General features: G+C 41.1%; 1 protein-coding gene across 1 annotated transcript; it reads right to left on the bottom strand.

The window, feature by feature from the left end:
• Positions 1-13,814: 13,814 nt before the first annotated feature.
• On the bottom strand, positions 13,815-122,949 carry LOC126101079 (CUE domain-containing protein 2). The gene is made up of 8 exons (XM_049911758.1): positions 122,796-122,949; positions 122,587-122,715; positions 120,241-120,446; positions 113,666-113,862; positions 100,729-100,908; positions 60,847-60,972; positions 42,859-43,039; positions 13,815-14,921 (listed from the first exon to the last, which is right to left on the bottom strand). The coding sequence occupies exons 2-7, from the start codon at positions 122,676-122,678 to the stop codon at positions 42,893-42,895; spliced, it is 948 nt and encodes a 315-aa protein (XP_049767715.1). The 5' UTR covers positions 122,679-122,715; positions 122,796-122,949; the 3' UTR covers positions 13,815-14,921; positions 42,859-42,892.
• Positions 122,950-135,015: the final 12,066 nt, after the last annotated feature.

Here is a 135,015-nt window from a genome sequence, read left to right as displayed (position 1 = left end):
AATAACGAGCATCAAAACTGATTCAGGGATTTGTGAACACAGGGTTGTTGTAGAGAGACTGAATATTGTAATCACCAAATATCCCTATTTAAAAAAGCAGATAAAAATTCGCTTGACACCTTCCTAAGAGACAATCTCCACTCATTCCAAATTAATAATGTAAGTGTAGACCAGATGTGGCATAATTCAAAGAAATAATATTGGCAGCAATTGAGAGATTTATACCAAACAAATTAACAAATGACTCAGCTAATCCTCCTTGGAGCACAAAACGGCTTAGAACACTGTTGCAGAAACAACGAAGCAAAAATGCCAAATTTAAACAGACGCAAAATCCCCAAGATTGGCGATCCTTTACAGAAGCTCGAAATGTAGCGCAGAGTTCAATGCCTATAACAGTTTCCACAACGAAACATTGTCTCGAAACCTGGCAGGAAATCCAAAGAGATTCTGGTCATTTGTGAAGTATGTTAGCGGCAAGAAACAATCAATGCCTTCTCTGCGTGATAACAATGGAGATACTATCGAAGACAGTGCTCCCAAAGCAGAGATACTAAACACAGCCTTCCGAAATGCCTTCACATAAGAAGACGAAGTAAATATTCCAGAATTCGAATCGAGAACAGTAGCCAACGTGTGTAATGTAGAAGTAAATATCCTCGGAGTAATGAAGCAACTCATATCACTTAATAAAAGGAAGTCTTTTCGTCCAGACTGTATACCAATTAGGTTCCTTTCCGAGTATGCTGATGATGCATTAGCTCCATACTTAACAATCATATACAACCACTCTCTCGACGAAAGATCCGTACCCAAAGACTGGAAAGTTGCACAGGTTACACCAATAGTCAAGAAAGGTAGTAGGAGTAATCCACTAAATTACAGGCTCATATCGTTAACGTCGATATGCAGCAGGATTTTAGAACATATATTGTGTTCGAACATTATGAATTACCTCGAAGGAAACGGTCTATTGTCACACAGTCAACATGGGTTTAGAAAACATCGCTCCTGTGAAACACAACTAGCTCTTTATTCACATTAAGTGCTGAGTGCTATTGACAAGGGATTTCAGATCTATTCCATATTTCTGGGAGGCTTTTAACACTGTACCACACAAGCGGCTCATAGTGAAATTGCGTGCTTATGGAATATCGGCTCAGTTATGTGGCTCGATTTGCGATTTCCTGTTGGAGAGGTCACAGTTTATAATAATTGACAGAAAGTCATTGAGTAAAACAAGAGGTGATTTCAGGCCCCCTACATGAACAGTTTGAGAGACAATCTGAGCAGCCGTCTTCGGTTGTTTCCAGATGATGCTGTCGTTTATCGACTAATAAAGCCATCAGAAGATCAAACCTAACTGCAAAACGATTTAGAAAAAATATCTGAATGGTGCGAAAAGTGGCAGTTGACCCTACATAACAAAAAGTGTGAGGTCATCCACATGAGTGCTAAAAGGAACTCATTAAACTTCAGTTACACGATAAATCAGTCTACTGTAAACGCCGTAAATTCAACTAAATACCTAGGTATTACAATTACGAACAACTTAAATTGGAAAGAACTTATGGAAAACGTTGTGGGGAATGCTAACCAAAGGCTGCGTTTTATTCGCAGGACACTTAGAAAATGTAACAGACCTACTAAGGAAATTGCCGACACTACACTTGTTCATCCTCTTTTAGAATACTGCTGCGCGGTGTGCGATTGTTACCAGACAGGACTGACGGAGTACATCTAAAAGTTCAAAGAAAGGCAGCAAGTTTTGTACTATCGCGAAATATGGAAGAGTGTCACAGAACTGATACATGATTTGGGCTGGAAATCATTAAAAGAAAGGCATTTGTCGTTGCGACGAAACCTTCTCACGAAATTCCAATCACCAACTTTCTCCTCCGAATGCAAAAATATTTTGTTGACACCGACCTACATAGAGAGGAATGATCACCATGATAAAATAAGGGAAATCAGAGCTCGTACGGAAAGATCTAGGTGTTCATTCTTTCCGTGTGCTACACGAGATTGGAATAATAGAGAAGTGTGAAGGTGGTTCGATGAACCCTCTGCCAGGCACTTAAATGTGATTTGCAGAGTATCCATGTAGATGTAGATACAGGGCTATTACAAATGATTGAAACGATTTCATAAATTCACTGTAGCTCCATTTATTGACATATGGTCACGACACACTACAGATACGTAGAAAAACTCAAAGTTTTGTTCGGCTGAAGCCGCACTTCAGGTTTCTGTCGCCAGAGCGCTCGAGAGCGCAGTGAGACAAAATGGCGACAGGAGCCAAGAAAGCATATGTCGTGCTTGAAATGCACTCACATCAATCAGTCATAACAGTGCAATGACACTTCAGGACGAAGTTCAACAAAGTTCCACCAACTGCTAACTCCATTCGGCGATGGTATGCGCAATTTAAAGCTTCTGGATGCCTCTGTAAGGGGAAATCAACGGGTCGGCCTGCAGTGAGCGAAGAAACGGTTGAACGCGTGCGGGCAAGTTTCACGCATAGTGATGTGAAAGATTCAGTGTTTAAACCTCCTCTACCAAGAAACGTCACAGAACTGCGAGCTCGCATCAACAATGCTTTCGAACTCATTGATGGGGACATGCTGTGCCGAGTGTGGAAGGAACTTGATTATCGGCTTGATGTCTGCCGAATCACTAAAGGGGCACATATCAAACATTTGTGAATGCCTAAAAAAACTTTTTGAGTTTTTGTATGTGTGTGCAAAGCATTGTGAAAATATCTCAAATAATAAAGTTATTGTAGAGCTGTGAAATCGCTTCAATCATTTGTAATAACCCTGTACATCAACCTCTTTGATATTAGATTCATAAAACAGGTCCATTCTGTCCAACATTTTGCCCAGCACACCTAGAATAGCTTTTTATCACACTCCCTATCTCTGCAATGTCCTTGTCAGGCCCTACACTCCTTCTGCACCCATTTCTCTATCCTATGGCCCCTACTCCTGTGACCGTCCCCACCATAAGACTTGCCCTATCCACCTTCCTACCATCACTAATACAAGCCCTGTAACTGGTAAAATGTACACTATCAAAGGGAGAGCCACCTGTGAAACGAAACATGTTGCATACTAGCTGTTTGTTCTTGTACATTGGCATGACTACCACGAAATTATCCATTAGAATTAATGGGCATGGCCAGAAGGTGTACACTGGCAACACACACTGTCCTATTGATGAGTGTGCTCTACAATGTGACAGTCATGACCTCAGTGCCTGTTTCACCACATGTGCCATCATTTCTCAGACCTCTGCTGGTAGGAACTTGTGTTACATGATGTCTTTGGTTCTCGCCATCCATCTGGTCTTAATTTACGGTTAATTTCTTCAGTCTCTGCATTTCTTCACATTAACCATTCCTGTCTTCACTCCCTTTTAGTTTTTTATCTCTCATTTTCCGATCTGTCTATTCCCCTCCTGCCCCGACTCTATCACATACAATGCACTTAGCTTTCCACTCTCATCATCTCGTGCACTATGTTTCGGCAGTAATCTCTGTCTTATGTGTTACCCTATCTGTCTTACGTATTACCCTATCTTCTACTTCTAAGCTATCATGTTTTCAAATCTTGTCTGGTGCAGTCCCCTACGATCAGTCTTTCCTTCTCATCCTGTCCTGTAAGTCTCCCCTGACCTGGGGTTCTGAGCAACTTTTCCAAATTCTCCCTGTTTCATAAACTTTGTCAGTCCTTTTCCTTTGCCCCTCTTCTTTCCCCCTTCAACCCTTCTGCCAGGGGGAGAAGCCACTGTCTCCGAAAGCTTGCGAATTTTAATACCTTTATATGTGTGTTCTAATGCCGCTGGTTGGTGTGTACATTTTTTTTATCTATCTTGTTACATTATATTTTCAAAAACTGATTATTTTCATTGATGTAATTTAACAACTTAGGAGCAAAGAAAATTTAAACATGTTATTTTCTCTGCACTGTTTGGGACTCCAGTGAAATAAAGCTAGTACACCTGCAAGGAAGAGAGTGACAATACAGAGTGGTTACTGTATTTTTTGTTTTTGTTAGCATGACAAGTGTTAGAGAACTGAAAATGAGTGCAAGGCTCCTATGGTGTGTGCCTGCAACTGGTAAGATGCCTTGGATTAATTCTGAAACAACTGCCTCCCAACTTATGGCAGTTATTGGTAATAGTAGTGATGAAGCATGTGCAAACTAAGTATGTGACTGTGCCAGTAAGTGAACATGCCTCCTATGTCATGTTACTAAGTAATGGCAGGAATTAGAAACAGTGTTCTCCAAAAAACAAATATGATTTTTAACTGATTTGTTTTTTCTCTGTGTAACTAGTAAAAGGTTCTGCAAAGTGAACTGGTTGTGTTGTAAAACAGAAATGCACATTTTGAAATGAGTCAGCATTTTGCTTCAATTCCTGGAACTAGCAAGCAATCACGCTTCACAAAAATGTTTACTAAAAATAAATACGTTTTTTTCTGTTTTATTAGTTTGACATCTTGATGATACAAATGTACAACATATTACGTAGATATTCTACTGTCATTCTGTATTTTATTTCTGGGTAACTTCACACTGACACTTAAAAACAACAGTTAAACAGTCAAAACACACATATAAAATTACTACTTCTCAGACAGAGATTATCATATGAATTGCTTCCATAGTGACAAATTTCCACATTAATAGCAAATTACTGGCAACAGCTTTTAATGACACTATGACTTCCCAACACTTGTTGATTGTTAGTATGTCAAATAACATATATCTGAGCAATTCTTATAATAATTATCAATGATTTACTATTTCATGAAAGTCATTACGTTCTTACAGTTTAAGAACACTCTGGCAACTTCTATACAATCATAAAACACATCTCACTCAAAGTAGCACTCGTCTCATAGCAGCTATGAAAAAAATCTGAATCTTCCTATGCATTTGGGCACAAAACCTTATTTTCAATTGGCTTCACAGTTATGACTTAATCATCTGGTGTGCATGTTACATTACCAAATGTTCTGCAAAATACACATATTTGTCTGCAATGCCATCAGAAAGATATTTAAGAAAAATAGCTTTCAAAGGCAAACACCATCTCCAGCATCTGTTCGCATAAATATTACGATTCCAGACATTGAATATACTGTAGAGTATGTGTATAAAGAAAAGTATCCAAAAACTAAACAACAATAAAATAACATTTTAAACAACTTCTACAGATCAGGCTGAAGCTGGTAGACACATGCAGTAATGAAACATGGCAAAATAACCTATATAGTACCATCACGCAATTATAATAATAGTAATAATAAAGCCATCCACATACTGAACTTGCATTCTGTCCTGCCAGGCTATTAATTTTGGAAAATCAGAAGAAAGATAGAGTATATATTAATATTCACTAGCAATATATATTGAGCTATTTGTTGTGGAAGCTCAATACTGTTTCATTATTCACTGAGAAGCCAATATGAATTAGTATTACCTGACCGGCACTTAGTACACCCAGTTGAGCAGCAGAAGACTGGTTTTGTTTTAAGTGATAGAGGGGAGGAGATAAGTTTGGGTTAAGGTGGAATAGGAAGTGACATGAGACAAAGATGAGCACCAAAATAAGGAAAGGGAGATAAGAAGTAATTTGTGAAGAGGAAATTAGAAGAAAGAAATCAAAACAACAGATGTCACAAAGCATCAGGGAAAAGCGAAAAGGGAGAAAACAGATAGATGAATGTAGGTCTTTTATGGTGGGCAACTGCAACTGACAAAAATGACTTGAATTAATTCTGGAACAGCCTGTAGACGAAGTTTCTTTCCGTGTATATTTTGGTTCTGACATGTAAAGAATAATATCACATTTCACCCATAGTAAGATTGTGGCTAGTGAGCATATTTCAGTTTTTGAACATGCATCCTCACCAAGAGCCTTAACTGTTGCTGTGCCAACATAAAAAGCTGAACAAAGGTCGCAAACAGGCTAGTACAATTGCTTCACCTCAAGGATAGTATTGAATCTTGCAGCAGAGTTAGTTAAAAGAATATGAACGATATGCACAGAAATGGGTACAGGGAGGATTTAGTGTCTGACTAGGAGGATGACATAGGCAACTCTGTTTAATGCAGGGTGGGCTCTCATCTTGCACTGTTACAACTCCACTAACTGGGGGTTCTAGGTCATTTTCCTACTTTATCCTTGAAGAGTTCAATTTCCTGCAACCTTTTCCTCCATTTAGTAAATAATTTTCTGTGCATAAAAACCAAATGTTTTGCAAAATGTGCATATTTGTGCAAAATGCAATCAGTAATATTAACAATAACACAAAAGTTGTAACAGGACAACCATAAACAATTACTTCTTTCATGAAATACCTCGACTGCACAAGTTGCTACTTCATCAATAGTTTCATTATAACTTTTACACCACTTCTATACCAGAAGAAGCAAACATATAAGAATTAGAAAGTGTAAGACATACAGATACCGGAGGAAATGAAAAGTTTTTCAACAACCAGGATTATGTAATGAAAGAAGTTGTGTAGAGAAGTCACAACAGAGACAAAAAAAAAGCAAGAAGACACTAATAATGATAGAATCTATGATTTGGAGATGGATAAAGCAGAACTTGTTTCATAATTAACAAGCCACTATGGAATTCAACACAGGCATGATACCTACATGATCTATACTTTCTAACCACCAAGCAGTCAACTATTTTATCTGCAGTACTTTGTTATTGGTTTTACATTTCACTGATCTTACATTTCTCTTCTGCAGCTTTTATATCTTTCTAGATCAGTATATTTATGTACAGTTGCTGTTAACAATTCTCATAACAACAAATCTCAAGCAGTACTGAACTGTATAGTTTTAAAATCAAATTTTTCATGTTCTAATAATAAATGGTATACCATCTCAATTTTGTAAATCATTATTTGTGTTTTACACAGAGTTGCAGCGTTCATATTTTGTCTTTTTTTCTGCTTCAGGATCCCAGTGTAAAAATTTGAGAAGAAAAGCACTCACTTTATTTTACATATTTAACTTTTCTCTTCCGCTTGTCTACAAGTTCCACATTTTTAACACACAGTCCATTTTTTTCATTGTACTGTACATTATTTGCCCTTCTTTCAAAGGGTGATCTACATTACAACCTGGCTCTTCAGAGGTCACAAAATGACACACCAGTTGTTGTTAATAATTAAATACTCAAGCACTTATCAGAAGTACCATAATTAATGTTTATCTTTAACACCAGGCAATAAAGTCAAAAAATATGCTACGGGCTGTAAAAGCTGTTGCAAAATAACCACTTATACAAAAACTGTAGAAGTCAGTAACAGCAAAAATATTTTGAAATTTCATTACTTTTGGACTTATCTCTTATCAGCAGATTTGCTAATGGCCGAATGAGAGGCAATGAGGCAAGATAACATCTCTATTAACTCTGAATTCTGTAATTTTACGCTTTCCGTTAAATATTTTATATTCTCTACTTCCCATAGTGCCAAGATTTTCAGACAAAAGATAAGTCAAAATGCTCCAAATTTCTTACATATTCCCGGTGCTACTGATTACTTTAATTCTGCATTTCTCTAGCAAGTTCAAATTTCTCAACTATCTTTATAGGTTTAATCTGTGTTAGCTAACAATGGGCATTTTTTCAACCTTTCTGCCTCTCATGGCTATATCAATAATGTAATTCTTATAACACAGCAAATCATTCCAATCAACTTCTACTGACAATTAGTTACATCTTTCACTACTGCTGTCATAAGCCATATAAAAATTTCTGAAAGAAAATAAAATATGCTGCTTTTCCTTAAATGCATATTTGAACCAAAGTCACTGACATACAGCATGTAACTAAAATCCCTTCACAGATTTTGAGGACAAGTTCCTTACAGCAAGCCAAGAAAAAAAGGTCTGGTAAACATGGGCTCTTAAAAGCATACCTTAAGAGCTATAAGCACTTGATCATCTTCAGTACTGTGACACACATCTCGTCTTTGTTTTCCAAATTTTGAGATGAGGCAGTAAGGATCAAAACAAAGGAAAAAGGTGCCCATTAAACATAGGCTCTAAAATGCATACCTTAAGAGCTATGAGCATGTGGTCAATAGAAGAGATGTGTTTGACAGTAGAGGAAATGAACAAGTGCTCATAATTCTTAAGGTATACATGTTAGAGTTCATGTTTACAGAAGTTTATTTCTTGTTCTGGTGTAAGGAACTTGTCCCTAAAGTTTGTATACAGAAATTAGTTAGACCCCGTATTTATAGCCAACTGGATATGAAATTTTCACTGTATTTAATGAAAGAACCTCCATGTTTCGGTTAAGGCCAAAATGAAAAAAAAAGAACAAATTCCTTTTAATGAATGTACCAAAATCTGACAGAATGATTTGCAGCAGCAATTGTTACAAAATATTTTGTAGAATTACCCAACAGTGGTTCAGTTTTTTTAATTATTCAGTTTTCGTACTAAAAAGTGTCAATACCACATAATATAAAGTACTCAAACAAGCTGGCTTGATACTTTCAGGAATCTGAAGATGACAATATGCATGCAACATGTTACAACTATATTCATATGCACATTTACCTTGTTCATAAGTTCTGCATATCAGCTTATTCACTACAAAATCTGATTTATCAAGTGGTTAAGTATGATAAAAATGTATAATGCGTCACCACAATTCAGTCTGCTGTGTGCAACAACATCAATTGAACATATTGTTAACTTCAATAGGCCTATAATGAACTTGAGCACACTACCTTACACAATAAATAAAAATGAAAAGAGTTTGTTTTCAATTTCTGTGTAATTGGTTTACTTCTGGTCATTTTCAGTAGAATTTATGAACAGTTAGATAAGAAACACTTGTACAAAGTCTTCATTATCCTCCTTGAAAATATGCCGTAAAATACAAGTGTTGGGATATACAAATTTGCACGAGGTATGAATTACTGATCATTGAAAATCTGCTATTCTACTGCATGTAACAGAGTACAATACAGTTTTCACCAAAGCTGAATTTTTCTTGTAACAGATGAGTGACAGAAAAGAAACTATTTTTGAACCTATAGGTCAGAGTCATTTTACTTAATATAAAATATTTACATGCATAATAAACTTTAGAAATAATATTTACAACAACATGCCTGAAGTACTCTACAAATTAAATATCAGACACATATATACACTTTCTGGTATCTTATCATCTACATTTCTACCAAATATTAGATTCTTTAAATTGTTGCTGGGGGGGGAAAAGTGCACATTTGTGGAACGAATTTCACTGTGAAATTCTAACTCTACATTTTCTACACAAAATTGAATGGTGATTTGCATAACACTAATTGTAAAGCCTCTAGACAGAAAAATGTAAATGTTTCACACAAAGATATTAAGTCCACATAAAAGATCAATGATTCACACAAGTTTGACTTTGCCAAGACATCAATAACATAGTATCAAACAGTCAGAGTAAATCTGAACACATTTCCTCTAGCAGCATAACAAGTGCCATTATGGCAAATGAACAGACAATTATATTAAATATATTTCAACACCATATACATTACTGTAACTCTTTAGTAAAAAGTCATTCAGCAATGAATTTTTATTCTGTGAAAATTAGTCCAGATATATTTTACATTCTAAGATGTTTAAACTTTTCACTTGAGAGAAGCACTACATAAAATATAATTATGTAGCCATATAATAATCAGTGATTCTCTCCATTATCATCTACCATAACAGGTGAAGGATTTTTTTGCTATTTAACATGTAGCATTGGAACAATTTAATGCCACATACAAAAGCATTTTTAGAGTAATAAACAGCAGAATAACTGCAAATCAGTGTTATGAAAGTATGACTGGAAAACTTCTATGTAACATAAATGTCTTTTCTTTCTTAAAATTGCTCTACTCAGTTTTCCCCCATCACCACTGGGGAAATAATCTCTGTGATTCAAACAATCATACTTTCTACCAGCACCACTGTCACAGTGAATTCAGCCAACGACTTGCCACATTAAACATCTTCACACATTCCTATCAAGCAATGTCAAAAGTGCTCAGTGTAAATTTAAAATGAATGACAGTCTCATTTCCAATTAATGTGATGTCAATAAGCATTTTTGTACATTTCAGCCTTAACGTCTGTGATCAATATAGTTCATAATATTTAAATTAAAGGAAGGAGTTTCTGACAAGTGGAGTTTATACTGTCATTCACTTCATCAGCAGTGACAGTGTCTGGCATAAATATATCAATCATATTTTCATTTATGTGAGTGAAAAATATTTTCAACAATACTGTCGTTAATATGAAATAAAACTTCTTGATGCATACATTGACAACTATAAACCAGCAGTGGATCAGGGAAACAGATCTTCAATAACAAATCAATAAAAAAATTATGAAGTTAATTTGTATGCAGTTAAGACAAACTATTTCAAGTTATGAAAGAAATATGTCAAGACTGTTTCTGGGAGAAAATGTGATGTGAGGGGTAGAAAGAGGCTAAACTCTATTTTGCTGCAGTTTTGTTGCACATGACCATGTGGAATTTATCTCAGCTCTTCATGTTCTTCACTTCAATTGGTAAATGACAGTGGGGGTAACTTTCAGTCAGCTACCTGAGTGTACACTGGACTGCCAAGATCAAACAACAACAGAAGTTATCAAAGTTCACTTTAATGACAATTTCATTGCTAGGACATAAAAGCAAGAAATTATATTATACTGTATGATACTCTTTGTCAAGAAGTCCAAATTATTGCACCTGGACAGATCGTACCAAAATGCAGATACATTTAGCTAACCAACAGTGATACTGCATGAATGTTGTTAGATGCAAATTATACACACCTGTCCTAGACTCAAACTGTTTTACAATTTTTGGGAAAAAAATTAATCCTCTAACAAGAGATTTCCAAATTTCCCTCCGGCCTCACATTAGCTATTTCGCTGTAATTCCCTGCCCACTCATTCCATGTGTCTATCCCCTATTCCAGACCTCACAACCTTTCAGTCGTCTACCTACATCACTTTTTCATCACTCCTATTGCCTTAAGAGGTGCTCCCCCCTCCCCAAACTCACACCAGAAACTACTTCTGATAATTACAATTGATTTCTTCTTTTTATTACCTGTTTTCAGTTTGTTATGCACCTTATTGCCTAATAATACAAAAGGGAAGAGACATTTTCTTTATCTTAACATTGTGAACAGTAAGTTGGTAAATGCTTTGCCAATTAGGTTACGGCTGTTTATCTTTGTAACCAATAGCATTAAATTGTTTTTTTAAATTCCAAGCAACACCGGTTTCATTATTTTGAAAAGCATGTTTGATCCTATTGAACCAGACACTAGGCACAATACAAACATGGCAATGTACAACTTTAAATTAAAGAGTACGGAAAAGGCAGTGAATTTACTTGAGGCCAAAAAGTCACAGGACATATTATATTGAAGCAATGTGCAAAAAGACTGTTCTGATTTTTTCAAAGAAAAACTATAAGTTTTTCTGCACATTGTTTTCAAATTATTGTACTACTAGCATACAAAATGAAGGAAGATTAGGGTGTAACTTCTCACCAACCATGAGGTCATTAGAAACAGGCAGAAACATACAGTATTGCATGTGTTAAATAAAATAGAACTGAAATGAAAAATGACAAACATAATGCAATAAAACAGAAGAGCACAAAATTAATGTTAATGGAATTATGTGGAATCAATAATGACTATTCTACAATTAAATTTTAGCAAAAAACAGAATCTGTCACACAGGTACAAGAAAGAATATGTATACTGAACAAACACGACCTCAAAATAGTATTTGTATTGAAGAGTGTCCCTCTGTACAATGGTAGTGCTACAGAATTTCACCAGAAAAGACACAACAGCCGTAGAATGAGTGATGTCAACATTATAATTTTTCCTCCAAGTCATTTTACATTTTATACTGAACACAATTATACCAAGAGTTCTGTTGAGAAAAAGACAAATAGTGTGGAAACAAACTTACTGGCCTTTGTACTGCTGTCATGTATACAGAACAAAACTGATAACACAGAATTACTCCAACATTTTACTGCTGGTGTGAAATAAAGGATACAGCACTAAACTTGAGATGGTAGTAAATTGGGATCACCAATGAGACTGTAATTTCCTCCTTTGGTGCCACCTTTAATTAATAACTGTCATCAAGAAAGATTGTACAACAGAAATCAGATACAGCAATGAAACCAAGGAATCTTTAAGAAGTAATGAACCATGCTGATTTGAAATAAACCATTATAAAAAGCTTTGTGCAATGCTGGTTCTATAAGATTCTTGCACAGTACTAGCAGTTCAATGGAACTTTTGAGTGTAGTGGTACAGCCATCCATATATTTATAGCTGCAGTTCCTTATGTTAGTGATTTATAAGCAAATACTACAAAACAATTAAAATATCAGATTAACATGCCAAACAGATTATTTATGTTGAAGATCACAAAGGGAAACAATACTACATTGCTGATCATAGATATTGCATTGCTTTATGGGCATCCAACACACACAAACCACTGAAACCACCTGATCCACTCCAATAGAGCTATAAATGAAATGAGGTTGATAATTAAATGATTTGAATGGCTTCAGTCATACACCCATCTGTAGATATAACATAATCCTTACAAAATTTCTGAAATGACATTTCACTGTTCTTATTTTTTCATGTAAAAACACTGAAGCATCTCTGGCCACTGAGGAAGACACTGCGAAAATATATCACACTTGCAGCAGTACATACAAAACTAGCACTAAAATTAAATCACTTGGCACACATAGCACAGATTTACTGGCCTTCTAACACTACTTGAAGTAACATCTGTAGAAGAATTTACCTGAAGGCAGATTTGTAAGTCACAAATCATAAGCAGTAGAACTGTAAAAGGAAATATTATCTCGATGCTGTGAAAGAGAGACCTGTAGAAACACTTCTTTGTGTTTACCACTTACATGCACAAGCAAATAAACTTGTTGCATTGATTATAAGTTTGGTCAAATTTAATATTGCACAGTTACCAAATGTGAAAGACAGCTGGCATCATAAAGATTCAGATTATTCTGCATATTTTTTTCTAAGATAATTTTCAAGACGCAGTTATTCTTTAACCACAACTAAGGAAATAAGAAAGTTTCACAGCACTATTTTAACATCAGTGATTATCCAGTTAGTGCAAGAACTGAAAGTATCATAGCGTCTTTACAGAATATGAAAAACACACAGTGAAGTGTGGTTATCAAATGAGAAAATGAAAACATTGTTCTTTACATGAGTTTTTACTGTTGACTTCCTGTGTGTTTCGGAGTAACATTAAAATAAATTTTATCATTCTTGATTTGTGATAACACCAATGAAGCAGAACAATGCACTGAATAAAGTACTTCAACTTCTTAAAACATTTTTAAATGTCAAAACCATTTAAGCATATTCATATATTCTACAATTCTGTAGCTTTCCTTTTTTAAATTAGTAGCTGCTTTATATTCTCAGTTGTGAATACTGAATTTTACAATTGCATAATATCTATGACACTCACATATGTATAAACTGTAACAAAAAACATAAAATAAAAAAAAATACAAAAAATAATTAGATAAATAAAGTATGTCTACGATCAATAATGGCAAGCAATGACATAAGAAACTTGTAACTGTGATACTATCAAACAAATGATTCTTTCACTCATTCAAATAAAAATACTAGCACTCAGTCTCTCTCTCTCTCTCTCTCTCTCTCTCTCTCTCTCTCTCTCTCACACACACACACACACACACACACACACACACACACACACACACACGTAACAAGGGAAAAATGCTCCAGTACAAAGAGTACTCCCATCAATGAAAAAATACAGTCTACCAGAGCATAGGTTAATGTGCCTTAAAAATGAGAAAAATATCTGAGTAATTCACACGACAAATACAAAGAATACTCTGATAATATCATGTTCCATTTATATGGAACTGTCTCTTACTAAACAATTTATGACGTCTTTTTTGTGACATACAATAAAACAAGTATAAGAAACACACAACACTTTTTACACGTAACAAAATTCGTATAAATAATTATGCACACAATTATACAAAATGTCTGCACTGCAATATCAGCAATTACTGCTGTGCCATATGAAAGTTCATGTAACAGAGCAATTCAATACTGGATGACTGGCTGAAAAAAGGTAAATTTCTTGATGCCAGAATACCCTGCAGTGTCCATTATTATTCCTCCAACTTTGCGCATGTAGTCTAAGTAAGTGTATACACAAATAAAATAAGCATAGTCTATCTTCTAAGGAACATTAAATAGGTCTCTAATGCTTGGCATTAGTGGTACAGACTGCAGCAAGAATACTGTTAGACTCTATTACTATTCAGAAATATTAATGAACACTTCAGTGATGGCATCCGACAAAAGCAATGTTCAGTTGCATTCTCACTAAGAAGTAATAATTATAAATACATTCTTGGCAGAGACAGTGCTGTGTCAAAACTTGTACAGTTATAAAGTGTGGGGAAAATTGTCCAGTCTTTCCAAAATGTCACATTTCAGATCTGTATATTAAAAAGAATATTACAAAATTTCAGAAGAGAAAACAGTTAAAGCTCAAGAATAGTAATGGCACATGAAGTCCATGCGCAAAGTATAATTGCCTTCAAACAGAAAGGAATGCATAAATATTTTCTGTAATATTTTCACTATGTCCAATCTGTAAAACTTCATTCTTCAGATTAGCTGCAAAGATAAATTCTCTTCTTTGAAACAATACCTTTCTTTCAAAATCACATCTCTTTGTGCGGCCTCTCTTTTATTTCCCATTCCTCTAACCAGAAAGATGATGCTAAAATACCTGTAACATTTTTATATTATAAACACATAATAAAAGTGAGCTATCATTATATAGTAAATTGATTACAAGAGTGAAACATCATTATATAATGGACAGATCAGAAAAGTGAATCACCATCATGGAACAAAAATGTAACTAGCAGATAATGACTTTAAAAACACATACAAATCAATAAATATGAATGTGACATCCAGAGATACTGAAGTTCAAAATGCAAGATAGAACATGAACTCTAACAAACAAATAGTGCAGAACACCATATGCAGTCTTATAATTTTTGAAGCCAAATATTAATGACAATCGAAGCATATGTATGACTGCGAAATGCCACTGAAATGGCAGGCAGTACAGAAAGAAAGAAAGAAAGATAATAACACTGCTGCCATGGAGAGTGAGTGCTAAATGTCTTCATTCTTTTAAATGTTGCCTGCAATGTATACAACAGTACACACTTAGTCATAAACTTAGGAACAAGAAGAAATGTAATTGTGGAAAGATGAAAATACCTGGCAAAAAATCAAGTCAATATCTAGTCTCATTATAAAATGACAAATACAGCCTGAAGTCTATTAATTCATCAGCTGCAATACCTGTTCTCATTATGTGCCTTTATGAATTAAATCTTGCAGGCCACCTGTGTGAAGTTAATGTGCAGTTGTATCAGGTATCTGTGGAGAGGCCAGACTAACCCATGGTTCCCGAGACGGACAGTAGTTTTTCAGTAATTGCTTCAACAACAATCTGGATGATTGACTGATCTGGTCTTGTAACATTAACCAACATGTCGGTAGCCTTCCTGTACTGCTACTGTGAATGGCTGAAAGCAAGGCAAAACTACAGCCCCCCCCCCCCCCTCCCTTTCCTCTTCCCAAGGCATGCAGCTCTGTACGGGGGTTAATGATGATGGCGTCCTCTTGGGTAAAGTATTCAGGACATGAAATACATCCCCATTCAGATCCCTGGGTGGAGACTACTCAGGAGGATATCCTCAAGAAAAACAAAACTGACATTCTATGGGTTGGAGAATGGAATGTTAGATTCATTAATCAGGTAAATAGGTTGTTGTTGTTGTTGTTGTTGTGGTCTTCAGTCCTGAGACTGGTTTGATGCAGCTCTCCATGCTAATCTATCCTGTGCAAGCTCCTTCATCTCCCAGTACCTACTGCAACCTACATCCTTCTGAATATGCTTGGTGTATTCATCTCTTGGTCTCCCTCTACGATTTTTACCCTCCACGCTGCCCTCCAATGCTAAATTTGTGATCCCTTGATGATGATGATGATGATGATGATTGGTGTTTTAGGGCGCACAACAGCGAGGTTATCAGCGCCCATTCCCAAAAGTTCAATTCAGAGCCAAACAGTGAGGGAATTGGTATCGTTCAAATGGCAAGATTGGACACAGCACATCAAAACAGGGAGATAAAACGAAAAATAAAATAGCAGTACAAACAGGTATAAATAATTAACGGTGGCTGAGTGACCACTTACAAATAATGGGTGACCAAACCACTGGACAGCACGTTAAGGCTTCAATCCCAATATTTTGGGAAGAAGGCCAGACATCACACAAAAATGTAAAACTCTAGCGACACTCGCCTCATTATTAGTTAAAATAGAGGGCAGGTCTGGTGGTAAATTTAAATCTTCCCTCAAACCTACATATAAAACACACTCAGTTAAAATATGTCGTATCGACAGCTGTGTCCCACATGTCTGACACGTTGGTGGCTCCTCACGACGTAACAGAAAACCATGTGTCAAAGGACAATGTCCAATTCTAAGCCGTGTAAGGGCTACTTCCTCAGCTCGTCGTTGTCGGAAGGAGGTGAGCCACGGTCGGACAGAATCCTTCACCGCTCGCAACTTATTATCCCTCACGTCCAGCCACTGAGCCTCCCACCAACGCATGACCTTCTGAGTCACGAAAGACGTAATGGCCTGCAGGGGGACGGAACAGCGAGCAGGAGGTGGGATGGAGCAAGCCTCCTTGGCAGCTGCATCTGCAAGTTCATTTCCAGGAATCCCTATGTGCCCTGGAACCCAGCAGAAAATTACATCCTTACCCTGCTGTTGCAAGAGCAGGAGTGCATCCTGCACCTCTTGCACCATCCGATCCGCTGGGTACATCTGTTCAAGAGCGTGTAGAGCGCTTTGGGAATCGGAGCAGATGATGAATTTCATGCCACGATGTCGGCGCATATGCTCTAATGCTTGCAGAAGTGATCCCTTGATGCCTCAGGACATGTCCTACCAACCGATCCCTTCTTCTAGTCAAGTTGTGCCACAAAATTATCTTCTCCTCAATCCTATTCAATACCTCTTCATTAGTTACATGATCCACCCATAGGTTAGAGAATCTAAAAGGAAAATGGACAGACCGAAGTTCGATACGGTGGGATGAATTGATTGTGAATGGATTATTGTAATCAAGGTAGTCAAGAAACCATCAACCACCACTGTAATACAAGTTTATATGCTAATGAAGATCTGGGAAGAATGTACGATGAGATAAAGGAACTTATTCAGATAATTAAAGGATATGATAATTTAACTGTGACGGGTGACTGAAATTCAGCAGTAGAGAAGAAAGAGAACGAAAACCAGTAGGGGAACATGGACTGGAGGAAAGGAATGGAAGAGGAAGGTGTCTGGTAGAATTTTGCAAGCACAGAGCATAATTTAATAATCACTAACACTTGGTGTAATCATCATGAAAGTAGGTTGTATATGAGGGAAAGCTCTGTGAACCTTTCAAGCTTTCAGATTGATTATATAATAGTAAGACAGAATCTTCAAAACCAAATTTTAAACTGTAAGCAATTTCCAGGGACAGATGTGGACTCTGAACATAATTTATTGGTTATGAACAGCAGACTAAAACTGAAGAGGTAAGGGTAGGGATCTCAGAACCAGAGGTTGTTGAGAGTTTTGGAGGGAGCATTAAGCAAGACTGAAAGAGGGGGAAGGAATGCAAAAGGAAACAAATGGGCAACTATGAGGGATGAAAATGGGGGCAGCAGAGAATTAGACATGTAAAAAGAGAAGGCCCAGTACATATCACTGAATAACTCATAAGAAACTGAATCTAGAAAATATAAAAATGCAGGAAATAAAGCAGGTGAAATGGAATAAGATTGTCATAATGTGCCAAATGGCTAATGACTAGAAGACAAATGCAAGGATGCAGAAATAAGCAAACTATTGGAAAGATAGATTGCTGCCTATAGGACATTACACAGACCTTTGGAGGAAAGAGAAGCAACTGTATGGATTCCAAAAGCTCAGATGGCAAGCCAATGCTAAGCAAAGAAGGTAAAGCTGAAAGGTGGAAAGAGTATGTCGAGGGTCTACACGAGGGGAACGTTCGTAAAAACCACATTATAGGAACAGAAGGTGAAGGTAACAAAGGTGATATGACAATGTGAGAAGAATTTGGCACAGCACTGGAAGACCTAAGCGAAAGCAAGGCCCCTGGAGTAGACAACATTCTCTCAGAATTACTGAAATCCCTGGGAGAGCCAGTCACAGCAAAAATTATTCCACCTGAGGTGCAATATATACAAGACAGACAAAACACCTTTCAACTTCAGGAATAATGTAATAATTCCAATTCCAAAGAAGGCAGGTGTTGGTAGGTGTGAATACTACCAAACCAGTCATGGTTGCAAAACACTGACATGAATAATTTAGAGGAGAATGGATAAAATGGTAGAGGCTGACCTTGGTGAAGATCAGTTTTACTGTTTCCTACATGCAATCTGCCACCAATATAGACTGCCACCAATGTAGATTGTTGTCGCAGGTTGCTGAATTACAGGCCTGTCGATGTCACATAATCGAGGAACAAACAGAACAGTCCAGACCAACACCAACAGCAAGCTGTTGTCACAAGAAACTATGGCAGCCTACACTGCAACCTGCAGCGCCCCTGTCAATGACAAGCATCTTGTTTATTGCCAATAGGGGGTATGAGAATCACAGCACTACTCACACTTGTTAGGTCACATGCCCGTAAGAAGGCTGCACCGTATCCCTCTGCCGCCACAGTATTTATGCTGCCGCACTCCCACAGTGAGCCAGTTCAGTTCGAGCCACCGAACCAGAACTAATACAGATGCTGACTCAGGATCGAGCTGTAACTGCCAATCCAGGACGACTTCACCTGTTTCGTCCTCCTGAGCAATCATCTGGCCGACAACAAGCCTTCACCTTGTCAACTATCGTCTCTGAGGACTTGGTGCAGAACTACCACATAGATTTTATCAGATGTGTATACCGGACAGTAGTCCAGCCTGCGGCCTGTCTGCAGACAGACATTAGACTATCATTCACAGTGATTGTGTTTCCATCAAGTCCCCTATTGTCATCAAATAACTACCTGAGAGTAGCTGTGTTACTAAATACCAAAATTCCAGTTGTGCTTTTCAGTATCTAATGCGACAGTAGCCCAGTTAACTATTGCAGTGTGTGTATTTATGCTGTGCCTAATAAAGCCCATAGTGTTACTTGCCTATTTGGATACTCATTCTTTCTCCATGCACCGTGGTCTGGTCACTTCAAATTTGGGTTTAAAAGATGATGATGATGATGATTGGTTTGTCGGACGCTCAGCTGCATAGTCATCAGTGCCCCTACACATTCCCAATCTGAACACAACCCAATATCGCCAATTTTCATGAAAGATGATGGAATGATGAGGACAAAACAAACAACCAGTGCCCGGCGAGTGGAGGGGAGGGGTGGTTTCAAACAACTGTAGGAATAGGCGAGATAATACTTCCCCTATAGCTGACCTTACAAGACAGGTAGAAGAAAGGCAAAGCTTACATTCACTTGTAGATTTAGAAAACGCTTTTGACAATGTGGAATGGATTACAGTCTTTGAAATTTTGAATGTAGGAAAGATAAAATACAGGGAGCATATGGTTATTTACATCTTGTACAGAAACAGACTGCAATTACGTGAGTTGAAGGTCATGAAAGGAAAGCACTGGTTGATGAGGGCTGCAGCCTACACTCGATGTTTTTCAATCTGTACACTGAGCAAGTAGTAAAGAGAACTGGACGAATTTGGAAATTAAAGTTCAGAAAGAAGAAATAAAAACTTAGCAAGTTGCCGATGACAGTTTAATTTCATATCAAGTGCACCAACCACCAACAGTACCTCCACTTCACACACTCCATGTTAAAAAGTCTCCTCGTTATAGCCTTGCCACCTCTAGATGTCACACCTGCAGTGGAAAGCAGTTATTATCGAAATATGCTGAAAACTTTACCAGAGGCTTTATTGACACACAATATCCTATTCAACTCATCCATTAACATCTATCTCATGCCATTTCCTCTTCTGACACCAGTAAACCTGTTAACTAGTTGCCAAACAGTACGCCTCTGATCATCCAGTATCAACTTGATCATGAAAAGCTCAACCACATCCTTCAACATGGCTTCAACTACGTCTCATTGTGGACTGTGATGAGGGATAGCCTACCCAAAATACTATCCATATCACCAAAGTTCTGCTGCCCACCCAACCTAAACAATATTCTTATCCATCCCAATACTGTACCCCACAGGTCATTCCTTTGACAAGCCAGGTGTAAGACCTGTCTCGTACACCCATCCACCACTTACCACCACAGTGCAATCCTGCACCCAATACCTTAACTCAGGTGTCATTCCTTCATGAACAGCTCAGGTGCAACACCTGTCCCCCACCCACTGCCACCTACCACAGTCTAGTCAAAGGTATTTGCTACATATTAAAAGGCAGGACACTTGTGAAACTACCATGTTATGTAACAGCTGTGCTGCAATTATTGTGGAGTATTCTATGTGGGCATGACATGTAGCTGACTGTCTACTTGCATGAATGCCAACTGCCAAACTGTGGCAAACAGCAAACTTGGCCCTTTAGTTGCCAAACATGCTGCACATTACAACACACATGCAAACATTCTAAATGCCAAATCTGACATTTGTCAGGAGAATGAAAAAAAAAAAAAAAAAACAACTATGTATCTGTTTGTACATAAATGATTTGTATTTAAAAAATTGAGAAGGTTTTTTTTAATATATACAATTAAATTATGCTGTTCACAGCATTACCACAAAAAATGAGACAAATTATATATTAAATACTTCATTAGGAACATTCTAAGTACCATAACTGACTAGGTCTCAATGACAATAAGAAAGTTTCTACAAGTTGATTCATGCAAAGAAGAAAACAGTACTATTTATTTACACAAATAGTGCCGTTACAAACTGGCAGGTTCATATTCAGATGGCTGTTTACAGTTATATTACATTTGTTGTTGTTTACATTGGTGTTGGCTGTGTTTTTTGGAACACCTAAGGTAAACAACAACAAATGTAATATAAACATGAACAGCCATCTGAAGATGAACCTGCCAGGATGGAAAAGGTATTGGTGCTACTTGTGTAAATAAAAAGCATTATTAACAGTGGCTGATTGCTGTTTTCTTCTTTGTGTTTTGTACACAATCAAGGTCTCAAAAATGACAGTTTTTGACAGAAAAGCAGAAAGAAAGTTTTTGTTCCAAGTGCCATTAGTACTTAGGAACTACGGTTTATTTGTGGTGCTACACAAACAGAAATATAGCATCAGATTTTTAACTAGTAGAACTATAGTCAACAAAAACCATTTCTCATATTTCTTAAATTTCTGAACTCCACAGAGAAGCATATTTGGCACAAAGACCAATCACCAGCTACTAAAACATGTTTAAAAGACATTCTCTATGATTAGGCACCTGGAGATTTTCTCTGTGATTTGACACCTGGATTATATCTAGGTACATGCAACAGAATATGGAGAACACAATGGCATGGAAAATATGTTTTATGGAAAAATGCCAATGTTTTACATTTTCACTTTTCAAATGACATTAACAGCTGCATCACTATATGGTTGGGAATTGTCTTTCCAGCATATCCTGCACCCTCACAGTATCTCTGACATAAATTCTGCAAATCTATTCTTCACTGCCTCACCTCACTTTTTCCCTTTAATCTTCCCTCACGGTCCATACCATTCCTTCTCTGCCCAGACTGTATACTGCCTTCTCCCACCACTCTTCCTCCTTCCCCATGTAGGTATATGCTCCCTCCTTCTCCCTCTCCCTCTGTCTTTTCCGCTCCTGCCTTGCACTACCCTGTTACACCCTACTTGGCTCATGCATTCTTCCCTACCACCTCCCCACATCCATCAGCCCAAGTAATTGCTCTTTAATAATTAGTGTTGTCACAGCCACAATAGTGTCTGTTTGGGTATCTGTGCAAGAAAAGCGAGGGTTGAAAGCTAGTTAATATTGCATATTTATAGTAGGAAAGTTCTGGTAGAATGTAAATAATTTAGAAATACAGGAGGCCACTTCTCAAATAACAGAAACATTGAGTCACTGACAGGCAGACAAAAAAAGAGAAAGAAAACTTTTGACTTTTGGCATAAATACTTTTTTGAGGTAGAGTACTAACAAACAAAGGCAAGCAAGTGGACGCGTGCGCCCCCCCCCCCCTCCCCCACACACACACACACACACAGAGAGTGACACCACTTCTGTACAAAAAGTTCAGTGATTGAAAGAGATTCAGTGTTAATTCTACAGTGGCCCATATATCACACAAGAAATCCAGTTAATGCAAAATACATGCAAAATTTACAGTGTAATGCTAGTCACCTTCATGACCTGTATTGAAGAAAACAACTGCACATCGACATCAACATCAACATTGACAGCCATACTCCGCAAGCCACCTGACGGTGTGTGGTGGAGGGTACCTTGAGTACCTCTATCGGTTCTCCCTTCTATTCCAGTCTCCTATTGTTTGTGGAAAGAAGGATTGTCGGTATGCTTCTGTGTGGGCTCTAATCTCTCTGATTTTATCCTCATGGTCTCTTCGCGAGATATACGTAGGAGGGAGCAATATACTACTTGACTCTTTGGTGAAGGTATGTTCTCGAAACTTCAACAAAAGCCCGTAACGAGCTACTGAGCGTCTCTCCTGCAGAGTCTTCCACTGGAGTTTATCTATCATATCCATAACGCTTTCGCGATTACTAAATGATCCTGTAACGAAGTGCGCTGCTCTCCGTTGGATCTTCTCTATCTCTTCTATTAACCCTATCTGGTACGGATCCCACACTGCTGAGCAGTATTCAAGCAGTGGGTGAACAAGCGTACTGTAACCTACTTCCTTTGTTTTCGGATTGCATTTCCTCAGGATTCTTCCAATGAATCTCAGTCTGGCATCTGCTTTATCAACGATCAACTTTATATGATCATTCCATTTTAAATCACTCCTAATGCGTACTCCCAGATAATTTATCGAATTAATTGCTTCCAGTTGCTGACCTGCTATTTTGTAGCTAAATGATAAGGAATCTATCTTTCTATGTATTTGCAGCACATTACAATTGTCTACAGTGAGATTCAATTGCCATTCCCTGCACCATGCATCAATTCGCTGCAGATCCTCCTGCATTTCAGTACAATTTTCCATTGTTACAACCTCTCGATATACCACAGCATCATCCGCAAAAAGCCTCAGAGAACTTCCGATGTCATCCACAAGGTCATTTATGTATATTGTGAATAGCAACGGTCCTACGACACTCCCCTGCGGCACACCTGAAATCACTCTTACTTCGGAAGACTTCTCTCCATTGAGAATGACATGCTGCATTCTGTTATCTAGGAACTCTTCAATCCAATCACACAATTGGTCTGATAGTCCATATGCTCTTACTTTGTTCATTAAATGACTGTGAGGAACTGTATCGAATGCCTTGCGGAAGTCAAGAAACACGGCATCTACCTGTGAACCCGTGTCTATGGCCCTCTGAGTCTCGTGGACGAATAGCGCATGCTGGGTTTCACACGACCGCCTTTTTTGAAACCCATGCTGATTCCTACAGAGTAGATTTCTAGTCTCCAGAAAAGTCATTATACTCGAACACAATACGTGTTCCAAAATTCTACAACCGATCGATGTTAGAGATATAGGTCTATAGCTCTGCACATCTGTTCGTCGTCCCTTCTTGAAAACGGGGATGACCTGTGACATCAACACTCAGTACTGTGGAAGAAAGCACTGACTGACCAAACGTGTGAATTAGTTCAAAACGCAGTCACAGGGTGTCCACTTTGACAAGTCATGATTCTTTTGTTACATTCTCATTTGAAGAGAATTATGCATAGGATACCAATTTCTCTGAAAAGTCTACTGTGGAAGTTTGTGTGTGCCTGTTTCAGATGTCATGTCAGTATCCTCACAGAATCTACAAAGGCTGGTGTATTATTGCGTTAGAGCACAAGGCACTCAAGGATGTGACCATAACACATTTATTATTTAATTACTTAAATCACACAAGAATGAAGAAGTTAAGTACATCAAGCTGGTAAAGTCTGTTCACACAGAGGACACAGATCAGACAGTATTCAAAGAAAAGAATATACACTGTCTGACAAAGCACCCAGATGACATCGTCAGATGTCAGTGTAACTCTGTACACGTACACACGATCAGTGGGGATGCAAACAATCAGAACTGTAATTCCTTGTGACACGTAGAGTGGCCACCAGCGTGTGTTAGTGTTATTGTTTAGTGATATAATCAGGGCCGGTACGGTATACGAGGGGCACGAACTGCATCAGATGTCGAGTCACCACTGTGAAGGTCACGAAGATACCGTGTACTCGTGTGAGACGGCACTGTCGGCCAGAGCGGCAAAAGGGCCTCACTGTGGGCCTCCATTTGGCCAGCTATTGTGCAATATCCAGATTTGCAGGGCATTCAGATGTGACAGTGGACTGTACACAAGGTAGGCACACTTGTCGTCACGTTTCTAGTCGATCATGTCTGACCGCCACAAGTGCTAATCGCTGCATAATTTATTGAGTACACTGTAACCTCCCATATTTGCACTTGCTGTCTAAGAATAAGTAATGCTGTGTAGTGCCACACACTGGTCAGTGACTAGTAGTAGCCGAACTAGGGTATTATCGTTATATGTGTAGGCTGTCACTAATACAACATAAACAGATGCATTTGTATTGGTGCCACGATCAGGAAATCCGGACTGCAGATGAAGTGAGTTGCAATGTATTCGGCAATTTTCAATGAACAGCAGTTTCACACTACTCGGACGATTATCATCAGCAAGTATAGCGACGACCTGGGTAGAGGTCCCATTCTTCCACAGTTTTGCAGAAATACAGTGGTATTACACCTGGTGTCACGGTGTGGGGAGTCATCGGGTACGACTTCAGGTGACGGCTGGTAGTGATCGAGGAAACTCTGATGACAGAATAGTACACTGGGACATCCTCTGCCCTCACATTTTGCCTCTGATGTGACAGTATAGTGGTGCTACTTTTTGACAGGACAATGCTTGTCCAAATGAGGCACGTCTCTATGAAGTTGAGGTACTCCTATGGCCGGCAAGCTAGCTACATATGTACCTGATAGAAAATGTGTGGGGCCAGGCCCAGTGCCAGTATCATGGTCGCTGTGTGCCAAAGTGCCTCAAGAGGCTACTACAGCTTTATGACACCTGTCCCAACTGTATCATTCTGTGCATCCAGGCCAGAGAAAGCACAACATCCCACTGGTAAGTGAGCTTGTAATGCAAAGTTCTTTGTACATCTGACTCAATTTTGTAATTGCTGAATTAATATCACAAACCACTTCTACCCAAAAGTTTCATTTCATTTACTACTCCTTTTCTGAGCACTTCACGTTTTTTGTCAGGCAACGAACATGAAACAGGGATGTCTGTAACATCTGAATACATTAAATAAACTGTGTACATATAGTAGGCTCCTGTTTACCACCTGAATGGCCTTCCTGCATGCCATTAATCCTGAAAGATTTACCGTGTGGCATTACAGGACATTGTTGTTGTTGTGGTCTTCAGTCCTGAGACTGGTTTGATGCAGCTCTCCATGCTACTCTATCCTGTGCAAGCTTCTTCATCTCCCAGTACCTACTGCAACCTACATCCTTCTGAATCTGCTTAGTGTATTGATCTCTTGGTCTCCCTCTACGATTTTTACCCTCCACGCTGCCCTCCAATGCTAAATTTGTGATCCCTCGATGCCTCAGAACATGTCCTACCAACCGATCCCTTCCAGAGGTGTACAAATTCCCCTTGCAGCCTGCTTGCCCCTAGCTCCTCTGCAACCATTCATGCAGGTCAGCCTGCCGCGACCTAAACACAAGAGTGCGCGTGTACTGAGGCATAGTGGGTAATGCGGTCGACTTGGGCTTCCGCAAGCCCGGGCTACCTGGGTTCCCGCAGGCCAGGCAAGCTTCACGGGACCCGCTCAGCTTGCTGCGCCTGACAACAGGTTGCGCTGTCAAGCTACCGCGACTAGAGTAGCCGGGTAGTTAGCCCGCAGTTCATTTATCGCAAAGGTGGGGGCGGCACAATGAATAGGTCGAACTTTAGTGAGATTGAGAAAAAATTGACAACTGGCGAATACATGCTGGTAACGAAACAGAGCACAAGTGCCGCATGGGAAACGTTTTCGTGTGTTTATGATGCCGCTTCAAATAAATCTGTAGGTGTGTCTCAGTGCAAACTATGTAAAAAGCTCTTAAGTACTTATTCGGGAACTTCGAGTATGTTACGACATGTGTGCAAATTTGACAAGCAGTTCCCTCACTCCGTAAATATCTTGAAAGAGGACAAAGATTTAGTGGACGAAAAGTGCGTCGAAATGTGTGCGAACGACCTGAGACCATTTAGCAGTATAGAGCGAGAAGGATTTCTTAATTTAGGGCAGACACTGATCAACATAGGTAAAAAATATGGCTCAGTTGATATTAAAAATATTATGCCTTCCCGAGTGACAGTAGCTAGGAAAGTTCAAACCTTAGCTGATAAAGTGCGCAGCAAAATGCTCCCAGATATAGTGCATGCGATTCGTTCTGGTGTATGTGCCAGTAAAATTGATCTGTGGACAGACAATTACAAAGGAGTGCATTACATGTCCGTGACAATGCATTACATAAATTCAGACTGGCGTTTGAACAACTATGTACTGATGTGCTCTGCGTTTCCTGACTGCGGCCGGCCGGTGTGGCCAAGCGGTTAAAGGCGCTACAGTCTGGAACCGCATGACCGCTACGGTCGCAGGTTCGAATCCTGCCTCGGGCATGGATGTGTGTGATGTCCTTAGGTTAGTTAGGTTTAAGTAGTTCTAAGTTCTAGGGGACTGATGACCTTAGAAGTTAAGTCCCATAGTGCTCAGAGCCATTATTTCCTGACTGCCCAAAAACTGGCTCGAATATTCGAAACGAGTTGGAAGATCGCTTAGAAACTATGGGTGTTTCTCGTGAAGACATTGTCAAAATTACATTTGCCACAGACCAGTGCAGTGACATTGTCAAAGCTCTCGAAATATATCAGCGTCTTCCATGCATGGCTCATAGCATAAACACAGTCTTGAAACATGTTCTGAGCGAACAGTTTTTGAAAGAAAATGTTCCAAATATATTAGCCATTCTTAATACAGTGCGGGCTACGGTTTCCTACTTCAAGAGAAGAGGTCTGTGTGTGAGACTGAACTCATCTTTAAAGCAGTGGGTTTCAACTCGGAATACTTATTTTGACATGCTTGTATCAGTCCATTCTCAGATTGATTCAGTGAAGGCTGTCTTACATAACGAAGGTGGCTCTGATAAGATGCTGGGTTATGACCGCCATATAACTGGCCAGCTTATAGCATTTCTTAAGCCGTTCAAAGAAGCCACAGTTGATCTAGAGGGTGACAAGGAGCTAACGCTACATTTAGTTTACCGTGGTTTTATGCCTTAAAAGCTCACTGTAGTGTACGGGATAACGATGAAGAGGTTTGTAATTTTATTCCATCTGAATATTATAGAACCACTTGTGAAATATATATGTTGATAAAATGTATTTTCAGGACATGAAACCTTTGAAACAAGCCGCCGGTGCCTTCCTAGAACAGAAAATGTGCGTTAGTATGGTGCATAAAATTGCAACTTTTATGGTGCCTAACTACCGCACATTAAGAAAGTTAACCGAGGATGAAAAAATTGATGTTTACCAAGCAGCGCGACATGTGTGCTGAAGGTAAGCTCCTAAGATAATGCATATATTCTTCATCTACATGTACATGGGTACTCTGCAAGTCACACGCAAGTGCTTAGTTGAGGGTTCATCGAACCACTTTCAACTTATTTGTCTCCTATTCCCGAATTTCGCGCGGGATAAAACACCTACATCTCTCCGTCTGAGCGCTGTTTTTTTGTATTTTATTCTCATGATCATTTCTTCCAATGTACATGGGACTCAACAATATATCTTCGAATTCGGAGGTGTAAGTTGGTTATCGAAATTTCATGTATAGATCGCGCCACGTCAAAAAACGCCATTGTTGTAATGATTCCCACCCCAACTCCTGTATAATTTCCGCGGCACTCTTTCCCCTGTTTCACGATAATACCAAACGAGCTGCCCTTTAGACTCTTTCGACCTCCTCCATCAATCGTACCAGAAAAGGCTCTCCAACTGCGTAGCTATGCTCCAAAAGAGTGTTTTATCATTAAAACGCCTACAACACTTTCTGTGTGTCCATTCCTATTTAAGTAGGTCGTAATTGTAATCAGAGGTATTAAGTAGAATCTACACCCTTTAGATTTGACTGGTTGATCTTGTAAACGAAGTTTAACGGACTTAGTTTAGTAACACACGGATAACCTCGCTCTTTTCATTATTTATTGCCAACTGCCAATTTTCACACCAAAAATATATATATTATTTAAATCGTCCTGCAGTTAGTTTTGATCTTCTGGTGACTTTACTGGACGATAAATGATAGCATCATCTAAAAACTATTATAATTTCAACTATGTGTAGTACGATCTTCACATTATTCTGCAAATATTAATTGGAACCTGTACAGTTTCAGTACAAGTGCCCAATCACAGCACCCAAGAAACAAATCCATGGCCGTACAAAATGGCGAAATTTGAGGACTGGGCAGAAGAGTCTCCTCTCCTACATGATGTAGTCAGCAGATACTTGCAAGAACACCGTGTGAACGAGGGAGATATTCTACAGTGGTGGAAGAATAACTCCCAACGACTTCCTCGACTTGCGTGTGTGGCAAGAAAAAAATTAAATATACCAGCCACTAGTGCCTCTAGTGAGAGAATTTTTAGTTGCGCTGGAAACCTAATTAGCGAAAAACGATCACGTCTTAATACAGACAGACTTAACGATCTCGTCATAATTAATTCAAACACTAATCAGCATACACATTAAGAATACAGTAGAACATTAAACAGGAAACTATGAGTTTGAGAGCAAATTTACTAATTAAGAGTGCACTTTTCTAATTGTGCTTTCTGGGCGTCAATTTCTGAGACAGAAATTTTGTAATGTATAGAGTTCATTTTTATTTTAGACTAAACTTTTTGATTTCAATCTTCCCAAGTGACATTTATTATTGTTTGTAAACCATTTTCTGTTACTTGTGTTTGCAAGAGTAGCCAAATATTTTTAGGAGTATCTGGTTTGGCCTAAATAATACTTTCAGGGGAACTGAAGGAAAATTTGTAAATATTTTATGTTGAAAAGTGTTCTGCAATATAAAATATTCATTTGTGGAAGAAGGCAATACACATTATGAGTTTAAATTACAATTTATTTTGTTGAGTTCCACACACATTGCGAAATGTAATTTTATTCCTGTATTTCTACACTCCTGGAAATGGAAAAAAGAACACATTGACACCGGTGTGTCAGACCCACCATACTTGCTCCGGACACTGCGAGAGGGCTGTACAAGCAATGATCACACGCACGGCACAGCGGACACACCAGGAACCGCGGTGTTGGCCGTCGAATGGCGCTAGCTGCGCAGCATTTGTGCACCGCCGCCGTCAGTGTCAGCCAGTTTGCCGTGGCATACGGAGCTCCATCGCAGTCTTTAACACTGGTAGCATGCCGCGACAGCGTGGACGTGAACCGTATGTGCAGTTGACGGACTTTGAGCGAGGGCGTATAGTGGGCATGCGGGAGGCCGGGTGGACGTACCGCCGAATTGCTCAACACGTGGGGCGTGAGGTCTCCACAGTACATCGATGTTGTCGCCAGTGGTCGGCGGAAGGTGCACGTGCCCGTCGACCTGGGACCGGACCGCAGCGACGCACGGATGCACGCCAAGACCGTAGGATCCTACGCAGTGCCGTAGGGGACCGCACCGCCACTTCCCAGCAAATTAGGGACACTGTTGCTCCTGGGGTATCGGCGAGGACCATTCGCAACCGTCTCCATGAAGCTGGGCTACGGTCCCGCACACCGTTAGGCCGTCTTCCGCTCACGCCCCAACATCGTGCAGCCCGCCTCCAGTGGTGTCGCGACAGGCGTGAATGGAGGGACGAATGGAGACGTGTCGTCTTCAGCGATGAGAGTCGCTTCTGCCTTGGTGCCAATGATGGTCGTATGCGTGTTTGGCGCCGTGCAGGTGAGCGCCACAATCAGGACTGCATACGACCGAGGCACACAGGGCCAACACCCGGCATCATGGTGTGGGGAGCGATCTCCTACACTGGCCGTACACCACTGGTGATCGTCGAGGGGACACTGAATAGTGCACGGTACATCCAAATCGTCATCGAACCCATCGTTCTACCATTCCTAGACCGGCAAGGGAACTTGCTGTTCCAACAGGACAATGCACGTCCGCATGTATCCCGTGCCACCCAACGTGCTCTAGAAGGTGTAAGTCAACTACCCTGGCAAGCAAGATCTCCGGATCTGTCCCCCATTGAGCATGTTTGGGACTGGATGAAGCGTCGTCTCACGCGGTCTGCACGTCCAGCACGAACGCTGGTCCAACTGAGGCGCCAGGTGGAAATGGCATGGCAAGCCGTTCCACAGGACTACATCCAGCATCTCTACGATCCTCTCCATGGGAGAATAGCAGCCTGCATTGCTGCGAAAGGTGGATATACACTGTACTAGTGCCGACATTGTGCATGCTCTGTTGCCTGTGTCTATGTGCCTGTGGCTCTGTCAGTGTGATCATGTGATGTATCTGACCCCAGGAATGTGTCAGTAAAGTTTCCCCTTCCTGGGACAATGAATTCACGGTGTTTTTATTTCAATTTCCAGGAGTGTACGTCACAAATTTCCATACTGCACGACAACTTTCTCGCGCATGCATTTTCATAGCTCTAACACAATGTCACATTCTCACTTTACACATGTGCTCCTTGCACTCTCTCAGTCTCTCCAAAACACTAACACAACCAAAACACGAAAAAATAACACTCAACCAAAATATTTTAATTACGTCGTAACTCTGTGGTAATGAAACTAAAAAAAATCCCTGCAAATTAGGTTATTTGAACCTATCCTCTTGGTCGTAGTTTCAATTGATACTATAACTGAATGCAATCCCATCCCTAAGGCCGGTATTACATTATCATATTTCTTTGTCAAAGTTGATATGTCGCATATTTATGTCAAAGAAATTTGATGGTGTAATAGGGAACTTTGTCAAATCTCGCCTGTCGTCAAATAAATACGATCAAATTTAGGGTCTCGCCGTAGATTTGATCATAAAACTCAATCGTCTTCTGTTCACTGCTATGTGAAATGTAACCGCTTCGAGCGTTGGCGTCGCTACAGCTATCTGACGTCTCTGTAGCGTGTTTGTAAACGTGGCCTCAAAGTAGGTTTGTTCCTTCGACTTTTCCTTTTAATAAACTTGCTTCGACTAGGGTGGGGGGTGAGCAAGTGGCACAGTGCATGCTACTAATTGTGTGTTGATGGGCAGCTGAAATATGCTGCAGACGACTTGAAGTCCACAGCCAGAGTTACAGCTACAGCCATCCACCTCTACATCTGGAAACATCCAGGCAACTTCCCAGCAAGCCGGAATAGAGGATGTGGCCACACTCTAAAACCAAAAATTCTTTCTTAGCTTTCGATGCTACTTTGTCTACTTTTGAACTCTGGATGCCACAAGTTAATAAGTGCTTCAACTGTTTCGTGCTTTCTTTTAATTTTGTAGTTGTGGGAAGACTAATTCCATTAATTAAGTTATTCAAAATTAAAAGTAGTTTTTATTGCCCATATAGCGTACTAAACATTCATTTAGCTTTAAATATTCCTCCTTCAGTGGTATATAAATTGCTTCACACGTTTCTGGAATTATTTTGGATAATGTGCAATGCGATATTCGAGTGCTGTGCTGTAAAGTAGAGTAGCTCTCTTATGTGTCGAGAAATCGCAGTGTCGCAGTAGGCCTGTCTTCTGCCCATATGTCATTTCTCAAGAGAGTATTCTGTTTTGTAAAATGAGAAGCTGGCCGCTGTGGCCGAGCGGCCACTGTACTAGTGCCGACATTGTGCATGCTCTGTTGCCTGTGTCTATGTGCCTGTGGTTCTGTCAGTGTGATCATGTGATGTATCTGACCCCAGGAATGTGTCAATAAAGTTTCCCCTTCCTGGGACAATGAATTCACGGTGTTCTTATTTCAATTTCCAGGAGTGTATATCTGTCAACTTTTGTGGTGGTCTGTGAAGCAGTGTCAATGTTTATTGCTAGGCAGAATTTATTGTAATACTTTTGATACGCAGCATTGATAGTTTTGTTTTCTGGTGCGTAAACAAATGATGTTGAAGGTGTCCTGACAGGGGAATATGTGACATACAATTGGCCATGTGAAAAACATGATTCTCAAGATTGATGCCTCAAACATATAACGACTGCCCTTGCGATTTATCTATCGACATGGCAAATGCAAGCTGCGCTGGAAATTATAACCGTTTAAAGCTGAGTGGCATGTCGGTCGGAATCATAGTGATACGTGGAATCAAACTGTCTTAACCTTCGTACTTTCCTTTTAAAATTGTGGCTTCGATTACGTTGTTCTTTAATTTCTTCACCGCAAGCCGGGTGCCATTACAAAGAAGTGGCTGGTTTACCTTTCGCAACATAATGATTGCCGATCCGACTTAATTGCTGATTGGGAGGCGGTAATCCGGGCAAATCCAGCGAATTTAAAAATTCCGTAGGATAGTTGACTACATCATCTTGGTTAGTAACGGAATAAACCGACTTGTATGTCATAAATTTGCCAGGTATCATATTTTGAATCTGAAAATTCATTTCGTTAACATCAAGCCAATATAACACATTCGCTCAACCAAAACTGGTTTGCAACTGTTAAGTGACATTTGCTGTGCGCGAATTGTCAAACACGATGACAGTGAATGTGTCAGACATCTCTCAAGTTTCAAAAAGATCATAGACATTTCGTTTAAAAAATGTATGTATACACACACACACACACACACACACACACACACACACACACACACACATATATATATATATATATATATATATATATATATATAATGTAGACAGTGATGTTCCTCTTGATGGTCCAGTGTGCAAAGTTTCTTCAAGATCGGACTAAAACTGTAGGTTTGTGTAGAAGTGTGTAAGTAAAGTGCCCTCCGCCATGCACCATTGAGATTTTTAGGCAGACAGCGCCCTTCATCCTGCTTTGAATATCAAGTGTGCCAAATTTCATCAATATCGGAATAAAAACGTACAATTTGTCGAATTCCGTTAGGTAAAGTAACCTCTGCCATGCACCCTACGAAATTTTATGTAGACTGTGACCTTCCTCCTGGTTTCAGGGTATAGTGTGCAAAATTTTGTCAAGATTGTATGCAATACAAACACACGGACACAATGAAAACGCCTTTCAGTTTTTCTCAAATTTTCGAATTTTTCGGTCGATTTTCCAAAAATTTTATTTCATAAAAACCTTGTCCTGAGAATTACGAACACAACAAAAAAAATTGCCGAATTGGTCCAGCCGTTCTCGAGTTTTATGCTTATCAACATATTTGGCAATTCATTTTTATTTATATAGATAATAAGCCCGAAATATACGCGTAAAGGAAGAATGTACAATAAAAAGCGATATTTTTGACCTGAAATTAATATATATATATATATATATATATATATATATATATATATATATATATATATATATATAATGTTGGGGTTTGTCTTTTGGTGCTCGGGTAAAATAGAAACTTTTAATTAACGTTCATAATACGACAATGACTCGCGCAGACTAAACGGCTGCGTAGCGCAGCTCAGCAGTAATATGGGCAGGCAAGCAAGTTTCCCGCAGCCTGCCCGGGTTGGGTTGTGCTTGGCTTGGCTGGGAGTGAAGCAGCCTGCCCGTTCTGTTGACAACGCGCGGCGGCCTGCCCGCCTGGCCACCGGGCAAGCATGGGCGGGTTAAAAGCGGAACGTGTACACCACTAATCCCTTCTTCTAGTCAAGTTGTGCCACAAACTTCTCTTCTCCCCAATCCTATTCAATACCTCCTCATTAGTTACGTGATCTACCCACCTTATCTTCAGCATTCTTCTGTAGCACCACATTTCGAAAGCTTCTATTCTCTTCTTGTCCAAACTAGTTATCGTCCATGTCTCACTTCCATACATGGCTACACTCCATACAAATACTTTCAGAAACGACTTCCTGACACCTAAATCTATATTCGATGTTAACAAATTTCTCTTCTTGAGAAACGCTTTCCTTGCCATTGCCAGTCTACATTTTATATCCTCTCTACTTCGACCATCATCGGTTATTTTACTCCCTAAATAGCAAAACTCCTTTACTACTTTAAGTGTCTCATTTCCTAATCTAATTCCCTCAGCATCACCTGACTTAATTTGACTACATTCCATTATCCTCGTTTTGCTTTTGTTGATGTTCATCTTATATCCTCCTTTCAAGACACTGTCCATTCCGTTCAACTGTTCTTCCAAGTCCTTTGCTGTCTCTGACAGAATTACAATGTCATCGGCGAACCTCAAAGTTTTTACTTCTTCTCCATGAATTTTAATACCTACTCCGAATTTTTCTTTTGTTTCCTTTACTGCTTGCTCAATATACAGATTGAATAACATCGGGGAGAGGCTACAACCCTGTCTCACTCCTTTCCCAACCACTGCTTCCCTTTCATGCCCCTCGACTCTTATAACTGCCATCTGGTTTCTGTACAAATTGTAAATAGCCTTTCGCTCCCTGTATTTTACCCCTGCCACCTTCAGAATTTGAAAGAGAGTATTCCAGTCAACATTGTCAAAAGCTTTCTCTAAGTCTACAAATGCTAGAAACGTAGGTTTGCCTTTCCTTAATCTTTCTTCTAAGATAAGTCGTAAGGTCAGTATTGCCTCACGTGTTCCAACATTTCTACGGAATCCAAACTGATCTTCCCCGAGATCGGCTTCTACCAGTTTTTCCATTCGTCTGTAAAGAATTCGCGTTAGTATTTTGCAGCTGTGACTTGTTAAACTGATTGTTCGGTAATTTTCACATCTGTCAACACCTGCTTTCTTTGGGATTGGAATTATTATATTCTTCTTGAAGTCTGAGGGTATTTCGCCTGTCTCATACATCGTGCTCACCAGATGGTAGAGTTTTGTCATGACTGGCTCTCCCGAGGCCATCAGTAGTTCTAATGGAATGTTGTCTACTCCCGGGGCCTTGTTTTGACTCAGGTCTTTCAGTGCTCTGTCGAACTCTTCACGCAGTATCTTATCTCCCATTTCATCTTCATCTACATCCTCTTCCATTTCCATAATATTGTCCTCAAGTACATCGCCCTTGTATAAACCCTCTATATACTCCTTCCACCTTTCTGCTTTCCCTTCTTTGCTTAGAACTGGGTTGCCATCTGAGCTCTTGATATTCATACAAGTGGTTCTCTTCTCTCCAAATGTCTCTTTAATTTTCCTGTAGGCAGTATCTATCTTACCCTTAGTGAGACAAGCCTCTACATCCTTACATTTGTCCTCTAGCCATCCCTGCTTAGCCATTTTGCACTTCCTGTCAATCTCATTTTTGAGACGTCTGTATTCCTTTTTGTCTGCTTCATTTACTGCACTTTTGTATTTTCTCCTTTCATCAATTAAATTCAATATTTCTTCTGTTACCCAAAGATTTCTATTAGCCCTCGTCTTTTTACCTACTTGATCCTCTGCTGCCTTCACTATTTCATCCCTCAGAGCTACCCATTCTTCTTCTACTGTATTTCTTTCCCCCATTCCTGTCAATTGTTCCCTTATGCTCTCCCTGAAACTCTCTACAACCTCTGGTTCTTTCAGTTTATCCAGGTCCCATCTCCTTAAATTCCCACCTTTCTGCAGTTTCTTCAGTTTCAATCTGCAGTTCATAACCAATAGATTGTGGTCAGAATCCACATCTGCCCCAGGAAATGTCTTACAATTTAAAACCTGGTTCCTAAATCTCTGTCTGACCATTATATAATCTATCTGATACCTACTAGTATCTCCAGGATTCTTCCAGGTATACAACCTTCTTTTATGATTCTTGAACCAAGTGTTGGCTATGATTAAGTTATGCTCTGTGCAAAATTCTACAAGGCGGCTTCCTCTTTCATTCCTTCCCCCCAATCCATATTCACCTACTATGTTTCCTTCTCTCCCTTTTCCTACTGACGAATTCCAGTCACCCATGACTATTAAATTTTCGTCTCCTTTCACTACCTGAATAATTTCTTTTATCTCGTCATACATTTCATCTATTTCTTCATCATCTGCAGAGGTAGTTGGCATATAAACTTGTACTACTGTAGTAGGCATGGGCTTTGTGTCTATCTTGGCCACAATAATGCGTTCACTATGCTGTTTGTAGTAGCTAACCCGCACTCCTATTTTTTTATTCATTATTAAACCTACTCCTGCATTACCCCTATTACAGGACAATCAACATAATAATACAGATGCTTTACATGTAACATATTAACAAAATCCGACATTATTGTCCTTTCTAATTGCTGTTTGAATCCATCATGTTTCTTATTAATGCTAGATAAACTTTCATTCATTTTTACACCACATACTTTTGAAGGACGGCTTCCAAAACGTAGTGCTCTCTGAAAAAGACTTTTAGTCCATTTCACTGTTTCCAGTACAGTGAAACCTATATTTACCCTGTTGAAAGTAATTTATAGACATCAATATTTGTCATCTTTTATGTTATAACTTGATTCTTTAATTTTTGAAGTGCAATACAATGTCCAGGAGTACTTTTGAAAGTAAGGATACATCAGGATGAAAATTTTACTAATGGAGGCTTTAAAGTTAACATAATGTAAGAAACACATACACTAGATTTGTATCTGCAGAGGCACGTCAACGCTGTTAAACAACGCTGTCAGCATAAGATATGGAATTGGCCGACGGTGGCTTGACAACAAGCTGAGGAACTGAACCCTGCAAGTGGAAATCAAAACTTACTGTTTGATTCAGTCTATGGGGAGGCAGAAAGTCCGAAATTGTGTAGAGATGTACACAGGATTAAACACAACAGACATCTGGTGCAGGTGGCTGATGACCGAGCACACAGAAAATGCATACGGCTCAAGGTGCCACGCGGGGTCTGTGGTTCTTGGATTGGATTGGATTGTTTGGGGGAAGAGACCAAACAGCGAGGTCATCGGTCTCATCGGATTCGGGAAAGATGGGGAAGGAAGTCGGCCGTGCCCTTTCAAAGGAACTATCCCAGCATTTGCCTGGAGTGATTTAGGGAAATCACAGAAAACCTAAACCAGGATGGCTGGACGCGGGATTGAGCCATCGTCCTCCCAAATGTGAGTCCAGCATCTGTTGTTGTTGAACTTCTATCAGCAAGTCTGCCCATGCCACAAGTCATATTTGCCTCCCATGGCAGCTGTCCACACAATTCTGCCACAATAATTACACCAGCTTATCTGCCTGCATCGCAATGTCTGCTGACGAGGATACTAAATCCCTCTCCACTGAAAAGTTCACATAACACTGAAAATGGCCTGGCTTTGGCCACCACCTCCTCTGCAGAATCTGGAAGAGCGGCAGAGACCCAGTCAGTGGACCAGCCACCAATGCAGACAATGCCGATGCTGCCAGAGCAGTAGAAGGGCAAGGAGGTCGAGGCAACAGTCGATCTAGTGGCAATGGCGGATGGGAGGGCAAATCCGATGGCTAAGGGAGAGAGGAGGCACAAGAGGATGGCATGTCGAAGTCCATGGACTCTACATTGGGAGGCACAGGAACAAGCCTCGCTGGGGCCCTACACCTCAGGTGAGGTGGGGGGGGGGGGGGGGGGGATGGGGGAGGAGGGGCAGTGAAGGGTTCAAGGGGGCAGCAATGGGAAAGCACACTGCTGCAATTGTGAATGACATTGTGACTAACCATACCACCTGGCTGACTGGAAGACCATGTTGTGATAACCTATGTGCAGACATAACTGATTTGCATGACCCCTCACCTGCTCTCAACTGACATCCACCACAAACAGCCACCAACCTTTGTCACCCACGATGACACTCAGCAGCTCTCCTTGCTGCTGGACTAAGACCTGCTCCAAACAGCAATCCCAGGGGAAAATACAATGAGCCATGGGTGGTCTGGAGTATGCAACTTCAGATGCTACAAATCCACGAGACTCCGTGACTGGTGGCCTTGCAAATATGCTGCTGGACTGCACATATTGATTGCTATTGACCGCTAGATAAGGGAATCAGTGGCTTGTGGTTGTTGATAAGGGGGAACTGTGCACCATATAAGAAAACATGAAACTTTTTAATTCAAAAAAATAGTAGTGAGTGCCTCCTTTTTGACCTGTGAATAATTATGCTATGCTGCAGAAAGCATATTTGATGGATAAGCAACAGTCTGCTCAGTACCATCTTGGTTGTGATGAGGCAAAACTGTACCAGTGCCATACTGGGACATGTCACATGCCAGGAATTAAGGGTTTAACCAGTGTAAAAGAAGCTAAACAGGGAGCAAAGCACAAACACTGCTTGAATGACTGAAAAACTCATTGAAAATCCACAGACCAGACAAACTTAACATCCTATGTGTGAAGCCAGTTAAGAGGGTGGCAGATACTTGCAGCCTTGGGAATGAACTTAGCATAATACAAAATCTTGCCCAAAACAGACCGGAGCTCTTTCAGTTTCTTGGTAGCGGGCAGATTGACGGCAGCTTTGATGTGTTTGTCCATAGCAATGACACCCTAAGCACAAGCACCCTAAGCACAAGCACAAGCATGAGATTCCAAAAGGCAAGTGAGTAAACTGGTAAAGTCCACGGAGAGTGCTGAGTTCCAAGAAAGCTCAAGAACCAATGGAAACTACAAGTATGTATTGTGAATGTAACTTGTGTAAAATAATGGTCCATACAGAAACTTCACCAACTCCTTTGGCAGAAGAATTGCACATGATTCTGTGACACACTGCGCAATGACCATCTGTCTAAAATCACCACAAAGATGCATGGCATTACTAGGCTTCTGAATCACCATCAAAGGGGTGGCCTATCGACTGAACGAAACAGGAGAAATGAGGTCCTGATCCTGCCAACATTGCAATGCAGTCTCTATCTTGTTGTGCATGGAGAAGGGAATGGGTCGGGGGCCACAAAATTTAAGCACTGCTGACAGCGTAAGAGAAATGTGGACCTCAAAATTTTTGGACCAGCCCAATGTATTCTTGAACAGCTGGTTGTTTCACTGTAGTGATGATGATGATGATGAGGCCCATACTCCTTTACAGAGCTTAGGGGAGCGACACAGGAGACCCATGCCGCAAGGTCCTTGTGGAGGTGGTTTGCCATTGCCTTCCTCCGACCATAATGGGGATGAATGATGATGATGAAGACGACACAACAACACCCAGTTATCTCGAGGCAGGAAAAATCCCTGACCTCGCTGGGAATCAAACCCGGGACCCCGTGCTGGGGAAGCAAGAACGCTACCGTGAGACCATGAGCTGCGGACTTGACTGTAGTTGTTGTTGTTGTTGTTGTGGTCTTCAGTCCTGAGACTGGTTTGATGCAGCTCTCCATGCTACTATATCCTGTGCAATTTTCTTCATCTCCCAGTACCTACTGCAACCTACATCCTTCTGAATCTGCTTAGTGTATTCATCTCTTGGTCTCCCTCTACAATTTTTACCCTCCACGCTGCCCTCCAATGCTAAATTTGTGATCCCTTGATGCCTCAAAACATGTCCTACCAACCGATCCCTTCTTCTAGTCAAGTTGTGCCACAAACTTCTCTTCTCCCCAATCCTATTCAATACCTCCTCATTAGTTACGTGATCTACCCACCTTATCTTCAGCATTCTTCTGTAGCACCACATTTCGAGAGCTTCTATTCTCTTCTTGTCCATACTAGTTATCGTCCATGTTTCACTTCCATACATGGCTACACTCCATACAAATACTTTCAGAAACGACTTCCTGACACTTAAATCTATACTCTATGTTAACAAATTTCTTTGACTGTAGTAAGGAGCCCAAATCCAGAAAAGGAACCGATTGAGACAAATGGACTATGTCAACTATCTGGAAGCAAAAAACAGAAAATGCTTCTACCTCAAAAATATTTTTCTGGAGATTCAGGCACTGAACCGACCACCAAAGGAGGCAACAATCAATTGACCATTATAATTTAAGTTACCATTGCACATTCTTACATGATTTACTATACAACACATCCTGATATAATGGCTGCTGAACACCAGACAGCCCAAGAGCCTGTGCGTATCTAAGTTAATGAGGCTGAGTATCACTCTAGCGTCTATCTGAAATTCAATCATGTGCCTATTCACTACCAACATCAGCAAAATACACAGAGAGACCTGTGTGGGATGTTGTAGACAGTGAAAACACAGGGGCATCTGATGACTGATGGCTCAGCAACTGTCACAAACCAATGTTCAATGGCCCATCAGATGGCGTACCTCACACATGGCCTCCACATGCGGGCAATCATGCAAAACATGTACCAAAAGATAATCGGAGCAGGACTGCTGGTTCACTCAATGAGCACAAGGCAAGCAACATCACGGATCTTACACTTTGGGAGAGAATTATGACAAGTCAATGGATGCAAACCCACCAAACTCGACACTGCTTACAGACAGCACTATGATAACTTTGAACCAGAATCATCAACAGCATCAATACATGGTAACCTGGCTACAGGGAAGGCCACCTGGGGCAAATGGGGCTGTTTACCATGTTTACCTAATTGTGCCACCAGCCAATTGTTGGATAGGTCATCCCTTGCCACTGCTGTAAGCTTATATGGTTCCGCAATCTGGACAAAGTTGAAATAGCGAGTCTGCAAATAAGGCAACATATTTGGGGCACTTTTAAGTGACACTTGCATACAGACTCTCTGCAAATTGGTGATCCAGGCCACATATGACTGTTCGAGACCATTGTAGTGCGGGTTAAACTGCAACCAAGACACCAACACACAGGTCTGATGTCCGAAAGCAACCAATAAAATTTGTCAAAGAGGAGTTTCTTGGGATCAGTGGAGGGCTTCAAATTTTGCACATCATCATACAACACCACGCTGTGGCACAATAATATGGCAGTTTTGTTGACTGGATTGATGATATGCCCCACCTAGCAGTGCAGCAAGAACCAGTGGAGCTAATTTTCCCATTTGTCCATAGACTTGTTGAAACTGGCAAACAGTGTTCGACATGAGCAAGCAAACTGCACATCAGCTGCCTGGCCCACCACCTGCATTCTGGTTTAGCAGTGCCTGCATCTGCTCATGCTACTGCTGCTGTTCCTTCTGTAGGTACAACTGTATCTGCCAGTATTGTATAAATTCCATGCCCATAGTGGCACACAGTTAATATTATGAAAGAGGAAGAAAAAAGTAGAAGCATTACATGTGTAAAAATGTCCTTCGTTGCCACTTCAGCACTTGTACAAGTCTGCGAATGCCACTCAGCAATACTGTCAGCAATGGTACTAAACAGGCCGAGAGTTACTCGACAACAAGCAAGGAAACAGCACCCCCCAAGAGGAAATGAATATTTGCCATCTGAGTCAATCTATGGGGAAATAGGAAGTCTGTAATCATATAAATGTATGCACAAGGATAAACACAACACATGGCTGGTACGGATGGCCGATGACTTAGCACACGGAAGTGGCAACTGGCCTGAGGCACAAGGCGAGATCCACGGTTATTAACTCTGTGTTAGAACTGCCCCATCTGGTTTACTGTCACCTGCAGGTAAACACTTCCACCGGAGGGTCTGCCCACACCACATGTTGCATGCACCCACTATGGCACTTGTCCACACAATTCCACTGCAATAACCATGCCAGCTCATCTGCCTCCAGTGCAGTGTCAACTGGCAGGGACAGCAACCACAATGCAAAATCAAGAAAACTACATATGTTTCAGATTTGTATTAATTCAAATGACTAACAATCAATTTCTTTTTCGTATCAAATACTTATCAATCCCACAGACAATGATAAGTTTTAATTATTACAGTCAGTTAAGAGTAACATTTAAATTGAAAAATTTGGGGCAGTCCTGAGAACAATGGTATTCAGTTTTTCAAAATCAAGTAGCAATCAATAAAAATATTCTTGATTTATGTCTGGACTATTTTAATACTATTATGCAGAACTACTACGAATTACAGCCCTAAAAATGTCAAAGCAGAGTATGTGTAACAACCAGAAGGACATATAAATGAATAATGTGTACTGGAAGTATCACATAACAGTTTGCAATTGATTACAAAGTCAGTGTGAAGAAAGAGAGAGGGAGGGAGGGAGGGAGGGAGGGAAGAGAGAGAGAGAGAGAGAGAGAGAGAGAGAGAGAGAGAGAGAGAATGTCTGGAATGCAATGTTCTTCCTAAGCTGTATGGTGAACTGAAAAAACAGTAAGATTATTCTATTGAGGAAATTTTTAACTTTCCACAGTAAACTATTTTACATTCACTTATCTTCAGTTGGATATTTACCACCCACAACTTAAACATGAATCATACCTTTCTGTGGAGCAAATAAGCTCTAGGAGGAATATCAGTGGAAACGATACTGCCTTGCTGGCTTGATGCTCACATATGTTTTTTTCACATCTTCTTCATCATCTTTTTTAACTTCAGTGAAACGTTCTCCTTTAAGACTGACAATCTTGTTGTCACGATACCTCACCAGCTTCTTAGGCTCCTGTGATCAATGAGAAATACCAACTCCATTAAAACTTTGAACAGAAACATTACACAAATTGATTAACATCTCATGTAGACAGTCAAGCAAAATTTTTGAAAAGACGTCATAGTCATCACTGACTGTAAAAAATTATTTATTTGCAATATTGCAATTTTGGCATTTGGGTCATTATCAAGTGGTATACAGAAGAAGACTGTGCTTTAGCATACTTCAAATCCAAAAGTCATCTGACATGTACACATGTCATCGTTGTATTTGTATATTGAGTCTTGTAACTACAAGAACATGTCAACATACATACGTTGTAGAAATAGCATAGATAATCTATATGGTTACCAAAGTTAACAACTTTGACATAGATCACTATTCTTGTACACTCTTTACATGAAAACTAACTCATTGTCATGTAAAGTACAGTCTTTTACTGTACACCACTTGGTAATTAGCATAAGGCTGAAAAAAAAAGCTGTTACAGTCAATGGTGACTATGAAGTCTTATAAAAAATTAAATGGATTGTTCATTAGATTTGGTGTTACTGATTTCTTTATAGGTTCCCCAAGGAGACGTATCATGGTTAGACAGAAAAGAGTGAGATGTAGAAAAATGAAATTGTGCATTACAGTAAACAAAGGGGTAAATATACACATCACACACAAAATTCTAGTAGGATTTAGTAAAATGTGAATTTTTTAAAATCTGGTGCTTTTTGAGGAGAGATGAGAGAATAACATCAAAAATAGTGTACATTAAGACAGTATACAGGAAACTGTCTCTTTTCACTGCTACACCAGAACCAATTTCTGTGAGAGTTGTATCCTGAAAACTACACACTCTTCAACATAAAGTTATACTATTGAGTCACAGGGTCCCTGATACTTGTACCAATCAAAAATCATTTATAACAGACACAGCACAATCTATTTGTCACCTTTCTGAAGCCATATGTGAGGACAGTGGCAACACATGTGGAAAACTAATGTTTCAAGTTTCTTAGTATCTTGCACAAACTTAAGAGGAGAAGGCACACAAGTTCGATGGCCGTAGCTATTGATTTCAACAATTACTCCCTGTTGTCTTCACACTGTTGAAGAAATTGGTGGGCACAGTTGACATTCTACTAATTGTGGTCTTCGTGAGACCCACTGTGTGCACACCTTGTGGCTCGCCAATTTCTTGGCCAAAATTCTCACATTGAGCTAGTACAAATCTCAAGAACCCAAAGAGCCAGTTCATGGTTGGTAAGCCTTTGATCCCAAGCAGTAGCCTCTCGAACTTGTTGACAGCCCCATTTGTGATTGACGGTCAGGTTGAATGGCCCAATACTTTTGCCATAAAGTTCACACAACTAACAATGGATGTCGATATGTGGAACCCCTTTTGTGTTTAAGAACCAGATAACTGAATGAATTTCACGTTTGGCAGTAGTGGCGATTGGGACTTCCATCATGGGTGGCTGCTATGCAAACAGTGAATGGTGAAAAGAAGCAGGGAAGGTTGGGATCAACCGTAGGGAGCCACCATGCATGGCAGTGTTGCTAGATTTTGTCAGACACCTCGGCTTGTGGATCTACCACTTCAGGAACCTTACTATGCATCAACACTCATATTTTACAAGACTGGCATCCCTTGTTGTTAAGTTATGACTCATCAGTCTCAGTGCAGAGACTGGGGCCCATTTTTAAAGGCCCAGTAGCCAGCATAATCCTTCATGGTGCAGTATGCCACACATTTTTAAATAGGAGAGTCTTGCAGACCCATATACCATACACTAACAATGAAGTCAAAATGCAGGAATGCTTTGTAAAACTGATGCATACAGATTCTGTCTGCTTCCCATGTGCTATGGCTACAACATTTTAAAATGTTTTGTTTTTAGGCATTGTGCTTTCAGGTCCATAAGATTTGAAAACCAATTACGTTTAAAAATAAATCTGAGGTCCAGAAAACTTAAAAGTCAATTTAAAATTAAAAACAATGTCTCTCACACTAAATGCAGGGATTTTAAAAACAGAAGGTGGATGGTTAAAAAGGACAAACAGAGTCTTTTCACAAAGGAAACTCCCCATCACACCACTGTCCAATTTAGTAGTAAGAGGGCCTAGCAGACAGCTGGTCAAAATCTGAACACAGATCAAGCATGAAAATGGGAAGAATGAAGAAGGTATACTGAATTGTGTGTGTGTGGGGGGGGGGGGGGTTTAACAAGTGCTACATTGAGCAAAGAACAGAAACAACTGCATCGTGGTTGAGTGGTTACGGTGTCGGACGGTAAAGCGGATGATTCATTTTCAATGCTCCTCATACCTTTATTTATTTTACTTTTTGTTCCTGTTCACTGTAATCAAATCTGTGTTTGTGTCGTGGTGTAACATTTTGCAACAGCAAGATGTGGGGAAGGGACCCACAGTGGAAGTTGATTCTGCACAAGTACTATATCAGCAGCTGAAAGGAAGAGGCTTTTCAATCACAAACCTTTGATGACAAAATGACAAGTCAACTGAATGTCTGCTGTATCATAAATGACATTAGTGACAGTATGTATGTCATATGATAGGACCTAATTTGTACATCTGGTGAGCGGGTGAGATATGCCTCCTTGCCTGATTTAGGTGTTCATGTGAATGTGTTCATTCCCAAGGAAATGATGAAAACATAATAGTTTGTCACATAAACCTGTAATAAAGGAATGCAACAGTTTCACAATCATGCAGCTTCTCTGTGCTCTGTCAACACACATGTTTTCAACATTTTTAAAGTTGCGTTCCATTTTGGAAGTTTTGACTCTTTAATTCCTTTGTTATAACATAGTTCACATCTGTTTAATTGTTGTTTTCATTTCTGTGAGACATCTATGTGGCATCTCGCCTGCTGTCACATTTACTTGCAACGGTAATGATACTTACCACGTGACATATATTCTATAACCAATGTATACTGTGACGCCTGCAAAGAGTACAGAAAGAGAACAAACATTTCAATGACTGGTCAGACAGTTCATAAAGTTGTGAAAATAAATACATAAATAAATAAAAATAAATGGCACGATGGGGTTTAGAACCCGGCTTGCCTGCGTTGCAGTTCAAAACCGTGACCACTTAAACATGACACCTTTGCTTTTGCTCTTCACTCAATGTTGCACTTGTTAAGCTTGGACTGTCCACTGTTTCTATTTCACTTTTTTTCACAGTTCTGTACATCATCTTCCGGTTTTCATGCTTGATCTGTGTTCAGTTTTTGTCAGGCTGTCCACTGGGCCCTCTTACCACTAAAACTAAGGTGGGTGTGAGGGGAATTTCCCTTGTCTGTTGAAAAATTGAAAACTTTCTTCGTCACCCATTCCTCCAACATTTTAACAGTCACTCGCAACTGACAGGTTGTTGTGCAAGGATAGAAGCTGAACAAAGGACCAAGTAGTCATCCACAAACACAGAACACTGGAAAGGACTTTCTGTGACTAGAAGTTATACTATCAACAGCTATTGATTGATTGATTGATTGAGTGATTGATTGAGAGGGGTTATGGGAACAAACAATGATGACATCTGTCCTCCAATTCCGAAGTTAGTCATAGAAGAAAGAGGGTCCGCTAAAAGTGCACGGATCCAGTCAGGGGAGTCAAATTATGAAATAATGAAAATTAAACACACACAGTAAAAGGCATAAATGGTGAGACCAAAGCTAAAAACTGGAAAAAAGGGACTGTCTTTGGGTCACAGATCGAGAAGAGTGGAAAATAGGTCCCAACCACAACCAACCTTCCCCTGCTCCAAGGCTAAAGTAGAACCTTATATCTGGGGGAGGGGGGGACATTTTCACAGAGGAAACTGAGGACCAGTTTAACCATCCATGAATCATCTGCTAATATTAAAGGTATAGGGAAGACTACATTTAGCAAAAGGGCTGAAAGAAGGGGGCATTCCACCGATATTTGGGATCCGTCAGTCTGGTCTGGCTCCACAACCATATTGTGGGAGTGGGTTGGCGCACGAGGAAACAATGGGTGAGCCTGGTATGACCAATGCATAGACGGTATAAAACGGTGGACTCCTCCTCAGAGGAGTGGAAGGAAGAGTGCCAAACTGCAGTAGACTCCTTCATTGTGCAGAGTTTATTACTACGAGCAGTAACACACCAGATATCATTCCATTTTTGGGGAAAGAGAGATTTGATATGGATCCGTATATTCGCAGCTGGAATCATGAAAGGCAATGGGAGATACTTATCTACTTCTCTAGCCAAATGGTCAGCCATTTCATTCCCTGGGATGCCCAGATGACATTGGAACCAGAGAAAGACAACTGAACAGGCAGCATGCCCAAGGGAAGAGAGAAGGCCATGGATAGCAGAGACCAAAGGGTGAAGAGAGTAGCATTGGTCAATAGCCTGCAGGCTGCTCATTCACTCTGAACTAATTAAAACACTGTGGAGGGAGGCCTGAGAAACAAAAAGGAGGGTTCTGCGAATGGCTGGAAGTCCTGCTCAGAACACACTACATGACCCCGGCAATAAATGGTGCTCTAAGCCAGTAGGAGACATGGAAGCGTATTCCACCTTATCGATTGTCTTAGAACCATCAGTGTAGAAGATGGCGGCACCCTGGAACTCTGCAAGGATGGCACAAACAAGATACCAGAAAACCCTAGAAGTCACAGAGATGTTAGGACCCTGCAATAGATCGGTCCTAATCCATGGTCTAGGCACCATCCAAGGGGGGTTATGGGAGGAAAGACATGGGAGTGCATTCCAGTGAGTGGAGACAGATATCCTGACAGAGGGAAATGAGATGCATGCCAATCGGCAATCCCACCCACCCACTCGTGAGCAGGTGTTAGGAGGGAGAAATCCCTCACTGGCAAAGAGTACAGGGTACTCGGGACGGTCAGGGAATTGGCGAATGGCAGAATGGCAACTATGTAAGAAACGAGGAGCTGGCTCTGTCATCTGTGTAAAGGGGGAATCCCTGCTCCTGTGAAGAGACCATCAGTGCAACTAGTGCGAAAGGCACCAATAGCCAGACGCACCCCACAATGGTGAACACAGTCAAGCAGTTTCAGAGTAGAAGGAGCTGCTGAGTCATAAACCTGACAACCATAATCTAGTCTGGACAAGACCAGAGCACAGTAAAGATGGAGAAGAGCGGAACAGTCTGCACATCAAGGTGTGTGGGCCAGGAGGCAGAGAGTGTTAAGCTTCTGTATACATGTAGTCTTTAGGTGGCAAATGTGGGGCAACCATGTCAGCTTGCTATCAAAAATAAGGCCCAAGAAATGGGACACATAATATGATGAACCCTTATCTCTGTTGTACACTTCACAAATCTGAAATGTCCGATAAGCGATGACATCACGTGAATTGAAATTATATAGCCCTTTTACTTTATCGACTTTTGGTCCACGAACAAGAGCAACAGTGACCCAGCCGTTACCGTGTTCATTCGTATCCTTGTTAGCGAGAGTGAAGTACGAAACTCCACCGCAAAACACCGATGGACCATGCAAGATGACTTGGGCACCTACAAAATCCTTGGTAGTAATAGAAATGTTGTCTATTGCTTTAAAAAGCAAGCATTTCTGTTACTACCAAGGAGTTGGTCGCATAATAAAGTTCTGGACTGGGGTGTACTACGGGTGAATGACAAAAATGCATAACCCATGTTTTGGAGGGAGAAAACTGGAAGCCATGGGAGGTGGCCCATGCAGAGGCCCATTGGATGGCACCATGGAGCCAGTGGTCAGCAGTTGCTATCAAGTGGGAGCTGCACCAGATGCAAAAATCGTTGATGTACAACAACGGGGTAACCAGAGGTCCAACAGAAGTCAGAAGCCCATTGATGGCAATGAAAAAGAGTGTGACACTTAGCACAGAACCCCTCCTGAATTTGAGGGGCACTGAGTGAAGTGCCAACTCGAACCTGGAAGAGTCAGCGAGATAAAAACTTGTGGATAAAAATCAGAAGTGGGCCACGGAAGCCCCAGTCATGGAGGGTAACTAAAATGTGATGGCGCCGAGCCATGTCGTAATGTAGGTGAAAAAAGACCACGACAAGGTGCCGGTGGTGAGTAAAAGCCTGTCGGATGGCTGTTTCCTTTCTGAATAAATGGTCAGTTGGGGATTGTCCTGCTTGGAAGCCACACTGATATGGTAAGAAAAGGCCCCGAGACTTGAGTACCCAACATAATCTGAAGCTGACCATCCTCTTGAGCAGTTTAAAAAGTAAATTCGTCAGGCTAATTGGGTGGTAGCTGTCGAGAGACTCCCCAGGCTTTCTCACCATTGTAACAGAAAAGCACCCATAAGCCAAATGTGGCTGAAGACGCTGAGGAGATGTTGCTTTGGGGGAATGTCCAAGTGTTGGACCATCTGGTTGTGGATGAAGAGGTAAGAGCCTGCAAGAATTCCCATTAAGTGAAGGGTTCATTATAGGGCTCAGCATGTTGCAGGATGAAACAGATGGGGGTCTGTTCAACTCTGCGTTTCTGCCAGAGAAAGGTAGTAGGATAGGAAGAGCACGCCGATGCCATCGCAAAATGTGTCATGAGGTGTTCTGTGAGGACCAATGGATCAGTGTACAGAGCACCTTGGAGGTTACGACCCTAGACAGTTGACTGCTGCTCGCAGCCCAGAAGGCTACTTGCATTACTTTTTACTCTTCTTAATAAGGTAACACACTTGTCACAGAGATGCTTAAAAATGAGGAGTTTGGCCCGTGAAGAGTGTTGCTTAAATCACTACAGCACCTGTCGGTGGTCCTGCTCAGTGACTGCAACATCCTTTGTCCACCATGGTACGGGTCGACGACGAGGGAGACCTGTGGAAAGGGGGGACAGCAGTGCCAGCAACATGAAGAATAGTGGCACAGTCACCTTGCACAGAAGGTGTCGAAGAGCACAGCATATATACATAAAGGCCAATTGGACCTGCAAAATGCCCTATGTGGCAGCCCGTCTGCCTGGCGGCTGCAGGGCAATACTAGAATCACCGGAAAGTGGTCACTCACAAAGGTTTTCATGGGATGACCAATGTAGGAAAGCCACGAGCGCAGGGGAGGATATCGTGAGACCGATAGCAGAAAACATGCCATAAGCAGCACTGAAGTGGGTAGGGGAACCATTGTTGAGGAGACAAAAATCGAGGTCCGAGATAAGTTGGTGAATTAGGAGACCCCTAACTGTTGAAGTGACACTCCCTCACAGTGGTAGTGGCACTGAAGTCCCCAAGGAGGAGAAACAGGGGCAGGAGTTGCGGAATTAAGGTAGACAGTGCAATGTGAGGAAGAGGCCTACCTGAAAGGAGGTAGGCATTGCACATGGTGATTGCCAGAGTCGTTTGGACTTGAACCGCTATTGCTTCCAGGATGGTACTTCGTGGGATCCAGTCACTAACGAAATCGGAGTGAACCAAAGTGCAGACCCCACCAGATGCTGCCCCGGGCCGGCACAGTTCCGACAGAACACCTGATAACCACGAAATCCTGGAGAGTGGTCATTACAGAAATGTATTTCTTGAAGAACAAGACAGAATGCAGAATAGGAGGAGACAAGACATTGCATTTCCGGTAGGTGATGACAGTATCCATTGCAATTCCACTGAATGACTGAGTGGCGAGAGTCCAGGTTAGACATAAAGAAGCCAAGTGAAGGTCATATCACTTGGTCAGTAGCTGTCACTGACAAGGATGAGGCGACATCCATAAATAAGATGTCAGACTCAGGTTGCGAGGGGGGAGATGGCACATCCAGAGGCACTGGAGAGGGGACTTCGTTTTCGGATTTAGGTTTCTTCTTCTTCTTCTTCCTCTTCTTCTTCTTCTTCTTCTTCTTCTCTGTCAGAGGTGGAGGAGGGTAGGGCACAGAGGAAGTACATGTGTCTGTAAGATTGGGAACTGAAAGAGAGTGGGCTATCTTGGGGTGCACAGATGGTGCATCTCGTGGCCGAGTGGTGGTAGGAGTCTTCCAGCCTGAGAGATGCCGGGAAGAGAGGTCCTGGGAGGGAGCCTGATCACTGGCAGGTGTTGAAGAAGGGGGGCACTTCTTCAGCTGGGGAGGGGGAGCGGTTCTCTGATGGGAGGTCGTGGGAACTGCAGGGGAGGGGGAGGGGGAGGGGAGGGGAGGGGAGGGAGGGACGGAGCTGTGGTAAGGATGAGTGAAGAGGAGGAAATGAAGTAACAGAGGCTAAAGTTGAAGATAGTGATGCTGGTTGGAGTCTCCCATACTTTTGGAGAGCCTCAGCATAAGACAGGCAAGCCAGGGACTTGTTATTCTTGGATCTTATGGTCTCTCTTGTAAGCCAGGCTATCTGGTGAGTGAGATGAGTGGCAGTCAGCACAACCGACATACACAGGTGGCGGAACACAGGAGCTTCCCTCATGGAGAGGGTGTCCACAATTACCACACAGAGTGTCCACCATACAGCAGGAAGACATATGCCCAAAAAGCAAGCATAGGTGGAGGGATGTATGGCTCCACGTCACATCTGTAGAACACAACCTTGACCTTCTCTGGGAGGGTTGCCCCTTAAAAGCCAGACTGAAGGTGCCAGAATTGGTGCAATTGTCTTTGTGACCCTTCTGCACATGTCGAATTAAATGAAAGCCATGCCACTCCAAATTAGCCCGGAGTTCCTCATCAGTTTGGAGGATGAGGTCCCTACGAAAAATCACTCCCTGGACAATATTCAGAGAATTGTGCGAAGTAATAGACACTGGAATATTTCCAAGACAATCACAAGCATGAAGCGCTGCAGATTGGTCAGCAGAGGAGACTTTGATACACAGAGAGCCCGACCACATCTTACTAAGAGATTTCACTTCACCAAACTCGTCCTCAATATTTTTCACAAAAAACAATGGCTTTGTAGTGCTCAATGTGTCTCCATCTGTCCTGGTACAGATGAGGTAGTGGGGAAAGTGTTTCATCCCAAGACGGCGAGCCTGGCCCTCCTCCAATGGTGAGGCCAGGGAAGGGAAGGTTTCTGGGTCATATGGAGCAGGATTCAATGATCCTTCACCATTCAAAGAGACGGCCATTTGAGAATGGCCAGATTTTTGCCACTTGATACCCTTCATGCACCAAGCATCTGCACTGATACCTTCCACTCTGACCAGGGGATCTCCCCATGGGCACCACCGGCAACACAGCATGGGGCGTCTGGCACAGTGGCTGTTGCCACGAGTTCTGATGCTCTTAGAAGATAAGCAACCTCTCCTTGGTATACATGGGGAGCGAACAACTCAGGTATCGGTAGTGTGACCCCTGTGTTGTCAGGGAGCTCAGCCATATGGGTACATAACAGCCCCACCACACGGACTGGCTACACGTGCTGGTGACCTAGCAGGGTGGAAGGGGGCTACAGTGGGTAATGGAGAAGAAAAGGAAGGAGGGGAGAGGTATTCACACTGTAGATGCTAGGGAGCGAGTTCTTCCCCAAATGGCTCAGACTAAAAACAAGAAATTTTGAAGTGGAAGTTAAACCTCAAGCGGAGACCTAAACACCAAAATGAGTGAAAGAACAGGCAAAAAGAACAAAATTGCAACCAATACAAGAAATCATGTGGATAGCCCAGGTCGATATAAATCAGAACACTGAGAGAGGGGTAGGAGGGGGCAATGGAGGAGGAGCGATGATAGGGAGGGAGGGCAGGGTGAATGAAATGCTGCCAGGGAAGGAAAAGTTGGCTGCAATGGCTCGGGGCCCCATTTGTGCCATGCATGAATTCATGAAAGAACAATGAGGCCCCCTGGGGGGAGGAGGGGGTAGGGCTATTAACGGCTATGACAAGGATTTAAAACCCACCTCCGAGGGACCCATTCTTCTGTTAAAAGTGATCAGATAGGGGGTCACTAATTTTTTGAAATTCAAGAAGAAGGTGTCGAAGGATGTTATGCTGCCAAATGGTATTCCAGATCCTCTCAATGTCAAAAAGTACAAATATTACATGATGCCTGTGTAAGAAAACCTGCTGCATAGCCACTTGTCATAGCTACTTGTAGGAGGTATACATACTCAAAGGTCGAGTGAACCCACAGTGAAAGCAACTAAGAAGCTGTTTCATTCTAAGCTACAGAGAAGATAGCATTTGACTACCTGCTGCAAGGCTTTTCTTACACATCTGATGTGGACAACACTATGATAGCTACTCAGGTATATACAGTCTTTTCCAGGTTTTAATAGTGGAATTGTAATAAACTCCCTCCACAAGTCAGGAAATGAAGTTAAAAAGTACAAGCAAGATTACTTTGCTTCATCCTGTGATGTGCCACAACATAAAGTAATGGGACATATCGTGTGCAAGTGATGTTTGACATGCCGCAGAAAAAACCAAATCCAGCTACCACATGGAGAAGGGGTAGTTGTATTGGTGGATGTGAAGTCCTAATTGCCCCTCTGTAGTGTTGAAGAACTGAATCCTGACCTGCAGTAGTAGTAACTCTGACAAAATGCTCCACTACCGCCTGGACAATGTCTCGAGTTTTCTTTGAGAATTCCATTCTGCATTACAATAGCCACTGGGCAGCTCTCACCTCTACTGGAAAGCCTCCTGGTGGTCTCCTATAGAACTGCACTTATAGTGAAATGATTTACGATACTCAGCCACAATCTCTTCTTGCTTCCTCTAATAATCTGATGGCATTTTGCCGTTGCTAATGAAAAACTGCAAGTTTCTATGCAGTTTGTCAACACCTGAAAATATGCACAGATACTCGCCGGACTCCATAGAGTGGCATTCATATTCACTGCTTCATCAGGATTTAGGCTGCCTTTGTAGCTGGCCTGAAGCCTTTGGAGTGCAATGCTTCAGTGGCATTGGTGATTTGTGCTGGTAATATGATCCACCATTCCTGAACAGTATCACAGTATTCAAACACAACAAAGTGGCTGTACAGTGTCCTGTTTGCATTACTGAGCATTCACTGTGGTCGCTTTCTTTCATCTGGCAGGTGAAGTATGCTGAGAGATCAACAGAAGTGAACGACAGGGTGTTGGTGTGTCTGACCCCCGTTTCACAGACGTTTATATGATGACATTACGAGGCTCTTGTGCACTTTACAAAACCCATACAGGAGGAAGGGATGGGGTAGCTGCGTAAGTAGTTTGGTGAGAACCTCCTATTTAGGCTTCGTGCTGGAGCGGGTAGAGGGAAAGTATTGTTAACCTATGATGTACATGCACTGATATGGCGACCCCTTGTAGGCTGGTAGTGTGGCAAAGAGCCACTACTCCTTCTTCAGCACTCAGTCTACTACAGCCGTCTTTTTTATGAAGATTATAGCTTCGTAGGTCTGGTGTTGTCAGATAGATTAAAATGTATCTCCTGTAGCCATACACACACTGGTCTCCACTAAACTAAAAGTTGTAGTTCATCCACACATGTCCTGAACACACGGATGAATCACTGTCATAGGGGAGCCATCTTAGTGCTGAGGGAGGAGGCCAATTTGTAATCAAAGCAATCACAATGCAGTAATGATCCAGCCCTACGGGGGTCCTCTGAGAGTGAGTGAGAGGGAGGGAGAGAGAGAGAGAGAGAGATAGAGAGAGAGAGAGAGAGAGAGAGAGAGAGAGAGAGTTGGAAATATCAAGAGCTGAGTTTGTCCAACAAGGTGAAGGTGCACGGATTGGTGAAAATATTTCCTACAATATATCATTTGATGTGACTGATGTCACAGGGTACCAAACTCAACAATTTTAGATGAGGCACTTGGAAGTTTTACATGCACTGTCGCTAGTTGGAGTGACAATTGTAGCATATACATTACTGTCAATTGCTAATACGCCATACTTCCATGGACGAGTAAGGAAATGCCACCCTCCTCATCAATTTAGTATTTTTCACTATGTTGTATGAGTGCAGTGTACCACTACTATACATATCACGAACAAAAGGTCCAGTACACACATAAAATGTGAGGTACAAAAACATATCAAACTGTGCTCTTTCCCTCATGATCAACCTCTGGTTGCATACCTTTAAAAATGGGTAACAGCTAGTTAATCTTTAACTTATTTTTCCAACGCAAACTGTAAAATTTGGGCCAGTGGTGCATCACAGGAACTAGGAACAAAAGGCATGAAGCAGAGAGAGAGAGAATCACAGAGGATGGTCAGCATAAGAGTTTAAAAAAAAAATCGCAACACCAAGGAGGAGTTGTGCGACATAAATGAAAGTTTGTAGATGTATGTCTATACGTGAAAGACGATGTCTATTCAAATTTCGTGCCAGTGACATAATAGTGGTAATAATAGCACCACTATGAGGATGGAAATCAGATTTGCATCAAATAAACACTGTGACGGTCATGACCATTAGTTAGCTTTGAGACTGCATGTGCTGAGTTGATGTTAGCCAAGAACATCTTTAAAATGACAAAGATACCATTATCAACAACTTACTAAGTTTGAACAAGGTTGTGCAATAGGGCTACGAGAAGCTGTATGTTCCTTTTGCAAATCTGCAAAAAGACTCGGGAGGACTGTAGCTACTGTACATGACTGCTGGCAGAGGTGCCATGAGAATGTATGGTCAACAGAAAACCAGGCTCGTGATGGCCACATGACACTACTGAGAGGGAAGCCCATCATGTTCGATGTATGGCTCTGACACAATGTGCTGCATCCGCAGCAGTAACGTGAGCAGCAACTGGCACCACAGTGACACAACAAACTGTTACAAATTGGTTATTTCTTGGACAGCTCCAAGCTAGGTGCCCTGTAGCATGCTTTCCACTAAACCCAGACCACCACCTATGTGTCTTTAGTGTTGCCAAGCGGAGCTCATTAGAGAGCTCTGATGAAAACTGTTTCTTCCTCAGTGCCAGTGATGGTCGTGTATTGGTTAGGAGGCGGCCAGTTGAGGACCTGCAACCAACATGGCTGCATGCTAGACATACTAGACCTACACCAGGAGTTATGGTCTGGAGTGCGATTTTGTATGACAGCAGGAGCACTCTTGCAGTTATCACATGCGTCCTGATTGCAAAACTGTGTGTCAGTCTGGTGATTTGACCTGTTGTGCTGCCATTCACAAATAGCATTCCAGGGCATGTTTTCAACAGGATAAGGCTCACCCACATAAAACTGTTGCAACCCAGCAAGGTCTACAGGATGTAGACATGTTGCCTTGGCCTGCTCAACCACCAGACCCATTTCCAATTGATAACATATGCAACATCATTGGACGACAACTCCACTGTCATCCATAAACAGCATTAAAAGTTCAAAGATAGACTAATCAAGTACAACAGGCTTGAAACTCCATCCAACAAACTGACATCTGGTACCCGCACTACACTATGCATGCAAATTTGCATGCTTGCATTCAATATTCTGGCAGTTACACCAGTTATTAATGTAATAGCATTTCAAATTTGCTATGGTTTAACTCTCACTTATATTAACCAGTGATCTTGCCCTGTTAACCACTTAAACATGTTACCTAGACAAATGTTTCCCTGAAATTTCATTACTCTACTTTTTAATTTTGATGTTGGGATTTTTTTCCCCATCAGTGTATGTGCAACCGCTTTCATATAATGCAAGTTCTTTTTAAGTTATAAAAATATGAAAGAGCTCACATATCACATCAAAACCAGTCCTGAAAGCAAAATCAAAACAATATGATGTACAATTCGAAGGGAAATGTGAAAGTCTATTGGGGAACGAAATGACCTAGTAATTAAAGATATCTAAATGTTCCATGACACAAAGCATATAGCAATGTGAATAATCAGTTCAAAATACAAAACATTGCAGTACGTGTGAACATATTAACCAATTCAAGATAGCCTCACCTTCTTCCAGTGAAATCAGGTAAATAATTCTCTCTCTTAAAAGTAAAAATTCACCTGGGGCTGATAACATTTCTTCAAAATATTAAAAGCATACTCTTTTGATATAACTACTGTACTCAGTCATATATTTAACCATCATTTTCACAAATTAACTTTCCAGACAGACTAAGGTTGCCTTTGTAAGAACCATCTTCAACAAATGTAGTAGGACAGATATTCATTAAAATTGACTTTTTTCACAGTTAACTTCCTCCTCAAATGTTTTGCAAGAGTCAACGTATTTAAGAACATCTGAATATAACTGAAAATATACGATTCAGGGTAGTTATAATTTTGATTCCAGATGGGCCTCTGCAGTGAACATACCATTAACCATTTCACTAACCGTGTATTAAAAATTTTGTGATGAAAGCATTAGAAAATTAACCTTCCATTCATTTATGTTGTATGAAATAATTTCCTGGGGCAATTGCAAACATACAAATAAAATATTAGTTAAACAGAAACAAGCTATAAGGATAATATCAGGAGTCCATACTCAAACTTCATGCAGGCAATTGTTTGAAAAACTGTGTATACTAACAAAAGCAGTATTTGAAAATAACAACAGCATGCATAAATACTGTATAACACTACGAACAAAAGTAGTCCCATTATCGACACCGTAACATCACTGTTGCACAGAAAGGAGCAAGGTATACAGTCATAAATACACTCCTGGAAATGGAAAAAAGAACACATTGACACCGGTGTGTCAGACCCACCATACTTGCTCCGGAAGTGGGCTGTACAAGCAATGATCACACGCACGGCACAGCGCACACACCAGGAACCGCGGTGTTGGCCGTCGAATGGCGCTAGCTGCGCAGCATTTGTGCACCGCCGCCGTCAGTGTCAGCAGTTTGCCGTGGCATACGGAGCTCCATCGCAGTCTTTAACACTGGTAGCATGCCGCGACAGTGTGGATGTGAACCGTATGTGCAGTTGACGGACTTTGAGCGAGGACGTATAGTGGGCATGCAGGAGGCCGGGTGGACGTACCGCCGAATTGCTCAACACGTGGGGCGTGAGGTCTCCACAGTACATCGATGTTGTCGCCAGTGGTCGGCGGAAGGTGCACGTGCCCGTCGACCTGGGACCGGACCGCAGCGACGCACGGATGCACACCAAGACCGTAGGATCCTACGCAGTGCCGTAGGGGACCGCACCGCCACTTCCCAGCAAATTAGGGACACTGTTGCTCCTGGGGTATCGGCGAGGACCATTCACAACCGTCTCCATGAAGCTGGGCTACGGTCCCGCACACCGTTAGGCCGTCTTCCGCTCACGCCCCAACATCGTGCAGCCCGCCTCCAGTGGTGTCGCGACAGGCGTGAATGGAGGGACGAATGGAGACGTGTCGTCTTCAGCGATGAGAGTCGCTTCTGCCTTGGTGCCAATGATAGTCGTATGCATGTTTGGTGCCGTGCAGGTGAGTGCCACAATCAGGACTGCATACGACCGAGGCACACAGGGCCAACACCCGGCATCATGGTGTGGGGAGCGATCTCCTACACTGGCCGTACACCACTGATGATCATCGAGGGGACACTGAATAGTGCACGGTACATCCAAACCGTCATCGAACCCATCGTTCTACCATTCCTAGACCAGCAAGGGAACTTGCTGTTCCAACAGGACAATGCACGTCCGCATGTATCCCGTGCCACCCAACGTGCTCTAGAAGGTGTAAGTCAACTACCCTGGCCAGCAAGATCTCCGGATCTGTCCCCCATTGAGCATGTTTGGGACTGGATGAAGCGTCGTCTCACGCGGTCTGCACGTCCAGCACGAATGCTGGTCCAACTGAGGCGCCAGGTGGAAATGGCATGGCAAGCCGTTCCACAGGACTACATCCAGCATCTCTACGATCGTCTCCATGGGAGAATAGCAGCCTGCATTGCTGCGAAAGGTGGATATACACTGTACTAGTGCCGACATTGTGCATGCTCTGTTGCCTGTGTCTATGTGCCTGTGGTTCTGTCAGTGTGATCATGTGATGTATCTGACCCCAGGAATGTGTCAATAAAGTTTCCCCTTCCTGGGACAATGAATTCACGGTGTTCTTATTTCAATTTCCAGGAGTGTATATCTGAGCTTCTCCCCTGTGAATTACACTGAGGTGACAAAGATCATGGGATAGTGATACAAACTTATACAGATGGCAGTAGTATCGCATATACAAAGTATACAAGGGTAGTGCATTGGCGTCACTGTCATTTGTGCTCAGATGATTCATGTGAAAAGGTTTTCAATGTGATTATAGCTGCACAACAGAAATTATGAGACTTTGAATGCAGAGTGGTAATTGGAGTTAGATGCATGGGACATTAATTCCAATTTGGAAATCATTAAGGAATTTAATGTACCGGGATCTACAGTGTGAATAGTGTGCCAAGAATTTAAAATTTCAGGCATTACCTGTCATCACAAACATCACAGTGGCTGACATCCTTCACTTAACAAGCAAGAGCAACAGCATTTGCATAGTTGTCAGTGTTAACAGACAAGCAACACTGTCAAATCACCACAGAAATGAATGTGGGATGTACAGCGAACATATGTTAGCACAGTGCAACAAAATTTGGCATTAATGGGCTATGGTAGCAGATGACCGACATGAGCGACTATGTGAAAAACATGAATCGCCTGCAGCCCCTCTTCCAGTGGTTGGACCATAGACAATTGGAAAACCATGGCATAGTCAGATGAGTCCTGATTCCAGATGGTAAGAGCTGATGGTTGGGTTCGAGCCTGGTGGAGACCTCACGAAGCCACAGACCTAAGCTGTCAACAAGGGACTGTGCAAGCTGGTGGTGGCTCCATAATGGCATTGGCTGTGTTTACTTGGAATGGAGTGGGTCGTTTGGTCCAACTGAACAGATCACAGACTGGAAATGGTTATGTTCAGCAACTTGGAGACCGTTTACAGCTATTCAACAACTTCATTTTCCCAAACAATGATGGAATTTTTGTGGACGACAATGCACCATGTCACCAGGCCACAATTGTTCGTTACTGGTTTGTACAACATTCTGGACAATTTGAGTGAATAATATGACCACCCACATCATCTGACATGAATCACATCAAACAGTTATGGGACTTTATCGAGTGATCAGTCCATGCACATAATCCTGCATCAGCAGCTCTTTCGCAGTTATGAATGACTACACAGGCATTGTGGCTCAGCACTCTGAAGCAGACTTGCCAAGTCCATGTCACGTCGAGTTGCTGCACTACGCCAGGCAAGAGGTCTGTCACGATATTAGCCTGTTTCTCATGACTTTTGTCACCTCAGTGTAAAGGTGATGCAAATAATGAAAGTTTCAAAAGTGAACTGAAATCATTCCTACTTGACAACTGCTCTTACTCCACAGACAAATTTTGAGTAGATCAGTATGTATGAGGTTGAGTTACATTTATAAAACGATGCTGTAAATTAAGATTAAAACAAAAAGTTCATTTACGTAAATGGACAGTATCCAGCTGTGTTTTCACAGTGGAAATGGATCTTATTTGTAAATTTGTGAGCCTACTAACACATTCTTCATCATGATGAGTTAATGTGAATATGATCCACGGGCACGAGATGAAAATAAAAATACTTGTGAAGAGCAAAAGATAACAAATATTATTATTGTGTTCAAAATTTGTTAGCAAATTAAAAGTGCACATTGCTCTATCTTCTAGAAAACATGTTAGGCAATGAGCAGATCACAGACTGGCACTATTATAATTTTTCTTTATTTTTTTTAATTTAGTGTCATTAGGTTTTAATTTCAGCACAAATCCTGTTCTCTGTAGTAGGATTAATCTTTCAATTATGCAGTTACATAGGACCTCATAAACCACTTTAAAAAAGAAAACTGAGTTTGTTTATCACAATGGGAACAATGCATGCAAAATCAGTTGTCTGCACTCCAGCTGCAGTTAATTTTTTTGTGTAATTTTGCTTGTGAAAAGCTAATACATACTGCTTTTGGTCCCACTGGCCTGTGCTCACGAACATCATCATCCTTGTCCACATAGCTATACCTCGCTATTATGCGTGATTTCAGTTCCTGATCATCTACAACAGCTTTCTGGCGCTGAGCTAATGCCTGCAACCAAGTAAGAAAATTTAATTAGAGTTTTAGATGTATCAAAACAAGTCATGATACTGTTACGTAAACTGCTCACTGTACGATGATAGTTCAAATAAAAAAGTCCAGATCAGCTCTCAGATGAACAAGGATGGATCAGGAATTGACTGTGACCTATTTGAAAGAATTATATGGGAATTAATCTCAAGTTATTTCAGGATATTGGGTGATGATTTCTTCCAAAATATAAATTCTACACCTTAATTACTATCTTAGCTTCACCATTTAGTTATACATTGCACTGCAGGTAACTCAGAAGAATACTGAAATTCTTTCTCTTTTAATTACGCTTTAGCACAATTAAATGAGTAGTTGTGTCACTCTATTATGTGTGTTGCACTCAGATGGTTGAATTAGAGTACCACACTTCATGAAAATCCTTTGCTTGGGCTGCTGAAGGTTTATTAAGGAGTCTGTTTTCATTAATTTTCAACAGAAGTGTGTGGATAAAGTGAATGTGATACTCTGAATGGTGTTCCGAAACTGCAACTGAAGAAGATAACACAACAAAATTTTAAAATATTGTATACTGTAGTTTACAAATAATGCTTTATGAAATTTATGATGCTTTGGTGATTTCAAGAAAAAGAGCCCAATATATTTGAAATGCAGAATTTACTAACAGAAAGCTCTATACAACACGAGTACCACAGCTGTTGAATGCCAATCAAAAGCAATTCAAAAATGGCATCTACTTACTGGGGGAAAAAAAAGGTCCACCTTTCCCCCATAAAGTCTGTTATTCATTTATTCATGGCACAATGATAGGCAGTTTCCATACTGACTATGCAACACAGGGAACAGGGTACCACATAGCATAAGTAATAATATGCTGATGTCTGCTCTATTTACTTGGCCACTAGAACAACAACTGTTAAGAATTTATCAGTTGAATACACAGAAGATGAAATGTGATTTCATTACTTAGGGCACAAATTTGAACACCGAAGATTAATGCTGAAACACCTGAGACTGCAAATGAAGAAGACATTCAAGACTGAACCTTGGCAGGAGAACTGATGTTCAAAATTTCTTTGGGACACATAAGGGCCTTTACTGGAAGACTGCTTTCAAAAGGTGTATATGATCAACAGGGCAAGACACATTCATTTGCTTCTCGACTATCTGCTGGCCTGTAATCAGACCAAGTGCTGGAACCTGTGATCATGACATATTGTGACATCACTTTATGTTTCCCCACACAGTGCTGGCCAGCACACTGACACCATCAACCATGTGTGTTTCTAGTTGATGCACTCCTGAACTTGCTTTCTTCTGACTGTCACATCTTTAAACTATTCTAATATACTTTATGAGGTCATAATTTTTTGTTATTAAATAATACTGTACATTTGCAAACAACTGTGCTTAGTTTCATATTATCTGGCTTGTCAAAATCTTATCTGCTAAAACGTATGTCAATTGGATTTTCAGTGCACATGTGCACTTGACAAAAAAACTGCTGATGTTCTGAACAATGTATGAAACAATCACAGTTACATACTGTACTGGTCTAGTAAATGGAAGTTTTTGCAAATAGTAACAGCCTTGGCAGAAAATGGTGTTTTTCTTCAATACATACAGGACGGAGCAGGGAAACAAACATTTTCATGACTGAATAACTGAAACCACACACACACACACACACACACACACACACACACACACACACAAATGCAACTTGTACCCACGTCTGCAGTCTCAGGTAACAGTGTGGTTTCAGCTGCCTGAGACTGCAAATGTGTGTGTGTGTGTGTGTGTGTGTGGTTGGTTGACAAAGACCTTAATGGCCAAAAGTTCAGAAAATAATGTCACAAAGGTGAATCTTTCTTTACGGACACAAATTTGGATCCTCTTCTGAAAGTTACACAGGCCTCTCAACAACATTTTATTCAGCACAGCTTCAATTTTATGATGAATGGAAATCTTAAGGTCATCAACTGTGCGAAGCTTGTTCATGAGGTCATCGACTGTGTGGGGCTTGTTCATGTACTCTCTTGATTTCAAGTAGCTCCACAGAAAGAAGTCCCAGATTGATAGAGGGGGTGAGCATGAGGCATGAGGAACATCACATATCATTAAATGACATGTCCTTGAAATATTTGTTGAACCACTTTCATGGCTGCTCTTGCTGTATGAGCTGTGGCACTATGCAGTTGGAACTACATTTCTCTCAGTTCACTTGCTGCCTTTCAAGTACTGTTTTGCTAAAATTTGAATGTAATGTGCTGATTCACAGTGTCTGCAGTTCCTCCCTCTTCAAAAAAGTAACATCCACCAATCCCAATCTCGGAGAAACTGCACCACCCTGTTATTTTTGAACTATGGAGAGGTTTTTGATGTAGTTCTTGTAGGTTCCCTGACACCAAGTACTCACAAATACTGGAAACTCTGCATCTTCCATACGATTAGCATCCATTATGCCACAAAATTCTCTGCACTGCACAAAATCCACTTCACTTAGTTGCTGGACAATCAATATTTTGTAAAGGTGAAATTTGAGATCACCATGTAAAATGCAATGAAGCAAATGAAGTGACATACCCAGTGATACAGCCTGTTGCCTATTGGATCATTTTGAACTGGCAAGAACTGCCGTCCCCCCTCTGTCTCTGTTTTCCAGAGTTTGGGAAGACCAGGTGGTTTCTTTTTCACTACAGATCCAGCACTTCTAAATGCCACAACTTATCTGAGTATAGTGGTCTGATCTGGGACAGCATCTAGATGTCTTTCAATGGAAACATCTTTTAATGGTAAAAGAAGTTGAACTGTGACCACAGAATCATTGTTTCTAAAGAACTTTTCAAATGCAAATGCGTGATGCTCTATGCTCCAATGCCTCGTAGAAACTGATATTGCATTGTATGAACTTTCCCCCAATGATCACTCCACATCAAAACCCCCACTTGTTGTCGAGTGCTAGTGGTTTGAAAAACATGTGTTTCCTCTGTTCCTCCCTGTTATTGACAGACAGTTGAAGGAACAGTTATCTCTATTTTGTCAATGCAGAGCAGATCAAGAGAAATAAGTGTTGCAGCATCAGCCTCAAGCATGCTACAGCAACCATTCAAGGGGTATGTGGGCCATCCACTGACATAATTCTGCAGCTAGGAGCTACAATAATGTTGGTACAGGACTCTGCAATGCAGTGTTATACAGTCAGCAGTGAAAAGACTGTTACATGCTGTAGCACAACACAACATTTCCACAGTCTACTACAAGATGGGAATCTACCTCCTACCATAAGACCCCCAGCCAGAGTGACTGTATATACTACCAGCTCAGCTATAGCAGTATTCTGTTGGTATCACGCATTTGTGGAGCCGACAACTTGAATCCGCAAGGGTGCCATTGACACCAGCTGCTGCCTCAGTATACTCATAGTGTGATAGCTATGGCTGGGTTTTCAGCTGCACCCATCAACCTCCTCTATGGAAGCACTGAATAACAAATAATACTGTTGTTGAGTAAGCATTTTTGAGTCTACACTAACTGTGGTACTGAAGATCCCATCCCACAGCTTTTCACAAAAGCCACTTTGGAGTAAGTAGAAGCCATCCTGCAAGTCTTACATCAGCCAGCAAAAGCAGTGGTATCAGAAGAGCCAGTACCTACAACTGACATCGTGGAGCAACTATCTGCGACAACCCTTCAGTGTGTTGAGTGAAAATGAACTGTTCTGCATTTGATAGGGTTACGTAAACATTGTATGAGTAGGTGGCCTGGACATTATGCCAGGGAATAACTGTGGCCAGTATTCGAATTACGAGTTGGGATGATACCACTGCAGAGATGATTCAGACATTGCAAATGCAGGCACACAGTATGGAGCTGTCCACACAGTTGGCTGCATTGAGAGACAATAGTCTCAGTAGGCCAGTAACCAACCAAAATGTAAGTACCACAAACCAAGTAACTCCTTTTTCAGATCAAGCAGATGGAAAACTTTTTGATAGCTATAATGCTGGGACACTGGGCACAGCAACTGCTTCTACAAAGGAATGTACCAACATCTGAAATTCTGAAGGCACGCTTACTGCAGTGGTGAAGAAGAAAAAACAGCTGTAGGTATTACAATGAACATGTCACAAAAACAGGGAGAGACCACTGAAAATTTTGTGGAGAGGTTTAGGAAGCTAAATGTCAACACATATGAGCTGACAGAAAATGATGATATCAACAGGGTCCTTCTGCAAGAGACAAAACAAAGGGAAAGATATATTTTTGCAGGGATTGCCATCTGATGCATCAAGAAAGGTACAGATATAGTTCCCTAAAAACTTAACTGAAGCCACAGAGCATTAGAGGGAACAGGCACAGTGACCCAAATTCACTAATGATGTAGAATTTTACAGGTGTGGGTGAACAAGCCACTTATGATGTGAACACCATGAAACAAAGTAAGAAATGCGGGCAAACAGGGCATCTACAATGGGATTGCAGACAAAAATCTAAGATGGGGTGAGAATGGTACCTCAACGTTAAATAACAATGGGGGCTCCAGAGGGGCTATGTTACTCCCAGTACATACATATGTCAATACTTTTGCAGTGGCACAATTTTGCTTAGTAAATGGAAAGAAGCATAAGTTTATATTGGACTCGGATTTATAAATGTCTGTGGCAAGACTGGACCAAAGGGGGAAAAGGAGGTTGGGCCCAACACAATATACATAAGAGTGGAGTAGGTGGAAATGATGTGTGCTCACTGGGTTCACTGATTTTGAGTTTTCAGGTTGGGACAAAAAATGTTTGTGTTTGTATAGAATTTTTGCCTCGTATAGGCAACAGTTACTGTACAATCTTGGAGATAGATTCCTTGATTAAATAGCACGGTAACGTCAATCTAGCATGGTGCATAGAAGAGCTGGAAGGTAAATCATTTTGGTTAGGTGCTGCTGCCAGGAATACCTACCTGCAGCAAGGTATGCCCCAGATGTTCGGGAAGCCACCTAAACTGTGAATATGGTCCATTAGATCAAATCACAAGACAAAATAGAGCAAGATACAGGAGAACAAATGTTGGTGTGCTTACAAACAAATTTACTGGTAAACATATTGTGTACAGTGGAGCTGCAAAAGGAAAATGATAAATCAGATAAAGCACAGTGTGTAATACTCAAGAGTGTTGTTTGAGTATGGAAGTTAGAGGGTGAGCACGTAGTGGCCATCAGCGTAGATACGCTCAGGACCACAAATGTGGAATTACGCAAGGGAGTGATGGTCACCAATATGAAGATTTAGTTGGGAGACAATTTCGATAAAGTAAACTCTGAACATAAGCTTAAGCAAGCCGGCAGTTAGCTGCATTGCAGGAGAAGGTAGTACACTTGGAAAGAGCAGAGAAGATAGCAATGGAGTAATTATTTTTAGAATACAATGATTTGATTAATACCCATGGGTCACTGCCAGCAGCCCTAGAGACACAGCATAAATCCCAACAGGGAATGATTGCCAGTGTAACATAAACTGTACTATATACCGCATCACCTGCAACAAGTGATGGAAGAATTTATTTAACAGCAGCTACAAGACTGAGTGGTACTGAGGCATCCAGGACTGGGGTAATTGAATCACATTCTCTGTCAGTGTTCCAACTACCCGTCATCATGTCCAGAAATGCGGAATATCCTGCCCACTATCCTCCCCAACTCCCACACTGTGGTATTCCACCACCCACCGAATCTATGCAGTATCCTTGACTGTCTCTACTCCACCCCTTGCCGTATGGCTCGTATCCCTGCAAGAGACTGAGATGTGGGACCTGACCCATACATTCTCTCACTACCATTTACTCCTGTGCTGTCACAGGCATCAGCTACCCCTAAAGGGAAAGGCCACTGTGAAAGCAGCCATGTGATCCACCAACTAAGCTGCAGGCATGTGATCTACCAACTAAGCTGCAACCACTTTGCTGCTTTCTACATGGGCATGACAACTAACAAGCTCTTCATGAACAAGAGTGGCCCCTGTCAAACTGTGGGCAAGAGACAGCTGGATCATCCAGTTGCTGAACACGTCACCCAACATGATGTGCCTCACTTTAATGACTGCTTCATAGCCCATGCCTCCTGGATTCTTTCTACAAACACCAGCCTTTCTGAATTGCACAGTTGGGAACTCTCCCTACAATGTATCCTTCATTCCTGTAACCATTGTTGTCTAAACATTGGCTAGTCTCTGTCGCCCACTTACCTATCCACTTCCCTGCCCCAACTCTAATACTACATGTCACCTATCCTGCCAAAACACCTATAAGTAATTTATCCTCCTCTACTTCTCTCCTCTCACCTACCTCCCCACAGCCTTCAAACTGCTGCAAATTATCAGCCTTATCCTGTCCCCACCAAGTTCCTGCATTTTATACCAGGCAGCACTAGCAGTCTTACCCACCCATACCTGCTATCCCTCCCCGTCTGAGCCCCATGGCTCCTGTTTACCTCCCCCACCCATCCCTGACTGCTGCTCCGTTTAGATGCAGTCGCATTCGGCCTCTTGAGCCCTGAAACAGTCACCTTGTGCGTGCAAATTGTACTTTTGTGTTTTTTCTGTTGCAGAAGGAGGGCTTTATCTGAAACCTTAAATATTTTAGCAGTCTTTTTCAATGTGCCTGTTTGCAACTCAACACTTCTACATGGTGAGTAGCAATATGGTCTCACTGTACCCCAGACCATGTATCGGCCAAAGTGCTTTATTTTGTAGTAGCAGTATTCTGTTCAAGTGCACATAATCAGCATAGTCTGACAACTCTATCCCACAATGCACTGCTCATTTTCCCATTTGCAAAATTTGTGTGTGTGTGTTTTTTTTCTTCTTCTTCTTCTTCTTTTTTATTGAAGTGCAGGCAAAGAATGTACAGAATTATGAAATTTATTACAACTGTTCCATTGCTTAAAACTTAAATTAATACCAGTATCTATGAGAAATAAAAAGTTATAAAAGAAAATTAGAGAATCATTCATTCACTGTTGGGTCGTTCATGCCCAAAGAGGTACTTGAAGGAATATAGGAGCTGAACTTATACAGTACCTATCTTATTGGATGAAGTTCTAAAAAAGAGTGGAATGGTTGTTCCACATTCCAAATTATCAAGCAATATACACATGCATGCTAAAGCTCCAGTACCTTCTGCAATCCAATCCAACAGCTTTCCTTCTTACTTATTGCCTTCACATTTTTCTGATAACTCAAAGGTATCCAACAGTCTGCAATGCACAGTTACATTTCTGCCATTGTCACCCAAGCCATTTCACTGCTTACAGTTAGACTGTATTTACAATCTCATTTGTTTTTGGATTATTGTTAGAGGCCAAAGACAAATTCAGGACAACTGGTTTGAATTCATAGCTGGCCATTCACATTCATTTTTAGGGTTCTATACCTTATTCGGTAAAAACAGAACACTTACACGAACACTTTGTTGTCTTTCTGTAATACCCCTTTTTCCTTGAAAATGGGTATAGATATCCAGTTGAAATTTAGACCAGGTACAAAGGTCTATGGTCCCTCGGTGATGGAAAAATTAAAGCTTCTGAGTTAATGCATTAAAAGATATGATTGTTTATGTCACATTTTTTGTTATCGGCAAACTGACTTATCAAAAACTATAGAGTACTTCCTCTTGAACTAGAGTCATGCAATTTTACAAGATGCAAGATTTTATCGTACACGTAAAGGAAAAAAATCCAAACATTGTTAATTTGTAATTATTGTGCATAATTTTCTTAATAATTTATTGTTCATATGTCTGACTGTCTGTACAGATGTTAAAACCTCCTTTCACAGGAATGGGTATAAAAGGTATCGAGTTGAAATTTGTGTAACGTACTAGGCCTACTGTCCCTTGGTGATGCCAAACATTTAAGCTTCTGAGTCAATGTAGTCAAAAGATACGGCCATATATGCCACACATTTTGATACTTGCAAACTCTCTCATCAAAATCTATAGATGCGACTACATATACGCATTGAGGGCACGTCAAAATCTATAGATATACCTACATATATGCGTTGAGGGCACAATGGTCAAGTGGGAAGGCGTGAGCCTGGAAACAGAGGTTGCGAGATCTATCTTGGTCGGAACACAGATTTTTCAGTCTTCATTTCAATCTAGGCTTTACATGATGTGAGGAGTCACCAGAAGCAGCATGTGGTACAGATTCCATATTGAACTGTACGTCCCTTTTTTCCCCTTGGGTAATGGGCATTAAGTTAGGTACACACAAGTTGTTGAAGTGGCATTGCATAGAAAGACCTGCAGCACTCCATTGAGTCACAAAAAAATCATCATCATCATCATAATCATTATCATCCGTATACATACATAGGTATGCACGGAACCCTCAGAATGTGAGTCCTGCTCACACTGTTAGGATTTTTCCTTCTGTTTGCCTAAACTGCATAAGGCAGATGGCTACACAATATATTCAATGAAAATCCTTACTAATGACTTTCGTCACTTTTCTCCAGCTGAGGAGCTATTCTGTCTCTAAATGATTCTGAAAACAGTATGTTGACTGCACACAAAAGACGGATTGTGTTGCCACTTCCTATGTCACTAACTGAGCCTCGGATGAACCCTGATTATTTCTTTTTGGTAAATCAGTTACAAACAACAAATTTTGCACATGATCTGTTTTCTACCACAGCCAACATGGTGTCAGCCAGTGCAAGCAAGATATACCATGAAATGGCATTTTCTTAAATTAAATTCTTATTTTGTATTGCTTACATCGTAAAATATTCTTCATTGTGTATGTAGGTCATTTTCCAGCATCATTATCAAGACTTACTGCCAACATTCTCATAATTACTAAATAATTACTATAGCAAAGATATCCTTACAGTGCTCTCTGCACTAGCTTGCATTTTGACCACTTTTCATTGGCACAGATTATTCTTAATTGCATAATGTCCTCATCAAAAAAGTCATAGAGCCTCAAATCACTGAAATGTACTGGAGCTAGTTCGGCAGACAAGTTAGTGCCGTTTGCTTTATTTAACACTAAGGTTCTTGACTTATCATATGTGAGTCTTCTTCCATTTCCAATGTTCCAATGATGCTATTCTCATCTTCTTCATATTATTGAAGCTTTTCCCTACATTCTAGAATAGTAATAATTAAATGCGGACAGCAATTAAGTTTCAGTTATACTTCTGAAGATTTATCACATAGTTTCTTGAAACTGAGACAGTTTAAAACCTGTTCACCACCAATGCACATGAAATGCAACAGGTCATTTAATGTTGAAGACATACAGAATAATTAATAATACTTGAATATTATCTGCCAATGGTCATGTCAAGATTCTAGGATTAATCCACAAAGATACTAAAACTTTCTAGAGTTTACATCTGAATGACTAAAATCAAGGCTTTCTCCACTACACACAACAGGTGACATTATTATTATTATTATTATTATTATTATTATTATTATTATTATTATTCCTTATAGGACATTGTGAGGTGCACTCAGCCCTTCTGAGGAAAACCGAGGAGCTACTCGATTCAAAAGTAGTGGCTCTGGTCTCGTAAAGTGACATATGGCTTGGAGAGCAGTGTGCTGACTACATGCCCCCTCCACGTCCGTATCCAGTGACATCTGTGAGCTAAGGATGACATGACAGCTGGTCAGTATCGTTGAGCCTCCATGTTCTGTTCGGGCGGAGTTTAGTTTAATACGAGGGTTGTTTTTTAAGTAAGGGCCGTTTTTATTTTAAAAAAAAAGATACAAATACTTTTGTAAAAAAACTTTTATTTTCTGATTCTACACCCTTTTACCTATTTTTCTACATAGTTGCCTTGTTTATTTAAGCACTTGTCATACTGTACAACTAAGTTTTTAATACATTTAAAAACAAAGATGATGTGACTTACCAAATGAAAGTGCTGGCAGGTCAACAGACACACAAACAAACACAAACATACACACAAAATTCAAGCTTTCGCAACCAACGGTTGCCTCGTCAGGAAAGAGGGAAGGAGAAGGAAAGACAAAAGGATATGGGTTTTAAGGGAGAGGGTAAGGAGTCATTCCAATCCCGGGAGCGGAAAGACTTACCTTAGGGGGAAAAAAGGACAGGTATACACTCGCACACACACACATATCCATCCACACATACACAGACACAAGATGTCTTCTTGTGTCTGTGTATGTGTGGATGGATATGTGTGTGTGTGCGAGTGTATACCTGTCCTTTTTTCCCCCTAAGGTAAGTCTTTCCGCTCCCGGGATTGGAATGACTCCTTACCCTCTCCCTTAAAACCCATATCCTTTTGTCTTTCCTTCTCCTTCCCTCTTTCCTGACGAGGCAACCGTTGGTTGCGAAAGCTTGAATTTTGTGTGTATGTTTGTGTTTGTTTGTGTGTCTGTTGACCTGCCAGCACTTTCATTTGGTAAGTCACATCATCTTTGTTTTTAAATGTATTTTTCCTTCGTGGAATGTTTCCTTCTATTATAACCATATGTTTTTAATTCCCTCTTCAAAGAATTCGGCCGCCTGCTCCAACAGCCAAGAGTTCACGGCCGCTTTCACTTCATCATCGTCATTGAAGCGCTGCCCGCCAAGATGGTGTTTCAGGTACCGAAAAAGGTGAAAATCGCTAGGAGCAAGGCCGGGGCTGTATGGTGCGTGGTCCAAAACTTCCCAGCCAAAAGAATCAATCAAATCCCAAGTCTTTTGAGAGGTGTGAGGCCTAGCGTTATCGTCGAGCGTGCAGGAGCAAAACTCCTTTTGTCGGCATGCCGCGCCTTTTGTTTTGAATTGCTCTGCGGAGCTTCTTTAGAGTTGCACAGTAGGCATCTGAGTTGATTGTCGTTCCTCGTGGCATAAAGTCCACTAGCAAAACACCGCACCGGTCCCACAACACAGTTGCCATAATCTTGCGCTTTGACAGCGCCTGTTTGGCTTTGACCTTGACGGGTGAGGTTGAGTGTCGCCATTCCCCTGATTGTCGCTTGCTTTCGGGAGTGATATGGGATACCCATGTTTCATCTCCAGTGACAATTTGACTCAACATGTCATCCCCTTCTTCCTCGTAACGAATCAAAAAGTCCAATGAAGTGGCAAATCTCTTCCCTTTGTGATCCTCTGTGAGGAGTCTGGGTACCCACCGAGAACACAGTTTCTTAAAGTTTAGGTTTTCAGACACAATTTTGTACAAAACCGATCTTGAAACTTGTGGAAATTCCAAAGAAAGAGTGGAAATTGTGAATCTTCTGTCCTCACGAATCTTTGTTTCGACTGCAGCCACCAAATCATCAGTGATCACAGAGGGCCGACCTGAGTGTTCTTCATCATGGGCGTTTTGACGGCCATTTTTAAACTCTCTAACCCATTGACGCACTTTACCTTCACTCATTGCATTCAAGCCATAAGCGTCTGTAGCTGACTATGAATTTCTGCAGCTGATAGGCTTCTCACGGTCAAAAAACGTATCACTGACCGTATCTCACACGCGGCAGGAGATTCAATAATCGTAAACATTATAAAGTAGCACAGCGATGCGTACACGTCAGCTACAGAGCTGCAACTTGCATCAGTGTGAACGGGAAGGATGCCGGCAAGTGGCGCGGTGGCTTGTTGCGGCGTCCGCGCGAACTACGGGACTATACGCGCGAACGGCTCTTACTTAAAAAACAACCCTCGTAGAACAATGAGCACATCCATTAAATACAATAATATGTAGACAATTTCCCCATCATAGGTGAGATGATGTATTCACTATAAATCATAAGTCAGTTCCAGTGGCAGTATGATAAAATTAATGGTAGCCCTGAAAACTGTGGCTGCAAAAGCTGCTGTTCAACCAGCAATATGGGGTGACTATGACAAGTGACCCCTTACTTCAACAAGGCACTGGAAGAACAATTAACAATGATATAAGAAACCATTACTTCGTTTCTATTTGGTGTTTGATGATAAGAATTGTAATTATTATAGTGTACATCATTTTAAATACTGTCACATGAAGCATTTGAATTTGCAGTGACTATCAATCAACAGTGTGAAAAAATCATTTATTACAGTCTTACATCCTGTTTCCAGCTGTAAAATAGGGTCTGTGCTGTACTCAACTTAGGAGCACAGCATAAACCCTAACTGCTTATTTGAGGCCAAAAATGTACCTCCACATCAGAATATTCCATGTAACATACAAATAAAGAATTATAGGGGACAGCCAGAAAGTTCTGTACTGCTAATAGCATTACCTATGCCACCCTTCACAGTTGACTACACATCTAATTTGGTTGCAGATCCTTGTAGGGAAAAGGCGGAACATGTGTTAGCATGCTACCATTGGAATTTTTGTTCTCATAATAAAGGAGAGAGAGAGGCATGCTTAATTTGCTTATATCATCATCTCAAACAAAGTGGAATATCAGTCTAAAATGGTTTCTTAGGGTGCTGCGATGTGTCACATTGCAGGGCCTAAAACATATACTCTCTTATAAGTTTATTTTGTGTTTTATATAGATAACTTTATTATTATTATTACTATTATTATTAACTTTATTGGTCACATTGGACCATTTGAGTCATTCCACATTCAGCTTTTCTTTGAAACTTGTACTGTTTGATTTTCGTGATCTGCCCAATATCATTACATTCTTTCCAATCATAATTTTACCAGGTTGTCTAAAACCTCTGTAGGCCTTCTATGCGTAACTTCTGCTGAAATTTTGTGATTCTTAAGAAGAGTAATCATTTTATCTTAGTTCTCCACAGTTGTTATCTGGTGTCCAACTGCTTTAAGATCTTGCTGAATTTCTTGGATCCTTTGACCTTCTGTCTTCTTTCTAAGATTTTTTATCACAGCTTGTTGAAAAACGCTGTTTCCTTGCATCCACAACAAGATATGAAAGAAGTAAGAGAGTTTTTTTTTCTTCATTATGCCGATGATGGGGTCAATCCCCTGATAAACAGTGTAAGTGAGGAGGTTTTTCTGGACTCCTTTTACATGGTATTTTTTATTTAGGCAGGTTCTGATGATTCTTCTTTCAGTTTCATGGAGATGATCAGTTCTTAATTTTTAATTTTGAACATGGCTTTGCAAGACTTCCAGGAGAGTTACAGTTTTATAGTGCTACATTTTAGTGTCCACTGACAAGCATTTCTCATTATATGTTGACAGCTTTGAGATTTTTCCATTTTGTTGATTTTATATTATGCTTAACGATTTCTCCAAATTATTTAAATAGTCAAACTTCATTAATTTTTCGATTGTTTATAAAGTTTTTGCCTATACACAGGTGTTTCATGGCCATACTCTCAGTTTTCTCAAAGGATGCTTGTAATCCTATTTTCAAGGAGACTGTTTTGGAGACTAGTGATCTGGGCACAAATTTCTTCCACACCAAGATCTGAGAGAGCTAAATCAATCATCCACAAACACCACGCACTTATTTGTTTGATCCTTGTTGCTTTAGGGCACAAAACAACAGAGGTCATAAGAGCCTGTGCAGTAACTTAAATAGGTCAATTACAGAATGAAGTTCAAGTCAACAATACTAAGAGCCTAATCAGCTGCAGTATAGGGGTAGCTAAAAACAATCACTTCCCCTTGGAGGAGGATGCTCAAATGATTGAAAATTAAATTTCCTTCACTGTATTACTAAGAAGAATAAAAAGTAAAATGTGACCTACAGCTCATGTTGTGTCAGCTAAAACATCTGACAATATAGATGACAGACATACATTAAAATGCATGATCTGCAGCACTGAATCAGAAAATAGCACACTGTCAATGGTTGATTGCAGTAAGCACAGAGTGGTGCAGGGTCTCCACTAAACACTGAAACAAAAGTGCCCAATATGCAGTCAAGCTAAAAATATCTCCTTGCAATGAGAAGGCCACGAGGAAATTGTCCTAGCAATTGAGAGGTATTTAACCTTCGAGCGGGAGCACCGTTTTTCATAACACGAGCGGGTGCACAGCGCACTTTGTATACATGTAGAGACTAGCTCCATTTATGTCGGTAAGGTGAGTCATGTATGATCAAAATCACAGTTTAATCATAGTTTATTTATACAACAAGAAAATAAACTTACATAATATGAGCCACACCACTGTTTTACTAATCAATAATGAAATAAATTTTTAGTACAACACCCTGTTGCCAAGGACAGATGTTACAGAGACATTACAGAGACATTAATGATCAATTCGAAGCATTAAGCAGTGCAGTGGCATCAGATCCCATCCAGCTGCTTATTCGATCACTAATTATCTCGTAGACAACTACCTCAATGTGGCATTAGGCTGCTAGCTCATAATCAGGGTCATTTTTTTGCACGGATCGTAAATTTTTTCTGCCTAGCTCGCTTTGTACTTTATATTACTGCTGCCCATTTGGATGTATGACAACACAAATTATCATTGTGTTACCTGAAGCAATGATGAAGGAATAGGTACGGGTCTGCAGTTGTGAAAAAAAAATGGAACAGTGCAAAATCATTTTATTTTTTGTTGGCGCACTTTATACACAGGCACGCCCGCTTGAGGGTTAATTTCCTGGAGTTTGTTCCCATTTAGAGTAACCCAATGTTTATGCCAGGGTAACACAATGTTTGTATTTGCGGAAACACAGACATCATCTGAAGGGACGGAACAGCTAAAAGGCCTAAGCAGTTGAATAGCAGCCTTGACAGCTTAATTCCCCAACACTCCGATGTGACCAGGGACCTGCATGAAAATCATATTGGCTCCATCATCAATCAGCAAGTGGAGGCATTCATGGATTTATTCTACTAAGGAGTGGTATGTGTAGGCATACAGATGCTCTGGAGACACTACACGAATCAGAACATAATACAAAAATTGAGAAGCCTGTGTTGTCAGATGTACTGGTTGGGCTGACAGAATGCGGAAAGCTCTGCAGTAAAAAATCGAGCACTGTTCTAGAAGCTGGTACCTAAAATGATTGTTACCAATGAGAAATGCGCATCCAACACCATGATTGGTCTTAGAGCCATCAGGGTACATCTAGGTGCTGTCTCCAACTTGTAAGCAACATGTGAGAATATTAAATCTAGAGTAGAGTCCTTGGGAAGCGAACTAAAACAAGATGAACGTGAACTCCACAAGAAGCAAGGGCAGTGAAGGACTCTCATTGGGAACATGGCAAATAAGGTAAAGTTAAGTCTTCGAAGTGGTATATAAAAGTGAACTCCTGAAGGCAACAAAGAAGTTGTCTTTACCTTATACTGGTGGCCAAAGGAGTCATCAAAAAAGGACGCATAGGATGGATGGTTGGGCACAGAGGACAGACAGCATAAGTATCTACTGAGCAGAACATCATGCCGGTATGACAGTGGGAGTTTGGCAGCAGCTACGTAGAGGCTCATAACTGGGCTAGTGTAGAAAGCTCCAGTGGCCAAACATGTCTCAATGGTGGACTGTGTTCACACGGCATAAAATACACAGTTGTTGGTATAAGTGGAAGAGGATTTTACAAACCACTACCCATGAAGTGCTATTTAAAAAAACACAGAATATTTAGAAATCAGATACTGCGTGTTGCCAGATAAGATATGTGGGAGGCCCAACAGAGTTTTCTATCGAGCATGAGGCCCAAGGATTTCATGGTTTTGACAAACAGAAAGGCAACAGGACTGAGATGCAAGGATGATGGAAGAAATTTTGTATGCCACTGGAAGTTCAGTCAGTCAGTTTCTTTAGTGGAAAACTGAAAGCCATTCTTGATGCTCCTCAAGCAAAGACAGTTGAGACGTCGTGTTAAGAGCTGCAGTAGATCGCATGGTCACAGACAAAAAGAGAGCCTGAGATGTCTGGCAGGGGGCAGTCCGCAGTAGGCTCAACTGCTATGGCAAATAGGGCTACGCTCAGCACATAGCCCTGAGACACCAAGTTCACCTGAATAAAACTGTCTGACAAAGCCAAACCCTCACGTAACTTCAAAACTCAGTCGTTCAAAAACTCCCAAATAAAATGGGGCTGGTGGCTTCAGAAGCATCACATGTGCATTGTATGGAGGATGCCTGTCCTCCAGCAGATATCGTAAGCCTTCTCTGAATCAAAAAACACAGCTACGGTGTTGCATTTCCACAGAAAATCGTTTTTAATATGGATTGATGGCATGACAAGATGATCAACTGCAGAGCACTAACTATGAAATCCACATTGTGCATTTGTCAGCAAATTCCAAGACACAAGCCATCGCATTCCCTCATCTAGTTGACACTGCTGGTGAGAGAAATTGGATGGCAAGTGGATAGAAGGTGTTTGTCGTTACCAGGCTTGGGTAAGAGGATTACAGTGGCTTCATCCCATCATCTGGGAAATGTGCTATCAGTCCAGATGCAATTATATGAACAAAGGAGAAAGTGCTTGCTGTCAAGAGATAGGTGCTGCAATATCTGAATGTGAATATCGTCCGGCCCTGGATTGTAGGATTGTGCTGAGGTGAGACCATGTTTGAGCTCCCTTTTAGTAAAAATGGTATTGTAGCATTTGTGATTCTGAGAGGGGAAAAATTATCTCCCAAGCCTCTGCCACTAATTTCTGAGGTAGGATGGTAATGGGCAGGGCTCAAGATCTCTGAAAACTTTCAACCTAGGATGTTGGAATATCAATAGGGTGCACAATGATGTCGTCTGCAACAGTCAGGCCAGGAATCGGGAGATGTACCTTGTTTCCAGAAATCTGACATGTTAGCCCAAACAACAGAAATGGGAGTAAAATGAGTAAAAGAAATCCAACTAGCTTTTTCGTTGTCTCTGATATGCGATGACAATATGCGTGCGACTGTTTATAACGAATAGTTCTCCTTTGTGGGATGGCATTCAAAGACACGGAGAGCACAACCCTATGCACAGACTGGGTCGCTGCATTCCTCAGTCCACCAGGGTACTGGGACATGTCGTGGTAGGGAAGAGGTTAGGGGTATGGGACATTTTCTGGCAGTACAGATAACATTTGTAAGGTACTCTACCTGATCATCACTGCTGTGGAAATGTTGTTCATCAAAGGTTGTCGGTGAAGAGTAGAAACCCCAGTCAGCTTTAGAAAGCTACCAGGTGGTCTTATCCACAGATGGGACATGTGTTAGCAGACGAATTACACATGGGAAATGGTCGCATGAGGGAGTGTCTGAGAGGGCGGACCACTCTAGATGGTGGGTAAGCTGTGTGTTACAGGATGAGAGATCCAGGTGCAAGAGAGTATGTGTGGATTCTGAAAGAAAGTTGACTTCACCAGCACTAACACAACTGCGAATAAGCTGGTTGAGAATATCTGCCAGACAGAGCATCTCGGGCAGGCTCTCAGAGAGCCCCAAATGGGATTGGGGCACTTAAGTCGCTGAGTAGCAAAAAGAGTTGAGGGGGCTGAGCAGTAAGCTGCATTTTGTCTTCTGCCCTTGTAAGATCAGATGACGGAGGAAGAGGGGTGGGGGGATGTATGTAGATGCTACAAAGAGAAAATGTACAACTGGGGAGAAAAAGACAGACAGCACCAGTTTGTACCTGGGTGTTCAACATATGGTCTGGCTATGGATGTCATCCCAAATGAGCATTATGATTCCCCCGTGAGCTGGAGTGCCTACCTTGGAAGGAAGGCTGAAACATATTGGAAGGAACTGTAAGAGGTCAAAGCAGTCTTGAGCACATAGTTTCATTCCTTGGAGGCATAAAACAATTGAGCTTTGCGATCACAATAGCAACTATAAGTTTGCCCTGTGTGATCTGATGCCACGAGTGTTCCATTGGAGAACAGTCGCATCAGATGATAACAGATATTTTTCTTATAAGAGGCAATTACTTCCGTGGCTGTCAAATGCCAGATTTTGGCTGCATACTAATACTGGGTTCTAAGGCTGAAAAATCCTGTTCCATTATTTCTTTAGATGTACTATTAACCTCCCTGTGTTTCTTTAGATGTACTATTAACCTCCCTGTGTTGGTCAGCTGACTCCTGGCTGGAGAATCTGTTGATGATTTACAGTGGTGAAATTGAAGTCAATCAGGCAGAGGTATCACTGCTGTAGAAGATCTCAGAGTTGGAGAAGATCTCAGAGTTGGAGAAGATCTCAGAGTTGGAGAAGATCTCAGAGTTGGAGAAGAGGAAGAACATTTGTCTTTGTTTGATCTCTTACTGCCTTTGCATTTTGTCAGATATGGACCCAGATGTTTGCTGACTTGAGGAGGGCAAAAAGTCATTGTGAGATTATTCCTTTTTAAATTTGGGCAGAAGTACTATGCGATTTCACAACTTCAGCACTGAACAGGTCACAGGTCTATGTGGCCATATATTTCGTGGCTCATGATGGGAGCCGAAACCCCAAGCAGACTGATAAAACAACTTCATGCAGAAAAACCAAAATTTGCATAAAATGAGACTTCAACCAGAGATTTATAAAATATGGCAACAGCCAATTCTGCCAACTAACCTGCTGAGTTACTTACACATTTCAGTAAGTACTCAAATATACATGTAGTCCTCACAACTGTTCTGTTCATCACCATCTCAGATGCCTTTTCTTGGTTCAAAATACTAACACTCTGATAGAATGTTTTCTGGTGCACTTCTAGAGGGCACCCTCATGCTGGTTGCCCATAAGGTGTAAATGATTCAATTGCACATATCACATTCTCTATAGTTCCAAGTAGTACTTTACCCTCAGAAATGTGACTGGCTCTTGATTAACAGAATCCTAAATAGCACATTTTGGTGCTCACAGTACTCTTCTCCACATCCCAGGAGCAGTATTGCAAGAAAAATGGCATTAATTTTCCAGTGATTTCATGGACAGCATTACTGGATCATCATACATAACTGCATTTGCTGCACTGTTGCTCTGGACGATTAACTAATAACACTCAACTATTACATTACTCATACCACATCAAACTTACATTTATTTTCCACATTTTTTATGTGTGATCATATTCTTTGCATGTACTATAAATTTTATATGTTTAATTTATGCCATGAGTTCTATATTTCATTACATTTGACAAACACCATCCTGAGTTCTTGTTAGTTTTATAATTTTCCCTTATTTATAAAAACTATTGTAGTAATGTTCATGTAGTTGTAATATATATGGACAAAGGAGTTTGCACCAGACTTCATTTCAGTAAAATTCTACTGGGTGTGTGACTAGGTTCTGATATAGTTAAAATGTTGTTAGCAAGAGAGAGAGTTGTCTTCCAAAATATTTCAATTTAACCATCAAACTATGAGCAGTCCAAGATGAAACAGCAATACTAAGAAAAGAATAATCGTTTCTCGCAGTATAGAGGAGATATTTAGTTGCAGACAGCAACAACGAAAATATTGCTATACATTTAAACCTTTGGCCAAGAGGCCTTCTTTCAAAATAGAAAACATATGCACAACCAATGTCTTCAGCCACTGTTGCAATCCACAGTCCAGCCACAGCACCTGGAGACAAAGATCATTTATGTGTGAGTTGTGCTTGTGGAAAAGTGTGTGTTTTCTATTTTGAAAGTAAGCCTTTTGAACAAAAGCTTAAATGTATAGCAGTCTTTTGTTGTGCCTGTCTGTTACTTAATGTCCCCTCTATATGATAAGTAGCAACCTATCCTTTTCGTCATACTGCTGTCCATTTAATAATAAGATTTTTTGAATTTCGTAATCTATTTTACATGTCTACACAATTTCGTGCAATGTTCGGTTAAGTGTTAGTTCATGGGGCATAGTTTTTAGTCATCATCATCATCATCATCATCATCATCTCCATATTATTCCAGTGAGTTGGGTAGTGTGTTTATAAAAAATTTGCCTTCATTTGGATCTACCTTGATATACTTCTTGTCTTGACATTGTTCCACAGTTTTCTCCTCTAGCCTCCAGATCATCTTTAATCTTATCCAGCCATCTTGTTCTGGGTCGTCCTATTGGTCTTCCCCCCCCCCCCCCCCTCCACATTTCTATAGAAGTATTGTTCTGTCATGCTGTTATCCTTCATCATCTTTACGTGTCCAAGCCACTTGTTGCGTGCAGTACTCAGTCTCTCAGTCACTGACAGATCCACTTGCATTCCTCCTCCGACGTCTTCGTTCCTAATTTTCTCTCTGCCAGTATTCTGCAAGGTTGACCACAGAAACTTCATTTTGCATGTTGGTAAGCTCAAATATGCCTTCTTAATTACACAGCATTCCAACAGTAATCGGCAGGAGCACATTTTAAAAAAGTACATCATGCTTGGTTCTCATTGGAATTCCCTTGTCACACACACAAAGTTCCGCAATTGATGAAAAAATTTACATGAAAGCAATGCAATCATACTCAACTGTTGACTTACTAGTTATCAAACACATGTAATTATAAGACCAAATTCAACTTTTATAATCTCATCAGTATGTTAAGGCAAGTGTATTTACCACTCAAGTATATGTGGCTCTTGTTAATGATGATATTGCAAAGCAGATCTGGTGAATACTTGTCAAATTTAGGTGAACTCCACATGGACTAATAGCTGCCATCATGAATATGCAATTGTACTCATCAAATTATGTTTTATAATTTGACTTTGCATGTTTGTAACTTAAAAACTATGCCTCACAGGTATCAGCGCTTTGGTTTACCTCCTAGCTCCAATAAGAGCGGGGGTACAGGGAGAAACATGTTGTTTCCAGAGAGCGGGGAGGGGGGAGGGAGAGAGGGGGGAGAGGGAGAGAGGGGGAGGGAGGGGGGAGATGGAGAGAGGGGGAGGGAGGAGGGGGAGGGAGAGAGGGGGAGGGAGAGAGGGGGAGGGAGAGAGGGGGAGGGAGAGAGGGGGAGGGAGAGAGGGGGAGGGGGAGAGGGGGAGGGAGAGAGGGGGAGGGAGAGAGGGGGAGGGAGAGAGGGGGAGGGAGATAGGGGGAGGGAGAGAGGGGGATGGAGAGAGGGGGAGGGAGAGAGGGGGAGGGAGAGAGGGGGAGAGAGGGGGGAGGGAGAGAGGGGGGAGGGAGAGAGGGGGAGGGAGAGAGGGGGGAGGGAGAGAGGGGGGAGGGAGAGAGGGGGGAGGGAGAGAGGGGGGAGGGAGAGAGGGGGGAGGGAGAGAGGAGGGAGGGAGAGAGGAGGGAGGGAGAGGGGGGAGGGAGAGGGAGCAAGGAGAGAGGGGGAGGGGGAGAGGGGGAGGGAGAGAGGGGGAGGGGGAGAGGGGGAGGGAGAGATGGGGGAGGGAGAGATGGGGGAGGGAGAGATGGGGGAGGGAGAGATGGGGGAGGGAGAGATGGGGGAGGGAGAGATGGGGGAGGGAGAGATGGGGGAGGGAGAGATGGGGGAGGGAGAGATGGGGGAGGGAGACATGGGGGAGGGAGAGATGGGGGAGGGAGAGATGGGGGAGGGAGGGAGAGATGGGGGAGGGGGGAGGGAGGGAGAGATGGGTGAGGGGGAGGGAGGGAGAGATGGGGGAGGGAGGGAGAGATGGGTGAGGGGGAGGGAGGGAGAGATGGGTGAGGGGGAGGGAGGGAGAGATGGGTGAGGGGGAGGGAGGGAGAGATGGGTGAGGGGGAGGGAGGGAGAGATGGGTGAGGGGGAGGCGGGAGAGATGGTGGAGGGGAGGGGGGAGAGATGGTGGAGGGGGAGGGAGGGAGAGATGGGGGAGGGGGAGGGAGAGAGGGAGGGACGGAGGGAGGGGGAGAGAGGGTGGGAGGGGGGGGAGAGAGAGAGAGAGAGAGAGAGGGTGGGAGGGGGGAGAGGGGGGGAGAGAGAGGGGGGGAGAGAGAGGGGGGAGAGAGAGGGGGGGAGAGAGAGGGGGGAGAGAGAGGGGGGGAGAGGGGGAGAGAGGGGGGAGAGAGAGGGGGGGAGAGGGGGGGAGAGAGGGGGGGGGGAGAGAGAGAGAGAGAGAGAGAGAGGGTGGGAGGGGGGGAGAGAGAGAGAGAGAGAGAGAGAGAGAGAGAGAGAGAGAGAGAGAGAGAGAGAGAGGGTGGGAGGGGGGAGAGAGAGAGAGAGAGAGAGAGAGAGAGAGAGAGAGAGAGAGAGAGAGAGGGAGGGAGGGAGGGAGGGGGAGGGAGGGAGGGAGGGAGGGAGAGGGAGGGAGGGAGAGGGAGGGAGGGAGCATAACAGACTGACACACACAAACCAGGATTCACAACTGAAACAGTTTAGGTTTTCAATCAGTTTATTGATTTACTCAGGTACTGTTACAGTTTCTTCCATCAGAAATGTTATTCTCTTGTTAATACACATTTCAATGGAGTGATCGTGATAAGAATATCTTTTACATTCCTATTTTTTTTGGCAGTCCAGCCTGAATCTGGATTCTTACATCACTAAACTACTGTGACTGTACTTTCAGAAGTTCAACAGACTTCATCTGCTGGCTATTTTTTTGTTGCAACAGGATCAGGCACCAGCACAGACGAGGGGATGATGTTTCACTTTTCTTGGATATTATAACCAGCATGGATTGAAAGTATAACAGAACTGGCCATGGTGTTATTGAAGGAACCGTCCCAACATTATTGTGTCAAGTAAGGCTTGACTTACAGTATTCTTGATGGGCAGATAGGGAGATCATCCCACCAAAAAGTGCCTAACATGTGCTATTCACATTATACAACACTGTGCCCAGAGTCATCATTAAGCAATATAAACTACTATTTTGACCAGATGAAATCACTTACTACAGCTACCCGTGTCATCAAGCAAAGGTAAACCAATATTCTTCATGCAATTTAATAGAATTCGGTGTTCTCCAGTTGGGAATGGTCTGTCACCAAGCCTTCAAGGATCATTACAAGATATGAATACGAGCATACTCTCACTTCATGGAGTAAAAAGAAAACAAAGTTGCACCCAAAAGTTGTGTACTCCACAGAAATGTGAACATTCAACTGCTATTTTGAGACAAAAAAACATCAAAAATCTACCTGACAATGGACACCACCTATATCACCATCACATGATGAGAGCTACATACAAGTTATGGCTTGCAGGCACCCACATTAAGAATGCGAAGTAACTTCATCTACCAGTTTGGGGACACCTGGGATGGCTGCAATGACTCAGAGAATAAGAAACCATGCCCACACAACCAATTTGGACTCTAGGCATCCATTACAAATGACAGTACAGACCCCTCAGCACTGTGGTTCACAAAGATTGTGGGCAAGTGAACACCTGGAATGGAACAGAAACCAATGGATTCTCTCTGCTGACAGGTGTTAGGATTTGTCTGACACCTGATGAGACAGCTATGTTCCAATGCATGATTCAGTTAAGCAGCCCATGGGTTCAGCAAGGGGGTGTGACAGTTATTTTTGGGACGGTTAAATAATAATAATAATAATAATAATAATAATAATAATAATCCAAATGTATATATACAACTACAGAAATCTGTAATTATTGATACATGTTCAATTACCCGAAAGTTCCTAAATGCAATGTAACATATACCGTACAGTTAAAAGGAAATCACACTTGATCAAGGTCCGCGTCACTTTCCATTTTTAACCAGACATAATGCCTGAGAAAGGAAAGAAATAATAATAATAATAATAATAATAATAATAATAAATTACAACTGGAGGCAATGTTTCCACACTAATCCCCCTTGTCAGCTAGAAACTACATCCCTGTAACACATTTTGGGCCAAGGTGACAGTTGATACCTTGGTTATGCACTACTTTTATTGATAGTAACACTATACCTTGTTTTACAAGTGCTAAGTTTTGGTGAGTGAACTTCTTAAAAAATAGCAGATGCCTCTCATCACTGTGCAGTAGCAGGATAGCACCCTCAAGCTTACTACCCAGCCCTACAGTCAAAATCTTGTTGATAGGTTTGCCTTTTATGATGATAATGCATGATCATATTACACCCACAGCATGAATGTTTTATTCAAGGAGGTAAGAACTGAATAACTTATACTTAACATTTACACGGCTACTACACAATTCGCAATTATATGCCTGGGACAGGTTTCATGGAACTACCTTCAAGCTACTTCTCTACTGCTCCACTTCCAAACTGTGCACGGGAAAAACGAATGCTTAAAACTTTCTGTCCAAGTTCCAAATTCACATCTGGATGAGACTGCTGGTGATTGAAATTTTATGATGAGAGCCCATCAAAATGAAAAACACTGATATTTTAATGATTGCCACACAAATTTGTATATTATGTCTTTGCTACACTCTCAAAATGAACTGCCCTCTTCAAATGTTTTTATGTCTTCCGTCAAACCTAACTGGCGAGGATGCCATACTGCACAGCAATACTTGACAAGAGGTTGGACAAGCATGGTTTAGGTAGTCTCTTTAGCAGATCTGCTGCATCTTCTAAGTCTTTTGTCATTGCCTTCTCCACGTTATCTGTGTGATTGTTCTAAATTAAATAATTTGTAATTGTAATTCCTGGGTATTTAGTTGAATTGACAGCCTTTAGGATTTGTGTGATTTATCATGTCATCAAAATTTAATGGATTCCTTTTAGTCATCCTGTGGATGACCCCACATTTTTCATCATTTAGAGTCAATTGCCACTTTTCGCACCCAACACTATCTTGTCTAAATCATTTTGCAAATAGTTTTAAACTTTTGATAACTTAACTAGAAGTAAACAAACAGCATCTGCAAACAATCTAAGAGGGCTGCTCAGGCCATCTCTTAAATCATCTACACTCCTGGAAATGGAAAAAAGAACACATTGACACCGGTGTGTCAGACCCACCATACTTGCTTCGGACACTGCGAGAGGGCTGTACAAGCAATGATCACACGCACGGCACAGCGGACACATCAGGAACCGCGGTGTTGGCCGTCGAATGGCGCTAGCTGCGCAGCATTTGTGCACCGCCGCCGTCAGTGTCAGCCAGTTTGCCGTGACATACGGAGCTCCATCGCAGTCTTTAACACTGGTAGCATGCCGCGACAGCGTGGACGTGAACCGTATGTGCAGTTGACGGACTTTGAGCGAGGGCGTATAGTGGGCATGCGGGAGGCCGGGTGGACGTACCGCCGAATTGCTCAACACGTGGGGCGTGAGGTCTCCACAGTACATCGATGTTGTCGCCAGTGGTCAGCGGAAGGTGCACGTGCCCGTCGACCTGGGACCAGACCGCAGTGACGCACGGATGCACGCCAAGACCGTAGGATCCTACGCAGTGCCGTAGGGGACCGCACCGCCACTTCCCAGCAAATTAGGGACACTGTTGCTCCTGGGGTATCGGCGAGGACCATTCGCAACCGTCTCCACGAAGCTGGGCTACGGTCCCGCACACCGTTAGGCCGTCTTCCGCTCACGCCCCAACATCGTGCAGCCCGCCTCCAGTGGTGTCGCGACAGGCGTGAATGGAGGGACGAATGGAGACGTGTCGTCTTCAGCGATGAGAGTCGCTTCTGCCTTGGTGCCAATGATGGTCGTATGCGTGTATGGCGCCGTGCAGGTGAGCGCCACAATCAGGACTGCATACGACCGAGGCACACAGGGCCAACACCCGGCATCATGGTGTGGGGAGCGATCTCCTACACTGGCCGTACACCACTGGTGATCGTCGAGGGGACACTGAATAGTGCACGGTACATCCAAACCGTCGTTGAACCCATCGTTCTACCATTCCTAGACCGGCAAGGGAACTTGCTGTTCCAACAGGACAATGCACGTCCGCATGTATCCCGTGCCACCCAACGTGCTCTAGAAGGTGTAAGTCAACTACCCTGGCCAGCAAGATCTCCGGATCTGTCCCCCACTGAGCATGTTTGGGACTGGATGAAGCGTCGTCTCACGCGGTCTGCACGTCCAGCACGAACGCTGGTCCAACTGAGGCGCCAGGTGGAAATGGCATGGCAAGCCGTTCCACAGGACTACATCCAGCATCTCTACGATCGTCTCCATGGGAGAATAGCAGCCTGCATTGCTGCGAAAGGTGGATATACACTGTACTAGTGCCGACATTGTGCATGCTCTGTTGCCTGTGTCTATGTGCCTGTGGTTCTGTCAGTGTGATCATGTGATGTATCTGACCCCAGGAACGTGTCAATAAAGTTTCCCCTTCCTGGGACAATGAATTCACGGTGTTCTTATTTCAATTTCCAGGAGTGTATATAGATGAAGAAAACCAAATATCACTTCTGTTTTACTAGATGACTACAATCCATAGGCAATGAGACAAGACAGCATTTGTCAGGAACAGTGCCAAAAGTCTTCTGGAAATATAGAAATGGAATCACTCCGAGGTCCACTGTTGATAGCGCAGGAGACTGTGTGAATAAAGAGCTAGTTGTGTTTCACCAGAATGATATTTTCTGAATCTGTGCTGACTCTGCCAGTAGCTAGTTTTCTTCAAGTCTACTATTTGTACACAGATATGTTCCAAAATCCTACTGCAAAGTATTGTCAGGGGTATGTGTTTGTAATTCAGTGGGTTACTTTCACTTCCTTTCTTGTGTATTGGTGTGACCTATGCAACTTTCCACTCTTTAGGTGCAGGTCTTTCTTCACTGAGTGAGCAGTTTTATGATTGCTAAATATAGAGCTAATGTATCAGCATACTCTGAAAGGGACCTAACTGGCATAAAATCTGTACGGAAGACTTGTCTTTATTATACGATATAAATTGCTTTGCTGCACTGAGGTTTGGCATCCAAGTTTCATGTTTGCAGCTGTTTTTGATTTGATTTCTGGTATGTCCTGCAGTATCTGTTGTAATTAACAAGATTGAGCATGCTTGGGACAAGTTTAAACTTGCCGAGTGTAGAGCAATATGGTAGAAGTATGTGGTAATGAATGTTACTCAGCAGCAGATTTTGATTCAGCAGATAGACAATTTTGGTTGTTGTTGTTGTGGTCTTCAGTCCTGAGACTGGTTTGATGCAGCTCTCCATGCTACTCTATCCTGTGCAAGCTTCTTCATTTCCCAGTACTTACTGCAACCTACATCCTTCTGAATCTGCTTAGTGTATTCATCTCTTGGTCTCCCCCTACAATTTTTACCCTCCACGCTGCCCTCCAATACTTAATTGGTGATCCCTTGATGCCTCTGAACATGTCCTACCAACCGATCCCTTCTTCTGGTCAAGTTGTGCCACAAACTTCTCTTCTCCCCAATCCTATTCAATACTTCCTCATTAGTTATGTGATCTACCCATCTAATCTTCAGCATTCTTCTGTAGCACCACATTTCAAAAGCTTCTATTCTCTTCTTGTCCAAACTATTTACCGTCCATGTTTCACTTCCATACATGGCTACACTCCATACAAATGCTTTCAGAAATGACTTCCTGACACTTAAATCTATACTCGATGTTAACAAATTTCTCTTCTTCAGAAACGCTTTCCTTGCCATTGACAGTCTACATTTTATATCCTCTCTACTTCGACCATCATAAGTTATTTTGCTCCCCAAATAGCAAAACTCCTTTACTACTTTAAGTGTCTCATTTCCTAATGTAATACCCTCAACATCACCCGACTTAATTCGACTACATTCCATTATCCTCGTTTTGCTTTTGTTGATGTTCATCTTATATCCTCCCTTCAAGACACCATCCATTCCATTCAAGTGCTCTTCCAAGTCCTTTGCTGTCTCTGACAGAATTACAATGTCATCGGCGAACCTCAAAGTTTTTATTTCTTCTCCATGGATTTTAATTCCTACTCCAAATTGTTCTTTTGTTTCTTTTACTGCTTGCTCAATATACAGATTGAATAACATCGGGGAGAGGCTACAACCCTGTCTCACTCCCTTCCCAACCACTGCTTCCCTTTCATGCCCCTTGACTCTTATAACTGCCATCTGCTTTCTGTACAAATTGTAAATAGCCTTTCGCTCCCTGTATTTTACCCCTGCCACCTTTAGAATTTGAAAGAGAGTATTTATCACTTTGTTTTTATTTTACAGTAAAGTTAATTTCAAAGGGCTAATTCCTTCATACCCGCCCGCACACATTCACCAATTGCAGGCGGTGTAAAACTTTTTTTGAACAGTATATATAATTATAAACTTAACATACAACAGATCATTTCGAAGAATCTGTTAAGTAGGTATTTGTGATGGTCCACAATTCTGAATAGTACTTCAAACATCTGAATTTCTGACCACTGAATGGCACAAACTTCAATGACACTTAACATAACTTCCACATATATAAGTGATGTAGTGCAAAATCATATGTTTGATACTCCCTTTAAAACTGCCAGTCCATAAGAGTCAACTCTAAAAAGATATGATCATACACAACACTGGCGTTTTACACAACTAGTAGTTGAAGAAGTTGTACGACATCAAATAACACAACGTAACAACAGAAATGTTATGGTTTGGTTGAATGTGAATGTGCATCATCTGCAGAAGTGTAACAAAGTACATTATTTATTACTTTAACTTCTCAGTTATACACTTCTTTTCTACTCTCGACTGCTTGGTCAGCACATTTCATATTCAGCAGTAATAATGTTATTTCTTTCTCTTTAACACCAGAGGTGCGGAATTTGTGGTCTCACATCTTTTACAGCCATATAGGCTTAAAAATCTATTATACAAATGTAATTAGGTTTATTTCTACAGTTAATTCTTAAATCAATTCTCAAATAAATGACAAACAAAAATGTAAAAAGAAATACAGTTTGGTATCAATTGTTTTATTCTGAAGTAATTTCATGGAATTACATAAAAAATTCATTATTTAAATGACTACATTAGTGTTTGCTTGGGCAAATGTTTATAGAACTTTAAAAACAGTCTGTCACATATAAATCAATGCCAAATGATAGACTTTTCACTTCATAAGCAGCACACTGAAGTGACAGAGAACCAAACAATCAACTGAAAGACTGCTGGAATATCACCATGGTTTGGTATCCGGACTACTTATAACTAAGCTCCAGTTGCAGCAGAAAGGTGGTATATCTTGAGTAAATCACAGCACAAACACAAATGATTTCATCATCAAACACATGGTTCACATTAGCAGTATTCTTTAGTTCCACAGCAAAATTTTACAACAACTTTAATTATCTGCCACAATCACATTGCTATGACTGTTTTCAACAGAAATGTATATTCCAGATACTGAGACATTATCTGGAGATGAAGTTCCTGCCAAAGCTGTTTCAAGCATTAAACAAAATAGTTGACTGTAACTGATACATAAAGTTACTGAACATAAACTGGCAGGCACTGTTGCTCTGCCTTCCTATGGCAAATACAGCTACCATCAATGTTCGTATCTCAGCAATCAGCAAAACTTTTTCAAAATACCACTGTACGCACGTTATGGTTGTTTCATTACTATCTAAGGTTCACCAATAGAAACAAATCATATGACATATAAAAATTTGCTGGGGCTTTCATTGCCACTTAAAGTTTTTGTACTGGGATCTTCAGCCAACATTTGTTTAATAATTTTTCTGACTTTTTGCCAGCACAAGTGACTGGAATTGTCAAAGACTAACCCTCTATTGCTGGTGGCAGACTGCAGCGGCAATGAAGGATAAATCTTTGACAATGTCAGCCATTTGAGCTGGCAAAAAGTTAGAAAATCACTAAACAAATGTCAGCTGAAGAGCCAAGATGAAAATCAACAGGCAACATATCTATATGATAAGTGATCATAACGTTTAATTGGCTGCTCTGACTCCAAATGTCTATTGCATGAAAGAAGTATTGCATTTGCCTAAATATGCGAAGGGTTTCAGATTTCAAATGGCACAAAAGAAAAAAAAAGAAGCTTCTTTCTCGTAATACTGGGATAGGTGTGAGGTAAGGAAATTAATTTTTGCAGAACTTGGCACAAGATGATCTATCATTCCCAATGAGGAACATTATTTCCCATGTTTGGACTTTAAACTGTTAGTACAGGTTGGGGAGGAGAAGGGGCAAGCAAGCAAGGAAGGAAGATGGAGAGGCTTTTCAGTTACATACATTTCCTCCCTTTATTGCAAACTCCAGGCAAACCATCTATTTCTCTACCTTCCTCACTCTCCTTTGCTTTCTTTCTTCAGGTAAAAATATTTTAATTTACTTCTCACTCATGTTTCTTGCAATTCATTTCCTATCACCCATCTGCCCCCTCCTTGTCAGAATTTCCCCTGGTAAGCGTCCACCCCGGTAGCCGAGTGGTCAGCGCGACAGAATGTCAATCCTAAGGGCCCGGGTTCGATTCGTGGCAGGGTCGGAGATTTTCTCCGCTCAGGGACTGGGTGTTGTGTTGTCTTAATCATCATCATTTCATCCCCATCGATGAGCAAGTCGCCGAAGTGGCGTCAAATCGAAAGACTTGCACCCGGGGAACGGTCTAACCAACTGGAGGCCCTAGTCATATGACACTTACTTACCTGGTAAGCAATGCTTCTGCCGCAAGAGAAATAAAATTCATCACTCTAATGCTCAAAGCAAGAAAACAAACACATTAAGAAGTCAATTAATAAAAATGTCTGACTAATCACCTCAGAGGACGAGTCTTTACAGCGCATTGGTAATAACAGTACCAAAAAAGTCATTAAATGACAGTAAGATATGTAGGTTTTGTTGCAACTATCGGTGTTTGAACCAATGGATACTCGCAGATGGCTACCCCATATCCAATGTAACAGAGGCCTTAGATAATCTAGGCCAATGTTGTTATTTCACAACTACATACTTACAAAAGTGGTAATCATCAATTAGAAATAGCACTGGGAGATCAGCTACAAACCACATTCAGCTACAAACCTTCTGGCCATTATCTGTACCATCATATGCCATTTGGATTTAAATCACAGCTATCAGATGGGGTATTACGAGGACTGCAACAAAAATGATGCATGGTCTACTTAGACGACATCACAGCATTCCCAAGGATGGCCAGGAGCATGTAATACATTTATCTGATGTTTCTGATAATTTACATGTAGCGAAAAAACACTCAGCTTGGAAAAGTGGCATTTTGTATTACACGCATATTAACGGCCAGGAGAATGTATATGCTGAGCCATGATTTGTTGAAATCATGAGAACCTGCCCAACGTCCATTATGGAAAAAGAATTGCAATTGTATTTAGTCTTAGCTAATTTTCATAGAAAACTCATTATAAAATTCGGTGAAATCGCAATACCCCTCACACCATATCGACATAAGGAGCAATATTTCGATTATCTCTGGACTGTGGAACAGAGTTTGTAAGGTCAGGTCACATCTTAAGCCAGAAGGGAGACAGAAGTGAACATCTGATAGCATATGCTTGAAGACAATATGGCAGAAAGAAATTATTCAACCACAGGAAAGGAAATGCTAGCACTAATCTAAGACATTACTTATTTCTGCTTTTATTTTAAGGGGTGATATTGCAAGGTAATAACTGATCCTGTGGCAATGAAATGATTACTGGGACAAAAAGAAGCAAGTAATTTAACTAAGACTAAATGAATTTGATTTTGAAGTTGTATATTGACTGAAAAAATCGCGTAGGAATGCAGAATTACTAAGCAGGAAAATACACTCCTGGAAATTGAAATAAGAACACCGTGAATTCATTGTCCCAGGAAGGGGAAACTTTATTGACACATTCCTGGGGTCAGATACATCACATGATCACACTGACAGAACCACAGGCAACAGAGCATGCACAATGTCGGCACTAGTACAGTGTATATCCACCTTTTGCAGCAATGCAGGCTGCTATTCTCCCATGGAGACGATCGTAGAGATGCTGGATGTAGTCCTGTGGAACGGATTGCCATGCCATTTCCACCTGGCACCTCAGTTGGACCAGCGTTCGTGCTGGACGTGCAGACCGCGTGAGACGACGCTTCATCCAGTCCCAAACATGCTCAATGGGGGACAGATCCGGAGATCTTGCTGGCCAGGGTAGTTGACTTACACCTTCTAGAGCACGTTGGGTGGCACGGGATACATGCGGACGTGCATTGTCCTGTTGGAACAGCAAGTTCCCTTGCCGGTCTAGGAATGGTAGAACAATGGGTTCGATGACGGTTTGGATGTACCGTGCACTATTGAGTGTCCCCTCGATGATCACCAGTGGTGTACGGCCAGTGTAGGAGATCGCTCCCCACACCATGATGCCGGGTGTTGGCCCTGTGTGCCTCGGTCGTATGCAGTCCTGATTGTGGCGCTCACCTGCACGGCGCCAAACATGCATACGACCATCATTGGCACCAAGGCAGAAGCGACTCTCATCGCTGAAGACGACACGTCTCCATTCGTCCCTCCATTCACGCCTGTCGCGACACCACTGGAGGCAGACTGCACGATGTTGGGGCGTGAGCGGAAGACGGCCTAACAGTGTGCGGGACCGTAGCCCAGCTTCATGGAGACGGTTGCGAATGGTCCTCGCCGATACCCCAGGAGCAACAGTGTCCCTAATTTGCTGGGAAGTGGCGGTGCGGTCCCCTACGGCACTGCGTAGGATCCTACGGTCTTGGCGTGCATCCGTGCGTCACTGCGGTCCGGTCCCAGGTCGACGGGCACGTGCACCTTCCGCCGACCACTGGCGACAACATCGATGTACTGTGGAGACCTCACGCCCCACGTGTTGAGCAATTCGGCGGTACGTCCACCCGGCCTCCCGCATGCCCACTATACGCCCTCGCTCAAAGTCCGTCAACTGCACATATGGTTCACGTCCACGCTGTCGCGGCATGCTACCAGTGTTAAAGACTGCGATGGAGCTCCGTATGCCACGGCAAACTGGCTGACACTGACGGCGGCGGTGCACAAATGCTGTGCAGCTAGCGCCATTCGACGGCCAACACCGCGGTTCCTGTGTGTCCGCTGTGCCGTGCGTGTGATCATTGCTTGTACAGCCCTCTCGCAGTGTCCGGAGCAAGTATGGTGCGTCTGACACACCGGTGTCAATGTGTTCTTTTTTCCATTTCCAGGAGTGTACTTGCCATGGAATGTGCTGGTGTAGACACATAAGAATGGCACAAAGCACAAGGTGCTGACCCATATTGTCAGCATTATTCAAAGCAACCACAATTCAGCAGTGTAGACGGATTACTGTGCAAACAGCCTTGCCACAGTGGTAACACTGGTTCCTGTCAGTGTTACCACTGCAGCAAGACTGCTGGCACAGCACACCATCTACACTGCTGAAATGTGATTGCTTCGTTCCTGTCAGATTAACGAAGTTAAGCGCTTTCGAGCTTGGATAGCACTTGGTTGGGTGACCATTCATGTCTCCCGAGTGCTATTGGCAACCAAGACAAACTCAGCCCTTGTGAGGCCAACTGAGGACCTACCTGGCTGTGAGGTAGTGGCTCCGGTCTCTAAAACTGACAATGGCTTGGCGTGCAGAGTACTGACTACATGTCCCTTCATATCTGCATCCAGTGACACCTATCGGTTGAGAATGGCATGGCTAATGGGCATTCCAAGGCCTGTTCGGATGGAGTTTAGTTTAGTTTGCTTTAGTGTAGTTTAGTTTAGACTGAGTGCTGTATTGAAAGCCAAGATGTGGTTTGTGACTAGTGGTTCCAGCAAAATTACGAAATGAATTATTGATGCAGGCTCAGGATTCAGTTGTACCTGGACAGTGGCTGTGTCACAGAATGCTGAGACACACACAAACAGGATGTCACACGTTATGTAAAAAATTGTATTCCATGTGCACAAAGTGTGGGCTTTGCCCATAAACAAAATTACATTACAGAAATTACCAGAGGCAAATAGATCATATCAAATGACTGGAATGGACATATTCAGATCCTTCACTCAAACACCAACAGAGAACTTTTACATACTAACGATAATTGATTATTTTTCATGTTTCATGTCCATGATCATCATACCAAACCAGCAGGCAGAAACTGTGGCAGAAGCAATGGTTACTCAATGGATAATGAAGTTTTTGAGATAGTGATAATGGGCCAAGCCAAAAATTTTATTTCAGATGTAATAAAGCAGTTGTGTCTCTTATTATGCACTATAAAGCTTACAACAAGTATATTACAATTGTAGGCAGATGGATGGAATGAGGCAGCCCACAAAACAGGAAAATTGTGAGTTACAACATCAATACCCACTATAACGAGGTAAGTCCTTCTCCCTTATTGATTAGTGGTGTATAACTCCAAAGTCCACGAGAGTACAGGCTTGTCCCAGTATGAAGTGGTTTTCAGTCAAAAGATGCCCTTTCCTTTTGAGCTACGAAAATCCATCCAGAAAAAGATATGTTGACAGTTTAAATTTTTTAAAAAGGTTAAAAAATATTTGGCACTTTGTTAAAAAGAAGAACACTGAGGCCTTGGAAAAACAGTAAGGTACTCATAATAAAGAAGCAACGTTACTGAAGTATCGTGTGAAATGATAGGTGATGCCAATCAATCCATGGGCACCAAAAGACAAGTCTAACAAGTCTGACACACATTCCTAAGTAGTAGATATGACATCACCTGCTAATGTTAACTTACAACAATCAATACATGACATCACCTGCTAATGTTAAATTACAATTACCAGTGCGAACCACAGTAGTGCACATATGGTGTATTCATTCACTTGAAGGAACCCCAAATGCACTGCCTCCACTGATGCACCACCTTTCCACGGGGCAAAGAGAGAAGCAGAAGGGTCAATGTAAAAAAGGAAAAGAAAGGTAAGATCAGGCAAATATCATTGTTTTGCGGGGTGTAGAGTTGAGTGTTACACCCTCCATAATTATCCAGTAGCATGAGAGCCCTGCCAAAGTCTATGTCTCTGAAAGTACACAAAACGCTGTTAACTCCACCAGAAAAAGTCCTTTGGCCTGTTCTCCAAACAGGAATTCTGTACTGCCAGACTGGACCAGACACCTCTCCAAAAAACAACATGTACACACCATCCCCTGGCGGTGTAATTTCATTCTGTTACACTCTCAGAAATCTGTAAGGGCTTGTCCTAAAGATACAATCACAAATAAAACATAATTTTTCCAAAGAATTGGACTGCACTGCGGTAACCCGGTGGACATCATTTGTACCCATCATAATCAAGGATGTTATAGTGGCACACGGCACACAGAGCTACAGGGTTTATTGATCAATGGCACCTGGTGTAAAATTTCTGGACCAACCTTCAGGTTACCCACAACCATCACTTGAGCCACCACCCTAAATCTCACCCATATATTAACTTTCCTACCTACCTGTCCTATGCTTTGAGATTGTATCCACTGTAAACCTGACCTACTTGACTAACATGTTAAACCTGATCCTTCTTGCACCTACAGATCAGATTTTAGTTGTACAAAATTGCCACATATCAATCGAACACCTAATAAACAACACGAAAAGATATTGTGCAGAACATCATCGCAAACTTGTGACCATAGCAACCACAACCTCAGCCACCTGCATAATTCTAGCCATCACAGATATTGCTTACTACCAGTTCAAGCATAGAGTTGACCAAATACCACCCCTACCGACCTCCAACCTATGGGTTCACACCAGTGATACTGGCATCCAAGAAGATCTGGCTGATATGAAAAAGGGCAAATTGCAAGAAAAAAACTGTGTATGCTTAGCTTAAGTGTAACAATGGAGAAAGTGACACTGTAAATGAAGTACACTCACAAAATTCAAGTCATAGACACAAGATGTACTAAACGTAACTACTTCAAGTGCTCTGTTGTAGCCATTTTTTGAACAGAAATTCAGGGACGGAATTTAGTTAAGGATGGAAGAGAGTAATGGATCAAGCAGTGCCAGCAGCAAGAATGCAAACTTCTGGGAAATGACTGTTGCAAGTCAGTTACTTATGCTGATAGAAGCACCTTTTGCCAATCATACCAACCTACTACTGAGAGTCAATGACTGTTCAGAAGACTGGTCACCCTTTGTGAAGCTTCCATGCTAGTAGGAGAGTTCGATGACACTGAGGTATTTGGCAATGATGGAACTTCTGTCTATTCTGTTCCAGAAATTAGCATTTATATCCTCTGCAACCAGCTAGTCAGGATTCTGGATAGCTGGGCTATGGCATAATGCTCAGCCTGGGCCAGTTGCTGCCATCAAGAAGTCCTACCAATGATGCAGCTGCCCCCTGTAACCGTGCCTCAAACCACCTATTGCTGCCTGACCACTGAAACACTTGGCAGCATTGCTGGAGTCCAGTTGCCTTTAAGCATTCCAGGGCTCGCATTGAGAACAAAAAGAGCTTTGGGTGCATATCTACAGTAAAATAAAGCAATGAAAAACCCAGGATGGAATAATGACAACATCATGCTGCTACTCACCATATAGCAGAGATGCTGAGTCACAGATAGGAGACTCAGCATCTCCTCTAAATGGTGAGTAGCAGCTAGCCTTTTCATAATAATGTCTATAGTAAAATATTTGTCTGAATGAATGCATTTAGCTGCAGCTGTCAGTTCTACTTCACTTGTTGTACAACTGTAGAATACTTTCAAGAATCACTATAGAGAGAACCAATCAGAATTCACTACATAAAAATCAGTTTATTTTAATTAATTTTTGCTTTAAAGACAATTTTGATGTATTACCAATACTTCATGCACATCAACATAAGATCTGAAGTATACTGAAAGCAAAGTATCCAAGAATCATGGGTCTCCCTTTATATTCTCCAAGTTAAGTTTTGTAGGTTATTCAGTTCTAAGGTGCCCCTCAATAGCTGTGTGAGTTAAGTTTCGAATCCGCCTGGCAATTAACGACAAGAACAGAATACTGGCCAGTCTGTATGTGGTTTTTAAGCAATTTTACATGTCCCACTATGTGAATATCAAATTCATACTCAGATATACACAACACAAACATTTAGAAAACTGAAACTACATGGCAGATTAAAACTGTTTGCCGCACCAAGACTTGAACTTGGGAACTTTGACTTTCGCGGGCAAGTGCCCTACCGACTGAGCTACCAAATCACGACTCACGACCTGTTCTCACAGGTTTACTTCTGCCAGTACCTCATCTTTCCTTCCAAATTTCATAGCATCTCTCCCGTGAAACTTTCAGGACTAGTGGAGACTTGGCTTAGCTACAGCCTGGGGGATGTTTCCAGAATGAGACTAGGTACTAGCAGAAGTACAGTTGTGAGAACAGGTTGAGAGTCATGCTTACATAGCTCTGTCAGTAGAGCACTTGCCCACAAAAGGCACAGGTTCACGTCTTGATCCAGCACAGTTCCAATCTGCCAGGAAGTTTAATATCCATGCACAGTCCACTGCGGAGAGAAAATATCATTCTGGAAACATACTCCAAGTGGTGGCTACACCAGATCTCCACAATATCCCTTCTTCCACAAGTTCTAGTCCTGCAAGTTTTACGGGACAGCTTCTGTGAAGTTTGGAACGTGGGAGATGAGATATTGGCAGAAGTAAAACTGTTCGAATGGGCCACGACTCATGCTTGGGTAGTTGATAGAGATGGGCAAAACTGTTCTTTTCAGAGATCGGATCAGAACTGTTCACTCTCTGAAATGAATTAGCTCTTTTTCATGACTCACCACTCATTTACAATAGAAAATAAATGGAAGGCACATTGCCCTTTAAACTTGGTTTATTCCAGTACTATACCTGTATTTTGATCTTATTTGATCCTATTTTGAAGTAACACAGATAATGAGTAAGAATTTTGTATTGTTTATTGAAATTTCCACGATATGACAAAGTTTTTTATTATTGATTTATTTTGCACTATCGTCGTTTTTTGGGTGATCGGAAAATGTTGTAACTTGAGATTTACATTAACAATATATTTGGCTATAATGTATTAAAATTTCATTAACCTCATACAAATACATCGCAAGCCATATATTTTTAAAGTGAACGTTTCCTTCCGAAGACGCCTAAAATCGCAAAATCCGTACCAGAATAAGAAATATATATATATATATATATATATATATATATATATATATATATATATATATATATATATATATATAAAAAATTGACTGTAAAACGAAAGTGCTGCATATAGCCTTACGCAGAATAAAACAAGGAAAATATTGGTGTATCACATTTTGCGATACGTTTATCGGTTCGCTCGTAATTAAAGCGTAAATTCGAGTGTCCATAATAAAAATCCTATAGTAAGAGGAGTCGTCAGGAACCTAATCTGATCAGTTTACACAAATAAAAATAAAATAAAAACAAATGATGTATACATAACATAATAATGTAATGTACATAGCGGTATTACTACGAAGAACAATATCCAGTAGAGATGAACTCCGATGCAGAAGCACTGAGTCGAGCAGGTCGAGCCGCGAGCTGTATTACTGCGTGAGCTAAGACCGCAGAGACCAGAGTGACACCTGAGTTGCTTTGCTCAACACTCTGGCTAGAGTAGAGAACGGTGGGGTGAGCGTTGAGCGGGTGAGTTCCGAGGGTGGGGGGAGCGGTGAACTCACCCGCTCCGAGACAAATCGTCCGTTCCCTTGCGAGCAGGTTGTTGCAAGTAGTTCCTATGTTATCCGCTAGGTGGCTCTCTGTCCTGTTGCTCGCATCAACTGCCCAGAGGGCAGGACGTGCGACTGAAACGATCGCCGACAGAGTGCGATGCGAAGTTAAGCTGCGCCAGACACTGCACGCGGCAGACGACGCACAGAGACGGCACGGCATATGTGAAACACAAAATCCAATGGGGTACTGCACAATGCAGGCAGCCAAGGTAGAAGCAGGGCAGAGGCCGGCGCTGGCAGTGTTGTGTGGCGTGCACTGTGCTGTGACCAGCAGAGGCGCTGCTGATATGCTCCGTCTCTCTCTCTCTCTCTCTCTCTCTCTCTCTCTCTCTCTCTCTCTGCTGTGGGAAACGTTTGGAGCTACCGTTCTTTTTTTCTGAATCACTGATTGTTCATTCCTTTGAAAGATTCAACTCTATGAATCAATTCAAGAGCGGATCCCCATCTCTAGTAGTTGAGTCAGTAGAGCACTTGCTTGCAAATGGTACAGGTCCTGACTTGAGTCTCGGACTGACACACAGCTTTAATCTGTCAGGAAGTTTTATACAGCACGCATTCTGTTGCAGAGTGAAAAATCTCATTTTGAAAACTATCACTTACATATAGACTTTATTTTAGAAGCAGATACATGGGGCACACTGGTATCATGCTGAGAGGGGCAGGGGGGGGGGGGGGGGGGGGACTGATGACCTTAAGATGTTTTGTCTCCTTAAACCCATAAACAACAGTTTAATTCCAAGGCTTTATTCTAAAGACAAAATATGGCTAATCCATTAAAAGCTGAAATGTGAGAATGTAAGGTATTAAAAAAATTAATTTTTTTAACCAAATGGCCTTAAAAGACTACCAAATAATAAGGGCTATTATGTGGAAGAAAGCACGAGAATCTATAAATACTAATTTTCAAATTTTTATGCAAAAAGGAAATGTTCGAAAAAGATGAAACTGTCTCCAGAAGCTAATCCAGCTTTTCTTTATTTACATGAAAATATTTTTAGAGGTGTGCAACAGATCACAGCTCTCCTAATACTGGGCTCTCTCCCCTCTGCCCTGTGCAGCCAGCCACACTTGACAAAGCTCTGCATGTACCTGGAAAACAAGCAACACAACTAGCACTCAGTGCTCTAGGAAGAACCGTAATCAGATGGCCGCTGGTCATGTCTGCTTCACCCACTGAAATGTCAATCACAAAATTATTTTAATCAAAGTATTAACTGGGTCAACTGATATCTACAGGGGCCATGTAAATCGGGAACAACTTGAAAATAGCTGATGGCTAGTATGAACAACAGTTTCACCCAATATTTGCCTAAAGAAATGGTACACTACAGCTGCTAGCAAAACTGAAGCTAGGCTATTCCTAGATCAGTCTCCAGAAGCAACTTACAGTCATAGCCGGAGAGTGGCTGGTGAGGCTCTGGCCCGCCTCCTGGCGGTGCAGTACCAACTGAGCAGCACGGCCGACATCACCCTCGGCAATGGCCAAGCAGTGACGCACCTCGATAGTGCACGCACTGGGGAACATCTCCTGTAGGAGCTGCACTTGAGCTGCATCGTACTGTGGCTCCTGCAATAAAGGAAGATAAACTTAAAATTCCAACACACTGAGGCATGAACATCAATCTTATTAAACAATACAATCTTAAACACTTTTGCCGCAATTTTTAATTTTATTTCAGGTATAAGACAGGTTTCAAACTATATGTACATTACTGATAGTTAGAAGTAGGACTACATGTTTGAGTCGTTTTATACTCATTAAGACATCCTGCACATGTTCCTGGGTACAATTTCTGCCCTTGTAATTGGCCCTGTATATACCTGCACTTGCATACAGAAACTGGGCTTCATAAAATAAAATCGAAGAAGCAACACACCACCCACTCGCTTAAAAAATTCACCTGACACAGCAAAAAGAGTGAAATGTATCAACTTTGTTACTCTAATGGAGTTCCACTATATAATGACATATTCAGTTTGCTATTTCACAAGTTTAAAATAATTACTTCATTTCCAAAACAATTACCATGGTGTTCACAATTCCAGTACCACAATTCACCGATTTGATTTCACAATGAGCGTATTAATCACTACAACCACAAACAGTTATTCAGAACTAGGAACATTAGACACATATCTGATCTTTCTATTGCCAGTATTTGTATCCCTGAGGATTTTTCTTATATGGGCATCACATCATAGTACAAGGTGTGTTTCTATCACAATGTATTGCCTCCTAATGTTGCAGACATCATTAGAAGCTATAAAGAGTCAGATATTAGTTTCAAACACAAACCAGCTCAGATGTTTGTATGTATCTACACAACAGTTGGGTCGTGATGTCATCAGACCACTGCCTAAGAGTGTGGAGTCACACCGATGTGTGTTACGGAGCTTGTAGTGGGGGAGAGATGGTGGTGTCTGCTGTGTTTTGCACTAAGGCAGACAACTTGTCTAGTTTCAGGCCTTCTTTTCTGTTAAAGTTGTTTTTATGCTTTTGAATTTCTATGACTTCTCTGTAATGCCTGGATCTCGATAAAATTAAATCAGAGAAACAAATTTGGTGGTTCCTTGGTCCCAGAATATGATGATCTACTGCTGATTTGTCCATGTTGCCCAGATAGAAATTACTCTTGTGTTCTTTAAGCCAGATGTTATTACTTCTTCCTGTAGTTTCTATGTATATTTGACAGCATGTGCAAGGAACTTTTTATACTCCTGGTGCAGCAGCTGGTGAGTGCAGGTACTTAGCAGCATTCAAATGTTACCATACCCTTCTTGCTGGTTTAAACGCTATGTCAATACTGTGTTCCTCTTAGCACTTTGCTGATGCAATTTGTAGCTTTTTATGAACAGGAGGAAAACTTCCTCTAACTTCTTCAGTAGAAGTTCCAGATATTTTCCCTATTTAGTTTTTGCCAGCTTCACCGATTCTTCTGAAAGTAATTATTACGTGATAAAGTTCTTCCTTCAAGTACTGTGGCCCACAAATTCTTTTCGTCTGGCCTACCTACAATTTAATCACTATTCTTTTATACGTGTGATGGTAACTGGGATGTTAGGAAAGGAATCCATCCGTGTGAATGGGCATTCTGCAAACTGTGTGCTCTAAAGTCAGGTAATACTATGTACCTGTGCAGCTAAAAATGAAATTGGGCTTGTTTCCCTTTTTGCATAATGAACTCTATATTAGAATTAATATCGTTCACAAAATTAAGAAAATTTAATTTTTTTCCTACATGTGACAATATGACTAAAGTATCATCACTACACCAAAACCAACAGGAGTGTTTTTGTGAAATTTAGAACTTTCTCAGGAGACAGACTGTTACATGAAATTTCAGGTGAACTGTATGAGGTTCGTAACTTGCTGCCACAATATTTCAGTGCAGACTTGTTGGCGCATGAGTAGTAATCCTAGTTGTCACCGTACACGCATTGCTTGAACTTACGTCTTCAGCTGCAAGTCAGCACGATACTCCGAGCACCCTCCCTGGTGAAAGCTCATCTTATTGATATCACATTAATTTTCTTCACAGGGTAAAATTGCACGACAACACCAGCGTAGTGACAAGTCTGTACAAAACCACTGCGCATTTTTTCGCTCCCATGACATTTGAAAAGTATTCCATATACTGGTAATGTGTTATATATAAATTTTAATTATTTTTGCAGTGTTAAGTATCTAATGTTAAATTATAAAGTGGTTATTTTATGTTTTCCTTGTTGTAAAGATCGAGTATGCGGTGACAGTTTTACTTCATTTGCGAGTGTATACCTGTCCTTTTTTCCCCCCTAAGGTAAGTCTTTCTGCTACCGGGATTGGAATGACTCCTCACCCTCTCCCTTAAAACTCACATCCTTTCGTCTTTCCCTCTCCTTCCCTCTTTCCTGACGAAGCAGCCGTTGGTTGCGAAAGCTAGAATTTTGTGTGTATGTTTGTGTGTCTATCGACCTGCCAGCGCTTTTGTTTGGTAAGTCTCATCATCTTTGTTTTTATATATTTACTTTAAGTTTTTAAATACAGGGCACTATGATGTAATCTGTGTCTTTTAATAACCCACACTGACATTTTGAAGATAAAAAATCAATAATTGAGTTCGCATATTTTATTATTCTTGCATGAAGAAATTTATTTTGTGATATCTTTTGAAAGTTTCATCTATATACTGAATGAAGTATTTATATTGCGAGCAGTAAAAAAAGGGAACAAAACAGTGATATCCTTTTTTTTTAATGAGTTTAGATACACGATTTATACAAAAATATGTACCCATTTTCAAGATATACTTCTTACATTTGGCTTCATTTAACGGATAAAATAACTAATTACAAAATACTGTCTTTAGTAGTAAACATTAAAATGATCATTCAATAATTTCGATATTCAATTATAAAGTGTATAATGAACCACCCTGATACCATGTATACTATCAATTCTTTCATAGGGACCGACGACCATCGCAGTCTGGTCCCTTTAATCCCACAAACCAACCAACCAATTCTTGCATAGGTTAAAATTATCTCAGCTATTTCCTTAAAAGAATTCATATGATTTTGTATTCAATCTATTATATTTCAGGCTAAAATGTATAAAAAAGAAATTAATGTGCAACAATCGATATTTACTAACCGTTAAAATAACTCTTCTTTTAAAAATATTTGAAATTACAAAATTTCCGGTATACTTAAAATTCATATCATTAATTGTACAATCTAACTCTAATGATTAAATTTATTTCTGGATTTATTTACAAAATAATTCTCCTGTCAAGAAAGTTTGTAAACTCTCTTGCTTTTGTAAACTCTTTGAGTACTGTGAATACCGCAGAACGTAAGGAGTGGTGGGCAAGCATCTGATGGAAGTAGATGTTTTCTAAGTTTGTCTCCAACAATGTCAATATGTAGCTTTTTCTTTTTTTTAACGTGAAAAATGTAAAACCGGTGTGGTGATGTAAGATGTGAAAAAGAATAAAAAGTCAAGAACAATACAGGCAAATCTTCATCAGTTATTTAGTCAACAAGAACCTACAAAATCGAAATTTCAGCTGCAAGAATGTACCCCCAACACAAGACTTTGAGCCACTGATGACAACAACAACAACGAGATAATAAAGATATGTAAAAAGTTATTCTTTTGTATATCTTACACCTCTCTAAGCTTTCAAAATTTGTGCAAGGAATGAGAATTTTAATGGTGATGTGTGGGAGGGTAAGATTACAAGTGGAATGTAGCGAACAAACCACATCCTTGTATTCTGGTGGTCATGAGCTGCTGCGCATTGCTACATTGACTTGGTGACATTTTCATAGTGTTGCCCAACAGTTGGCAGTACTTGCACATGGTGAAAAAGTTGAACATTCATGGGGAAAAAAAAACTTCTGTTGCAACTAAGACAGTAAAATTGGATGTAAACAATTATAACTAGAGGTCTGAAAGGGTTAAAAAAGATGTGGAGGTCTACAGGCACATGCAAAGAGGAATGGGTAAGTCACTCAATAACCAAAGAGAGCTTAGAGATAAGCAATTCATTAGGTTGAGTACTAGATACAATTTTTATCCATAACTTACTGATCTTGATAATAATCTCCCCACCCCTCCACAGTTTCAAATTTTTGACATTACTTGCATAGTTTTATCAGCTTCTCCTTACCCTATGCCTTTTACTTTGAACTTCCTGTTCACCTACCACTCCCCCCCCCCCCCCCCTTCTGTATATGTACAGTTATTATGTTGGCATTGCATGTAGCATAGATATAGTCAGTCCTATGCTTCCAGCCACCATTCCTTACAGAGTTAAGAAGACAGATCAGTATTGTTCTTTTATTTCGGTGTTTTGAGCGTGTGTGAGTGAAATGGTTTTGAGTCAAAAGAAAGTGGATGTTTCGATGGTCAACAAGTTGGAAGCACTCAACAGAACAGACAAAGGAGAAATGCTGAAAAACATCGCTCAAGGAGATATTGTAGGGACATCAACTGTGTTGTGCTGGAAGAAGAACCAAAAAGAAATTTCAGATTTCTGCTTAAAAATAAACTTACAGGCTACTTATGAAAATAAACATGAGTAGAATACAGTGTCTGTACAGTTCAAGTGCCAAAAAGAGCGTTTCTTTTTAGTGCCAAAAGGAAAGGTTTGAATATTGTAGCACATATTAGAGTTTTCATGTTTAGTAGAATATGTTCGAATTATCTAGATTTTTGGTAATCTGGATTACACCTAGACACAATAAGTGATGTTCTTGTGTATTGGATTAAAGTGTCTCAACAGGATAAGATCTGCAGCATGACATGGATGTATGAATAAGCATTGTTGCCATCCCCTAATACTGAAGCCCTCCAATCCAAATTCTCATAACTGCACAGTACATATGAGAGTTGTTACCATGGCTATGGATGATTGATTAACTGTGACACAGCAAGCACGGTGCGCTGCTGCCGAGAGCCCAAGCTACATATCAACACAGTTGGGACAAACATGAAAGGGAAATTGTGGCCAAAGATTGTCAACAGATAGTTCCTGGCTAATACTTAGGGACACTACACCACTATTTCCTCTGGTTTGCTGGATATCTTTCAAATAAAAATAATTTCCAGTTTTCATGTATAATGGTATTATTATGACACTTGCTTGATTAAATAATTCATAGTGACATCAATGTTTTATAACAACAAACAGTACACAAAATGTGAAAGTAAACATGCCTATCTACATTTGCTATTTTGCTTTTCATGTTTTATTACAGTAGGGATTGTTTAATTCTTTGTTTTATTATGCAATTTCATAAATTTGCAATTTCATAAATTTTATATTTTATGCCATTTTCATTCTATAAATATTTTTAGAGTAATTTTTTAAGATTTGGGAGGGGGGGGAGGGGGAGGGGGGAGAGAAACACCTTGTTACACAGAGGACACATTTATCACAGATGGCCATAGTTTGCATCTATTTATCTGTTTAAAGATACTCACTGACCTTTACTTTTGGTATCTGACACACCTATTTTGGAAGCAAGAGCACTCTAAACCATAGTTTTCCTACCACAGAGAGAAAACATTTTGTAAGTGTTTCTCATATTACTTTAATTTTGTATTGGGATATTTTGATCACAGGAAAATCTGAGGATGGTACTGTGTACCAGAACTAGTAGACAGTGGGCAGAATAAACAAATTGCGACTGTAGACTGAAGCAAATATTTTTTCCCCTGAAAATTTCAGTGTCAAAAGGTGAAAAAATGCTTGTGGGCCAGGAAAAGAGCACAGTTGTTAATTCAGAAAGTGGAGTTGTTTCTTTTCCTGTGGACCACCAAAGATGTAGCTTTCAAGAATACTGTTATAAAGCAGAACACACTAGAAAGTATTGCAGCAGATTTTGAGACAACATCTGCCAAAATATGAAAAAATTCATAAACTGCTGACAAGAAATTAATAAATTATTTCCTGAAAACTTATATACGCATGCCTCTGCATCCATTTCTTAACTTTTTATTTTTGTCAAGGTTTTTCTTTAATAAAAACTACAAGATAACAACAACAGTCTCAGCTCTGAGTTTCAAGCACAACATTTTCTACTTCCACTTGCTCCTTACAACAGGATTCTGTGGAAACAGTTCTGCAAGTTCTTGTAGCAAGTTCCAGAGATTAATAAGGAATTTAGAAAAGTAAACTTGCTGTCCTTATGCAAATACGTCAGCAAGTACAGTCCTCGCAGGATACTGTGGCAAATGCGCAGTGACAAATTTTCATCCAAAGCACTGGGTGAGTTCATTCATTTGTTCAGAAGGGCTGGCTGACAATGTCTGAAGCCTTTTGGGCAGTCGTTTCTGACAGAATTGAGGCGCACACCCTGCAATCTTTCTCAAATAATTTTACAAAAACTATTCAGTAAAAAATCATTTTTGCTTTACTTATAGCTTTATACATCAAGTTCATGATGGCATACCAATCATTTTGTTAATGGCCATAGTTGTTATGATATTTACGTGGAAGCAAGACACTGCACAAAATTCAAATAAAGTTTGCAATAAAAAATGAAGGTCACTACGATTTTACGTTTGGTGCATATTACATAATATGTTGCAGCATATGAAATTTAGGTAACATATTGAATCTTTAGACTTGGGTGGCAGTCTCAATCTGTCAACAATGTCGAGAAAATTGACCTGATGTAGCACAAATGCAAAAGCGAGAGGCAGGGGACACCATTTGTGAGTTATCAGTTAAAATTCTGTGTCTACTGGTGCAAACAGTTTGACCATGTACATGTTTTACCACAATGGCAGGGAGTCAATAAATGACAGGCTTCCTCAATCTTAGCTGGTTCTTTTACTGAGACAAGGAGTTCTCTATCTTGGCTTGCAGGCAAAATACACTTTAGATTTTATATCTTTTCAAAAGATGTCCTACCTTTTAAGATACTCTGCAACATGTGGTACGAAAAACACTGAGCTACATGCACAACCCCCTATGTTATAGCTCACATAGGGATTGTGATGACAAAATTAGCATAATTACAGATGCATACAGGCATTCAAACAATGATTCTTCCTGTGTTCCACACATGAATGGAACAGGAAGAAATCCTAATAACTGGTACAATGGGACATACCCTCTGCCATGCACTTCACTGTGGTTTGCTGAGAATGGCTGTAGATGCAGGTATATCTTCTACTGGTTCTGCTGAAGGTCCAAGCTCGAAGGTTCAACAGTTCTGTTTGTCTGTGTAGCCATTCATCTTGAATATGAGCTTAAGGTGTTCCAGCTCTTGTGGCAAGCTCTTCGCATCTCCCTCTTTGCCAATGTTTGCAAGACCCTTGTGCATTGGTACAGAGAATGACAGCTAAAATGTAGATACTAATCCACGTGCATCAGCTTTCGATAAAGAATATATCCCGAAGTCCTATCGTTCTTCTTGTGGGCAGTGAGTCTGGCAGTAAAAGGACAAAGGTTTTTCAGCACATCATATTATAACTAACTCTTCTTCAGAAGTGAAAGCATCTTCCACTTTATTCATTCAGTAGGACCATTCTGCAACTTCAATATGTCAAATTGTTAAGTAAATAATCCATTTCGCCCACATAATCATCCTGTGAAAGAAGAACCGTTGTGTTGCCTTTGTCTGCTGGTATGATAAATGAAACTGGATCTTCTCTAATGAACCGGTTTGTTGCCATTCTGGCAGTGGAGATATTACTTGATGAGCCCGGAGCCTGATGTAACAGAAGGGAAACCTTTTGCCAGATATCTTCTGCTTGGTCCTCAGGAAAGCTGGATAGTACGTGCTCCACTGAGAAAATAAATTCTTGGCTGGGAAGACTCCCCAGTATAGGAGTAAAATTTACACTTTTCTCCAAAACTGACAGCATGGCATTGTCTATTTCTTTACTCTTGAGGCTAATTATGGTCTACCAGACGGAAGGCCTCTGCCAGTTATCGGACTCCTCCACCTATAAACTTTGCCACAGTGACCCCATACACGAAGTACAAAACAACCTCCAACCCATGCTTAAAGCACTAGGCCCTTCCCAGTATATTTCCCTCCACACCCCTATGACACCCCGCACTCTCACCTTCTACATGTGCCAAAATCTAAAAACACAACAATCCTGGATGACCCATCACGGATAGTTATTGTGCCCCCATTGAAAGAATTTTGGTCCTCACTGATCAATATCTCCAACCAATTTCCCATAACCTAGCCTCCCATGTCAAAGGCACCAACAACTACCTTCACCAACCCTCCACCATCTCCACCCCACTAAGTTACACTACGTGAAACTTTAAGATATTCAAATGTATTAACAGCCATCAACATTTTTCTTAATCACACTTTAGCCACATAGTTTTTATTTCAAAAATCATGTAGTCACAGCCTCTGCAGTGTCGTGCTCTGATCGCCGCGTAGCGAAACACGGTCGTGGAACACGGTTAAAAAGCGCCGAGAAATAAGCTGTTCTGAATGTTTTTTATAAATTTACAGAGATGATTGGCTTTGAAGTTTTCCCAGGGTTGTATATAATGTAGTGGATAAACAAACCCACACTGAACGTGTAGCGCAGTCGGCAGCGAAATGGAATGCGAACCAAATGCGGTTATTCGTGCGTTGGCTAAAATCTCCCCATTATCATTTTTTTCTTCTCATTCAATTTGAAATATCTACATCTCATAAGTATAAAACTCACCATCATTTTTTATGAATAATGCACGTCTTCTTGTTTCTAATTACATATTGGACGTGAAATTCCTGTTTCCATTTCAAATACAAATTCTTAATTATCAATGTTTTATGAAAGACTGTTCACAAAAGTTGTTTATATTAAGAAAACACAACAATTTAATTTTTCAAAACACAAATGGAAAACCAAATCCTCTTTATTTGGACTATGTCCATCATTTATACCACAGAGGTAAATATGTATCATAGAAACATGACAAACAACCATTTTCACAGCATCGAGCACATTATCACACAAGTGATGAATTTTTACATTTGCTACCCAACAGAGCTGATCTGGAGCCAAGCTGCGGGATTTGGCCCGAGAAGTAACAAGGCTGTTAAACTGTCAGATGTACTGGAACTAAAGCACGCAGCTTTTTCACACGTCACTGCCGAACGCTAGCGGGATATAGAATGGCTCGTCATAAAAGAAGAAGAGAAAATGCTGCGCCTGGTTGGCTTCGTGGATTCTGGTGTTGATAGGCTCGTTATCAACGTAGCAGGCGACACTTCCAGAACTGCAATGTATTTCTCAAATTTGGATAAGGAAGGAGCTAAGAGATTACCAGGCAACTGACTGTAAGTAATACTTACAGTGGCTTCAATATTTAACTACACAGTGAAATCCTACAACTCTCTCATGTTACTCACAGCTTATGCAGAAAAATTATCCTGTGGTTAAGTCAGGAATTTACATCATTCTTGAATTACAATAGTACGTTAGCTAAAAACGATAACAGAATTTGCAGTGTATTACTTCATTCTGCTTAAAAATTAAATGACATTCGAAGCTGTATTGCTCCTCTGCTCACCTCTTTTTATGCATGAACTGCAGCTGGACACATCACTGCAGGCTAGCTGTACCAGCTGACTGGCCAGGGCTGTCCAAGGTAAATGCGCTGGTAAAGCTGTTGTCCCATATTAATGCTAAGTCAATGGATGCGTAACGCACAGCACAAAATGTACCCTTATATCATACTCAACAGTCGCACATGAAACGGAAATCTAAAGAGGTTCCAGCAAATGCGGAAGAATACATAGTGCAATGTTTACATCAGATTTATTCTTATGATGAACAGATTATATATACCATTACATTGACCTTCTCAGGCAGCTTGTCCTCTCAAATGCCAGGATGAAAGTGCCAGTGTCTACATGATGGCCCTTGGGGCCTCTCTGGACATGCCAGACAAAATGAACGCCATGTTGTTCCAGATTAGCCCCAGGTTTGTCATCAGTCTGGAGGAGAAGATTCCTATGGAAAATTACAACTGTGTCATATTAAGAGACTTCTGAGGAGTGATATTCACTGTGGCCTCTCCAAAATAGCCGCAGGCACAGAGGGAGGCCGAATGGCTGGCGGAAGTTGTCCTTATAAGAAGGGAGCCAGATCTCATCTTGCTTACGGAATCAGCTTCATCAAACTTGTCCTCAATGTGTTCCACAAAGAAAAAGGCTCTGGTGGTGGCAAAAGCCTCGTGGCTGGGGAAGAGCAGTCAAAGAGTTTAACACATTTCATGTGCCAAATGTCCGCCTGGTACCACCCACTCCAAACAGGGACTCACCTTGCTGTACCACCCAGCCATAGCAACAGCCACCTGGCAGGACAGTCATTGCCAGTAGGTACGATGCCCCGATAAGATGGGCAACCACTCGTAGGCTTGAGGTGTTCACAGTGCAGGTACCAGCAGTGCACCCCCCCCCCCCCCCCATGGTGTCAGGGGGCGCAGCCAGATGGGTCCATAATAGCCCCACTACCTGGACTGGCTAAGGAGTTGGTAAGCTAGGGAGGAGGCAAAAAGGCTGTGGTGGGGAGGGAGCGGAAGGAAGAAAAGGAAGAGGGAGAGAGAAGGAGTAGGGGAGAGGAAGCCATGCCAAAGATGCTAGGGAGGGAGTTGTTCCCCATCTGGCTCATACCAGAGATTTCAAATTTAGAGATGGAGGTCCAATCCATGAGGACAAAAAAAGAAAAGCCAAAAAGAGGAGCAGAATCAAATAAACCAAACAAAGACAGGGGCAAAGTGAAAGGAATAAAGAAAAACAGGAAGGAAAAGGAAGGGGAAGATAAAGCAGCCTGGAAAAGAATAAAGGCTGCAATAGCTCAGGGACCAATGCATGCCACACATGTGCCCAGGAAAAAGATGTGTGCTCCCTGGGGGGGGGGGGGGGGGGGGGGGCATTTTGGCCCAAGATGCTAGAGTTGGTGGTCATGTGTGCATGAGGTGTGCTTGATAGTGTGCTCGAATGGTTTTTGTGTGTGTGTGTGTGTGTGTGTGTGTGTGTGTGTGTGTGTGTGTGTGTGTGTGTGTGTCTGTTTTGTACTGATGGAAGGATGTGGCCAAAAGCTTTATGTAGTGTCTTTTAATTGTGTCTGTCTGCAAGCAACTTAACATGTCTTCTGTATGGCAAGTAGTAATCTGTCTTTTTTTACATTGTTAATCTTCCTAATTAAAGGCTGGCTTTTACACACAAACAAAAATATTCTTGTTGGGTCTGCAGTCAGATCGTGCAATCATCGGAACACAATACTCCCAAAATTGATCTGGCCACCATATCCAGGTGCAAGTGCTGTATGCTATTGTCACCAGAACTGATTCAGACCTAAAACAACGATATGCTTACAATGTGGCCACACAAAATAGAAGGTCCGAGTCATTCCCTGAATCATATTAATTGTCTTCATTCCAGCATAAAGTTCAAAATGGAAGTCAAAAGGGGTGGAAAACTTACATTACTAGATGTATTTGTCTACAGGAAGGACAACTGGATTCTTGGACACAGTATTTAGCATAAGCCTACACATGCAGATTGGTATTTAAACACACTGAGCAGTTATTCACTGTACCAATGCACAGAGCTCCTGCAGACATTGGCAAAGAGTGTTTACACTTTCTCAGATGCACAAAGCTTGAAACAAGAGCTGGAATGCCTTAAGCTCATGTTCGAGCAGAAAGGCTACACAGACAAATAGACCCATTTTGCCTTCAAGTTTGGACCTTTGTTGGAAACAGTCAGTGACGCATGTAGATCAGTGGCTTTCCTACCATATGATGGGGCACATATTTTCAGAGGTAGGATGGATTTTTAGAAGATATAAAACCTAAAGTGTGTATATTATACACCTAGTTGAGAAAACTCCATTGCCATTTTGGTAAAAACATCTATGGCGCATCAACACACACACAATGTTATAAAAAACTAAAACTAAACTCCTCCCGAACAGGCCATGAAGGCCCATAGATACCGACCATTAGCCATGCCATTCTCAACCAATAAAACACAAATGATTTCCTGTGTCTCACTTTATAGAATGTGTCTGAAAAGAATACATTGAAATTAGACTGGCGGACAACATTATAAACATAGACACAAGAGTTACCCATTAAGTTAGATTTGGAACCCTGTTCTATCTGCTATTGCTCAGGCCGGCAGAATATACCGACAGTCATACTCAATAGAGATTCATCTTTTCTGCCAGCTTTCACACTGGTGGCACTGTAACTTCGCTTGTGCTACAGGGCAGGAGAGACTATTTCTGGCACATGCACTGTTAACCTTCTGTGGTGTACAAAAGGGCTGTCATCTACGGTATGCAACAGTTCCGATGAGATTAGCACAGGCCTATAGTCTTCTCACCTCAAGATGGCTGCCAGATGGAATGTGGAAATACTGCATTGAGAGAAATGCATGATCCAGCTGCATACCTGACAGGAACTCATCATGTAATATGCTTGGCAAATCTGTGTAGTCACAACAGATTATAATACCAGAAATGTCAATGAGTATATTGAACAACTGGGATCCTTTCAGAGTGGCCGATCTAGCTGTTCAGCAGAGACAAGCCACAAGGATACCAAACTAGAGGACACCCAATATTATGGTGGGAACAGCACTTGTCACAGAACAAGATAACAGCATATTTATGTAAAAAAAAAAGTTCTAGAAGAAGAAACAAAACTGACTTACTACCAATTCAAACACATGCTCTCAGAATCAAGCTCAGATATATAATACACAATGTGCTTAATTTGAGAAGAAACTGAATAGTATGTCCCTGTGGTACCCCCTACAGTCACATGAATTACATGGAAGGATAATATGTAGATTACCTCCTGTCCCAAATAATAGTCCCCACTGCTGTCTGAGCTTCCATCGCTGTTTTCAGAGAGCTGGTGTACACGTTTTGTGGTGTCACCACTGCCACCACCACTACTCTCACTATCACCATGGTTACGAGTAGGTACAAGTGTCTGTAGAGTTAGCACAGGTATATCCTTTGCAAAGGAATCGCCGCTGTTGCACTCATCTGTGGACAAAAAAGTCACTAGCACAGGTATGTCCGTTTTACAGGAATCACTGTTGTTGCACTCATCTGTGGACAAAAATGTCACTAAATATTACACACTTACACACAAGTGGTGCTATTTTTTACTCTTACAATTTAATGTCCCAATTAAATACATTAACAGTTTTATGAAATTTTAAACTTATTTCATTCTAATTTACTTTTTTTTCTATAAATGTGCTGTGCAGTCACTTTCATAACTTTGCTGAAGTTTACTGGACAATGTGGAGTGAGCCATCCAAAAACCTTAACTGAGTCACCTAAAATAATTTACTACCAAATCATACTCATAAGCTCAAAGTCAAACCTAGCAAGAAAATACTCAAAGTGCTTCATGACATACAACACTCACCCATATCTGTCCTGTCAATCTGTTGTTTACTACAATAATGAATTACACAATGCATAAAATGAATTTTTTTCTGCTATTTCAAAGATTGGTTGTTGGCCCATTTCCCAGTTTGTATGAAATTTAACTAAAGTGTCATCCTTTTGATGTTGGGTCACATTTTTACTTGGCAGTATCTAATCTCTTCTGTCACTTGTTTTTACATCCAGCTGTCTTATATGTTCACTCTGCACTCTTTCTCTTAGTGTTGGTCCAAAAGTGATGTCACAAACCTCATCTCAGCTGCTTCAATTCTTTGTTCATCTCCTTATCTTACGATCCAGTTTGCCACTATCATAAATGACAATTTATCCACCACATTCTTAGTGTTATCTTTTCCTCTATAGTTCTACCAACATACTTGCTTGTATAACCATTTATAGCATTATATCTCTGTATATTCTGAACCATATCTGGATTAGTTTTGTATATTGATATTTCTGTCTTGAGATGTTTAAATGAATTTACCTATGTTTCTCCTCCATTGCCATTACTTTTGTTTTAGTTACACATACAACCATTTGATAAGTTTGTGAAACATTTTTCAATTTAAACACAATGGTGAGAACCATGTATGCCCTGGGCAATGCACTACTCCATTAGAAGTATAGCAGATGGAAGAGGGTGAAAGTCAAGTTCCCAGTGCATTACCTGGGGCTTTTCAGGTCAGCGAGAAAATCCAGACAGAAAAAAATCAAGCACATATAATGCAACATATCACTTTCGGAAGAATGATGTTTTCCACAACATGTAGTACCTAACCGATGAATGATGATTGCGACAGTTTAAGAGTTTTATTAGTTAAGTTGGATCATACACTGTTTGGAAGTTTTTGTTATTGTTTGTGGCTGTACACTGGTATGGACATACGCACTGCATCTTGGAGGTGGACTGGTGATGGCAGTTTTACTATACATTGTGGTACTTGCTGGCTTAGCAGTTATTTCATGCTGCTGCATTCCAGCCTGATGAACTGAAGTGTGCTGTCTACGAAATAGCACCATGACAATGAAGAGGACATCACAGGAAACAAGAAAGAATCTCTTCAGCTATCAAATATATTCGTTCAGTTGTAATATCTGAAATTGTAGACCTGATATCAAGAGTTTATTGTAGTGTTTCTATACACTGTACCAAACAAACATTAAATGAAATGATAATTAAATGGACACCCTAGCTGCAAACTGGTGTTGATGTACTTCATCATGGATAGAGCATTTGCCATGTAAGCAGGTGATCCCGGGTTCGAGTCCCGGTCGGGGCACACATTTTCAAGATGTCCCCAATGAAGTACATCAACGCCTGTTTGCAGCTAGGGTGTCCATTTAATTATCATTTCATTTCTAGCAAAGCTGCATGGTCATCCGCGGTAACTGTTCTTTCGAGAACAGATACTACCGTCACAAATAAACAAATATTAATAAGGAAAGTTATTGTAACTGATGTCAATAATAGACATCACATTAATTAAAGCGATGTCATACTCCTTTACAAAATTGCATGTAACGTTAAGTAAAATGCTTCCAGTGAGTACTGCAGGATTTTGGTAACAAAGTCAGAGCTATTTCAAGATGGGGAGTCATGAAGAAATAACAAGGTCACTGAAGTAATAGTCTTAAGTCAATAGCTAACAAACAAAATAGCCAGCTACATCCAGTGGGAATACTGTACAGGTCAGGAGACCTTAACATGGTAGACCCACCACCTCAGTACCTGAGCATGAAACAAGTGTCATCCTGTTAGGAAAGGGGGCGCAATTTGCTCGAAAACCCAAAGGATACAAACAGATAGATGTATCTGATGACAACATGGGCAATAGTGAATGGACAAAATGAAATACATATAATGACTCTGCAACAACTGCTTGCCCATATGATACAGTGATCTTAGAAATCATAGATACTGTAGATTGAAAATCATTTCTCTGAAGTGCTCAAATTCAAAACAATTAATGACAAAAATAATTTATTATGACAGGTGACAGCCATGCACTCTTTAAGATAAATGGATAGGAACTGGAAAATGGTGACCCCTTTCAAACTGGCCACTGACTTTAAACATCTGATGAGGCAGCATTCAGGAATGAGACTATAATTTACTATCACCATAAGAATATCCAACAAGCAAATTTCAATTAAATTCAAATGAAATACAGCCTATAAGATTCAAATGTATATCAATGTACGTAGAGACATGAGTAGCCTATGAGAGAGAGAGAAATGGTTTCCGCAAAATAAATATTTCAAAATAAAAGAAGAGAGAGTACCATGATTTAAAAGAGCCACCAAGTGATCTAAACCAAACCACTGCCATGTGGAATCAAGATTACAGTTGACTTAACTCTGGATCAATAAGAACAGTCACAGAAAAACGTTGTAAATAGATTTATAAAGTGCGTTCAATAAGTAATCCAACACTTTTTTCTGGAAGCAGGTTGGTTTTAATCAGGATTCCAATACATCATATTATTCCCCACACTTTTGGTTACAAAAACCTATTTTTCAACATAATCTTCATTCCACGCGACAGCCTTACTGGGAGGGCCTCAACACCACTCTACAGACCGACATTGGAGCCAACATCTTACTGCATCAATAGCCTCCCCATCATCCCCATAATGCTTCCTGCAGAAAGCACCCTTCATTGGGCCACACAGATGGAAGCTGGAGCATTGAGATTGGGCTGCAGAGTAGATGTGGAAGAACAGTCCAATGAAGTTTTGTGAGCTCCTCTTGGGTGCACAGACTTGTGTGAGCTAATGTGTTGTCATTAAGAAGGAGAAGTTCATTTGTATTTTTGTGAGGAACATGCTGAATTCATTTCTTCAATGTTGTGGAGAGCAGAACAATTCACTTGAGAGTTGATCGTTGCATCAAGAGGGAGGACATTAAACAGAATAATCCCTTCAGAGACTGAGAAGACCATCACCATAACTCTACTGGCTGAGGGTGTCTTTCAACATTTTCTTTAGCGGAAAGATGGTGTGGTGCCACTCCATGGATTGCAGTTTTGTTTTGTTTCTAGTTTGGAGTGATGAACCCATCATATATGATGATGTCCAATGTCTGGCAAAAAAATTTGCCTTTTAACACACAAGAAATTCCACATAGATGGTCCTTCATTGCTTTTTATGGTCTAAAAGGTGTAGCACTAGAGAGGCTGCTGATCTATAAGCCGGGTTTCTGCAGTCGAAGTAGGAAGTCTTAGAAGGATGAAGTAGTCACATTGAGTATGAAGTTTTACCTGGTACTTCTATTTAAGTTGGTGTATATGAGGAACTGAGTTAGCTCAGCATCAAAAACTTGTCCTAGAAAGCATTATGTCTCTAATCCATTAAGAAACTCGTTATAATGTAGATTTGGGTAAACTAACTATGGTGCGTATTTTAAAAGTATTTTGAGTGCACGGATGGTTGGCATAGATGAGGCTTTTCTTATGGTGCCCTGTAATACTAAGGTTTCAAGAAGTGTGGTAGATGCAAGTCATCAACATACAGTACGGACACTGTTAGACTGCAGACCTCACAGCCTCTTGTTTGGGAAATGGTTACACTCTAAATGGGACCCAGGATTTAAGACTGTCAGAAGCATCTTTTTTTAACTCAGACAGACCACTGAGATACAATATTTGAATACAAACTGGGGGAGAATCTTGAAAGACCTATCAGTGTAGAGCAGTAAGAATATGATGCCACTACGTGTATCACAGGCTCTTCACAGGTACAAAAAAACGGCTACCAGGTGTTGGCCATTATGATACCAGATTCGTAAGACACAGGTAGACTTGCCTTGTCAGAAATCCATAACATAATTTGGACATCAGTCTATCTTTGAAGTCCAGATCAGCTCACTATTCATTTGAGCCACTTGAACCATTTGCAAAAAGTGCCTGTAGGAGAATTGAGGTAATAGCTGTCCACTTGATGGTTCTTTCCCAGTTTTAAAATAGGGAAAACAATGCTGTTATTTCATTGTGCAGGCATCACGGAGAGGAGGGGGGGGGGGGGGAGGAGAGGAGGGAAGGGTACTCATCCTCTTGCCAAAAGTGGTTAAGAACTGCAAGAATACAACATTTGTATTCTAAGAGTAAATGACAAAGCATCTACTTATGTATGCAATCAGGGCCTGGTTCATTCTTGAGGCACAGTGCCAAGGCTTTGAGGTGCTCAGAGTTGAGAATCAAGGACAGAATCTCCTCTCATCTTCTCTGGATATGAAAGGCAGGGTGGTAATTGTCAGATTTTGGGGCTTGGTCAAAGTGTGTTGCTAGTTACTCAGCAAGTATAATGGGGTCAGATTATATGGCACCGTACTGATAGATGCTCAGGATACTAGAGGATAATTGGTGCCTATAAATACTGTGTATGTTACTTGAGAGGAGGAAATGAATCCAAATAGTGATTACAAATTTTCCCAACACTCCTCCTTTAGACAGGGCAGCTGAGTCTTGAGAGTGATAAATGTATTCTTGATACATGTTGTTTATGTTGCTCGAGCCCCTACCAGTGTTTTTTATAATTATTTTGTTGTTCCACTATGGAACAGGTTTCTGGCTCTGAGCAAGACTGCACATCAGTAAAAACTGATGAGGGAGACCAAGGCTGGAATACAGTAAGCAAGTTCAAGTGGATGCAGATTGTAGAAGCTTGTACAGGACATTAGCATGGAGAGCTGAATCAAATAAGTGTTTGGAATGAAGACCACACCATAGAGCCTTGACAGAACGACTGTTTAAATGCCTTTAATTACTCCAATTTTGCCTTTGTGGGTCCTATACAAGGAATAAGTAGGAGATTGTAGCATATCCCTCACTAGTTTACCTGTGTATGAGCTTATGTGATCATTCCCTTCAGTATACCCACAAAGTGTTACAACCTGGTATTTGTATGAGCTGACTGATACCAGTTGGGACTCACTGATATTATAGTCATTAGATACTATATTTTTGTATTATATAAAATCACAATTTTACATTTATGAGCATCTAAAGTAGGTTACCAGTTTTTGCATCACTTTGAAATCCTACAATGATCTGACTGCATAACTATGCAGCTTTTCTCAGAACAGGGCTTTGTCAGAGACAAAAGTATCATCTGCAAATGATTGGAGTTGCTACCAGGTCACTACCATGCAATATGAACACCAAGGATCCCAAAACATTTCCCAAGGTAATGCTTGAATTTATTTCTACATCTGTTGATAACTCTCCATCCAAAATAACATGCTGCATCCTCCCTACCAGTAAATCCTCCACCCAGTCACAAATTTCTTTTGATACCTCACATGATCCACACTTTCATTAATAAGTATTGTGATACTTGGTCAAATGCTTTTCAGAAGTCAAGAAATACTGAATATACCTGATTGCCATGAGCCACATCTTTCAGGACGTCATGCATAAAATAATGACTCACAGGTGACTACTTTCTTCATAAAATTACAAAAGGAGAAAAGGCTATCACTCATTCTTAGATGATTGAACAAATGTGACCCCTACTACTTCAATAACAAATATCTTTTCCAGTCTCACATTGGCTAACGTGCACTGAGCTTGCAACTGATGGTGGCAGCTTCCACATCAATCTAACAAGCACAGAGGCTGGTGTGAATGTATCTAGTATTTCTGTTTATTTCCTTCCCAATGTGCATTGCCATAATATATCTATCAAACAATAAATATAATAGATCTACAAATGGTTGGCTGGGCCATTTCCAAGTTCACCTCCATATCCTTATCCAGAGGGTGTCCAAAACAAACAAAATCTTTTTAGTATAAAACAACAAACTCTTTCTGACAAAACAAAATTGGAGGTTATAACAATTAACAACAGTACATCAAAATATGCACAAATTTGATGCTATACATATCACACAATTTCATATACTTTTTTTCAAAATTCATAAGGGGAGCATGCCCTACATCTAATACATGCATAAATCAGTGTCAATTACCCTTTCTCTTCTTTTGGCTTAATGTTGCCTCCAACTCGAACATCCACTGACAGACATCTGTGTGATGTATTGTGGAAAATTCGGGGAAATACGCTGCCATCATCTCACAAAAACCTTCAACATCAAAAGCTTCTTCCACACTTGCTTCTGTGCCGAGGTCTTCAAGTATGCTTACTACATATCTCAAAACAATCTCATCAATAGAACTGCGTTAAAAAAGAAAAAAAAAATCTCATTATTAACAAGTACTTTATAAAGGATTGTTTTGCACATAAAATTTATCTTACCTCCTATACAGTAAATTATCTTCTAAAGGAACAGCACAATTGGATATACACAGCTTTGCTTACAATGGCTCATTTACTGTTCACTATGGAAATGGTACTGGAGATATGAGGACTATAGATAATGTAAACACAGTGGATCACCTTCATGAAACTGACAGACTTTCTATTAGTACTCTACACTCAAAACACTTAATAGAAATTTCAGCCAGCAAAAGAATGTACATGACTTGGAGGGGGGGGGGAATCTCTTTGGAGGGGGGGGGGGAAATCTCTTTGGAGGGGGGGGGGGGGGGAATCTCTTCCCAGACAATGCCCCATTACTTCAGAAAGAGTATCACAGTCTTTAACAAAATATGTTGTGCAAAATCTAATACATTTATATGCCTTAGATGAGAAGATATTTCACTGATCAAGCACTAGTAATGCTGCTACATGGATGATATTAAATGTGGTTCTGAGGAAATTCCTTTACAGTGAAAGGTAATAGATAAATACAGGAAGACACATTGCCAAAACAGAATACTGCCAGGTTATGTCCAAAAATGAAAATAATGCGTAAATAAATGAATTCATGTTTTAATTGTAGCTTTGTAGCAAACAAATATAAAGACTACACTGGTAGCAACAACTTATACCTTCAGGTGTAAGTGTCAAACAACAAAAAATATGAAGGTTAATTACTTTTGTTACAAATGCATTTTAGGGTGATTATTACTGTTATTATGGTATTGACATCACTGACTGAATCATTCAGTATGCAAATTGCAAGAGCTGCATCAGAATCTGGTTCTGGTTCCTGCAACAGGTATTTTGTCATTAAAATATAATGTGTTTCACAGTGGCTCAGATGGTACATGATTCAGTTCCCTGTGTATGTGATAATCTCCATACATGGAATAGGACCTAGGATGGGCCTTTTCAATCACCCTTGCAATCGCATGCTCAAATGATACCCTCACGAGATAAAAATTTCTATTATTAGACGGCACCCGTATTTTTTAAATCAGAGAGTATGCTACTGACTACCTTGAAAAAGAACTTTTGAGGTAGGCTATATTCTAGAAAACAAGCTATATCCAATAAGGGTTTCTCATTTACTACTGAAAACTACACCCTGTTCAATGATTGACAAAAATGCAAGAACAAAGAGCATTGCATAGGGTTATAGTAGCATGCTGTTGGCAACAGATCAGAAAAAAAACTGAGTGGTTTCCAAATGCAACAAATTTGCACTACAATAAGGTATGGTAGAAAACCTGATTCCAATAGATTTGGTTCACTGAATCCACTGCTGTATTTCCTACTAATGATTTTGGAGTTATGCTGATGCTAACTACTTCAACTTCTCTTTTATATACAGTACTCAACACAATCAATAAAACTTAGAGAAATAGAGTCAGATACTACTCATACCATCTATCTTGAGGCAAATTACGGCATAGTCAGTCAATATAGATCCTTGTACTAGATTTCACCACCTTCCTGCAGTTACATTGTGATACACAGCTGATATGCTCTTTCTGCTCCTTTAATGTGATATTTATGATCATTCTGAGTAGGCCTAAACACTCCTTTGTACCTTAACAAAGTTCTTCTCAAACACTACTTTTTCATAACGTTCTAGCTCTTTTGTGATCAGTATAACAAAATGGGCTATTTGGTGCGCCTATATTTCGGCACTACAGTAACTACAGCCTCTCTTACCTTACCTAGTACACTGAAACATCAAACGCGACTATTGACCGAAAACAGATTAGCACTCACACTTAGTTACCAATGTTAATCAGCAAAAAGAGAGTCTGCATCATTCGAAAGACTGGCATCTATGCAATTTTTATGGAAAATTAAGCCTAGTAACAAATGAAAATATGACTCCACACAGCTTACAACAATAATAATGGTAGGATAAGTTTGTCGATTCAAGCTACGAAACGAATATAGGAGATGAAAATTTCCTCCTTGTTTTTATGCCTTTCTCAGACCGCTTATCCAGCAGAGATAAATAATTTTTCTGCAGCAAAATCGCTAACGCTATTTAACATTATTGCATTATGAATACCTTAACTGAGCACTTGGTATGTGCTTCCTCAGGAACTTAAAAAGTGATTCTTTAACAAGATCTTCTTGCTCTGCAATCGTCGGACGATTCATGCTATCTGTAGGAATTCAGTGCCTGGGGTCGTAGTACCTAAAATTGTTTACACCCTTTAAGGTTATGCCAGAAACAATAGATCTTTCAACTCAATCGCTCACAGTATCCAAACACACCTTCCCTCCACAAGCTCCTCAAATATATGTACAAATTCAACAATAAAAAGCTTCCGGCGTCTCCTTATTTAACACAAGCGAACTGACTTACAACGGGGGTAAACAACAACTCGCTGACAATGACAGACGACAGTTGCTACATCTGTGAGGAAGAACTGGCACTAGACTCAAAGTAGCAATCAATCAATACATTCATATTATTGAAATAAACTTCTTGTTATATATGGAATTCGTGCGAACTCATGAAAAGAAATTTCGTTCAGTTATGGGAACATACTTATGCAAATAGTTTCTTGCTTATGTTATTGCTAGGGTCAACGTCCACGAAAAAAGCTCCGAACAAGACGAAAACAATTATCAGCGATTAACCAGAAAGACCTACTAAGCAATATTGGAAGACACTATATTCACTACAAAATAAGATAGTGAAGGTGTGTATTAAACAACGCTAATTCTATATAAAAACGCAATGACTGCGAAATAAATGCAAAAATAGGCTAATATTGTAACATTTTAGCCGTATAATTTTCCAGTCGACATTTCCTAGAATAACAAGTATGCTTCGGACCGGAACTAAAACCCAACCCCAGCCCTTCGTGGGGAATGGTCACACCGCAGAGCTAGCCTTAATTAACGGAGAAATGATGAACAAGAAGCACGTTGAAGTGAATATAGGTTGTAGTGGTTATTCAGATATGATCACACAGGATAGACTAGCGTGGAGATCTGCATCATAAAAGTCCTCGGACTGAAGACGACAACAAAAACAAGTTTAAGAATAGCGCACATCCAGTTGTGTAGTGAAATGTTGTCTTCCGCTAAAAACGGTAGCACGTAACCATATTAACATCAGAATGTATAATGCAAATGTAAAATCACTTGTTCAATATCATTACCACCATAACTGATTGAGCCAGTGAGACAATCTTCGCCTGCTGGGCAGCTAGCAGTGTCCTGCCCACTGTCAGGGGGAAACAAGTGCAAAAGGGATTGGTGTTGCTGTAGCGCAATTTGGTAAAAAAAAATGTATTTCGTCTGGGATCCGCAGTAATACCTGGATCATTCCGACGACTGACAGAAAAGGTCTGGACACGTTTCCTGTCTGCTGGAATCGTTTCCATAATCTTGAGCTCACACTTTGTGGCACACGGAGGGCCCGTGCTATGACCTGCTGTGTCTGACCAGCCTCCAGTGGCCCTACAAGTCTACCCTTCATAACGTCATCAATATGTGTTCTTTTAGCCATTTTCAACACACAGTCACAATTAGCACATCAGAAAACGTCTGCACACTTACTCGCTGCACCGTACTCTGACATGCACCAACACACCTCTGCGTATGTGGACTGCTGCCAGCGCCACCGTGCGACGACCACAGGTCAAATGCTCCGCATCGTCAGATCCCGAGGTGAGTTAAACCCGCAAACCGCCCACCAGAGAGTTGTTTCACCATGTGTCTGCACTATCCTTAATTTATGAGCATGAGTAGTACAACAGGAGTAGAATTCGTTATGAATAGGAAGGTAGGGCAGAGAGTGAGTTGCTGCGAACAGAAGCGAAAGCAACCATCACTGACAACGAGAGTTCAGGTGTGCATGCTGACGTCAGAAGTCGAAAATGAAGAGATAAAGAAAGTATTTGAGGACACGTTGAGTTTATGATGCATCACAGTTTCTGCAAAGTGTCTTCATAGCGCGGCACGTTGATCATGGTTCCACATTCGAGGACTTGATGAACAGCGGGTCCCTGCAGTCGAAGAAGAAGCTCTTTGTGAACTTACCATAACTTGTGTGTATAGCTTGGGATTTCTTTGGCGGGAGAGATGTGGAACATGTCCCTGTTGGTTTTGCCATTGACCCTCAGGCTGGCAGAATGCTGTCGGACAGAATCGTCATGTTGAACAATAATTCCCACCGCCACAATGAGAAATGGATGAAGGCTACACTTCAGCAATTTGGATGAGAAACACTGATACATCCTCATACAGTTCAGTTCTTTCACCATGTGATTCTCATATGTCAAACTGCCTGAAGAAAGACATGCATGGTTTCAGACGAATGAGAGCATGCAAGCAAGAGTGGGTGTGATTCTGGATCCGTCAGTGGCCGACCATGTTTTACGAAACGGGAAGTGATTGTCTTGTCTCCCAGTAGGATAAATGTCTTAAAGCATGAAGTGATTACGCTTGAATAGGACTATTCCATGGTCCAATTGTGGCGGGTGTTCACTTCACATTTGATTGCCTCTCATATTTATTCCAGTGAACATCAAATGGTTCAAATGGCTCTGAGCACTATGGGACTTAACAGCTATGGTCATCAGTCCCCTAGAATTTAGAACTACTTAAACCTAACTAACCTAAGGACATCACACAACACCCAGTCATCACGAGGCCACAGGATGTGTAACTCAGTACGTAAAGGTAGATGAAAAATCTAACAGTCATCTGGGATTAGAATGCAGTTGTAAGGGAAGGAGTAGAAGAGAGGATTACAGGAGAATATGGGCTTGGAACTAGGAATAAAGAGGAGAAAGACTAACTGAATTCTCCAGTAATAGCGAATGCTCTGCTCAAGAACCACAAGAGGAGGAAGTATAGTTGGAAAAGGCTAGGAGACATGGGAAGATTTCAGTTCGATTACATCATGGTCAGGCAGAGATTCTGAAATCAGATGTTGGATTGTAAGGTGTACCCAGGAGCAGACATAGACTCAGATCACAATTTAGTAGTGATGAAGAGAAGGCTGAGATTTAAGAGATTAGTCAGGACGAATCAACATGCAAAGAAGCGGAATATATAAGTACTAAGGAACGAGGAGACATGCTTTAAGTTCTCTAAGGCTATAGATACTGCGATAAGGAATAGCGCAGAAGGCAGTTGAAGAGGAATGGACATCTCTAAAGAGAGCAATCACAGAAGTTGAAAAAAAAGATATAGGTTCAAAGAAGGTAACTGAGAAGTAACCATGGGTAAAAGAAGAAATATTTCAGTTGGTTGATGAAAGAAGGAAATACAAAAAGAATCACGGAAATTCAGGAATGCAGAATGAGGAATGCAATAAATAGGAAGTGGAGGGAAGCTAAGGCGGAAAGGCTGCACGAAAAGTGTGAAGAAACTGAAACAGAAATGATTGTCGGACTCAACATATAAAGAAGTCAAAACAACTTTCTGTGAAATTAAAAGCAAGGGTGGTAACATTAAGATTGCAACGGGAATTCCACTGTTAAATGCAGAGGAGAGAGCGGATAAGTGGAAAGATTACATCACTGAAGGCCTCGATGAGGACAAAGATTTGTCTGATGTGGCAGAAGAAGAAACAGGCGTCGATATAGAAGAGATACAGAATCCAATGTTAGAATTTAGAAGTGCTTTGGAATAGCTAGAAATGCTTCGGATAAGGCATAAATAACATTCCATCAGAATTTCTAAAATCGTTGAGAGAAGCGGCAACAAAACGACTGTTCACGTTGGTGTGGTTCAAATGGCTCTGAGCACTATGGGACTTAACATCTATGGTCATCAGTCCCCTAGAACTTAGAACTACTTAAACCTAACTAACCTAAGAACATCACACACATCCATGCCCGAGACAGGATTCGAACCTGCGACCATAGCGGTCGCACGGTTCCAGATGTAGCGCCTAGAACCGCTCGGCCACTCGGCCGGCTCACGTCGGTGTGTATGAGTCTGACGATATACGATCCGACTTTCGGAGAAACATCATCCACACAATTCCTAAGACTGACGCGTGCGAGAATTAGCAGACAATCCGCTTAGCGGCTCATGCATCAAGCTGCTGACAAGAATAGTACAGAGAAGAATGGAAAAGAAAAATGAGGATGTGTTAGAGTGATTGACTGATTTGCGGAAGGGGAAGGGGAACAGACAGCGAGATCATCGGTCCCATCGGATTAGGGAAGGGTGGGGAAGTAAGTCGGCCGTGTCATTTCAAAGGAACCATCCAGGCATTTGCCTGAAGCGATTTAGGGAAATCAGGGGAGACCGAAATCAGGATGACTGGACGCGGGTTTGGACCGTCGTCCTCCCAAATGCCACTCCAATGTGCCAACGACTGCGCCACCTCGCTTGGTATGTGTTAGATGGTCAGTTTGGCTTTAGGAAAGGTAAAGGCAGCAGAGAGTCAGTTCTGACATTGCGGCTGATAATGGAAGCAAGACTAAAGAAAAATAAAGACAGTAATAGGATCTGTCGCGGCAACTGAAAAACGGGATACAACCCGTCGGCTTTGACCATGTCATAGTTTACTTGTAGATATTAATGTCTTTATTTTCGGAACATGGATAAATCGGTTATGTTCGGTGGCGAGGCGTCATCATTGTAAATTGAAATAAATCAATGTGTTTTAAGAAGACAACGCTAAACATCGTGTACGATTTTCGTCGCTTGTGTTAATTTATATAATTTGTTCATTCAGATTCATTCGGTACTCATTTTAATTTTGGAAGAATTGTTTTTCGTTCTGGACAGTTTTTGAGTATCGTTTGTAGGTATGGTTTTATCTATTCTTATGAATATGGAAGACTTGAAGCAACATTCGTCAATAGTACGGAATAGAAATTTTACAGTTGCCACTTTTTTGCACCTTCACTGGCACTAGTATTACTACGATATTTTTCACTTGGTATTAGCACTGTCGAAGGCGAAAAGACCGACGCGCGAAAAATTAGTATCGCTTACTTCAGTTCACCTATATAGGTCAACTGAAGTACCAGATACCAGTAGTACTAACAGAGATGAAAAAAACACTCTGTACGTAACATTGGCATCCTATACCTCGGTTGAAATACGAAGACAGTATACTGTATAGGCCAACTGAAGTACGGGATACAAATCCTGTGTCTGTTGCTATTTTTCGTCTGCACTAATAATAGTATCCTATTCTTCAGTTGACCTATTTGGTTCAACTGAAGTACAGGATACAAATTTTACGCATGTCGAGTTTTTCGCCTTCGTTAACACTAGTATCCTACTCTTCAGCTGATCTATATAGGTATCGGATACAAATTTTGCTGTTGTAGGTGCCTTCGTCGTCGCTAGTACTATTACGATAACTTTGAGTTGATACTATTAGTGTTGGAGATGAAAAAAAATTGTTTCCCATCTTCACTAGCATTACTATCCTATTCTGTTGACCTATATAGGTCAGTAAAGTATGGGATACAAATTTTACGTACGTCGTTCTTTTCGCCTTCGCTAGCACTAGTATCAATTGGGCAACTGAACAATAGGATATTAGTGCTGATGAAGGCGAAAAAGTCAACATACATTAAATTTGTATTCCATACTGCAGTTGACCTACACAGATCAACTGAAGTTCGGGAAACAACTCGTACATGTCAACTGAGGTATTCCATGCTAACGTTAGTGCAGTCCCCTTTTTTTCCTTTCTTTTTCGCACTAGTATCCCATTCTGCAGTTGAGCTATACAGGTTAACGGAAGAATAGGATACTAGCACTCAAAGAAGGCGGGTGCTCACTTCACATTTGACTGCCCTCATATTTATTCCAGTGAACATCAAATGGTTCAAATGGCTCTGAGCACTATGGGACTTAACAGCTATGGTCATCAGTCCCCTAGAACTTAGAACTACTTAAACCTAACAAACCTAAGGACACCACACACATTCATGCCCGAGGCAGGATTCGAACCTGCGACCGTAGCGGTCGCGCGGTTCCAGACAGAAGCGCCTAGTACCGCTCGGCCACCGCGGCCGGTAGTAAACATCAGTTTCCTTGACAACGTATATTTTATTTTCGTTTGATAAATGTTACCCCCATGAACCATGGACCTTGCCGTTGGTGGGGAGGCTTGCGTGCCTCAGCGATACAGATGGCCGTACCGTAGGTGCAACCACAACGGAGAGGTATCTGTTGAGAGGCCAGACAAACATGTGGTTCCTGAAGAGGGGCAGCAGCCTTTTCAGTAGTTGCAGGGGCAACAGTCTGGATGATTGATCTGGCCTTGTAACATTAACCAAAACGGCCTTGCTGTGCTGGTACTGCGAACGGCTGAAAGCAAGGGGAAACTACAGCCGTAATTTTTCCCGAGGACATGCAGCTCTACTGTATGATTAAATGATGATGGCGTCCTCTTGGGTAAAATATTCCGGAGGTAAAATAGTCCCCCATTCGGATCTCCGGGCGGGGACTACTCAGGAGGCCGTCGTTATCAGGAGAAAGAAAACTGGCGTTCTACGGATCGGAGCGTGGAATGTCAGATCCCTTAATCGGGCAGGTAGGTTAGAAAATTTAAAAAGGGAAATGGATAGGTTAAAGTTAGATATAGTGGGAATTAGTGAAGTTCGGTGGCAGGAGGAACAAGACTTTTGGTCAGGTGATTACAGGGTTATAAATACAAAATCAAATAGGGGTAATGCAGGAGTAGGTTTAATAATGAATAAAAAAATAGGAGTGCGGGTTAGCTACTACAAACAGCATAGTGAACGCATTATTGTGGCCAAGATAGACACAAAGCCCATGCCTACTATAGTAGTACAAGTTTATATGCCAACTACCTCTGCAGATGATGAAGAAATAGATGAAATGTATGACGACATAAAAGAAATGATTCAGGTAGTGAAGGGAGACGAAAATTTAATAGTCATGGGTGACTGGAATTCGTCAGTAGGAAAAGGGAGAGAAGGAAACATAGTAGGTGAATATGGATTGGGGGGAAGGAATGAAAGAGGAAGCCGCCTTGTAGAATTTTGCACAGAGCATAACTTAATCATAGCCAACACTTGGTTCAAGAATCATAAAAGAAGGTATCAGACAGATTATATAATGGTAAGACAGAGATTTAGGAACCAGGTTTTAAATTGTAAGACATTTCCTGGGGCAGATGTGGATTCTGACCACAATCTATTGGTTATGAACTGCGGATTGAAACTGAAGAAACTGCAAAAAGGTGGGTATTTAAGGAGATGGGACCTGGATAAACTGAAAGAACCAGAGGTTGTAGAGAGTTTCAGGGAGAGCATAAGGGAACAATTGACAAGAATGGGGGAAAGACATACAGTAGATGATGAGATGATGATGTTTGGTTTGTGGGGCACTCAACTGCGTGGTTATCAGCGCCCGTACAATTACCCAATCTTTGCTCAGTCCAATTTCGCCACATTCCTGGATGATGATGAAATGATGAGGACAACACAAACACCCAGTCATCTCGAGGCAGGTGAAAATCCCTGACCCCGCCGGGAATCGAACCCGGGACCCCGTGCTCGAGAAGCGAGAACGCTACCGCGAGACCACGAGCGGCGGACGACATACAGTAGAAGAAGAATGGGTAGCTCCGAGGGATGAAGTAGTGAAGGCAGCAGAGGATCAAGTAGGTAAAAAGACGAGGGCTAATAGAAATCCATGGGTAACAGAAGAAATATTGAATTTAATTGATGAAAGGAGAAAATATAAAAATGCAGTAAATGAAGCAGGCAAAAAGGAATACAAACGTCTCAAAAATAATATCGACAGGAAGTGCAAAATGGCTAAGCAGGGATGGCTAGAGGACAAATGTAAGGATGTAGAGGCTTGTCTCACTAGGGGTAAGATAGATACTGCCTACAGGAAAATTAAAGAGACCTTTGGAGAGAAGAGAACCACTTGTATGAATATCAAGAGCTCAGATGGCAACCCAGTTCTAAGCAAAGAAGGGAAGGCAGAAAGGTGGAAGGAGTATATAGAGGGTTTATACAAGGGCGATGTACTTGAGGACAATATTATGGAAATGGAAGAGGATGTAGATGAAGACGAAATGGGAGATAAGATACTGCGTGAAGAGTTTGACAGAGCACTGAAAGATCTGAGTCGAAACAAGGCCCCGGGAGTAGACAACATTCCATTTGAACTACTGATGGCCTCGGGAGAGCCAGTCATGACAAAACTCTACCACCTGGTGAGAACGATGTATGAGACAGGCGAAATACCCTCAGACTTCAAAAAGAATATAATAATTGCAATCCCAAAGAAAGCAGGTGTTGACAGATGTGAAAATTACCGAACTATCAGTTTAATAAGTCACAGCTGCAAAATACTAACGCGAATTCTTTACAGACGAATGGAAAAACTGTTAGAAGCCGACCTCGGGGAAGATCAGTTTGGATTCCGTAGAAATGTTGGAACACGTGAGGCAATACTAACCTTACGACTTATCTTAGAAGAAAGATTAAGAAAAGGCAAACCTACGTTTCTAGCATTTGTAGACTTAGAGAAAGCTTTTGACAATGTTAACTGGAATACTCTCTTTCAAATTCTGAAGGTGGCAGGGGTAAAATACAGGAAGCGAAAGGCTATTTACAGTTTGTACAGAAACCAGATGGCAGTTATAAGAGTCGAGGGGCATGAAAGGGAAGCAGTGGTTGGGAAAGGAGTAAGACAGGGTTGTAGCCTCTCCCTGATGTTATTCAATCTGTATATTGAGCAAGCAGTAAAAGAAACAAAAGAAAAATTCGGAGTAGGTATTAAAATTCATGGAGAAGAAGTAAAAACTTTGAGGTTCGCCGATGACATTGTAATTCTGTCAGAGACAGCAAAGGACTTGGAAGAGCAGTTGAACGGAATGGACAGTGTCTTGAAAGGAGGATATAAGATGAACATAAACAAAAGCAAAACGAGGATAATGGAATGTAGTCAAATTAAGTCGGGTGATGCTGAGGGAATTAGATTAGGAAATGAGACACTTAAAGTAGTAAAGGAGTTTTGCTATTTAGGGAGTAAAATAACCGATGATGGTCGAAGTAGAGAGGATATAAAATGTAGACTGGCAATGGCAAGGAAAGCGTTTCTCAAGAAGAGGAATTTGTTAACATCGAGTATAGATTTAAGTGTCAGGAAGTCGTTTCTGAAAGTATTTGTATGGAGTGTAGCCATGTATGGAAGTGAGACATGGACGATAACTAGTTTGGACAAGAAGAGAATAGAAGCTTTCGAAATGTGGTGCTACAGAAGAATGCTGAAGATAAGGTGGGTAGATCACTTAACTAATGAGGAGGTATTGAATAGGATTGGGGAGAAGAGAAGTTTGTGGCACAACTTGACCAGAAGAAGGGATCGGTTGGTAGGACATGTTTTGAGGTATCAAGGGATCACAAATTTAGCATTGGAGGGCAGTATGGAGGGTAAGAATCGTAGAGGGAGACCAAGAGATGAATACACTAAGCAGATTCAGAAGGATGTAGGTTGCAGTAGATACTGTGAGATGAAGAAGCTTGCACAGGATAGAGTAGCATGGAGAGCTGCATCAAATCAGTTTCAGGACTGAAGACCACAACAACAACAACATAAATGTAAAAATAAAGTAAAAAATACAGCCTCAGGGAAACTGACTTTCATTGGAATAAATAAAAAAAGATATGGATCAAGTAGGTCAGTATATTATAGTAGATATCATTCATGGTATACAATCAATGTAAAGTGACTTCTGTATCATAGATGTTAAACAAACCATAAGGCTGGAGGTGAAAAGATGCTGAATGAACTGCATTTGGCTGTCAAGATGGTGATCTGCGAAGTTTTTAATGGCTGCTGTAGAATCATATCGATATCTCTCACAAAATGCAAAGAAATACTTGTCACAAGTAAAAGCCCTCAGTGACACTGAAGTTAGTATTAAACACCTTGGTTGACATAGGAAGTAGAACCAAGGGCAACAAAGGAAAATCAGAACTGATGAATCCAATTTACACATGTTCTTTTACTATGGAAGACACAGAAGTACAGTCCCAGAGTAATTCTCAAGCCACTGTGAAGATGACTGATGTAGATATTAGTGTCAGTGGCATTAAGTAATAGTGGAAGTTTGTAAAATTAAAGCAGGCTCCAGGGCTTGATAGGGTCCGTGTCAGATTTTATACAGACTTTTCACCTGATTTAGCCCCCATTTTAAACACAACACGCTGTTGATATCTTGAATAAAAAACTGTGCCCAGTCACTTCAAAAAGGCACTGAGTAATAGGGTATAGCCAGTTCTGGAGTGTTTAAAGGCAATCATACATACGTGATTGATTTATGACCCCTTCCCCCACCCCTCCCCTTAACCTATTGTTCTGCTACGTGGTTTATGACATCCTTAAGAGTTGATTTGTGAACCCTGGGCATAATCTACCCTTCTGAGAAACTCCCCAACCCCTCCCCCTCTCCTTCTCCCAGCTCTCTGGTAAATCACCATCGACTCTACTCCCCTTCTCTGATAGAAGTACACTTTTGATATCAGATTCATTGACTAATTAATCAAATCGATAAATTAATTAACCTCTCTCTCTCTCTCTCTCTCTCTCTCTGGAAAATCTCCCAGTCCTCCCCTCCCATTACTCTCCTTCCCTCCTCATCTGGAAATTGGAGGAGAAAGGACTCAGTCTGTGCTCGAGAGGAAGGATATCATGATACAAAATCGAAGTCATTCTCAATTACATAGCAAAGGATCTACTCTTTATTTATAAAGTTCAGTTTTTAGCAATTGAATCCCTTTAGTTGGTGGGAAAAGGTCACATCCAACAACTATGTGTCAAAAATGGTTCCAGTGGCTCTAAGCACAATGGGACTTAACATCTGAGGTCATCAGTCCCTTAGACTTAGAACTATTTAAACCTAACTAACCTAAGAACATCACACACATCCATGCCCGAGGAAGGATTCGAACCTGCGACCGTAGCAGCAGCGTGGTTCCGAACTGAAGCGCCTAGAACCGCTCGGCCACAGCGGGCGGAAACTATGTGTTCTAATTATGTAATTACACTGCTTGTTGGAAAATATTCATGTGTGTGCTCACCTTAAGACGAAGGGATCTATTGAGCTAGCGTACAATGCCACCACTAGAGAGCTGGCCGGAGTGGCCGAGCAGTTAAAGGCGCTACAGGCGCTGGAACCGCACGACCACTGCAGTCGCTGGTTCGAATCCTGCCTCGGGCATGGATGTGTGTGATGTCATTAGGTTAGTTAGGTTTAAGTAGTTCTAAGTTCTAGGGGACTTATGACCACAGCAGTTGAGTCCCATAGTGCTCAGAGCCATTTGAACCATTTGAACCACCAGAGAAGGTCCCACCCACACCCATTGTACCCTTCCTCCCCACCCATCCCAGAAAACATTGGTGGGAAAAAGACTCCCTCTGTTTAAGAGGAAGGATTTCAAGCCAAAAAATTCAAATCAGTGTCAACAATATATTGATGCATATTCTTTATTTAATCAGTTTGCGGGAGACAGGGCTCCCCCAACTTGGGTAGATCTCATGTCTGCATCCCCACAATCGCTTTGCATGATTTATAACTGTAAGCACCGAAGAAAGTAGTGAAATGTGGATCAGTAGCCGCCGTTTGAGGTCTCCTGTGCGTGTGTCTGTCGTCTGGGCTCCGCCAATTACAGATCACGATACTAAATACCACCGACCATGAACAACATGTCGGCCTCCTTTGATCTCGTGACCCTGAACAAAGCATCTGGTGGCGGCAAGTCTTTGATAACGATACCTGAAAAATTCCTGTCGAAACGTTTTCTCCCTCCCTCTCTCTCTCTCTCTCTCTCTCTCTCTCTGTCTCTCTCTCTCTTTCTCTCCCTCTTTCAAGAGGCTACTACCTACACAGCAACCGTCTGTCTTGTGGCACACTAAACCCTCTTTTAATTGAACAAAGTAGTGGATGCCTGGTAAATCAACAGCTGTGGATGTCTTGGAAATATCTCCGTACTCTATCACACTGATTGAATAATTAATTAAATCAATACCCTCTTTGTGGGACATGTTTTTCCTTGCATCCTATTGGTGGATACTAGGACAGCTATATTTGGCGGGATTCAATCCTGCAATTGTCCAGTTTCCGAACCCATCCTGTTGGTGGATATTGACAGAATTACATCGTTTGGTACAAAGTCCATTGAATTGGAGGTATCCGACAATTTCAAATTGCGTGCTATGTCCTTAAACAATCTGTGGGGGAGTTGGACTGATGTGTGTGCTCGCAGTACCACTATTGGAAACAATAAACTAGCCTATCGGGAATTTGGCTTGTCGATTGGAAGTGGTGCTTTATAAAGTGATAATTGGAATTTAAAAGTTTGGCGTGAATTTATACTGTCACTATTGTGTAATTCCCGACTATTAAAGGTCTGCTAAGTTTATTTTATCAAGCACTATAAAATTTCTAACTTTGTTCTCTCTACTACATCAGGACGAAGAAGGAGGAAAAGGTCTGGCACATGATAGGATAGTA

Source organism: Schistocerca cancellata, chromosome 9, assembly GCF_023864275.1.
Source record: "Schistocerca cancellata isolate TAMUIC-IGC-003103 chromosome 9, iqSchCanc2.1, whole genome shotgun sequence".
In the NCBI taxonomy this organism is placed as follows: Eukaryota; Metazoa; Arthropoda; class Insecta; order Orthoptera; family Acrididae; genus Schistocerca; species Schistocerca cancellata.
Note: the sequence above shows the minus strand (reverse complement) of the source record. Positions and strands in the feature narration are given on the sequence as shown.

Coding starts and splice junctions, on each gene's coding strand:
- LOC126101079 (XM_049911758.1), bottom strand. CDS start 122,678: ATGAATCGTCCGACGATTGCAGAGCAAGAAGATCTTGTTAAAGAATCA. Junction 120,447..122,586: donor ATACCAAGTGCTCAGTTAAG/GTATTCATAATG, acceptor TTTTTAACGCAG/TTCTATTGATGAGATTGTTT. Junction 100,909..113,665: donor ACTATTATTTGGGACAGGAG/GTAATCTACATA, acceptor CCTTTATTGCAG/GAGCCACAGTACGATGCAGC.